General features: G+C 46.2%; 2 protein-coding genes and 2 non-coding genes across 9 annotated transcripts; 1 reads left to right on the forward strand and 3 right to left on the reverse strand.

Annotated features, from left to right (window-relative positions):
* Nucleotides 1-12957: 12957 nt before the first annotated feature.
* On the reverse strand, nt 12958-21303 carry PPP1R15B (protein phosphatase 1 regulatory subunit 15B). The gene is made up of 2 exons (XM_059939955.1): nt 18781-21303; nt 12958-15791 (listed from the first exon to the last, which is right to left on the reverse strand). The coding sequence occupies exons 1-2, from the start codon at nt 20683-20685 to the stop codon at nt 15570-15572; spliced, it is 2127 nt and encodes a 708-aa protein (XP_059795938.1). The 5' UTR covers nt 20686-21303; the 3' UTR covers nt 12958-15569.
* Nucleotides 21304-29928: 8625 nt separating this feature from the next.
* Nucleotides 29929-89252, reverse strand: PIK3C2B (phosphatidylinositol-4-phosphate 3-kinase catalytic subunit type 2 beta). 6 transcript variants are annotated; one of them, XM_059939978.1, is made up of 35 exons: nt 88771-89252; nt 87310-87514; nt 68497-69517; nt 65200-65300; nt 64457-64611; nt 64121-64241; nt 61033-61144; nt 60802-60881; nt 60351-60414; nt 58729-58875; nt 58067-58100; nt 57027-57222; nt 55843-55965; nt 52241-52408; nt 51572-51683; nt 50567-50602; nt 50273-50415; nt 48782-48970; nt 47207-47300; nt 46975-47069; nt 46335-46515; nt 45447-45554; nt 44705-44797; nt 43767-43896; nt 42796-42932; nt 39168-39337; nt 38513-38669; nt 38062-38171; nt 36951-37152; nt 36373-36497; nt 35057-35174; nt 33652-33733; nt 33145-33251; nt 31380-31508; nt 29929-30413 (listed from the first exon to the last, which is right to left on the reverse strand). In XM_059939978.1, exons 3-35 carry the CDS (start codon nt 69427-69429, stop codon nt 30225-30227), a joined length of 4941 nt encoding a protein of 1646 aa, XP_059795961.1. In that variant the 5' UTR covers nt 69430-69517; nt 87310-87514; nt 88771-89252; the 3' UTR covers nt 29929-30224. The 6 variants fall into 6 exon arrangements, with proteins under 6 accessions (XP_059795961.1, XP_059795969.1, XP_059795951.1 ...); XM_059939986.1 differs by lacking the exon at nt 88771-89252 and adding an exon at nt 87667-88044; XM_059939968.1 differs by lacking the exon at nt 87310-87514.
* A 5642-nt stretch (nt 89253-94894) lies between these two features.
* Nucleotides 94895-94967, forward strand: TRNAK-UUU (transfer RNA lysine (anticodon UUU)). Its single transcript has one exon. It is a non-coding gene; the product is annotated as a tRNA-Lys (tRNA).
* Nucleotides 94968-95250: 283 nt separating this feature from the next.
* Nucleotides 95251-95323, reverse strand: TRNAK-UUU (transfer RNA lysine (anticodon UUU)). Its single transcript has one exon. It is a non-coding gene; the product is annotated as a tRNA-Lys (tRNA).
* Between the last annotated feature and the right edge of the window lie 7234 nt (nt 95324-102557).

Raw genomic sequence — 102557 nt, forward strand, 5'->3', positions numbered from 1 at the left:
TGAAAAGTGGCCCCCACTTGCTGCAACTAGAGAAAGCCCTCGCACAGAAACAAAGACCCAACACAGCCAAAAATAAATAAATAAATTTTTAAAAAAATACCTGGGAATAAACCTACCTAAGGAGACAAAAGACCTGTATGCAGAAAACTATAAGACACTGATGAAAGAAATTAAAGATGATACAAACATATAGAGAGATATATACCATGTTCTTGGATTGGAAGAATCAACATTGTGAAAATGACTATGCTACCCAAAGCAATCTACAGATTCAATGCAATCCCTATCAAACTACCAATGGCATTTTTCACAGAACTAGAACAAAAAATTTCACAATTTGTATGGAAACACAAAAGACCCCTAATAGCCAAAGCAATCTTGAGAAAGAAAAACAGAGCTGGAGGAATCAATCAGGCTTCCAGACTTCAGACTATACTACAAAACAACAGTAATCAAGACAGTATGGTACTGGCACAAAAACAGAAATATAGATCAATGGAACAGGATAGAAAGCCCAGAGATAAACCCACACACATATGGTCACCTTATTTTTGATAAAGGAGGCAAGAATATACAATGGAGAAAAGACAGTCTCTTCAATAAGTGGTGCTGGGGGCTTCCCTCGTGGTACAGTGGTTGAGAGTCTGCCTGCCAAGGCATGGGACACGGGTTCGAGCCCTGGTCTGGGAAGATCCCACATGCCGCAGAGCAACTGGGCCCGTGAGCCATAATTACTGAGTCTGCGTGTCTGGCACCTGTGGTCCGCAACAAGAGAGGCCACAATAGTGAGAGGCCCATGCACTGCGATGAAGAGTGGCCCCCGCTTGCCACAACTAGAGAAAGCCCTCGCACAGAAACGAAGACCCAACACAGCCATAAATAAATAAATAAATAAATAAAAACAACTATATAAATTTCTAAAATTAAAGAAAAATATATGTGAACCTATCCTGTAAAAAAAAAAAAAAAAGTAGTGCTGGGAAAACTGGACAGCTACATATAAAAGAATGAAATTAGAACACTCCCTAACACCATACACAAAAATAAACTCATAATGGATTAGAGACCTAAATGTAAGACTGGACACTATAAAACTCAGAGGAAGACATATGAAGAACACTCTTTGACATAAATCACAGCAAGATCTTTTATGATCCACCTCCTAGAGTAATGGAAATAAAAACAAAAAATAAACAAATGGGACCTAATGAAACTTAAAAGCTTTTGCAAATCAAAGGAAACTACAAACAAGACAAAAACACGACACTCAGAATGGGAGAAAATATTTGCAAATGAATCAAAGAACAAAGGATTTTTCTCCAAAATATATAAACAGCTCATGCAGCTCAATATTAAAAAAAACAAACAACACAATCCAAAAATGGGCAGAAGACCTAAATAGACATTTCTCCAAAGAACACATACAGATGGCCAAGAAGCACATGAAAAGCTGCTCAACGTCACTAATTATTAGAGAAATGCAAATCAAAACTACAATGAGGTATCACCTCACACCAGGTAGAATGGGCATCATCAGAAAATCTATAAACAACAAATGCTGGAGAGGGTGTGCAGAAAAGGGAACCCTCTTGCACTGTTGTTGGGAATGTACATTGATACAGCCCCTATGGAGAACAGTATGGAGGTTCCTTAAAAAACTAAAAGTAGAATTACTGTATGACCCAGCAATCCCACTACTGGGCATATACCCAGAGAAACCATAATTCAAAAAGACACATGCATCTCAATGTTCATTACAGCACTATTTACAATAGCCAGGTCATGGAAGCAACCTAAATGCCCATCGACAGATGAATGGATAAAGAAGTTGTGGTACATATATACAGTGGAATATTACTCAGCCATAAAAAGGAACGAAATTGGGTCATTTGTAGAGACGTGGATGGATCTACAGACTGTCATACAGAGTGAAGTAAGTCAGAAAGAGAAAAACAAATATCGTATATTAAAGCATATATGTGGAACCTAGAAAAATGGTATAGATGAACCGGTTTGCAGGGCAGAAATAGAGACACAGATGTAGAGAACAAACGTATGGACACCAAGGGGGGAAAGTGGTGGGGGGTGGGTGGTGGTGGTGGTGGGATGAATTGGGAGATTGGGATTGACATATATATACTAATATGTATAAAATAGATAACTAATAAGAACCTGCTGTATAAAAAATAAATAAAATAAAATCCAAAAAAAAAGAGAAAACATACAGATGGCAAATAAGCACGTGAAAAGATGCTCCACATCATATGTTATCAGGGAAACGCAAGGTAAAACAACAGTGAGACACCACTCCACACCTATTAGCATGGCCAAAACCCAGAGCACTGACAACATGAAAGGCTGGTGAGGATGTGGAGCGACAGGAACTCTCATTCATTGCTGGCGGGAACGCAAAAATGGTGCAGCCACTTCAGAAGACATTTTGGTGCTTTCTTAAAAAACTAAACATAGTTTTACCAGACGATCCAACAATCACACTCCTTGGTATTTATCCAAAGGAAATGAAAACTTATGTGCACACAAAAACCTGCACAAAGATGTGTATAGCAGCTTTATTCATAATTGCCAAACAGAAGCAACCAAAAGATGTCCTTCAGTGATGAATAAATAAACTATGGTACATTCAGACAATGGAATATTATTCAAGGCCAAAAAGAAATGAGCTATCAAGCCGTGAAGAAAATATGGAGAAACCTTAAATGCATATTACTAAGTCAAAGAAGCCAATCTGAAGAGGATTTCAATTATAGGACATTTTGGAAAAGGTAAAACTATGGAGAAAGTAAAAAGATCAGTGGTGCCAGAGCCTGGGGAAGGGGAGGGAGGGATGAATATGGGGGATGGGTGCACAGAGGATTTTTTAGGGCAGTGGAACTATTCTGTGTGATACTATTATGGTGGATTCATGTCATTTTACATTTGTCCAAACCCACGGAACATACAATACTCAGAATGACACTGATGTAAACTGTGAGCTTTAAGTGATTATGACATGTCGGCCTAGGTTCATCATTTGTAACAAATGTCCACACTCTGGGGATGCTGATGTTGGGGGAGGCTGTGCATCTGGGGGGGCGGGGGCAGGGGGCATATGGGAAATCTCTGTAACTTCCTCTCAATTTTGCTGTGAACTTTAAACTGTTCTAAAAAATTGTCTTAACAAAATAATGACAGTAGTGAAGGCAGAAATAAAACAGTCAATTCAACAATTATAGGGCTTCCCTGGTGGTGCAGTGGTTGAGAGTTTGCCTGCCAATGCAGGGGACACGGGTTCGAGCCCTGGTCTGGGAAGATCCTACATGCCACGGAGCGACTAGGGCCGTGAGCCACAACTACTGAGCCTGCGCGTCTGGAGCCTGTGCTCCACGACAGTGAGAGGCCCGCGCATCGCGATGAAGAGTGGCCCCCGCTCTCCGCAACTAGAGAAAGCCCTTGCACAGAAGCGAAGACCCAACACAGCCAAAAATAAATAAATAAATAAACTTATATTTTAAAAAAACCACAATTATAGTTGGTGATTTTGATACACCTCTCTCAATAATTGATAAAACAACTAGATAGAAAATCAGTGAGTATATAGAGAACTTGAACAGCACTATCAACCAGCTTGACCTAACTGACACATAGAAAACATGTCACCCTGCAACATCAGAACACACTTTTTGGACTTCCCTGGTGGCGCAGTGGTTAAGAATCCGCCTGCCAGTGCAGGGGACACGGGTTCAAGCCCTGGTCCTGGAAGATCCCACATGCCGCGGAGCAAGTAAGCCCGTGCGCCAAAACTACTGAGCCTGCACTCTAGAGCCCGTGAGCTACAACTGCTGAAACCCACGCACCTAGAGCCCGTGTTCTGCAGCAAGAAAAGCCACCGTAATGAGAAGCCCACGCACTGCGATGAAGAGTAGCCCCCACTCCCCGCAACTAGAGAAAGCCTGTGTGCAGCAACAAAGACCCAACACAGGGACTGCTCTAGTGGTGCAGTGGTTAGGAATCTGCCTGCCAGTGCAGGGGACATGGGTTCGAGCCCTGGTCCAGGAAGATCCCACATGCTGCGGAGCACCTAGGCCTGTGCACAACAACTACTGAGCCTGCGCTATAGAGCCCGCAAGCCACAACTACTGAGCCTGCATGCCACAACTACTGAAGCCTGCACACCTAAAGCCCATGCTCCTCAACAAGATAAGCCACCACTTTGAGAGGCCAGCACACCACAATGAAGAGTAGCCCCCACTCATCACAATTAGAGAAGGCCCGCGCTCAGCAGTGAGGACCCAACAAGCCAAAAATAAATAAATAAATAAATTTATTTTAAAAAAAAAGACCCAACACAGCCAAAAATAAATTAATTTTTTTTAAAAGCTGGTTTATATTTTTTTAAAAAATACCCTTTTTTTTGGTCAAATATATATGGGACATTCTATAGGATAGACACATGATTGGGCATAAAACAAGTCTTAATAAATGTAAAAGGATTAAAATCAGACAAAGTATGTTCTCTATCCACAGTGCAATTAAATTAGAAATCAACAAGAAATTTTGGAAATTCCCAAATATTTGAAAGTTAACACACTTCAAACATGGTTCATAGAAGAAAGCACAAGGGAAATTTTAGAAAATATCTGGAACTGTATGAAAATGAAAACACAACATGTAAACACATTTGAGAAACAGCTAAAACAGTGTTTATAGGGAAATTTATAGCATTGGGTACTTAAATTAGAAGAAAAGAAAGATTTTGAATCAGTGGTTTAAGTTCCACCTTAAGAAATTAGAAAAAGACAATTAAATCAAACCCAAAGAATGTGAAAGAAGGAAAAAGACTACAAATCAGAAATCAGTGGACCAGAACACAAAATAGAGCAAAGTAAAAAAAAAAAAAACAATAGAGAAAAAAATCAATGAAACCAAAAGCTGTTTTTTTTTTAATTATTATTATTATTATTTTATTTATTTATTTATTTACTTATGGCTGTGTTGGGTCTTCGTTTCTGTGTGAGGGCTTTCTCCAGTTGCAGTGAGCAGGGGCCACTCTTCATCGCGGTGCACGGGCATCTCACTATAGCGGCCTCTCTTGTTGCGGGGCACAGGCTCCAGACGCGCAGGCTCAGTAGTTGTGGCTCACGGGCCTAGTTGCTCCGTGGCATGTGGGATCTTCCCAGACCAGGGCTCGAACCCGTGTCCCCTGCATTGGCAGGCAGATTCTCAACCACTGCGCCACCAGGGAAGCCCAAAGCTGGTTTTTTTAAGATCAGTAAAATTGATAAACCTCTTGACAGACTGATAAGAGAGAAAAAAGACATAAATGACCAACATTGGGAATGAAAGAGAAGACATCATCAGTCCTAATGATCAGGCAAGGATGTTTGCTCTCGCTGCTTCTATTCAAAAACGTACTAAAGGGACTTCCCTGGTGGCGCCAGTGGTTAAGACTCCATGCTCCCAATTCAGGGGGCCCGGGTTAGATCCCTGGTCAAGCAACTAGATCCCACATGCATGCTGCAACTAGGAGTTCACATGCCGCAACTAAAGAGACAGTGAGCCACAACTAAGGAGCCCACAAGCCACAACTAAAGAAGCCCGTGAGCCACAACTAAAGGAGCCCGCCTGCTGCAACTAAGACCCAATGCAACCAAATAAATAAGTAAATAAATATTAAAAAAAAAAAAGAAAACCTGAGGGAATTTTTTTAAATGTACTAAATATCCTAGCCAGTACAATAAGAAGACAAGAAAAAAGAAATAAAAGGCATATACTGTTAATATTCTAAAATGTGATCATCTATGTAAAAAATTCTAAGATCACAGGATACAAGATCAATATACAAAAATAAATACATGTATTTCATATATTTCATAAGTGTATATGAAAATCTATGAAACATTGTTGATAGAAATTTTTTAAAACCACAATAAATGGAGAGATGTAGTGTGTTTATGGATCAGAAGACTCAGTATTGCTAAGATGTCAACACTGTAAAGTCACTCTATAAAGTCAGTGCAATTCCATTCAATACCCTAGTAAGTTTGGGGGGTTTTTGGTAGAATTAATAAGCTGCTTCTAAAATTCAAAGACAAATGCAAAGGACCGACAACAGCCAAAACTATGTTGAAAAAGAACAAAGTGATTTCAATAATCACTTACTATAATGTTAACAGTAATCAAGACAGTGTAGCATTTATGTAAGGACAGAGATACAGATCACTGATATAGAATAGAGGGTCCAGAAATAGACTCAAGTATATTTTCAATTGATTTTTAACAACGGTGCCAAGGTTACCTTTCAACAATTTAATATCTGTGTGCAAAAACATGAGTCTCAACCCTTACTTCATACCATATACAAAAGTTAACTCAGGGGCTTCCCTGGTGGCGCAGTGGTTGAGAATCTGCCTGCCAATGCAGGGGACACGGGTTCGAGTCCTGGTCTGGGAAGATCCCACATGCCACGGAGCAACTAGGCCCGTGAGCCACAACTACTGAGCCTGCGCGTCTGGAGCCTGTGCCCCGCAACAAGAGAGGCCGCGATAGTGAGAGGCCCACGCACAGCGATGAAGAGCGGCCCCCACTTGCCGCAACTGGAGAAAGCCCTCGCACAGAAGACCCAACACAGCCATAAATAAATAAATAAATAAATAAATAAAAATTAAAAAAAAAAAAGTTAACTCAAAATGGATCATTGACTTAAATGTCAGAATTAAAAGCATAAAACTTCCAGAAAAAAAAATAAGCAAAAATATTTGTGACCTTGGCTTAGGGAAAGATTTATGAGATAGGGTAAAAATTCATGGACCATAGAGGAAAAAACAGATAAATTGGACTTCTGCAAAATTAAAAATATTGCTCTTCAAATGACATTAAGAAAATGAAAAGGCAAGCTACAGACTAAGAAAAAATATTTTACAGACACACACACAACTTGGTTTAAAAAATGGACAAAAGATTTGAACACATATTTTACCATATCATTAAACATCAAGGAGATGAAAATTTACACTAAAATAAGATGTCACTACAAACCTACTAGAATAACTAAACTTAAAAAGATTTACAACATCAAGTGTTGGCAAGGGCATGGAACAACTGGATCTCTCATACTTTGCTGCCAAGTGGTACAGCCACTTTGGAAAACTGGGAGTTTTCTTATAAAGTTAAACACATATATACTTACCATTTGATCCAGCAATATCATTCTTGAATTTATCCAAAAGGAATGAAAATGTATATCCACAGAAACACTTATATGCAAATGTTCATAGCAGCCTTAATCACCATAGCCACAAACTGAAACAAATCAACTGTCCATCTACTAGTGATTGAATAAATAAATCGTGGCATAATCATACAATGGAATACTACTCAGCAGCAAAAAAGAATGGACTGCTGATATACTCAACAGCACAGGTGAATCTCAAAGCATTACATTGGATAAGAGAAGCCAGACACAAAAAGGTACATACTGTATGTATGATACCATTTTTACAAAATTCCAGAAAAGGTGAAACAGTGATGAAAAGCAGATCAATGGCTGCAAAAAGCTGGAGGTTGGGGAGGTGGTTGAATAGAAATGATCTTGAGGGAACTTTCTGGAGTGATGGAAATGCTTTATATTTTTACTGTGGTAGTGTTTACATGACTGTACACATTTCTCAAAACTCATTGAATTTTACACTTAAAATTGGTGAATTTTATTATATTTAAATTATACCTCAATAAGCTGATTGAAAAAAAAAGAAGTCCTTAACCAGGAAAATTGGATATGAATGATACCCTGCCTAATGAAGAAGTGCCTTTCATAACACTGATCTAATTTCAATAAGCCTCATGCTATCACTTGAAAGATCAGTAATGAAGACATAACATCAACTGATTTAAAACCTTAGGTGTAAAGTCATCACTAGCAATATTAGCTTCTCAAAAATATCTCAAGTACTAAAAATAAAAATGTTTGCAATAGATTACATTACTTTTCACACATTTATTTGCTTCTTTGAAACAAAAGCAATTAAATTAATTTGAATTAATAAATTTCAACCGTTGTGTGGGGTAGGGAAACCTATTCATTGAGAGAAGGAGGCTCTGGAAATTGTCACTTGAGTTAAAGAAAAGTATACTGTGCACCTAAGACATTCTGGTCCCTGCGCTGAGGACCCCTCCACGAAAGAGGTGACAATCTACAGGAAGAAATGGAATTGCAAACAATTACAATTCAATGTGATGAACAGTGATAAGAACATGTACAGGGCGCTGTAATACTGAAAAACACAATAATGAGCTCTGAGGATGTAGAGATGGAGTCATCAGGGAAGCCTTTAGAGGGTAGATGAAACCTGATGACAGAAGGTAAATATTCCCAAGGGACCCTGAGGGCGGTCTATGCCAAATGAAAGGGGTAAAAAGGGACACTGGAAAGAATGAAATCTTGCTATTTGTGACAACCTGGATGGACCTCTCGGGCACTGAGCTAAATGAAATAAGTCAGACAAAGACAAATATCGTATACTCTTTCTTATATGTGGAATCTAAAACAACAACAACAACTGAACAAACAAAAACAAGCTCAAAGATACAGATAACTGATGGGGTTTTGCCAGAGACTAAGTGGGGGTGGGGTGGGAGAAATGGGTGAACCGTTGTTGTTGTTTTTGTTTAGTTTAAATAAATTTAATTTTTTAATGACTGAATGAGAAAAAGGGAAAAAGAAGGGACATTAGCTAATGTAACTGTCACCCCATCTGGAACAACCTGGGAAATTAATTGCAAGAATACGTACCTGCTTCAACCCTATGACTTCCCAGCAGGACTTTTCTTCTGTAATTCAATATTATTCTAAAAGTATTGCCATCTCTCAGACAGTACTGGGTTACACCCCCCAGGCCAATCAAGCTGTGACTTTCAGTAGGGTTGCCCTGGGGAAGGGAATCTGTTCAGAGGTGAATATCTAGAAAATATGGCAAACAGAAGTAAAAAACAAACAAAAAACTCCCATGTAAATTCCTGAAAGTGCAAAAACACGCCTACCCTCCCTACTCAGAAACAAAAGAAAGGAAAAGCACCACAATAATACAGTTGAAAGGTGCCTCAGTCACTGCAGGCACAGGAAAATTGTATGCAAACATGTAATGGCCTCCATTCTGCACACCTGGAAGCAGATCGGAGCAGCCCCTTGGAGCCAATACCAAACCTACCAAAGAGCAGTCCTGGATATCCACCTGGCCTTGGCTACTAGCTCTAAGAGGGAAACAGGTAACACCAGCACAAACCCCAGACCAATAGTTCTTGAGGCTCTTTTCCTCTTTCCACGCCAGTTGCATGTATAATTCTGTAATCAGGCACAGTGAGTCCCCATGCTCCGAGCAATGTGGCACCCTCTCTCCTCTCATTGAGAATGACTGCCCTGATGCACAGGAATGCAATAGAAAACTGAATGCTGAACAAATAGTTGAGTGAGATAAAACCCTAACTAGAAAAACCCTAATACAAAACCCCGGCAAATATCCATACATCAGCCTCCTATATCTCACCTCCAGTCTCCTAAATCGTCATATTCATTTTATTATTCCTCCATGTAGATCAGGAAGAATCAATTCATTTATTTGTGTTCAAATACAAATCTTGGTTCTCCCATAAGGAACAGCCCCCATTGATGGGTAGTTACCACTAAAAGGTGGAGTCACAATGGGCCAGGCAGGCCTAGAATGGGCACAGAAGGGCAGTTGCCATCTTGTTTATACACCAAGGGAATGACCTCCAAGCAAGCAACAGCCATCAGATTAGTAATAAAAGGAATCTGTCAGGCACTCCGAGATGGCAAGTCACGCCATCTGGTGGAATCAACAGTGCATCTCTAGAAACTCAAATCCAACCTGCCGAAAAAGGAGTAGAACTGAAACTTCTGGTGTGGTGGGAAAAATACTTTGGTTCTCTAGTACAATACTTTGGTACTCTTTAATTCTGGAAAAGAAAGGTCTCAGCTGATTTGCTCACATATTAACTTCATAAATTAACATGCACCTTGTTAATGACACTCAAATTAATTGATGCGGTATCCCTAAGCACAAATTTCAATTACAATTGAAATTTGTAATTACATTCTACAAATTTAGAGCTTACTACAGCTTCTCCCTAAGGACCCTTCAGTTCTGTGATTCCATATCATCTACGGCTGAGGCACATTGGATTCTAATCAGACATGGCTGTGTTCATGAACTCTCAGTAAAGGCTATATGGGAACTCACTTTAGGAAAAGTTATTAACTCATTCAACAAATATCTGTTGACTATGTATAATGTGCCAGCAACAGTCCTAGGCTGTGAATATAATTTTAAAAGGTAAAGATAGTGGGAAAAAGGGGTTGGAGGGTAGGGTGGTCAGAGGTCTCTTGGAGATGATATTTGAAATCCAAACAGTCTTCTCATGATGAAATTTGTTTTTAAAAACAACCATTCCAGAACATATATCTAGATGAGCCTTTTTCAAAATTCTTCTGGGACTCCTCTCTGGTTTCTGCCTTCAAAGCCAATGTGTGAAGCCCATTAAGAAAAACAGGCTTACCTCAAAGCAGCATAATCCAGCTTTAGTACCACCTCTTTCTTTGACCCTAAACATCTTTGGGATATTTCTTAAAGTTAATCCAGTCTCAGTGTATACATTAACCTAACATTTTGGTGGGGAAATGTGCAATGTGTCTTCTTGATGGATAGTATTGCTAATGAACACACCTCTGGCAATTGTGCTGTTCTTTTGCTGTGAAAGTCTTCATCCTTCTTCTTCTAGGTAAGGATCTATGAAACAGTCGTGAAAATAAAATGTTCAGCAAACAAAGGCAGGAGGAAAGTGGAAGAAAAGGATAGTACTGAGACAAAGGGAGGGGTAATGGATTGAAGAACAAAACCTGAAAAATTGCTCCAAAGCGTCTTCGCTTATAGTTCAGCTTTCTAGACCTATGTTCTCATTAGATCTCCAGGGTATCCTCTCCCTGGGTCAAGCAACCCACTTTCCATAAATCTAGTTTCCCCTATCTTTCCCTGGTGAAATTAAGGAGTCGGCCAATGGTAAAACAATGATGTGACTCAAATTGTTACACAGTACTACCACCTCCACCATGTTCTCCATTCCACGTGTAAAATTATTTCTAACTTCCCTGGTGTCAAAACTGTCACTAATATGTATTAATTGAAAGCATTATAGGTCTTGTATGAATCCTCAAAGTGAGCAGGGTTACATCTATTTATCCTATTTATTACACCTATTTTTGCAGAGCTTGATATCATGCTGCCTTTGTATTTTTTTTTTTTTTTTTTTTTTTTTTTTTTGCCTTTGTATTTTAAAGTCATAATTAACCAATAAAAACTTAGTCTCAGTGGAGCAAATCCAGGGAGAAAAAGACTGGTTTTTTGTATTGACCAAAGCATTCAACTAAGTCCATAAGAATCCTAAGAACCAATGTAGGTATATTCCAAATAGCCAACATTCGTGTCATAATCAGTTGAATGAGGAAATATCAAAACCTCTTCACGCACATAAAAAGAAATTGTCTCTTAGCTCAAAGAGGTATGCTGAGCAACATACTTGCCCTTTAGAATGTACCAGGATGTCTTTATATCTCTATATTACTTTTATAAATAACATGAGAAAAAAATGAAGATATTTCCATTTTTATTTTTAAAAGGTACATAAAGGAGGGTCCAAAGGAAGTCTCCAAATGAGAACAACAAACTCCCAAATCTGTGTATAACTATCAAAATTTGAGTCAGCAATTAAATATTTGCTTTAAACTTTCTATTAAAGTAGAATAAAAAAGAAACACAGCACAACTTCTATAGGGATATCAGGATAGTCATAACAATAAATCTGGCTTGGTGTAAACATGACTATTATTATATTTTCTCCCCTTCCTGGGGAGACGTAGCCAAAAATGCTTAAATTAACCCCAAGATGGTAATAGAAGTATAACCTGGGCCGTCAATTCAATTTGTACTAAACATTGATTTATCTGCAACTAAATGTTAATTTCTTTCCTTCCAGTTCAGAAATACACCTTTAATAATTTTTCATTAGCTTGGAAGATCCAAATGCCTAAATTAAGAATGCTATTATGCCTTAGTCCATGAACAGGCTTGCTATAGCCCAAATGTCTTTTTTTCAGGATAAGTTTGTTTTTTCTGATGTTACCATCACATTTATTCAATATCATGAGATAACATCATGACTTACAAATACCATGGTTATCATTAATAATAATGCACAAAATAAACAGAATTCCCTGATACTTAGTAGAAACACTATGCTAATCCCAGAATATGAATTTACTGCTTCTGTGAATACTGTTTATTTTACTGTTTTTTTTTTTTTTAATAATTTGTTTTTATTTTTGGCTGTATTGGGTCTTCATTGCCGTGCACAGGCTTCTCATTGCGGTGGCTTCTCTCGTTGTGGAGCACAGGCTCCAGGCGTGAGGGCCTCAGTAGTTGTGGCGCATGGGCTCAGTTGCTCCACAGCATGTGGGATCTTCCCGGCCCAGGGCTTGAACCCGTGTCCCCTGCATTGATAGGAGGATTTTTAACCACTGAGCCACTAGGGAAGCCCCCAATTTTACTGTTTTCTTTGCAGCAGAAATACATAGCTGGGGCCAATTTTAGAATCAAACCCCCAGTCTCTAAGAAGGGCATTTCATACTCTTAAGAACTAAATTCTCTTTTCTAATACCAAAATGTGGTTTACAATTATAATATTTATCCCCTTACCATTCCTTCTGCTTCAGTTAGGTGTGGTGTAATTTCCATGTCACATAACCTTTTCAAACCACATAAATTTGTGCAGCACCTTTGAAGTTTACAGTGCTTCTACAAAAACACCTGATTTAATTCTGGAAATCCTGCTCAGTAATACTGAAAATAATGTAAAATACAATATAAAATTGAACCAAAATATCTTGTAACATTTAATAATTGCAAATATATTTATTACAATTTACAGATTAGCTAACAGTTATATACACAAATATAATTTTAGCTATAAAGTCCCAACAAACTGGTTACATTTAAATCATTGGATCTGTAGAAGCCAATTTAGATGTCTTCTAGTCCCCTAACTTCACCTTCCTTAAATTATAAAAAAATAAAATCTGATAGTTTTGATTTCAAGTTAAAGATGACGAGATGGTGTTATCACATTTGAACACTCAGAAAAGGAAATTTTACTTGTCTGTACAAAGCCTTTCATATGCTACATTGATACTTAAAGCACCGTTGCAAGACTTTTAGGTGTGTAAAATGTTCAGTTAAAACTTCCAAGGATTTTAAGACTGAAGGTTTAACTTTGTTCCAGCAACTAGAATCGGAAGGAAACTGGTAAGAATTCTGTTTCTTCCCTTGTCCAACTTTAAAATGGTCCCTTTTGTCCTTATCACCACCTGATCACTTCTTTTAAAGGAGGGTAGTAAATGCGAGAACTCTTCACCAAGCTTTTACGTATTTGGTAGTGAGGCTGGAATCTCAAGGGAACAATTCTCCAAAATCCAGTAAATGTAAAGATATCCCATTATTTTCATATATGCAGAGGTGCAAGATTTCAGAAACACAAAACACAACCTAAGTCTCTGAAAACAGTATACTTCAGTCTGGTTTTAAAAGAATGCCTACACATTTTCAAAGTTTTCTTTTCAAGGCAAGTGACACCTTCTTTCCAACTGACACAGCTGGTGTTTGAAACTTAGCTTATTTCCATGGTGTTATACCAGACTCTATAAATGCATTCCCTGTGATTACCTAAAATGCAGGGGCACAAACCACATTGAAGAAGGGCTCTGCAAAAAACTGACTTTTACTTGTACTCTCAGTGTGTTTACGTATGAATATATATATACACATATATATACATATTAACACTAGAGGCAGTTCTTAGAGCAAACCAAACAAATAAAATAATGACCAGGTAGATTATAAACTGAGGTAGTAACCCTGCAAACACTTCTGATGAAAAATTTGTCCCCACTCTGGAACAACTTCAAAATTAAGAGGTCATCTATTCTATTCATGTTTTCCATTACCTGTGATAGGAGGCACATGAAATAAAAATAGACCATTAAGGAGTTGGTTAACATTCCCTCAACCTAACAAATGCACACCATGTAGAACTAGCTAAATAAACCAAACACAATCAGTCACTGCAGAAACTTTGATTCAAAAGTAAACTTTGGTCAAGGTAAATCTGGAAAATCTCATTTCTTTGTAGTTTTTTTTTTTTTTTTTTTTGTTTGTAGTTTGCTTTGGAAAATGAACATTGTCACTTTTGTTTATTAAAGATACCGCCTTTTTTCAAGTGGAAAAAAAAACAAAAGTAAACTTTGGGTTGAAGATATTAAGACTTTCTATTTGTTAAATCTATAGTTCTTTCCTGAAACTATAGGTCTTGCCATTACTTCTCTCACTATTAAAAAAGGAGAACACCATAAACTTGGATATTGACTGAAGTCTACATTTTACATTTCAAACTGGAAAATTAAGAACTGCCCATTTCCAAGTTCACAGTGCCATCCTGACAGGTTTTAAAAGTGACGGTGCTGAGGCATGATATTAATAACACTGGTTTTCTTTTGAGAGCACATACAACAAGACCAAACTGCTCTGAGATGTCTCCTATCTTCTTCCTAGGAAAATTTTAAGCTTTTAAATTTAAAAGCAACTATGATGCAATTATTACTTCTGCTGTCTTTTACAACAATTTCTACCTGTTGAAGACACAAAGAACCACCCAAGTGGGAACTATAATAACATATACAGAATCTTCTTCAAAAAAGAGTTTGCACAGAAATTAAGTATATCAGATGTTAAAATTTGGCAGAAATATGCAGCTTTCCCAAAGTAACAGAAAGTACTGCACATATAGGTTTTGTGACAGTCCTTGGAAATATCCTAGGTAGAGCTTAATCCAGAAATAAAAACCCACCACACATTTTCAACCAGTCATTTTTAGAAAGAAAAAAAAACCACAATGACACAAGATAATGTACTTTAAGTTGGTAGTACATACAAGATTATTTTCTTAGCCTTGAAGTAGAAGGGCCAAATTACTGAAATAAAAAAATATATAGAGAAAACATAACAGCCCATTAATTTCAGAATGTTCGGGGGGAAAAAAGAGCCCAAAGTTTTTAGACAGGTACACGTAATTTAAATTAGAATGAAAAATGGGCTTCGAACCCTATAAATATTGTTTCCCAAGAAAATAAGTTTTCAAAGTGCAAAACTACACCATAAGAGGTCCCTTTTTCACTTCAGCAAGCAAACAACATTCAAAAACAAATCCAACTAAACAAAAAAGGAGGATTAGAAATCACACCGTCTCATCCTTCATTTTCAGGTCTTGGCTTCAAACCTGTACATTTCTGAGTGGGATATATTGCAAAAAAAAACATATTAAATTAGGTCACTGGATCCAAGTTGCATATCCTCTAAGAAAAAAGTCAAAGGACAGCTGCCAATTTTTGTTTTTAAAAGAAACCTCTCAAGTAAGAGGTAGTGTTTGCTAGGGCCAGAGGCTGTCACATCATCTTAACATTGCTCGAAAACATTAAGTCCTTTGAAGCACATTTCCTGGAGTCTATTAAACATTTTTTCTCTGTGCTCAAATGTCAAGCAGTATCCAATAGCGTCTTCTGTTTCTTGAATTCGTTTCTGGAACCTGCATCCATCCCGTGCAAATTCTTCCCATGGTCCTTTTCGATCCTCATCACCACTTATATAATACTCAGTAACTTCTTCAAGGAAGGTTACCTATAAAGATATAGACTAATTTTAATCTCAAATATAACAGAAGCAAAAGGAAGGAATGAAGGGAGGAAGGAAGGGAGGGAGGGAGGAAAGGAAGGGTTCTAACTGACTAGATGACACCTGAATAAAACAGTGGGCAAATGTCCCTTTAATTCCTTTCTTTCTCCTTCTCTCTCTCTCACACAACACACACACACACACACACACACACACACAAAACACCCAGAGTCCCATCCCCCATCCATTATCCAGTCAACCCCAGACTACCCCCTCCTAGTTTTGGTGTTAAAAATGAATCCAGATGGGTAAGTGAAATTCTTCTGATGTTATTAATCTTTACTTTTTTTAATCCTTAGGGAAATCAATTCTGTGATACTCTTCCAAATGACAAATGTTTCCAAACAAAATATTTCAGAAATATATTCCTGGAGTCAATGCTTTTATTACAACACAAAAGCTTTAACAAGATCATGACTTATTTCTATTCTTCCTTTTTCCAAAAAAAAATTTCACTTTTCAGTGCTTTCCAATTCTTGAATCATAAATATGTAGTATTATTCTTATATTATTACTTTTGTAATAAGAATACAGAAGAGAGTTACTTAGTAAACAAACTGCAGTAAAATTAACATATCTTTAAAGTTATGTTACTATAAGAGAGACTGTAGTTAAGATAAAAACCCTCTTTGTATTCCTCCTCAATACGCTATCACTACATATACATGAAATTGAGAATATTACAATATACATGATCACATGTAAGAGTGACAGTCCCTTTTAATCCCTACTTAATTTCTAATATAGAAGTTTCTTTTTAAGATATCAAACACCAAAAGTAAAAACTTGTTTTAAAATACGTTCAATAGTTACATCAGCTAATCCCACTGTGACCTACTACTTTCATTCCCTTTACATCAGGCCAAGGAATGCCCCCGAGGACAATTAGTAGGTATGTAATACCTTAAAAGATATTGCATTCTAGTGTTACTCATTCATTGTGTCACCAAGATAAATAACAACAACAAACATTTATATAGTGGTTATCATATGCCAGGCTCTTTTCAAAGTACTTGGCAATTTTTATCTCACTTAATCATCCTATCAACCCTATAGGGTATGTATTACTATCATCTCCATTGTACAGATAAGGAAACCAAGGTAGGTAGGTTAACTGACCTGTTCAAATCACACAGCCTCTATGCATGCAATAAGGATTCAAACCCTGAGTCTGGCTCCACAATCTGCATCATGTTATGCCATGACGCAAAGCATTTTAAACTCCCAGATCTGAAAGCCTTATTCTAAGAAGTAGGCTCTATCCATTATTCCCATATACCTAAAGAATGGCATGTAGTCAAAGGCTATAAATAATTTTACCATATCTCAGACATAATCTTTTACAAATGTTGCTTCTAGTTCATAGTAATAGTTGAGACACATCTCCTTGACTCATCTCAGTCTTATTCAATGAGCAAGCTAAAAGGAGGCATGAGATTGGCCTGAGGTCCCTGAACAAGAAAGAGCTACCATTTTAAAGGCAAAGCAACTAACTGTGAGTTTTATCTACTCACCTCATTTAAACCGTGCAATAATTCATACAATAGTTATTATTATTATTATTACTTCCATAAGATAAATAAGTGAATCAAAGCCATGAGAGGTCAAGTTACTTCCTAGCTCTGGCTGTCTTCCCAAATCTCTTGGCCCTAACTACTCAGGAGTGGGGAACAAAGGTCTCCAGGTGCCAAGTGCTCCTTCCATTGCCCCACTTCGCTTCTTACCTATTCACTAAATAGGTCATTTTGTCAGGGACCCTTTAAAAATATAGAGGAAAACTCTTTGATGACAGCATTCACAAAAGTGTAAACTGAAATTTAATTTTTAATATGCCTTATTCTGCTTCTATGGCTAAGACATAAGATTACCACCATTTAGGGACATCTTCTACCCCTGGAAGAGTTTCAAAGTATTAAGCTGGTCATTTGGAGCCAGTGGATGGTTCTTTCCACTTGAAACTTTGATGCTGCAGAATCTGAGGTCAATAATAATTTACCTACACCTTTCTCTTTCCAAATATAAGTAAAGGTAACTGAAGAAACTTTCCCTTCACAATAAAAGATACCCTGTGTGTTTGGGGGGATCTCTCTCCAATTAATAACTTCAGCTGAATAAACAATAGAGAAAAAAAAGCAATTCAAAAGACTCCCAAAATAAGGTTAACTTGACAATGTGTTGAAAGAGTAAAATAAAATGCTCCGTGAAGTTTTAAGACTAGCCTGGGAATAGGAAGCAACTACTCAAGAAAACCAAATAAGTGACCATCATTGTTACAAATGATTATTAACCTGCAGCTGGCCAATAATAACTAGTACTGCTTTCTCAAGAAAAAGCAACACTATTTTCTGTATTGTTTTTGACTGTCAATTAAAATCCCAAATGTCCAAAAGTTTTTAATATTGAAATTAGTATTTTCTTTCATGGCAAACAACCAGACAAATATGACTTGCTACTTGGTACCATCATCCCTTTGGGTTCTAACGGACAGGAACGAAGACACTGTTATCATGTAACTACAACACTAAGTGTCTGCAAACACCACATTTATTACCATTTAAAACTCTATGGCTATAATAGGATCTTCTCAATCTCTAGAATTAAATCGTGTACACACAAGGTTTAATTTTTGTTTCTTAAAAAAAAAGTGAAAAGTTGAAGCTTGGAGGAAAACAGTCCAGAGCTGCCAATCCAAAAGAAAACAGCACCTTCCAGCTAACATCTATACAATGGCACCTTCAATTCAGACAGGAATAACACTCTAATGAGGGAAGTGGGGGGTGGGGGGGAAGCTCATTTCTCAATCCAAGTATAAGAGCTTGCAGTCCTTCCTCAAAAATATGCACTGTTATGCCTCCAGGAAAGTCATGCTGATATCCTTAACCACATCAGAACAGGCAATACAAATTATCAGGCATGTTAAAAGAAAGAAACAAACCTTTTTTCTCTGGATGTGTGTGTGTCTTTCTCCAGAAAGAACCCCACCCTGTACCAAGTCTGGACATTCACTTTCTCGGCTCCCTGACAGTTGCACCTTACAGGAAAGTAAGGTGTGACACTCAGAAATGGCCACAATAGACTCAGATGGCCTCTCTGAGTCACGACAGCCTTCCCAATTTTTCCCTGATGTTTGAAAAGGAGCCTTAAAATTTAGAAGGTTGTAGGGGTCATCGGAATTACAGAAAGAGTTCCACAGTTTGAGACTCTCTGCTTCATCTGCACTAGATTCCCAGTCATCTTCTTCTCCAGAATTACGGTCAGGAGACTCAGGAAGGCTTGCAGTCCGGGGAGGATTTTCTAGATTAGACTTGTCAGACAAATCCGTCTCTGAGCCAGAAGGGTCTCTGGGAAGAATTTTGGCAGCAGTCTGAATTGTTGCTGTGAAGTTTTGGGGGTTATAAGGATCGACACTATAGAAAGAGTTCCAAAGGTGGAGCCCTTCTGAGTCTTGTTCAAGGTCTGATTCTGAGAGTGAGCTATCGCTATCAAAACCATCATCCTCAGCGTCTTCATCCCAATCCTCACCTTCTGAATCAGAACTTGTTTCCAGGTCACTGGCTGCACCTCCCAAAATGTAATCTATCAATTTGTTGCTACAGGCTGGTCTGGCAGAAGTGGGAAGGTCATCGTCTATGTCTGAGGAGTCAACTACACTTGTTTGGTCCTCTCCAGGCTCCTGCTCCGTAGGAACCTCACAAGATAGACAGCCTTCCGAGGTGCCCTGTCTTTCCAGAGCAAGGGGAACCTCTTTAGTCAACAATTCTATTTTCTCCTCAGTGGGTTCCTGAGCGGTTCCGGGAACGGCTCCAGCAGCGGGAACACACTGTGTTGCACTATCTCTGCGGTGCTTCAGATCCATCCGGAGCAGGCTGTGCTCCTCCTCCAGGCTGTGGTAGCCATGATCTTGGTCAGGGGTGGGTAACGCTTGGCCCTTGCTGGCCTGCTGAAGGAATTCCAGCCGCTTCATGCGAAGATGGTGGATTTCGGGCAGCCCTTCTCTAGAGAGAGGCGCACATCCCTGCCACGAGACGCGAACCATCTCCGCGTTGAGCGGCTGGGGATGAGACGGGACCTCATCCAGGCAGCCGCTCTCTGAGCTCAGCGCCTGGAAATCGACCAGCTCGCCACTTCCAACGCTGCTCTGATAGCTCAGCTCTACCCGGGGCAGGCAGTCCAGATAGGAGGGGTTCAGCAAATAGGAGACGACGTTGGCATTGCTTAAGCGCTGAACGTTGAGAGGCCCGGAGGGCGAAGGGCCAAGTTCCCGGCCGGAGAACAGACTGGCTTGGAGCTCCACTCCCCACAGCTGCTGCTCTAGGAGAAAAGCGTGGGCTGCGGAGTCCAAAGTTCCTCCCCTGGCTTTAAGTTCCAATTCTAGATCTGGGGACGAGCACTGCCAGTGGATGCCCTCCTCTAGCCAATCGAGGGGAACGGCGGCCGCGTCAGCCGAGGGGTCGAGCCGCAGCGAACTCAGAGATTTCGGCGCCGTGGGGGCGGCGGGTTCCTCCCGGGCCCTCAGGGCTCTCAGCACGCTGTAGCCTCCAGCAAAATCTAGCCATCTGGTCGGAATCATCCCACCGAAAAGCTGGCTCCAGATCAGCAGCTTCTGAAGCAAGCCGGGGAGCGGCGCGAAGAGTTGGGAAAGCACCTGCATCCACGAGCTGCGCCGAGCCTCCGGCGGGGGACAAGAAGCCAGTTTGAGATCCCCGGAGTGTTCCGAGGCAGGAGGTGCGGGGAACTTGGAAGTGCCTGGTCGCGAGCGCCGAGGGAAGAAGAAGGGCAGCCGGAACCGGGAGTCCGCCAGCGGGGCGGCCCGTTCCCGCGATCCGTCTGCCGGCTCCATCTCCGCGTTCTCGGCAGTCTCTCAGGGAGGAACGCGGAGCTCAGCGGCGGGCGGCCGGGAGGGACTCCAAAAGGCCTACAGAGTCTCAGCCTTGCCCAGCGGCGGAGTTGATGCCCCAGGCCGATCCCCGGGCCAACAGAAGAGCCACAGAGGAGAGCGGCTTCGGCCGCGGGCGGCAGACCACAGTCCGGAACGGCGGACACAGGACGCGGCGGCCGAGGCGACATCCATCCTGGCGGAAAGGAGGTGTCCTAGTCCTCTCCAGCCCTCTCCACCATAGATAGGAGCCCTTCCGCGGAGGCGGCGGCGGCGACTTGCCAGGAGAGACGGACCGTGGAAAAGCCCCTCAGCTAAGCGACCCCGGAAGGGCTGGGCCGGCGGGCGGGTGGAAGCGAAGCTCAAAATGGCCGCAGGGCCAGCGCCGAGGCAGGACGCCTCCAGGCAAGCGGACGAGACGAAGGATGGCGGACGGCTACGCCACCAGCTCAGGGCCGCCGAACGTCACTCGCAGGATCAGGCGGGCGGGTCCTTTCCGCACTCTTCCTTGTGGCCGCTGATTGGCCTCGCTCAGGTCCCTGTCGGCTTCCTTACTCTCGGTAGACGCAGCTCGCGCGAGGGAGATTGCATCAGCCGGGCCCAGGCTCTACGCGTGCGCACTTGCTGCTCGGCGGTCGCCTAGGAAACCGCCCCCTCCACCCCCCTCCAGCCCCTCCTCCCCGCCCTTTGGGCCAAGGGGTGCGGCTTAAAGAGGTGGAGAATTCCCTGGAAGCCTTTTAATGGCCTAATACACACCCAAGTGTATACAAATATCTTAGACTTGCATATATCTATGCAACACTGGGGTTCCAGTGTTATTGAGTGCTAAGTAGATCATCAACCTAAGATCTTAGTATAATAAAAGTTGGGAAATGCTGTGTAGATACATATCTGGTGTTAACACTAGTAATGTGATTAATAAGTCTTAAGTGAAAAATGAGGGCTTCCCTGGTGGCGCCCTGGTTGAGAGTCTGCCTGCTTAATGCAAGGGACACGGGTTTGAGCCCTGGTCTGGGAAGATCCCACATGCCGCGGAGCAACTGGGCCCGTGAGCCACAATTACTGAGCCTGCGCGTCTGGAGCCTGTGCTCCGAAACAAGAGAGGCCGCGATAGTGAGAGGCCCGCGCACCGCGATGAAGAGTGGCCCCCACTTGCCACAACTAGAGAAAGCCCTCGCACAGAAACGAAGACCCAACACAGCCAAAAATAAATAAACAAAAACATAAAAATTAAAAAAAAAAAAGAAAAATGAATCATTATGCATTCCTGCCCCGTCGGTTTTAGGGTTTCTAACCAACGGTTTAGCTCTACCTAGGATCTAGCTTTGAGGTCTTTCAGCATCCAACCCACATATGTCTCATAAAAAAGTGAACTCATGTTTCTCACGTGGTGTCCCTGTTAGACAATTCCCTCGGTGGGGCAAACTGAAGTCACAGAGGAGGAAAGAAACGGAGCCCTCAGAACTGTTTACTCTCTTTTATACTTCCCATTCAAGTCATATTCAAGTCATATTTGTATCCTGAGCCCACAGAACCACAGGATACAACACCCAAAGAAGGAAGCACAGACCATTATCCTTTGAAAAAATTATGTCTCATAATCTTAGTTGCTACATTTGATTCTCTCTTGTGAGTTTGGTCTTAGTCCATTTCTTTATTTCTGCTAAAACTTTTTAATCGACACCTCTGAAGTCAAGTATCTGTTACTGAGGGAGTGTAGCAGTTTTGAGCACTGGGGACAGCAGTAAGATCTTTTAGGAGCCAAGAGGAGGCCAGCTGCTCCTCTTTGTTGGGACTGTTCAGAGAACAGCCACTTCTTTCTAGGAAACTAAGAGGTCCTCGATTTCTGTGGTTTACCCCTTTTTATCTTATTATCCGTATCTCTGGAAATACCTCATTTACAATCCTAAGAACTTCAGAACTTCAGAAAAAATGTATTAATAATAGGAGTCAGTTTAATAATAGACCAAGAGATCCAAGTATGCAAATTATATACTCAAAGCTTCAGTGGGTTGGTGAGTGAACGAAATTCCTAATATCGTGCCTACCCTAGATAGAGTAGGGGCACAAACATCAGCTAATATTTGTTATGTAGCAGCTAACAATTGTTTCACATCACCTGCAGAATAAAGGCTCTGTACAGTCTGTCCTTCCACTATACTTTTCCAGACTTCTCTTCAGTAACTTCCCTTCATGCAGGTTATACTCTAGGAACACTGAGCTTGTTTCATGCCACTATTCATGCTGTTTCTCAGCCAAGAAAGCCATCACCTCCTCTGTTATATACCTACTCATGCTTCAAGGTCCAACTCAAATGGCAACACCTTCTTGAAGTCTTTGCTGAACTTCCCAGTCAGAATTATATTGTTATACTCTATTAGAGCACTACACTATATATCCCTGTGAATGTTCTTCTTCCTTGCTGGACTCAGCTCCTTGAGGGCTGTATGCCAGTAGTTCCCAAAGTATGCTCTGGGAACCCCTGGGGATCCCATTTTAAGACCCTTTCAGAGGATCCTCAAGGTCAAAAATATTTTCATGATAATACTAAGCTGTTATTTTCCTTTTTTTTTAAAAATTAATTAATTTATTTGTTTTTATTTTTGGTTGTGTTGGGTCTTCGTTGCGGTGCGCGGCTTCTCATTGTGGTGGCTTCTCTTGTGGTGGAGCACGGGCTCTAGGCCCGCGGGCTCAGTAGTTGTGGCGCACGGGCTTAGTTGCTCCGCAGCATGTGGGATCTTCCAGGACCAGGGCTCGAACCCGTGTCCCCTGCATTAGCAGGAGGATTCTTAACCACTGCGCCACCAGGGAAGCCCTATTTTCCTTTTTAACTCTCATTTTCTCATGAGTATATAGTGGACATGTACCTTCTAGAGGACACATGATATGGGATCTGGCAACAGACTGAATGCAAAAGCAGACATGAGATCCTAGATGTCTTTTATAAAGCCCGATATTAAAGACATTTGGAAAAAAATGTAAAACAATGCCACTCTTCTTGCTAGACATTTTTGTTTTGAAAAAAATATTTTTTCATTAAGAGTGTTATTTATGTTTTAAATGAGTTCATTGTACACATTTTTCTAGCAATGGTTTGTTTCATTTAATAATCATGGCCATTTTTCCATGCCCATACACAATAAATGTATTTTATTCATTTAAAAAAAAAAAAAAAAAAAAAAGAGTGTTATTTATGTTAACATGTAATGGGTTTATTATTTTTTAATTAACAAATATTTTTTAAATTCCTCAGGTTTGAGTTCTAAAACAATAATTATCCATAGATATAATTTACATAAGCAAAAGTTCTTTGGGGTCATCAACAATTCTTAAGAGTGTAAAAAGGAAGGGGTCCTGAGACCAAAAAGTTTAGGAACCACTGACCTAGCATGTTGACTGGCACATAATAGGTGCCAGTTTGTTGAATGAATGGAAGCGTAATAATACTTTAAAATAATAGCATCTTCCTTATGGTCAAGACTTTTACATTCCACTCTCAACTTTGTCACTAACACCATGGGCCTCCCCCCCAAATGTTCCTTAAAACATCTTGAATGGGCCTTTCCTTCCCCATCTAGTCATTGGATACATACTTTTTATCTTCCGTACCTTGGAAGTTGCTCTAAAGGGAAAAAATGCCATCATAAAGTACTGGAAAACTCTAAGAATATGTGACTTTGCCTTGTCAGTCTCTGCAGGAAACTAAAGTGTGAACCATCTCCTGCAGCCCTCTATCAACCAGGCGGCAGAGGGAGGGCAGCTCTGTTCACAGAGATAGCGCTGTGTTGCCAGGGCTGTGTGCGTGCTGGTGAAGACAAGAAGTCTTTAGACGGGCCAGCTGACTGGCACTTTGGCAGAAGGTAATTTAAACCTCAGCTAATTATGTTTATTTTTAAAGATTTTGCAGGGCCTGAGGTAAAGGGTGTATAGCTTTTCACTTCATTTTTCAGTCAGTACCACCTCCAAAATCTTTTCCCAAGTATCCCACACTCCGGAAACCACCTCCTATCTTTCCAGCTCGCTGCCTTGGAATCCCTATTCAGGTACTTATCACCGCCCCCCACCCGCCAAACCTCCAAACCATTGCCATTACCACTTTTTTTGTGATTCATCACCCTCCTTCACTTCCCTCCTTACCCAAGCATGAATTCCATGGTCCAGTATGAAAACTACCCCCTTGCAAAGACCCTTCATTCTTGTGCTCTACACCAATATTCTTCTCTGGCAAAACCCCAACCCTAGTGAAACCCAACTATCCACTTATTCTGAGCCTACCCCCTTGCAGCTAGCCATTGCTGGAGAAAAGCACTCAGACATGCTGACTGACTCACTTCCTATTTGTAATGACAAATTTCATCCATGCCAGGCATTCCTGGATAGTTCCTTTTTTTTTTTTGGCAGCACGGCATGCAGGATCTTAGTTCCCAGACCAGGGACCGAACCTGCAACCCCCTGCAGTGCAAGCGCAGAATCTTAACCACTGGTCTGCCAGGGAAGTCCCCCTAGATAGTTCCTTAGCAGCTTTGCATCTCCTACACTGAGACTGTTTCACAATGTCTATTCATTAAGCTGGTGGAACACTCACATTAACATGAGTTAATATCACCTATCTTAAAACAAACAAGCAAACAAACAAAAAACAAAAAAAAGAAAACCTCTCCTGGATACGTGCACCTCCGAGTTTCTACACCACTACAGCAAAAATTTCTCAAGCATTGTCTATTCTCACAGTCTCCACTTTCTCCACACCTATTCTGTCGTCAGGCTACTCCAATGTGGCTTTCATCCGCAACACTCATTAAAACAGCTCTTATCAAGATCACTAAGAACATTTTGCCAAATCCAGTTCTCTGACTTGTGGGTTGATGTGCACTCCCCTAAAAGATATTGAAGTCTTAATCCCCCAGTACCTACGAATGTGACCTTATTTAGAAATACGGTCTTTGTAAATTAAGATGAGGTCATTACGGTGGGCCCTAATCCAGCATGACTATGTCTTACACAAAGGGGAAATTTGGACACATGCGCACACACAGGGAGAACTCCGTGTGAACATGAAGGCAGAGACTGGGATGATGTACTTACAAGCCAAGTAATGCAAAAGATTGGCAGCAAACCACCAGAAGCTAGGAGAAGGCATGGAACAGATTCTCCTTCTCAACTCTCAGAAGGAACCAACACTGCCGACACCTTGATCTTGGACTTCTGGCCTCCAGAACTGTGATACTGTTGTTTAAGCCACCCAGTCTGTGGTCCTTTGTTACAGCAGCCCTAGGATATTGACAATACTTTTCTTTAGACTCCCATGACACCATTCCCTTGGTTTCCCTACAATTTCAGTGACTCCTCCTCTTCCTCTAAATGTTGACCTGTATCAGAGCTCAGTCACCGGTGCCTTTTTTTTTTAGCCTCTTTAACCTAGGTGATCTCATCCAGTTCCATGGCACTAAATGCCAACTAAATGCTGACCTTCACTTCTAAACTCCAGACTGACCCCTCCATTGGGCTTCGGATTCCATCCTCCTACTTCTCTACTTGGATGTCCAGACATCTCAAACTTACCATGATCAAAATTCTTAATTGTGATCCACCAAGCCCATCTTCCCCATCCCATAATGCCCCCACAGTCATTTTCGTCAAGTTGCCAAGGCCCTAAACTTACGAGTCATCCTCAATTCCTCTTTCCCTCAACCCCACATCCAATCCAACAGCAAATCCTTTCAGCTCTACCTTCAAAATATATCCAGAATTTAACTACCTTTCACTATCCCCATGCTACTCTCATTCCCCTCCTAGACTACTGCTTCCATTCTTGCTTCAAACAGCAGCCAGAATGATCTTCGAAAACGTAGAGTGCTGCAGTCCCTTTCTCAAAACCTTGTAATGGCATCCCCGTCACACTAAGAATGAAATCCAGAGTTCTGATGGAACTCAGTTCAAATAGCTCCCATTCCGCCTGCCCACCCCTCCCCTTTTCCACCTTTGTCCCTGAGACACAGCACTGAAATCATCTGTTTCCATGTCTACTTCCCTAGCTGGACTCTGAGCTCCTTGAGGATGGGATCCACACCTTTGTCATCTTAGTAGGCACAGTGCCTGGTACCCACTTGACCCAGAGAAGGCCATTAGTGTTGTGGACAGACACCTCAGACAAGTCCCAGGCACCAGAATTACCTCCCAACTTAAAATGTTGCCTCGCTTTTGACCTTTCAAGTCCATTCTAACCTTCAGCTCCCAAATCCTAACAAGTCCAGTTACTTCCTTTTTACCACCGCTGTTTGAACGCAGAAAATCCAGTCTCCTGGGCTTCTTTTGTTTCTCTTCTCCCTGGGCATCCCCTCTCCCCCAACTCCCCAGCTCTCTCATTCCCACTCCCTCCAGGTGGTTCAGATTTCTACCCCATTTGGCCAAGAAATTTCCTTAACTAAGACTCTTGCCGGTTTCAAGTTCTAACTTTTAAAAGGTCCATTGGGACTTGCCCAGAACTGCAGTGACATCTCAAAACCACTTAGAAACACAGCAGGTAGGTTATCACTTACTACTGTTATTACTAACAGTCCCTTGGAAGCCCCACAAAACTTCCCAGCATAAAATATGACTCCAAACTGGAGAGTTTTGAAAACTTCTGGGTAAACTGCTTGAACAAGGGTAACATCACCTCCAGCTTCCATTTGGGGTTCAGTTCTGGGCTACGGCTCTGCTCTAACAACGTAATCGTTGCATGGCATCTCAGGGGTTGTTTCTTCTCTTATGAAATGGGGTTGGTTAAATATCACTAGGCAGTAAACTTCTTAAATGCAGAGAACTGTCTTAATTTATCTTTGTAACCCACAGCCGGTTACCTGGTACAGGGCCCAGGGCCCAGCTCCAAGGTCTGTATTCTTTATGAATGGAGGCACGCCACCAGGTAGCACTGGTAAGCACAGTAAAAGTTTGTTGACAGAATTAACAAATGAGCCATGTCTACTTTCCAGGGTAGTTGTAATGAAAAATGACATCATGTATATTAAAACACTCAAGAGTCAAATAAACCTGGGTTCAAATTCTAGAGCCAAGGCCAACTGGCTATGTCCTTAAGCAAATTACTTAATCTCTCTGGGCTTCAGTTCCTTCATCTGTAAACTGGGGAAGATAATACTCACCTGATCAAGTTGTTTTAAGGAAAGATTTAGCTGACACATGTGAAATGCCTGGTGCACCACACCAGTGCATATAAAAGTTACCATTTGTAGAAACACTACTATCATTATTATCTTCATCTTGTACATCAGATGTTTTTTTGTTTCTTTGTTTTGTTTTTTTTATAAATTTATTTATTTTTGGCTGCATTGGATCTTTGTTGCTGCGCGAGGGCTTTCTCTAGTTGTGGTGAGCGGGGGCTACTCTTCGTTGTGGTGAGTGGGCTTCTCATTGCAGTGACTTCTCTTGTTGCAGAGCACGGGCTCTAGGCACGCGGGCTTCAGTAGTTGTGGCACGTGGGCTCTAGAGCACAGGCTCTGTAGTTGTGGCTCACGGGCTTAGCTGCTCCGCAGCATGTGGGATCTTCCCGGACCAGGGATCGAACCCGTGTCCCCTGCATTGGCATGCGGATTCTTAACCACTGTGCCACCAGGGAAGTCCTACATCAGATGTTTTAATCTAAACATTTAAACATCAACAAATCTTGAAAATGATAGTTTTGTTTTTCTAAACATCATTTATTAGAAAATACAATTCCAGAGAAAGTAGGAGATAAAGGACGTCTGGGAAGTGGGTACAGTACACAGACCTCTTTAACAGGGGCATAGAGGGTCAAGGTAAAATGAGCTACAGGCAAAAAGCCCGTAACACATCTCTGGTCCATTCATCTAGAGAAGTTCCACCTCTGTTCTCCACTCCCCTAACCCCTGCCCACAGCAGCCAGCTTTATCCTTGACATTTTTAATTTAAAAGTTTAAACTTCCTTGCTGCTCTGTGGCTTCAACGAATGGAGCTTCTTTCTCCAGTTATGGAATGAGTCAGCGAAAGGGGGAATTTCTGATCCTTGGAGCTGGGGAGGGACAGTCCACATTGTATCCCCACTTAACTCCATTCCCCAATCACCGGGCACAACCAGCCAATTTAAAAAGTTAATATCAAATTCAAAGTCTCTCCTTTTTTCAAGGAAGACAACCTTTCGGAGTAAAGCGTGCGAGTGAATTTCAAATCCATTTGGTAGGGAATGAAGAGTATTAAGAGATCAGAGACCCAGTCTCTCCCTTCCAGCTCAGCTCAATCCAGCCTCCTCACAACCAAAGAAAATCACTGGAAAAAACAACAGTTTTAATGGGATCCCCCACCCGCACCCTTTTTCTTCAGCTGGGGCATCCCTTTGGCTCCAGACAAAATAGGTTTATGGCCCCATAGAATGAGAGAAATTCTTATTAAAAAAATGTAACAGAAACGGAGTTTGGGAGAGAAGCAGCAAAACAAAAGGAGTGGTGGGTGATGAGGAAAGCTTCCCAGAAACCACGCAACAGCCAGCCACGCTGGCATCTGCAGCCTAGAGGCCCATTCCTAGGGCCAAGACACCCTGGGGTGAAACCAAACCTAAGGGCCGAGGCAGCAGTTTATCTCACCAGAGAAAAATGAAGGGAGAGACCTATGGGGGAGCACCCAGGCGTATTCACAGGGACCAGATGACCCCCAGAAGAGCTGAATAGAGGGGTAGAAGACAGCATTCAGGGCAAGTCCTAGCAAACTAGGGGAAGACGAGAGGAAAAACTCCCCCCAAAAGAGCCCAGGTCCCTGAACACAGGTCCTCTGCAGACCTCCATACGGAAGGCCCTTCGTTACACACGTAGGTATCACATCGCTCTCCTTTGGAGGCAAAATCAGAAAGGCCCAGTGGCGCAGGCCTCAGTCCAGCACACGCAGCCCTCCCCGTCCCTCCCGACCTGCCTCAGAGACGGAGGGCACTAACTGAGGGCCCACTGGGCCCCTCCCCAAATAATTCCTATAGACAGAAATGCAAAAACAACAAATAAAATCCTAGGGAAAAGTCCAATAAGAACCTCAATCATACAAAAAGTCTAATTGCTCCTTTGCCTTCTGAGGCACATGTAAGTCCCTTCTCACAAGGCTTCCTGTCCAGTCAGGACAACATTACTATTTCATTTTTTAAAAATAAAAATAAAGATATCCACCCACCCTCCCCCCAGATGCTACTTCTACGCCCCCCCCCCCACACCTCAAACCAGGCATTGCTCCCTTGACACAAGGTAAACTTAAAACTTTGCTGCACCCTCACAGCCTCCAAGGGGCTGCTCATCACAACCAACCCAAACGCAGTCTGCAGAGGAGCGGATAGCAGAGAGCATCTTTACTCTCCTTGCCTCCTACCACGGAGGCCCGATCCGCCGGGACAGAGGGGAGCCCTGCCACGGGCCCTGCCCCTACACAAGGAAGGGACAAGTCAAGCAGGGAGAGTCCTCTCCCCCGGCTCTGCCATGAGCCTGGGGTCCTGGGCCACGGCTCCGCTGGGCTCATAAGGTCTCATGACTTCGAGATCCCAGTGCGAACCAGCCGGTCTTCTCCTGGGCCAGGTCCAGCTCTCGCAGGCGGATGTGCACCTCCCCCAGCAGAACGTTCTCCCAGAATCCTTGCTCACTCAGCACACTCAGCTGTAGCTCCCGCTGCTGCAGGTCTCCCTTGGGGATTCCATCATATACCAGCTGCAAATGCAAAATTGGGAAGAGAGGGAAGTAGTGAGACAGGGAACATGGAAGGGGGAGATGCTTAAGTCTGTGGTGGTGTGATCTGATGTGGCTGAGCATAAGACCACTTTACCTCCCCAACCAGACAGAGCCCGAGGGAACAGAGAAAGCATACAGAACCCAAGGGAAGCTTTAAAGAACCCTGCTCTTGAAAGAGAAAAACAAATATTGTATATTAACGCATGTATGTGGAACCTAGAAAAATAGTACAGATGAACCAGTTTGCAGGGCAGAAGTTGAGACACAGATGTAGAGAACAAACGTATGGACACCAAGGGGGGAAAACTGCGGAGGGGTGGGGATGGTGGTGTGCTGAATCGGGCGATTGGGACTGACATGTATACACTGATGTGTATAAAATTGATGACTGATTAAAAAAAAAATGCAGATTAAATTAAAGAACCCTGCTCTTGGGGGACTTCCCTGGTGGCGCAGTGGATAAGACTCCACACTCCCAATGCAGGGGGCCCAGGTTCGACCCCTGGTCAGGGAGCTAGATCCCACATGCATGCTGCAACTGCAACTAAGAGCTGGTACAGCCAAATAGATAAATAAAAAATAATAAAAAAAATAAAGACCCCTGCTCTTAGCTCAAGCAAATGAAGGCTTGTCACTGGGGCCGCTGCTCACTATCAGCAAAGGACCAGCAGGCTCTTCCTCCCCACAGACCATGCCCCAGCTGTGGAATTCCTACCCTAAGTGTCAGCAAACTTTTTTACATAAAGGGCCAAATAGGAAGTATTTTAGGCTTTATATGCCATACATTCTGATCTATGTCACGATGACTCAACCCAGCTGCTACAACATGAAAGCAGCCACAGACAAGACTTAAATGAATAGTAATGGCCACGTCCCAATACAACTTTAGTTACAAACTGGCACAGTCGGCCAACCCCAGCCCCACCCAGCACCTTCCCCACATACCATCTCATTGTAGGTGGGGTTGCAGGTTTTCCGGGCCACTTTGGTTTTCTTCTTAGTGGTTTTCTGAGGGTCAGGAAGGAGGTAAATCTTGACATAGGGGTCGGGATCATTCCCATCCTGGAGCAGTTGCTACAAAGGGAATGAAAACCGAGAAAAAGATGAAGGTTTTTCTATCTGTCTCTTTATCACCATTCCTGTGATCACTCCCTGATCCAGACCCTCTTCTCCCACACCTAGCTTCTTGCAATGCACAATAATTTATGTTTCCCAGCCCATTGCATTCTGCTAGAAACACCTACCATGGTAACGTTAGGTGTCCTCCTAAAACATCAATCAGATTGTCTATGATATCCAGTCTATACTTTGTATACGAATGCTCAGGGCACGCCATAACTTGGTCTGTTCTGAATGAACTATGTCCCCAGATATCTCTGCCCAGTAACTTTTGTCTATTTTGATCCAAGTAACCCCTAAGAGGTAGAGAAATGAGTCAGAGAGATTAAGTTGCTTGTTCAAGGTCAGCCAATTAGTGATTCACTCAGCCTGATCCTTTTAAAACTTAAGTCAGATCTTGTCACGCCTCTGCGCAAAACCCTCCAATGGCTCCCATCTCACTCAAGGAGAAGCCACACTCCTGACTGTGGGACCAAGGCTCTGGTCTGCCCTCTCCAACCTCACCATCTGCTATTCTCCCCTCTGCTCCAGGGGCTTCAGCCATACTGGCCTCCTCCTGCAGTTCCTGACATGCCCCAAGCAGGCTCCTGACTAGGGCTTTTGGGTTTAACTGCTCCCTCTGCCTGGAGCAATCCTCCCTCAGATGTATGTGCATGGCTCCCTCCCTCAGATGTATGTGCATGGCTCCCTCCCTCATCTCCTTCCACCTTTGCCCAAATACCTCCTCATCAATGAGGGTTTCCCTGGCCACTCTGCAAAATTGCTGCTACCTTCATTCCACCCCAGTATTCCTTCTCTGCCTTAGTTCTCGCCAGAGCACTTACCACTATCTGACTTGCCATATATTTAACTTAACTATTTGTCTGTCTGCCTCTTGCTACTAGAATGTAAGCTCCCTGAGGGCAGGGATTTTATTTTGTTTACCCTTGTATCCAGAGCTAATGTATCAGTGCCTGGAACACAGTAGGCAGTTGATGAAGATTTGTTGAATATAATGAATGAATGATTCTGTAAGAGTGAAACCCAGATCTCTCTGATTCCAAAGTTCATGTACCTCCTGCTGCATACTAATGCCCCAACCTGCAAAAGTCCAGCACATTGTGGGTATTCAATAAGAGTTCCCTTCCCCTTCCACTCACAAGGTTCTTAGAATCATACCAAAAATTTAGTGATTATACTCTGCCTTGATTATGCTTGAAGGATGTCACATGGCTGCCTTACCTCTATAACCAGGAAATACGCCCCTTGGGCCTCTCCCATATAATAATCACCATAATAATAATACAAGGCACTATGTCAAGTGCTCTACATGCATTATCTCATTTAATCCCTATAACAACCCTATGAGATAGGTGCTAACATTATCCTCATTTTAACGAGGCTAAGAATAATTGGGCTACTTGCCAAAGACCACAGGTAGTAAAAAGCTGTGTCTAGTATTGCTTGGTCATACCATAGGCCTAGCACAGTAGCAGGCCCATTCAGTAATCTTTGTGGTTACTCTCACGAGAGGGGGGCAGAAAGGTCTGATCAGTCAGAAAAGTACCAGAAAAAAGATAAAGATCCAAATGAGGACTGTGTATGCACTTACCAAGCCCCGAATATGCATCACCATGATGAAGAGTTTGTTGTTTTTGTAGGAGATGGACAGCTTCACCTCTCCCCCAACCTTCCCGACCGGCCGGGCCCATGTGCCATCTGTAGGGAGAAAGGAAACTGAGAAACATCATGAGGCCAGCCCTGTCCCCATCTGGTGCCAGGCAGACATTTCTGTTTTCTTCTGACCCGCTGCCAGTAACTCCACGTCAGAGTCCTGATACCCCATCAGGGATCTGCCAAGTGGCATCTGCGAACATGACTCAGAGTTGGGTTGGGGGCGTCTATCCAATTCCAGTGTGTAAGCATATCCAGTCCCTGGGGAATCTGCTTAAGGAGCTGTGGACCCACAGCCTGAGTGGGAAACCAGATTCTCTAGCCAGTAAGCAAAGGAACAGAGACGAGTCAAGGAAAGAGAACTGGGAAGAGGCAGGGGCAGGAAAAATGACCTTTGGGAATGGTTCAGAGAGGTTGGCAGAAATGTCACAGAGAAGGACTGTACCTGAGGACTTGGGAGCCAGGCTGGTGCCCGCAGCCTTCTCATCCCGGGACAGGGGGTGGAAGAAGGTGTACACCAAATCACACTGGAATGGAATCAGAAAACAGGGTCATTCCTCAGTAAGACAATGGCCCAGTGAAAAAAGGAAAAGGACTGTTCCACATTAAAAGAGACCTATGAAATGTGACAACCAGATGTAATACGCAGTTCTTGTTTGGGTCATGGCTCAAACAAACCAACTGTTAAAAGAATTTTGGAGATGACAGGGACATTTTGAATATGGACTATGTTTTGGGTGATATGATGACAGTGTAGTTATGTAAGATTATGTCCTTGTTTTTTAGAGATGCATAGTAAGTACTTAGGGGTAGAAGTCACGATGTCTGTGATTTACTTTAAAATATTTCATAAAAAATAGATGACGCAAACATGTCAAAATAATAACTGTTTAAGTGATGGATATATAGGCATTCATTATACTGTTTCTCTATTTTTCTATATGTTTTGAAAGTTCTCATAATACAAAAGTTTAAAAAAAAGAAAAAAAATCAAATAAAAGTAGGTCGCATCAGGTCAAAAGCAGTCTGTTCTTGGAATTCCCAGGCAGCCCAATGGGTAGGACTTGGCGTTTCACTGCTGGCAGGCCCGGGTTCAACCCCTGGTCGGGGAACTAATGCCTGACCCAGCCTTGGACAAAGACCATGAATCCTACTTTTGAGAATGTTTACTAAGCAATTAGGGAAAACAAAAACAAAAAATAAAATGTGTGAAAATATCCACTCTAGCATTAATAGTGAAAAAAGGGGGGAGGGGAATGATCTAAATATCTTTCAAGAAGCGAATGGTTAAAGAGATTATGGTATTGCAAGTTGGTGTATTAATTTGGTACACATATTTAAAGTTGTGCTTACTATAAACACTTAAGTGAAAAAAGAACAGAATATAGCATTATATTTAAGCTATGACCACTATAAAACTATAAAAGTCACATTTATATATGGATAAATAGGAAGGAAACATGGAAATGGGGTTAGATGGTTTTTTAGGCTGATGGGACTCCAGATGACTGTATTTGTCTTTATGCCCATTACAGTACCATTTGTTTTAAAAAAAATCTAGGTGGATACACACACTCAACCTGCTCAAAACCTTCCATTTCCTCAGGCTCTTGCTCACTACAAGCACCTAACACGGACCTGTCTCTCCGCGTGCCCAGCTGAGTGTTTGTGTTTCACTGCATTTCTGTGCCTAGTCCCGTGGGGCTGGAGCCACGACCCACCCACCTCTTCCTGCACACAGTCAGACCCAGAAAAGCCAAGTCCCCTCCATGATTGCCACCCGCTTCCGTCCGCATCCCCCACCCCCCCACCAGCGCCAGGGACGGCCAGGAACAGAGGCAGCCACCCACCTCGGCCACCTCAGGGGCTGCGTGGATCAAGTGCCAGATGTAGCCATTTAACTCCTCCCTCCGCCGCTCCGCCACCGCCTCTCCCCGTGAGCGGCCAATCACAAAGCGACTAGGGAAGCTGGGCGGCAGGTGGGCAGTGGCGACGCAGGAGGGGGAAGATGGAGAAAGATAATGAAGAGGCAACAGGATTTAGTCACATTTCACTTGCATTTTCAGTCACCCGATCTGCATTTCTCACCAGCCTCCATTCCCAGGGACCTTTCCCCGACTCCATGCCTCCCCCAGCTCCCTAGGTCTGTGCCAAGGACACACACGCAGCATCTCACACCAGATAGTTCCTAGGACACCGGATGAGAAGACCAAACTGTTGAGCAGAGTCCTACAACTCCCCAGAAGTGCCTCAGCGGCTCTGGAGCCCCCAGTTTTCCCCATCAAGGTAAAAATTCATTTGAAAAATTACTTTTTTAAATTGTTGTGAAATACACATAACATAAAATTTACCATCTTAACCATTTTTTAAAATATATATATTTTTGATATGGACCATTTTTAAAGTCTTTATTTAATTTGTTACAATATTGCTTCTGTTTTATGTTTTGTTTTGTTTGGTTTTTTGGCCAGGAGGCATGTGGGATCTTGGCTCCCTGACCAGGGATCGAACCCACAGCCCCTGCATTGGAAGGGGAAGTCTTAACCACTAGACCACCAGGGAAGTCCCCCGTCTTAACCATTTTTAAGTGTGCAGTTCAGAATTAAGTACACTCACATTGTTGTGCAAACATCACCACCATCCATCTCCAGAACCCTTTTCATCTTGCAAAACTGAAACTCTATACCCATTAAACAACTCCCCATTTGCTCCCTCCCCCTGGCAACTACCATTCTACTTTCTGTTTCTATGAATTTGACTACTCTAAGTGCTTCATATAAGTGGACTCATACAGTATAATAATATTCCACTTTGTATATACACCGCATTTTGTTTATCTACTTGAAACATACTTTTACTCTTTAGAAGATTAGAAACTTCGAAAAATCTTCAGATTCAGTCAATCCCCTACCTGTAGACCCAGGTTGCTCTCCTGGCAGGTGGACCCAAGCTTATTTTCAAGGCTGGAGGAAGACCTCTTGAGAGCCTCAGAAAAGCATGACCAGCAGGGGGAGCACTTGTCATCAAACTCATCGCCAGGAGGAGAAAACCAAGGACATAGGTCTTTTCTCCAAAGGGCAGTTTCTCACTCCTGCAGTCCTGCCCAGCCCCCATCCGCTCTCCCTCCCCAGTATCCTTCAGTGCAGAGAGTAAAGGCAACAGCTACCTGGGCAGGAGGGAAGAAGGGAAGAGCAGCCGCAGCTTATTGTGTAATTCCTGGAACTCCTCAAATGTCCTCTGGATGTAAGTGGCCTCGTGAGCATTCTCTCGCATCACCTTTACCACATAAATCTGCAAAATCCAAATCTTAGAGAATACGCCCTGCCAAACCCTCTGCACCCAATGAAGGGGGGAGGTGAGGGGACAGAAGTGTGTGTGTGTGTGTGTGTGTGTGTGTGTGCACGCATGTGTGTTGGAGGAGTTAGGCTTTCCAGAAGGAAGAGGATAAAAATGTCTCTCATGGAGACAAAGATAATATACATATGCAGCAAAATGAAAGCAAAGATTAACAAGAATCCTTGTTTCACAAGACGCTTGACTCAGAGGGAACAGCCATCCAACTCAGCTCCCTGATTGTAGGCAGGCCACTTGGGCAGTGGAGAAGGAAGGGGTGTGCGACTGCTCCCAGCACAGGGTGCTCAGTCAACTCCAGCGCCCACAGTGCGGAAGGGAAGAAACAGTCAGAACCCCAATAAGCTGGGGCAGTGGGGAGCAAGGGAGGGTCAGATCGGAGAAAACACTTACGTAGCCTTTGTTGGGGTGGAAGATCTTCTCGTGGCGGCAGAGAAACACATCACTGATGCGGCCAGAGCTCTTGACAGTGTGCGTTCGGGGAGCAAAGGAAAGAGTCAGCCGGTCGTCTGAGCCTGTGAACTTCATCTGAGCCAGGTTATGAATGAAAAAATTGAGCTTTGTGGCTACACTGCCGAGGCTGGACTCAATCAACCTGCAGGAGGATGGGAAGAAAAGGATGTGACCACGGACCCAAGTCCCCACTGCCTGGCAGAGCTATCTCGAGAAATATCCCCTGACACCTGAGACTAATACTCAGCTCAGATCAGATTATTTTCCCTGTGTGATATCCTCATAGAGTGCATGATTACACACAATGATCAGCGTACAGTTTATTTCTGTGAACCTTGGGGTCTTATCTCCCCCCACTGCCCACCTGAGCCAAAGACAGTTAAACCAAGGTAGGAAGGAATTAGGGACGCCACCGTGGGCTCACCATGTAAATGTCTAAATACTGTTGTCACACTGAGTTTCAAGGTTCAGTACAATGGAACCTCACCAAACAAAGCTCAATCCAGAGATTTTAGTTCAAAAGGAAAGGTACTATATTAGACCCAACAGAGAAAATTTAGCTCGCTAAGTTCCAAAAAGGGTGCATAATAAAATGGACAAAACAGTAGACATTAGTATACAGACACTTCCCTGCTTTCACACAAAGTGTGTCTAAGAGAGTCAAATATGGGAAAATGGAACCATGGAATTCCATGTTTTGACAAGGGGGAAGGTTCTGATCCAGAGAGCTAAAAACTAGTACAAAATCCCTACTATAAACTGCCCCATAGACAAAATCCTTGACCGAGACATGGTGAGAATGCAAGTAGGGGATCGCAATACCTCTATATAAAGGTCAGCACCCAAGTGCAGACGGGAGACTGAGTCTGAGAGAAGTAAAATGATTTACCCAAGTCAAAGGCAAAGTTGGGACAACTGACCCATGTTGTCAACTCTAAGCTCTGCCACCGGAGCTAAGCCTCTCCCGGTTCCCTAGCCCTGCTCCTCCCAATCCGGCAGCCTGGAAATTAACTACCCAGAGTGGGCAGCACTGTTTTGTACGGAGTTTTACCTGGTGAAGTAGGTGGTGGCATTGGCCTCTGTGTCCTGAGGCCTCAGGGCATCATACACATACTTGAGGTCTTCCAGGTCTGAGAGCTCAGGGATCCCACAGGACAACATCTAGAAGAGCAAAGAAGAAGAGAGGGTGCCTGTAACAACCAGGAATTCTTGCTTCTTCCTTACCATAAGGCAAGATTTTCTACAGCTAGGCTCCCTAACCCTTCTAGAGGGTGGCAGGCAGATGCTGTGGGCAGTGGCTAGCAGTCCACAGGAACTGGGGGGGCTGGAGCAGGAAGTCAGATACCTGCAGACACCACTGTCTCCAAGTGGTCTGAGCCCTGCCTTTACCTAGGGCTCAGAGAAGTAGATCTCCAGAAATCCTTTGAAGCAAGACAAGGGAGTCTTAAAGATGGTGCCAGATGATAAGAAGGAGGGGTTCAGAAAGGGATGGAGCTCCTCACCAGGCCCAGAAGGTTGAGGAAGAGGTGGGTGTGCTTGCGAATGAGGTTGTAGGCTTGGCAGCAAAGGTCAACAAAATCATGGAAGCGGCTGGAAGGCTTGTCACCCCCGTTGATGACATACGCCATGTCCGAGGTGAAGACAAAGGGGGCACGGTCCCTGGGCCAAGGGGAACACACAGGTAGAAGGTCAACATGAAGGAGGAAGCCCACTTTGTGGGCTGCGTCAGGGGATGGTTCTCCTCATCCCTCAACACCTGTGTGAAATGGATAGATGTGGCTCCTCTAACATTTTCGTTTTTCTTTTCCTCCCTTAATCTTAAAAAATCCCCAGACACATCCTTCATTGGTTCCTTGCCTGTGAGCTTGTGATATTTTCCCTGGATATCTAGTTGTATTCCCTTTTGCTGGGGTTTGGGCTCATTTCCCTTTGCTCAGTCCTCAGCAGGGAGGGAGAATGGCTGGTGCCTGCCCTCTTCCGCAAGGCCCTGAAAGGACTTGACCTCTTTCTCAGTCTTCTCTTCTCCAAAGCTGCTCAGCCCAGGGACCACACTCTGCAGTGCGGGCCCTCCCATCACGGGCTCGTGTTCCCGCTCCGAACCATTTCTGCTGACCTCCCTGGCCTACACGCACATCCTGGCTTCAGGAGACCACTTACCGCTTGATGTTCCCGAACATCTGGGCATGGCCCAGGAAACGGCCAAAATCTATGTGGAACATGTGGCCAGTCGTCTTCAGCATGATGTTGTCATTGTGTCGGTCACAGATGCCCAAGACGTACGTGGCCACACAGCAGCCAGCACAAGAATAGATGAAGTTCTCTACAGCCTGGGAGAAGGAAGGCAGAGGGGAGGAGGGGACATAAAGCTGGTGTGGAGGGACCCCAGGGGCACAGCCAGACTGAATTCAGCCAGCCCTGCCCCTCTCTCATGAGTCCAACAGCTCTCACATCTGCCTGTTTAGCCTTCATCACATACTTACACAATGACGCACACAGAAACTTCTCTTGTATCTTATGGGGCAAAAGGAGATGGAAGGCTTATAGGTATATCTCCACCACGTTATCTGCAATTCACCACCTTCTGCACCTTTCTTTCTCCTTGGGAAACTGGTTGCAAAGACAGTGCACTGATCCGGGAGCCCAGACTTGACCAGCCCATAATCGGGGAAGGCTGATGTTTACAACTTTCCCAACTGTTTGTGGTGACCTTAACTCAAGCACAGCACTGAGGCAGCTGACTTAAGGGCCTCTTCTTGACCCTGCTCAGAATTCTTCTGTCCTTCTCCCTGCCCCCAGTATGACTCCCATTTCCACTGTTCTTGGTAACAGATGAATGCTAATCTAATTAAAGTCACTTCACTCCAAGGAAGAGCTAAGGCAGCTTAACACTTCTAGGGGATGTTTTACACTTGAAAATCAGACATCTCTAGTTGGTAAAATGTGTTAGAGCAATTTCTGAGTTTAAAGCAGGAGGGGAGGGAGTAAGGGGTTGGGTCTACCTTATTTTATCTGGTCAACGTTTGCCCCCTTATCTGTCTTTCCAGTAAAAATGTATGGAATTAGTGAATGGACACCTTTCATCCTCTAAATCCTCTTTGTGAGGTTTCTGGAATTCCCGAGAACTCAAGAAAGACTCATCAGCAGAGGCAACAGTTGTCACAGCCAAGTAAGAATGGACAAAGCTGCGAATGAGAGAAATCTTCATAGAACACATGTCCTTCCCACCTCCCTCTGCAAGCTGCCACCCAGCCTTCAAGGACCTTCCTTGAGTTCCACACCTTTCCCAGATCTTACCAGCCTGCACTGACTCCTCCCCATTGAGCCCCTACAGGCACCATTCACTCAGAACTTAGTATTCTCACTTTCCCAGGGTCCAGGGATCTTATCTCCCAGCAGCCTCTTGGCTGTTCCACAGGCCTACTTCAAAACCAGCTACACACAGAAATCCCCTGGCTACTTGTTAAATTAAACCAGCTGACTAATCCCTAGGAAGTTAAGAATAGAAAGTTTGTAAAGAAATCACAGAATGTACCTTCTGGAAGAAAAAGATGATTTCTATGATAGGGAAATATATAATTGAAAAGAAACCACTCAGTAAGTATAACCCATCAACTCCCAGTCTTGACCATCTCCATCAACCTGTCGTCATGTCACAGATGGTCTTTCTACCTGAAAGGCATCCTATTTTGACTTACAAAGCAGCTATATGCCTGTACTCTGCCACAGAGTAAATAACTAAAGTCTCATCACCTAAGTTATGCAGGGTGTTGGCTTTTTACTGGAAAGAAGTCTCACTGTATAAGGAGAGCTCTCCTGATTTAAGGGGTTTCACTTATAGGATGGAGGTACTCTGTTTGCTGAGTAGGTGGCCAAGAGACAAATATCTCTAGTTCTTTCCTCCTGGAAGGCACCGTAAGAAACTACCAGCATCATTCTAACAGAAAGACTAGAAGAGCTGAGAGCTATTTTTGAAAGACGGATATTAAACACTGAGACACTGAGTTAGTTACTCTCTGTGTGTATTCTTGTTGTACAAGCTTTTATAATATTTATTATGACTCTTTATTACATTGGCAAGGAGCAATCATAACTCCAGCACCAAGCACAGTGCTGCTGTATGGTGGCTGCTTAATACCTGAAAAATACATGTTAGTATAAATAGTACATGGGGTTGAGGGAGGGAGGAAACAATATCGCTCCTTTCCAAGGGTAGAGGACCTTAACATTTACAACATACAGGGGGTGGGTTTTGAGGGATGGGAAAGGGAAGAAAGGGCTTTCCAGGCAAAGGAAATACTATCGTCTAAAGGTATAGAAGAAATGCAAGTAGATCCCTAAACTACAGCATAAATTATCATAAGATGGGGAGGTGCAGTGGATGAGACCACAGGGGCAGGCAGGGCTGGATTACAAAAGGCCTTGCGGCAATGTTGTGGATGACGGACTCATCTTTCAGGACACAGGGAGCCTTTGAAGAATTGAGAGCAAAGGAGTGACATGAGCAGTTTGCACCTTATTTTAAAAGACTCTGAAATCAAGCAGAGGATGGTAATGGAAGGAGGAGAGGCAGTCCAGTAGTTCAGGGGACAGAAAGCAAATGGCTGAAAGAAATGGTAAGAAGAGGACAGATTCAAGAGACATCTGGGGAACAGGGCTTGGTAAAGCAGAGGAGAGGCAGAAGGAAACATCAAGAAGACTCATGGCTCTGTCTTGGGTGACTGCACAGAGAGAGTCATAACCATCCAGGAAACACAAAAAAGCAGGGTTCAAGAGGACAAGGAGAGACAGAAAGCTCGGTTTTGCCTATACTGAGTTTGATGTACAGGTGAAACACAAGCGGAGAGGTCCAGCAATCGGGTGGTGAGAGACGGAAGAGGGAATGGCTTTGGAAGTCATCAGCAAGTGGGCGGTAAAGTAATAAGAGATGATGAGCTGGCACGAGAAGGGTACAAAGAGCACGGCAGGCCAGGAATTAAACCCTGGGGAATGCAAACATTTAAGGCCTTGGAAGATCATCTAATTACATGCTCACTAAACAACATTCTGATTATAATTTGGCTGCCCACGTAGGTTCTCCTTCAGGGATAAAAGCCATTGATCAATATAAATTAGTATATGGATCACTTCTGGTTTATGGTCATTCTCTTATGAGCTTGGTTATTATGATTTACTCTCTCCCCTAAACTTAATTAACCCAGAGGCAAGAGCCATGAAGCTGTGGACCAGCCACAGAACACAGCAGGTCACCAAGGCCCTACCATCCAGTATAGCCCTGCCTGAGGAAGGAAGGTTAGCTACCTTTTCTATCATCTCTGTCTCATATCTATCCTCAATCCTGGCTTCCGGTTACATGCTTGTCACAAACCAGCTCCATAACTGGGAACAAATGAGTGAGTCTTAATTCACATCTATGAAAAGAAGAGTTGGATAAAATGATCTCTAAAGTCTCTTCCAACTCTTGTTCTGCAAAGCACCACTGGACTCCTCACAGGACACAGGAGGACCTGAATAGGATCCATGACTAAGAGGGCCCCCTCCTCCAAACTCAATCTGCCAGAGGAACTCAGCAAAGGCTTCCCAGTTGGATACCAGGGGATGTTCTTGGTCAGCTTACAAACGTCATTTGACCCACCTCTAGACATCTGGAGGCACCAGTCAACCAAGAGTGTTTCTTTCCTCCCAATACAGCTGAGCTGTCTTCTCTGCATGTGTGGGCCTTACGGGAACATAGTGTGCCGGAGTCACGCACATCCCACCCCAGCTTCACCCCACGCTTCAATCCTACCTTCTCGTACTCGTCCTCCCCAGGGTTGTGCTTCTGCAGCCAGTCGGCTAGGGGCCGGTCCTTGAAGGAGCCGGTCACCCCGTGCTCCACCTGGATTTTGCGCAGGGTCTCAGAGTTGGGGATCATCTCTACCATCCCTGTGAGGGGAGACATCAAGTCACTCTCCAGAGCAGAGAGAAGGCGTCTGTCAGGAGAGGACTACAAGAGCTTTGCTGGATGCTTCCCTATAAATTAAGCTCTAGGGCATTTGGACAAAGTCTGATAATAAGGGGAAAGATCACTCCCCTGGTTTCATACTCCATGCTGTGACTCTTTGGTCCCACCAGCTCATAGCCATGATCCTTTTTTGTTTTAACTTTTACTATGGGATTTTCAAATACATACAAGAATAAAGAAATGGTATCATGAACTCACACAAAACCAGTTTCAAAAATTATCAACACTTTGCTAATCTTGTTTCATCTATTTCACTCACCCAGCCCTGCTTCCCCCCCTTCTCTTCCACCCTCCCCCTACCCCATTCGCGGCTGGATTATTTTTAAGTAAATCCCATACATGTCATTTCACTCATAAGTATTTCAAGTATAACTAGCAAGGACATAACCACCATGCCATTATCACATCCAAAAATCTAACAACCATTCTTTGATCTGATCTAACCCAGTCTACATGCAAATTTCTCCCAACTGTGTCAAAAAGTATCTGTTTACAGTTGGTTTGTTAGAATTGGGACCCAAAGTCTACGCAGTATGCTTGGTTGTTATGTCTCCAAGACTGCTTTATTTTATAATAGTCTCTCTCCCCTGCCTTCTTTTTTTAATGCCATTCCACAGCTTCTAATGGGATAATCTTGCCCTTTTCATTTTTCTGGAGAAGCACACAGTTCTCGTCAGGGAATGGCAAAAGGGCAGTAAGCAAGAATGCCCCCCACACCAGCTGCCCAGTCATCGCCCCGCCCACTCCCTACTGACCTCTCCCACGGCCAGTGGAGAAGCAGCGGAAGATGACCATGCGCATGTCCAGCCCCTCCTGGACCCAGATCTTGCTCATGATGCGAATCATCTGCAGGGTCAGCATGTCTTGGCGAAGGTCGTCCCCACACTGGATGAAGGAAGACAGTGACCAGAACCACCTCCACCACCTCTCCCAGCTCCCAGATCTCCCAGGAGGGCAATCTTGGCCCAAACTAGTGACCAGGGACTTCTCAGTTCTCCCACCTCACACTCAGACCTGCTCACCCAGCTCACACCAGGTCAGACACCAGAGATGGGCCAGGAACCACATTTTGCCCGTGTGGTGTTCCAGCTCTTCCCCCAACCCCATGTCCCCATTTGAATTGAAGTCAGGGTCCTCTTCTTCATGCAGTCTTCCTGACCATCAAAGCCTTAAAACTTGAATGTTTACACCTTGGATTTGGAACTTACACACAACAAATATATGTTACTAAGTCATGCATGCCTTTCATTTCCCCCACTGGATTGCATGCTCTGAGACTATCATTTAGTCCTCAGAATCATGGATGTACCAGTTAGAGGGACCTTAAGATTCATCTAAGTCCAACCTGCACCTGATACATGAATTTCCTCTTCAGCACGCCTGCCATAGTCATTCAGCTTGAATACTCCAAGGACAGCCAGGTCAGCACCTTATCCACTCCATTGCTGAGGTAGCTCTGCCTCCTAGAAAGCGCATCCTTACACATCCCAACACTGTTCCTAGCCCTCTGGGGCCACACACAATTAATCTATTTCCTTTTTCACCTGATAGTCTTTCACGCACTAAAATGGCAGCATGAGTGTGGACTAGCAGGAAGAGAATGGGCCTGAGGCTGCTTCTGCTGCCCTTGGATTCCCACCTCTCCTTCTCTCCACCATCTGCATCCCACCAAGCTTGAGAGAAGTGTCCTCACCTTGAAGATGACACGGATGTTCTCGCCCAGCGGATCCACATTTTGGAAGGAGAGCTTGAGGGGGACTGCATTGGAGTTGAAGTAGGAACAGTCCTGCCACAGTAGAGAGGGTAGTGATGAGGGTCAGGGTGGCCCAGGCCCAGGCCCAGGCAGGAAAACGGCCTCTCCCACTCTCTGCCAGCTGCTGCTCATTGTTTCTTCCAGATTTCTGCGGAGCCCACATTCCTTCCCTCCCTCCCTACTGCCATCACCCTGGTTCAGTTTGTTATGACTTCAGCTCCTGCACCTGATCTCTCATCCCTTCGGTTCATTCCACACACAACTTACTAGTTGTGTGACTTCTGGCAAGTCGTGTGTCCCATCTATAACTCAGTTTACTCCTCTGTAAAATGGGGCTCACAACAGTACCGACTTCATAAGAGTCGTGCGGATGAAATGTGATAACCAAAGGAAAGCGCTTAGAACGGTGCCAGGCACAGAGAGCGTGCTCGATGAATGACAGGTGGTAGCATCACCAGCCTGGACTTCAACCCTGACATCATCAGCAGAGGCACTTACCCAGCCCCCAACCCGATTCCTCCACCCCGCAGAGCTGTCAGGTAAAAGTTCATACGCGTTAGCGTTGGGAAGAGGCCTCACATATGCCTTTCTTCCTCATCTCTCTCAATAACCAGGTCAGTGAGGACCTGCCTTCCACTGAGCCCTCCCCACTCCGAGAGCCCCAAACCCACCAGTCACTCACCCTGGGCACGATGCCCTTAACCAGCAGACTGGGGCTAAGCGGCAGGCGGCAGGAGCCGTTGAGGGCAAAAAACTGCCCCACCTCCTCCAGGCCCGTGCGGAGAATCCCCTGGTGGGGAAAGGAGAGCAGGGGTGAGGTGAGGGGCCCATAAGCTCCACTCAGAGCCAGGCCTCTCCCAGGGGTGGGTGCCAGTAGTGGTTGGCATGGAAACAGTCACCCAAGAGATGGGGACAACCTCCTGGAGACAGCGAAGAAGGAAGACCACCCCACCCACACCACAGCCTGGGCCACAGCCCAAACATCTATAGAGACTGGGTGGATGACAGAACAGCTTAAAGCAGCCCACGGTGAACTGAGAGGGTGGGCTACAGGTCAAGGAGGAGTTGCCACTTGGGCTGTTGCCAAAAAAGCCAATCATCTAGACTTCACAATCTCCCAATTTTTAAATGTTAGCAACCAGGATCACTAATACTGGACTAATACAACCCCTTTGTGCAAACAGATAAAGGTGCCCCCTCTGGGTGGCAGCAGCCCTGAGCCGTGGCTCACAGCACAGTGAACCAAGTATGACTGAATTTTAGTCCTCACTTGCCCCCTCTGGCTGGGTGCTCTTGTGCAGTGAACAACTTACACAACTGGGCTTAGCCTTTAAGGTAAACAGTTAAATAAAAATTTTAATACTTTGCAAGCCAAAGAGAACACATCCGTGGGCTGTATCCAGCTTGCAGACTGTCAGTCTGTAGCCTGTAGGTTAGGGAGTCACCTCTTTCCAGCCCCTCACCAGAGATGGTCAAGTGCCATCCTGCTGGTCAGGATGCCTAAGAAGTTAATGACTGGCTGCAGAGGCCCAGAACCGGAAATGGGTAGAGGCAGCCTCACCCCACTCACCGGCCGTGCAGACGGGGCGGCCTCCCGGACCTGCTGGGCCAGCTTGGCCAGGGTACTGACAAGCCAGCACTGGCGGTTAAACTCCTCTCTCAGCCCCTTGCCACAGCAACACAGCAAGGCTGCCAGCAGATATTGGTAGCGGATGCTGAACTGAGAGTCCTTGAGGCCGTCTTTCAGCAACCTACCAGGCAAAGAGAGGGGGGAAGTCAGAACACTCAAAGGATAACAGGCAAGGGGGGGGTGGGGAGCGGTCAGACCCAGCTCCAACTCCCTGGAAAACCCACCCCAAACTTGGGAAGGAAAACAGGCTCTGGATGCAAAACTTATACAGAGGTGTTCAGCCATATCTCAGTCTGCCCATGCTGTCTTTAAGTAGAGCTCAAAGCCTTTCTGCATCTGGTTTCTCCTTGTATTTCTGCCATGCGTGGGTGGAAGGGAGTGCCAGGGATGATCTCCACTGCGCTTACATGCGGGTGAGCTGAGAGCCCCCGAGGAAAAGGTGCTGGCCCAAGGCCACCTGGTAAGTCAGCCACATACTGCAACCCAGATGGCTCAGCTCCCCACCCTTGCAGGCTTACAGTAAAACACTCCCAAGTGAAGGAGATGTGTCCACCTCTCCTCTTTCTGCACACAGTTTTACCAGAAGAAGTAGTGAGTCACTCTCAAGTCAGAGACAGCTCGTTTCAGGAGGAAGCGCACCAAGGGGCTGTCCAGGTAGCACTCATACTTTAAGGCCTGTGTAGGAGACAGGGAACAGGAGGCTTTGTTGATTGCCTGTAATCTACACCAACTGCTATCCCTGCAGGATGCAGTCTGCCTTGGGGTCCTGGGGGTGGGACCATCAGAACTGGAGGGAAGGCCAGCTCACCCACCTGCACGAGCTGGGGCAAGTAGTCCAACAGCTCAGCATCAGAGAGGGAGCCAATCCACTGAACAGCCATACGACGCACCTCCTGGTCTGGGAACCTGCAAAATAGAGCCCAGGAGCCTGACAATCCAGCCACAGGGTCTGAGGCACAGGAGTGAGCAAGCACCCTCACACCTGGGCCTCAGAGCCATGGGTGAAGAAATGGCAATGACTTCCAGAATCTGCCAAAGCCACTAGAAGAGTCCTAAGCACCTTTTCTGGATTGCAATCCTTGAGAATGGCCCTGGCCCATGGTCAGAGTCAGCCTTGGGCCATGGAAGCCACTCTCACTCCCTGTATGAGTTAAAGAAAATGGGATAAAGTCCTCAACCCCACTCCCAAAGATCTCTTCCGTGACTCCCACTGTGCCAGAAATCCCATCATCAAAGAGTCCTCGTGAGGGTCAAAGCATTATCGTTTCTTGGTACCATCCTTTTTTTTTTTTTTTTTAATTATTTATTTATTTTATTTTATTTTTGGCTGTGTTGGGTCTTTGTTTCTGTGCGAGGGCTTTCTCTAGTTGCGGCGAACGGGGGCCACTCTTCATCGCGCTGCGCGGGCCTCTCACTATCGCGGCCTCTCTTGTCGCGGAGCACAGGCTCCAGACACGCAGGCTCAGTAGTTGTGGCTCACGGGCCCAGTTGCTCCGCAGCATGTGGGATCTTCCCAGACCAGGGCTCGAACCCGTGTCGCCTGCATTGGCAGGCAGATTCTCAACCACTGCGCCACCAGGGAAGCCCGGTACCATCCTTTTAATGCAAAGCTTGCCAGGCAAATAACAGAGATCATGAAATTATATATAAGCCAGTACACCTAGCCAGAATTAGTTTAGCAGAGATTAGCAAAACCCTTGCCTCAAAAAGTCCTGAAGGCAAAATACGTGGATCAGGTACATTTTAATTACTAAGAGTGGTAGAAAATAAACCAAGAACATTGGGTACGATCTAGGGGTTTGAGACTGGGAGCTGTGTCCCCAGAGGAATGAAGGAAGAGAGGACTGTAACAGCAGAACTTTCTAAGTGATAAGGTTTGGGTTACACAGGTGTGTGCATATGTCAAACCTCAGCAAATGTACACATAAGGCTTGGGCATTTACTTATATGTAAATATTGTCTCAAAAGAAAAAAACGTAAACAAACATTGAGCTCTAGTTAATGTTATGCTTGCTAAAGTATTTAGGAAGGAGTTATGATGTCTCAATTCACTTCAAAATGCATAAAAAAATAAGATGTATTGATGGACAGTATAAACACATAAAGCAAATATAACAAATGCAAATGGTTAGAATTTAGGTGGTGGGAATATGGATGTTCACTATTAAATTCTCAGTTTTGTTGTATGTTTGAAAAATGTTCATAATATAACATGGGGGGTGGGGATGGAATAAAATAAAGAAAGAGAAAAGGAGAAGTGGAAAAACCCTGAATTTCCATGCCCACTTGACCATTCTCCCCAGGGCTGGCCAGATCAGTGATGGGCAGTGCCAAGCCCTGGCTTCTGGAAGGACACGTGGTCAGGAAAGGTGGGTGTTACAACTCACGTGGCATGCAGGAGCCCCAGGGCATCCTGGTGGTTCATGTGGGTCCACTGCTTCAGGAGAGCGTAGATGTCGGGCAGGCAAGCCCACTCCCAGCTGGGGGCGCTAGCGAGCACCAGGGGGAGTGAGCTCACCTCCAAGTGGCAATAATACCGCTTCTCCCACAGGCTCTTTTTGTCAGCATCAGTGAGCCTGGGGGTGGAAGTGGTAGGGGGAGGTGAGAGAGACAGCAGAGTCAGCCAGAGGGTAAGGTACTCACGCTCCAAGAGAATGCTACACACTCCAATTCAGTAGTTCCCAAACTTTGCTGCATGTTACAATCACCTGAGGAGCTTTGTAAATGCCTCTTGTCCAGGCTACACCCAAAACCAGTTAAGTCAGAATGTCTGGGGAAGGCAGGCATCGGTAATTTTAAAAATATCCCTAAGTGATTGCAATGTGTGAAGCAAACTCTGGGAGCCAGGGTCCAAATCACATCTCTGATCCTTGACTCAGGGACATCTCACACCAAGGCAGCATGCAGGGGCCAAGGGCACCGAATTTGCTACCCCTCCTGAGGATGCCCGTAGGACATCACTCCCAAGTAGAGCCACCAGAGGGCAGTGGTCCCCACTGCTCAGGGTCTGGGCAGCTGAGAGGCCTCCTGGGGCTTCCTGGGGCCAGCTGGAGGTTTTATAGGACCTGCAGCTAATTGGGCCTTGCCTGAGATCAGGTGTCTAATGGGAGAAGGGAGCTGAGGGGCTAATGAAGCAAGGGGTCAGCAGAGGAGTGGGGGCAGGGGAGATCTGCAGTCACTCAGTGATTCTCGCTGCCCTGGGTGAGACACGAGGGAGAGAGATGAGCCCCATCTCTCTCATTTCCCCCAACCGCCACATGCAAGGGCCATGCAGGAGCCAGAGAGGTATACGAGAGAGCAGGCCGGGGAGGAGCCCAGATCCCACCAGCTCCTCCAGCCTCTTCAACCCTGGTGAGAGAAGCAGCCCCAAGGATGAGATCAGCTTGGACTCGCTTACCCCTGACAGCTGCCAGCTTGCCTTGACACCTGATCCCTTTTGGAAAGTGACAGGGCCAGAGAAATGCAAAGGCTGTGGGTGTGGAAGGGGCAGGAGGTGGGGGCAGGGTGGTAAGCATAGCAGCCAGCTGCCCCAATGGACAGCAAATAGTACACAGCTTATCTGGGGGTGGGGCAAAACTCTGGTCCTCTTGGCAAGCTGATCCTGGGCCAAGTCCTCATCATGGGGATGGGTGTTCCCAGATCTAATATCCTGACTGTCAGCTCTCCACTTTGCCTGAGGTCAGCTCATGAAAAACGTCTGGGGACTGCAGAGCCCTCTCTCCACCACTTCCTGCCTAGGCGGCAATGCCCACCCTATTCCCACCTCGACTCCCAAAGCAGGAGGACAGGGACCTGCTGGGAGGTAAGAGAAGGTCAGTTAGAACTCGAGAGACTTAGTGGAGGCCCGAGTCACACATGGGGGATGCCCTGGGCCTCACCAGTACAGGGACTCCTTCTGCATGATGTTTTTAAGCACGTGTTGGTCTTCCTCCCGGAGGCTGCCAAACTCATAGCGGGGGCTGAACTTGTCTCCAGCGGGGCTGGTGAACTTGATGTCGAAGGCCGAGGTGGGAAAGTCAATCTAGGAGATGACATCAGGGAAGTGAGGAGAGAGAACAGCAAGCTGGGTGGGGCTGCCACCTACCTGGGTCTCCAGCTCTTCTTTTACCCACCAGCCTTCCTGCCTCCCTTCCCCCCTCCCTTACCCTCAGATTCTTTGTCTGTAAAATAACCTTGTTGGACTTGGTGATCGCTAAAGTCCCTTCCAGCTATAACTTCCAGCGAAAAATGAGAAGGAAACAAAGAGAGAGAAAGAAAAATGGTCAAGTGAGGAAGAGGTTGGGCTGAGATGCATCTAGGTGAGGGGACTGGCCCCAGGCCAAACTCTGAACAGAAGCGTCATTAGGCTGAGCCACTGGGAGCCTCCACGCTGAGGTTGGGGAGCCTTCAGTGTGGTCTTGGAGGGCACTTTCCTCATGGAAAGTGGGACCACATGCCAGTTGAGAGCTCTGCCAACTCTGAAGCCTGCAACGCTGGGTTCCCTTGCTCTCTGCTGCCATGTTCATCCTTCTAAAATGGATGACAGAGCTCAGGGAGCCAGTCCTCAAAGGGAGTTCCACATTCTTTCATTCAAGAAATGTTTATTGAACCCTAATATGTACCGAGCATTGTTCTGGGCCCTGGGCACAGAGTAGTAAATAAGACAGGTAAAAACGTCTGCCTCTTGGAGCTTTCATTCTGTATCCACTTTGATATTCCATATTCCGTACCAAAGCATTTCATGACCACAAGAAAAGGAACCAGGAACGGTAACTAGACCTTGGACCTGACCAGCTCCTCCTCCTTTCCCCAGAGAATGGGTCCACCCCACTAGAGCACTGAGTGGCTGTGGGGAGGGCTTCCCCATGGGCCCCAAGAGGGGATGGCTCAGATTAGTAATATTAGGGTTCAATTTAAGGAACTCTGAAGAGCTGAGCCCTGGTTGGCAAGGGTCTCAGACCCTGCCTTCAGGCTCCTTGAAATCAGTTAACTTCAAGGAGATGGGACATAGCTTCCGCAGAACTTGCCCTCCCACTCTGGGTCTAACCATGTTCACCTAGCTGCTTCATTCTCATCACCCCACGTGCAAAGTTCTGCACTTTCTCCTACTGCCCCAGCCCAAACCTCAAAGGGAAAACATGGAGCCAACTCTGGAGTGGTCCTGATGTGTTGGTGGGAGGGAGAGGCTGGGGTCTCACCTGCAGGATGACACTATCTGGCTGATGGAAATTAGGTGCACTCCAACGGGTACTGGGGCTTTCCTGTGTTGCTGGCCATAAGCCCAGAAGCTTCCGGCCACAGGTCAGGACTCTAAGGAGGATGGAAGGTGGGATAAGCCAACAAACCCAGTAGCTAAGGAGATGGTTCTCCTCCTGCTCCCCCTATCCAAAACTCTGCCTTTTCTGCTTGAAGCCACTGCCCAACTCCTCTCTCTCATTCTCCCCACAGACCATGGCCTTCTCTTTCTTCCACGTCCTATAAAAACCCACACCCTCCAGGACGCCTTCCTAAACTAACCACACCCTCCCTGGTCTGGATGACCTGGTGGCAGGGATGCCTTCATGACATAGAGAGCCCGACTGGATGACCTCTAAGGTCCTTCCAATGACAAGACCAGATGACGCTGCCTGAGCATGCATGTCCATGCCCCTTCCCACCAGTCCTGCCCAGTAGCTCTTGATTACATCAATTGTCCTGGCCACCAGTCCTGTGCCTTGGTCCTCTCCACCAGGGCTGGGACCCTCTGGACTCTGCCGGTGAGCCCCACTTGGCCAACCTGCCCAAGGGGCATTGGCCCGTGCAGCAGCCAGGCCTCTCTCCCTATCCCCTCCTCCCTGCCAAGGCCAAGCTGCCCTGGGCCCACATACTGCCTGAAGTTGAAGAGCGGAGCAGTGACCCAGCCCAGGGCTTCGGGCACCCGCCGCTGCTTATTGGACTCCGAGGAGCTCCCGGGTGGGGGGATGGGCAGAGCATAGAGAGTGGCACACAGCAGGGTCTCCCGAGGCAACCGGTTCACCTGCACAGGGAAGCAGATCCTAGGGCAGACAGGAAACCAAATCAGGAAGTGCCACCCCTGTGGCTTCCAGGGCCAGGTGGCCCAGGAAGTCAAGATGAGGCTGAGAACTTGGCCTCCCGATATGCTCCCTGGGTAAGCCTTCCTGCAGAACCAGGACAGATCCCAAACTGCAGGCAAAACCTCCACTCAATGCCTGCAGGAGCACAGTCTATATGTCTTTGCAGCCTCTTGGTAGAGTAAGACAAACATCCTCTGATTTTGAGGCTACCCACGGTGACCAGACAGAACTCACTTGGCCAGAGCCACCTAGAGTTCAGGTGTCTACATGCCCCATACTGTCAGCCATACTCCTTCCCTTGTTTTAGGATTTCTGCAGAGAGTCACTGAGAAGTTGCTCCTTTTGACAATCCTTCTCCATTGAACAATCCCCAGCCCTCCCCCACCTCTTCCAACTGAGAGCAGCCAGGAAGCAGCAGCATGATCTCTGCCTTCAGCGCACCCTCCCCCACAGCCCTCCCACCTGTCTGTCCTCCCGTGTCCCCTTCTTCTCCTAACCCACTGGACACAAATGTTTGTTCTCACCCCGAAACATTTTCAAAGCCAAAGGGATAAAAAGAAGGGGCTCCTCCAAGTCCCTGAGTGGTGAGAAAGCAAACTGGCAGGGCCCAGAGAACTGACACCAAAGCCCTTGCCAGTACCCAACCCAGATGGTCTCTCCCGTGCTCCCACGCCTGAATCACACCCGGCCACTCCCTCCAAGTTCAGGATAAGGACCTGGGGTGGGGTGGGTGGAGAGGGGAGGGGAGCTGTGGGAAGAGGGAGGACCCACATTACCTTTCGGGGAAGCTGTCCCTGGGCCAAAGTCCATACTGTCACACCCTTCTGGCCAGCCCAGGGCCCAGCAGCTTTTATGCCAGAGGGCACAGAGGCAGGGCGGCCACCCCCAAGGTTAGCAGTTTCATGATCAAGCAGCCTCCCTCCACCGCTGCCCTTCACTCCTCCAGGGGAATCTCCACGTAAGTGAGGCACTCCCTCCTTCCCGCCAGACTGGCAGGGCCCTGATCTGCCCCAGCTGCCTCTACCATGGGGGCCCACAGCTATAATTAGGACCCCGCCAGCAGCCAGCATACATGCCAGGCCAGGGCTTGGCTAGAGTGGCAGAGCGAGGCTGCAGGGCCTATTTTGAGAGTTAGCTGACCCCATGCTGCTACAGTGAGGGAGACAATCAGCTGATCCCACAGCAAAGAGGAGACGGAGCTGGTCCTGATCCCTTTCTTTTCACCCAGGAAGAGGCTTCCAGCTGGGCATCCAGAGAAAAAGAGAGTAAGGAACCTTTCTAGCTGAAACCATAATGCCTAGAACCAACCAAGGGCCCCTTCTCCTCAGCCCTTGGGTATATCTGGTATTCTAAAGCCTCCCCCATGGACCTTCACCTGGGGTCAGTCAGGACAACCAGTAGGTTAGCTGTAGCCCTGAACTTCCTCCCTTCTGCAACCCATTCCTCAACAGCGCATCACAGGGGCTGACTCCTCCAGGCAGCGTTCCTGGGATGTGCCGGTTTCAGTCCTGGTTCTCCCTCTCACAAGCTTGGGCGACTACTCACACCTCTGTGCCTCAGCTTCCTCATCAGTGAAAAGGGGGACATGGCTTCACTTGTGTGATGTGTGTATATACTGGGTGTTTTTTGCTATGTGACACTGTGGTTACTGCACTGGAACGGAGCTATATAAATTAGTACTTTCATGCACAAACATCCCCATGTGTCAGTCACTGTGTCAGTCACTCGGAACAGAGAAACCAGAATTGAGAGAGCTCAGAACACAACAAAAATGATAAAGAAGAAAGCAGTTATCATGTACTAGGTATTGTGCCAAGTACTTTACTTGCAATGTCCTAACTGCTCTCAAACAACCCTGTAGGGTAGGCCCTATTACTGTGTCCATTTTGGGTTGAATGACCTGCCCAAGGTTGCACCTACGGTGAAAAGGAGAGGATGATGGCACCCAAAGCCTACACTGTACTGCCTCCTCCCACATGCCTTGGTCTTGATCATGAAGGTGCCATGGGGCATCTGGAGGGGCAGCGCTGAGATGACACCCTCCACAAGGCTCTAGGAAGGATAGCAGCCCTATGGGATTTGAGGCAGAGATTCAGACAGGGAGTAGAATGAGACCACAGAGCAGGCAGCTTGAGGTGGGACATGCTGGGCTGCTTCCACACCTCTGATACTCCGTGGGGAAAGGGTCTAAGGCTCATTGTGCGGTCTGCCTGGGCTGGAGTGCTGTAAAGCGCGTAGTAATTGAGGCCAGAGAATCCCAAGGGGATGGTGAAATTCGGGAACCATTTAATGCAGCCATCCTCAGCCTCCAAGGAGTCTCTCCTGCTCTGATGGTTGTTTAATTAAAGGACTTTATTTATACCTTTATTGCTCTAAGAATCATAAACGTGTGAAGACAGGAGAAAAGGTCTGCCTCTCCCGTTGGCCGTCTGTAAAATGGCCCACCTCTCCCAGGATTTCCACAGACTCTCCATCCACCTATTTTGGTATCCTTGGCCTCCCCAAGGACCCTCCTCAATCTCTTTAATCTGCACTCCAAATACTGAATTTGCAGTTCTGTTTTGCATATAAGGACTCAGAGATAAGTCAGTCTGGGAAAGTGAAGCTGCGGGGAGCAAACAAGGTGCTTCCTGACTGTCTGGAGGGAGGATGGAGCAGCACAGAAAAGGCACAAGGTGCACAAACTTCTGCAATGTCACCATCGAGGCACCCTGGCCTCCATTTCTTTCCTGTTTTGCTTGGCTGATGCCTACCTTCCGGACAGCAAATTACTGTTAAAAAACGGTGGTTAATACTATCTTGTGCTTGTGTTTTCATGTTTATATTTATAACCTGTCTTACCTCATTTCAGTGCCACAACTGCCTCTGAGTTAAACAAATGTCCCCATTTTACAGTTTGAGAAACTGAGGCCCGAAGAGGCCAGAGAGAACATATGACTAGAGACAGAGCTAGAAGTAGAGCCTTATTCCTATAGCTCTAAGCCCATTAGTCTTCCCTCTAGGCAGCCTGCCCTTCCAGATCTATAAGGGAGAAAGCATGGTCTCATCTCTCTCTTCCATGGGAACTTTAGGAAGAAGGGAGAAGATGAGACTCCCTCAGACTAGTTAACCTTTTAAGGGAGACAAGATCAAAACAATGAATTATTATTAAAACTAATGTTTATATGGTCCTTCATGGTTTACAACAAGCCTTTATGGATACTTCTCATTGGAAACTCATAACAACTTGAGAGGTAGAAATTACACTTGTCCCCATTTAAGAGTTAGGGAAGTGGAGTCTCAAGAGTCTGAATGGCTTGTTTGGTTAGGGTTCGTGACAGAGCCTGGTTTAATCTGGGCATTCAGGAGGCTGAAAGGGTCTGCAGTGGGCACTGGAGCCTGGTGGGAGGTCTTACTGCTGGTCCCAGATGATGAGGTGGAAGAGGTACTTGGAGAAGTGAACCCTTCGGGTCCGCTGGGGGCTGCACAGCTCCTTGCCGCCATGGCTGAGGGAGCAGGAGAGGTAGAACTCTTCATAGCTACAAGAGAAAGGGCGTAGGTCAGGACACTCAGCTCCCAGACCTCATCTCAGTCACCTGAACTATGCCAAACTCCACTTCCCCTGTAAAACTCTTGATCAGTGGGACTGGAACATGGGGTCAAGGGACAGGACAGCCAAACTGGATTTGCGGAAGTGTGCTCCGGGAAAAGCAACTCGATCTGGATCTCTCTGCCCAGTTTCAGGTTCCATGCTGAGCCCTTGGTTTTTCTCCCTTCTTTATTGGGAAGCAGCCATGCAGCCTCCTCCTTAGAACCAGCTCCAGCCCATGGGGTGTCCGGGGGCGCGCCTGCGCACATGCGCATGCGCAGGTGAGAAGCGTGGGGGATGAAAAACGACATATGCTGAAATGAATGCCAACACATGGGAGTCCCTGCGGCTCGTGACAGGTGCCTGACAGAAGAGGTCAGAGAAGGCCCTGGTTTCCCAGGCTGCCTCCTTTGTTCTCTGCCAATCGCCCAGAGGAATACATTAAGTGAGGAACAAAGAGAGGAGGGGGAGGGGGTCTGGGAAGAGAGGGGCGGGGGTCGGGTGGAGCCAAAGGCCTATTCCCCCAGGCCTGGGATGCTGGGGGACCCTGAGAGGAGCTCAGGATTACCAAGTTAACGTCCTCCTCCACCCACCCTTGCAGGCCTAGGGAACTCCAGACAAAGGGTCATCTCCCACCTCCCCGCCCCCTCCCACTGTACATCTGCAGGGGAGTGCAGTCATTGGCCGTGAGGCATTCACTCAGATCTGGGAAGGGGCCATCTGTCGCAGCAGCGTCTCCATCAGCTGGCCTTGGATGGGAGGGGGCAGGGATGCCTAAGCAGCCATCACTGAGAGGGAATGACAAGATCTGACCACTGCTGCCTTTTCTCTCTCCTCTGGGATGTCCCAGCCCACGTCTGTCTCCCTCTCAGTGGGCTCATCCCCTCAGCCACAGTGCACCATAATGCCACAGATCCTAAATTTAGGACAGTGGGGTCACTTGCAGACAGAAAAAGCCATCTGAAGTCTAACTCAGCTTGCTCCCTATAGGCCATTCAGCCCAGTGCTCACCTGGTAGCCCACATGATGGGGATGCGGTGGGTGGCATAGACCGTAAAGGCCAGGGACCCAAAAAAATGGCAGGCCTCCTGGACCAGATCATGCTTGTGGCTCCCGTGCACTGCTGTCTGGAAGTCTGCATTGAACGTGTTGCAGTACAGCTCCACCAGGTCCAAGATGGCAGCTGTCAGGGCTTCCACAACCTTCTCTGTGAAAGGAAGGGGACAGAAGGAAGAATAGTGAGGCTTCAACAAGCCCCATCTTATTGTCATGGCACTGGCTAAGATGGGATACCCTAGGACAGTAGTCCCCAAATGCCAGTCACCCATCTGTGATGAAATGAGGAAAAAGCAGGAGCGTGTCATGAACTTCTCATAAAATGACAGATACTCAATTTTAAACATTGTCCTTATTTTTACGTATTGCTACTAATTTAGTGCAAAATGTCCTTTCTTTTAGGAAGTAGTGGGAATAATAGTTACCAGTTACTTAAAAGAAGTCATTGCTTAGTAAAATAAAAACTGATAATTCTATGTTGGTCCCCAAAATAATGCTTTTTGGTCCACGAAATCTGAAACATTGGGAATCACTGACCAAGGATCCTAGAGATATGAGCTTTGTAGGGCAACATTCTGCTTGAAAGACTTAAGGGGGAATCCTAGGGAAAAACTCTTTATCACCATCTCCCCAGGCCCCTTCAAAGTTGGAACCACAGGGGTTATGAGCTCACAACCTACCCAAGTGAAAGTTTTTCCATCTGGAACCCAGGGCTAACTCTGTCCCACCACGCCTACCCTCACACTTGCACCACCTCATCACCATCTCCCAGGGACACCACAGGAATAACTAGTAAAAATAACAAGAAAACATTTTGTGGAAAGAAATGTGCTCTCCAGCTGCGTCCATGCCTCATATAGGAAAACACATACACACATACACACACAGAGGCAGACCTGGACCCATAAATCAATGGGGCCAGGGAGAAAAAGGAATCTGGGCAGAGACTGCAGTTTTCAGCTGCCCCTTCTGGATGAAGAGAGCAGCTCCCTTACCTCGGTTTTCCCTCACAGCCAAGACGGTGGGATCCTATTGGGGAAAAAGGAGAGGGAGGGGAGCTTCAGGGCCATGGCCTTTTCCATCACAGCTGGAAGAAGGGCTTTTCACAGCTGTGCTCACCTGGACCAGACTGGACCGAAATTTGAGGAGCAGAGGCTCCCCAGGGAGGATAGAGTAACAGTTTGTACCAGATTCGTGTGATGGACAGTGAACCAGACCAAGGATAAAATCATCGTGTCCACCCAAATGAAACACGCCAGCCCTCAGGCCACCCCACTACAGATCACAGCACCTATCGTGCTGGCTGGCCCCGTCTGTACAGCACACAGCCCCCACTGCGGAGTCCCAAATCCCCGGCTCGGGGCAGATTTTGGTCTTGCGCGAAAACTGCCAGGCAGTGCCTCAGTGACTGTGAACAAAGCCTTTGCTGGCCTGGGATCCCGGCAATCAGTCCTGGGGGCAGATCCTAGCCCACTCTCATCCTCAGGAAGAGGTGACAGACTTGGCATCCATTTCCCAAAAACTCTGTGACTAAATGTTCAAACATAAAAGATGGAGGTTGAGAGAAGAGCCTTTTAGTAAATAGACACCTAGTCACCTAGTGTCCGGGGAATATTCCTCTCCTCCTTCCCCACGCTAGTGCTCTGGGCCCCGTTACCTTCTGAATTTTAGGCTTCATTCGGGAAGGGCAGGGGGGCAGCTGGTTGAGAGCGTTGGTGATCTCAGGGGTTTCCACAGCGGCTAGGGCGTTGCAGATGGCCTTGACGGACTGGACCACCCTGTCGGCCTTCAGTGGAAAGTCCCCCTGTGGGAGGCGGCACAGTGAGGCTGGCAGGCTAGCACTCAGCCTCCAGCACCCACAGTGTTGAAGGAATGGGCCGGGAGGAGTAGCGGCTCATGACCCTCAGGAGTAACCAGTGGAATCCATGCTTGATTTTCAAACATCCAGCATTAGTGAACCACACACAGCTCCTGCTGAATGAAAGGAGCCAAGCCCATGTTCCCCAGCGCTTTCAGCCATCCTGCCTGCACCTCCTCTTATTCCCAGCCTCCCTCTGTCCACTACAGTCTGCTTATACTATACAAACACATGCAGGGTCTCCCCCAGAGACATGCAGTTTTAATAAAATCAATCCACAGGGACTAGCAGGGGGACCAAAGAGATCACACGGAGGGCCCACTTGCCCACGCAGCCTTATTTCTCCTACTACTGTCAAGAATGTCCAGATAGGTCTTATCTCAGACCATGGCCATGCCCTGCCCTCTGCACTTTGGCTCTGCAGTTTTTTCATTTGGAATCCCCTTACCTGTCCTACCCTGATTACCTAAGTAAATGCAAATCACGGACCAGCTAAACTCCACCCTCCTTCCCAAAGCCTTCCCTGGACAGTCCCCCTCTCTATCACTCTCCAAGAGCCCCTGATTAACTCATTACCAACCTGTCCTGTCTACTAATAGCTTTACGTTACTATTCCATTTTTCTGGCAGGAACACAAGCTCCCTGAAGGCTAAGACGATTCTTATGCTTCTCCATCCACAGTAGCCATTAACAGAGGGCCAGAATAGTGCAAAAACAGGTGTTCAGAGAACTCCCCTCTCATCACAGTAAATTTTCAAGCAGAGGCTGCTAGAGAAAGGATTCTGGTAGTCGGTGGAGGGCTGAGCTAGATACAAAGCTGAACTCTCCCAAAAGGATGACCGCTATAACAGCATCAGTGAGACAGGGATTGTTTTTGAAGATCACTGTCTGATTTTCTTCAGCTTCACGACATGTGGAGCAAATGTTAATTCTCATGGTTTTGAGGCTTAAAACTCCATGTGAATCCAAGTAAGGAGAGTCCTGGCCCTTCCCTACCTTGGGAACCCTCCACCTCCTGACGGTTTTCCACCTGTGACACCAGCACCTCAGAACCTCTCAAATCAGAGGTTCCTGGGCCTTGCTCACAGGATGCACACTCCAGTGCACATTCAAGTTCAGCAGCGGGGCGACAACTCTATGTCCCTTAGCTTTGAAGATGCCCTACTCCAGAGATAGGATCAGGGCACGGTTCCTGACCTACTTCTACAGAGGAGCAGAACCCTTCTATACACACTTGCCAGCTGCCCAAGAGCTGGCAGTCTTGGTTTGCCCACGTGCTAGGGGAATGAAAAAAAGTGCTCTGCTAATAGATTTTCAGTATCTACTCCAGATCCCTTTGGTGTTAGCTGATCCCAGGAGGACTGGAGGAGAGGAAGGGAGGAGATTTGGGCAGCTGGGCCAGCCCCAGAATTTGTACTCACATCAGCCAACAGGAAGGCATCCACCTCATTGTGGTAAGTGTCAAACAGAAGACTCAGGGCCTGCCTGGGGAGTTGGGGACAGGGAAAGGTCATAGAAGATGTCAGAACAGAGCCAGTGTACTGGAAGACCCATCCTCTCCCTCCTTCTCCACAGCTCAGGAATCAGACTCTGGTTTAAAGGGGTTCCCACTCTTCCCTTATGTCCCATGAAGACTGAAGGCTGGCAAGTCCTTTCTAGTTGGCCACCTTTTACCTGGAGAATGTGGCAAAGTACTAGAGGGAAGAGATGTAGCATACCCTGAAGTGGGGATCTTCTCCTCTAAGACTCTTGGGCCCCATCCCCAACACCTGCAAGAACCCCCGGCCCTGGCATAAAGGCAAGCAAGGGTATCTGCTAGGGTCCCCTCATGGTTCCTGCTTGGGCCACATCCAAGATGGTACCCACTCTCACCTGCTGATGGTCTGCTTGACTGGCCTCTCTTGCAGATGGATGAGGTAGTTCAAGGTGGAGGGGCTCTGGTCATCATTCACCTGTGTAAGAAGTGCCCTATTCAGAGAAGGGTGGTGCCTGTATCACAGCTCAGTGCTCCTACCGCATGTCCACCCAATGTATTCCATATCACCCTCTGCCCACTACCTCCCCATCCCTATGCAGCCATCAGCCTCCCCACCACACACGAACCGTCCGGGCCAGGTCACCGCGTACAGCTTTCTGCTCCATCAGCTGTAGCCGAATGTCGATGTCAAACTTTCGACAGTATTGAATATACTCGTGGCTGCCCAGGGCGTGCTTGCTGGTGGGACAGGGGGACAAGGCCGTTAGCATTCTGGGAACTCACTGGGACTTTCAAGGGAAATGCATACCTTAGCCTCAGGGAGAGAGAAACAGGAGGAAGGGGGAGGAAAGGTGAAGGGGGAGTATACCTGTGATGTACCCCCACCTTAGCTCTTGGGAGATGTCATGGTAGAGCTTGGGGAAAGAAACAGAGGTCTGTCTAAAGAAATGCCACCTATTACATTTAACCCTTGGTCTGTACAAACAGTGACTTTCCTAGGTATTTATTACCATTATCACTGGCTCACTTTAGGGGTGGGAACTTCTGGAGGGAGTGGGGAACAGAGAGATTTCTCAGGGGCAGTGTTTAAACCCCATCCTCTTGGCATTGGTACATAGGACACGACAGAAGCCAGCCTGTGCTCAGGCTCGGGTGTGGAGCTCAATGGGTGACACTCTCCCCCCAACACTGTGATCCTAAGTCTCACATCCCCCACCATTACCAACTGGGTGCTGAGACCAACCAACCAAACCCACCAAGATTCCAGGTCTATTATCCCCAACTCATCAAAGTTCTGCTTCTCACCTCCCACTGTGGGTCCTGCGATCGTGAATAACAATGTAAATCTCTACAGACTACCAGCATGCTATTCCCACTGCTCAGGTGAGACCCCCGCCCCCCCACCCCAAGTTTCAGAGAAGGGGGCTTAGGGAGTCCCTCGGTGATCCAGCCCCTTCCTCCCTCCAGATCACACCTTAGTCAGAAAGGAAGCCGAGGAGAAGGGGCAGGCTGAGTCCCACCTGCAGGCCAGCACTGCAGGCCTGGGCCATGTCCCAGCAGCTGGGTAACAGAAGCCGGAAAGGGACTTCCTTCCTCAGCAGAGCTGGGAATCTAGGCCAGAAATGGAGAGGAGAGGAGCAAAGCATAGGGCTCTGTGCAGAAGCCGACAGAGGTGCCTGGGCCGGAGGCCAGTCCAGTCCAGCTAGGACGTAAGTGGGTTTTCCACATCCGGAGGTGCCAAGCCTCTGATTTAGACCCCCAACCTGCTAAGACTGAGCTGCAGCCAAAACCTGGGGGTGGGAGAGGCTGGGCTGTGGGGTGGGGCTGGTGGGAGTGCCCCGGGAGGAAGGAAGAGTGTGTCGGGGGTGGGGGAGGTGGCAGGAAACCCAATCCTCCCCGGGGACTGTCTCAAGGTTCTTATCTGAGAGCAGCCTGCATCCTGGACCTGCCACTCCCCCTCAGCGTCAGCCCCTTTTCTAAGCAAGGGTAGGAAACACAGGGCCTCCTTGGGAGCTAGCAGCTTTCTGGAACCCCCAGAGGGTCCTTTCCACCCCCACCCAAGGCAGCTATCCTGTGCTCAGGGGTCTGGGCTTTTCTGTTGCATGGGAGGGAAGAGAAGAGCCTTGGCGGAGGAGGGGGCTCCTGGACCAAGAGTGATGGACACAGGTCCTCCGGGGACTTGCTTGACCTTCTCTGTGGAAGGCCTTCCTCTGTGTGCATTCAAGTTAGAGTGGGAGAGGCATGACCCTAGGACCAAAAATCCTTCTCCACCTCGCCTGGAACACTCCACCTGGGTCTTGGCAAGATGTCAGAAGCTGACGGCTTATCTACCACCTCTGGACTTGGGGGCTCAAGGACTAGGGGGCTGCAAGGGAAATGACAGTATCCATCTAATCCACATCCTCTCTTTGGACTGGTCCTTCCCTGGGAATATTTACTGATTGCTCATTGGGTCATTCACATATTTAACCCTTGCTACATTTTACAGAAGAAGCTGAGGGTCAGAGCTCCACAACTAGCAAGTGGCAGCTGGAACCCAAACCAGCTGTGTTGATGTGACCCATTGTGCCCCTTGCTCCCTTACAACAGTGGCAGGTGCTCTTCGCCAGGAGCCCCTGAGTCTGGGGCCCCTTCTATTCCTCTAGGGGAGAGCGATACACATTTGAACCGTGCTGCCTGGAGTTGTGCCACGTAGGGCCCTGCCCCCTTCTTTTCTCTCAGTTTTCCAGTTGAGGGCACAGAGGCCAGGAAGGGCCCACAATATCCCTAAGGTTAAAGAAACCAGCCAAGAACTGCTCTAGCCATAGATCAACCATCCTTGCATCTAGACCTGCATATAAGAGAAAGAGCAAGTGGTGGCCCTCATCGCACACTCCTCAGACCTGAGATGCCGGCCTCTCCTTCCCCACTCCCAAGATCTGCTTCACCAAGTGGCCAGTAGTAGTGGGCAGTAGGCAACTGGAAGCTTAGGGCGGAAAGCAGCTCTCTTTATTTCCTTATCCGCTGCCCTCTGGCTGACTCTACAGCCTGCCACACAGCTGTACCACCTGAGGGGTACAATCCCCCTTCCCACCACCCCAGCACCCCAGAGTCCCAAGGCAGTGGAAAGGGGATTGCTGCCACTGGTCCACATCAGACTTTCCAGGGAGGCTGCTCCCTGCAGAGGGCACTGGATGTACAGGAGCTGGAGGCGAGCCTTTGCTAAGGAGGATAACCAGCTGCACATGCCAGCGGGGGAAAGGCTTGTCGGCAGGGGAAGGGGGAGGAGAGAGCAACTGTGATTTTTACCGCTATTTCCACAGGGCGCTTCTGCCCAGTCCTCCTCCTGCCCTTGGCCATAAAGACCCCACACATAATCTAGGGCGGGAGAAGCTACCCCACACAGTTCCCCCGCCCCCATACACACACCCCTCCACACGCAGAAGTCTGCAAGCAGATACAACTCAGTCTTTGCCTAATCCCAGTTCCAAGCTCTTTCCACAGCAGATTTGGCTCAGGAAGCCAGCCAATCCCGCTGGAAGATCGAGCTCCTGGGGAAAGTACGACGTGGCTGACAGTATGCCCAGAAAGCAGGAGTCCTGGCTGTGGGATTGGCAGGGAGCTGCCAGCCCCAGGCCTCGAGCCCAGCACCACCCCGGTGAAGCCCCCTCATAATCCTACTACCTAGAAGGCAGGTGCCACTTCCTGCCCGCTTGTCCCCACCAGGGCACTCACTTCTGCAGGAATTCCTCCAGCCCACAGGGCTTTAGCACGAAGTCACCCACATCAACACCCCTCAGTTCATCATGGGTATAGCACAGGGTCTGGTAGATGAGCAAGTCTACAGTGGAGGAACCTGCAAAGGGTGAGGCAGGGGAAGCAATGAGGGGGGGCACTGGGGCAGGCGGGGCTCATCCTGATCCCCTACCCCAGAGCCATCAACAACCAGATAAAGCAGGCAAACACACAGTTTGGGGCTGGGAATCAACGGCAAAAGACCCCACATAGTCAAAACACTGTCACCCCTGCCCCACCTTTAGGGATGCTCACACCGACTCCCCACTAACTTACAGTTGCAGGTAAAAGTGAGCGGCTCCCGCAGGCTGTCACACAACACGGTCACCTTCAGGTTAACCTCATCCCCGAGGTGCTCCGGGCTTGGGGTGACAGTGCTCCAGACATACCCAGTGAGGGAGTAGTCTTGGACGTCAGAGCCAGATCGGAGGCTGTGCAGGAAGAGAGGGAGAAGGACCGTCGCTGTGCCTTCAGAAGAGAATGGTCAACAAGAGGCCTGCTGGGACCTCCCGTCCTGAGGCCCAAGGACCCCTCCGTCCCCACTCAGCCCGTGGGTCTGTGGGCCAGGATGGGGGCAGGGGGGAAGCAGCTGGGGGAAACCCTGTTCTTGATACATCTGTTACAGTTGCAAAATGTTTCCCAAGCTGAGTTGAACATTAAGGATAGTTTTAAAACCACACAGCTTTCCATGGAAAAATTTTCCATTTCCTTTCTCTTTTAGCTCCAGATAAGATTACACTCTTATCTCCATCTGGGGTGTGTTTGTTCCTAAAGGCAACTGAGCCTGAAGTGATTGGAACAATTTGACTGTTAGATCGAGGTTTCCTGAATTTTGTCCAAACTGTGAAACTTCTAAGATTCCAAAAAGCCTGCAAATACCGGTTGCAGGAAGCATCCCATAGTTGTAAATTGAGATGTATTAAATATGGCTCTTCTTCCTCCCTAGAAAGTTCTGAAAGGGGTGACTCTCCTCCCCAGCGCCCACAACCCTCCCCAACCCCCCAGTCTTTAACTCTTACATATCCAGCATGTGGCAGAAGGCAGCAATTTCCTCATCTCTCTCCTCTGAGACCTCAAACAACTCATGGCCATTGGCAACAGCGTGGGGCCGGGAGCCCACCTTTAAGAGAAGAACAACTTACTCAGTGCCTTTTCCCTCATGCCATCCCCTTCCCACAGGCTCCTAGGCCTAAACTCTTAAACTCTAGGTGTAAAGACTTTCCAGTGAAAGGGGCATTAAAAAAATGTGGGAAATCCAGGAATATATTTATCTGCCGTCCTGGGAGACCAAGAGCCAAGTTGGAAGAGTACTTGACGCCTTAGCTGAGTCTGGAAGCCTGGGTGGGATGGACATGAGTGTGGCCGAACCTCCTTCCCGAGAGGCCAGTGTCTAATAAGCTCAACCCTGCAGGTCAAGTGGTTCCCGGCACGCTGGGCCGTGGGGCTGGCTTTCTGGGGGATGCTCCCAGAGGCGTGGCGGGGAGCTGAGCAGACAGCTGTTTTTCCCCGTCCCACCACTGAGGCCAGAGCAAGTGGGTTGCCCAAGCAGTCCCCAGGGAAGCTGAGCCCTGGGCAAAGCTTTAACATCCACAGTAAGCCCCAGGGACCCAACTCAGAGAGAGACCGAGAGACCGTGAATGGAGGCAATGATTCAAGACACACGTGCCTTCCCAGTCAGTACTACTGGAGGAAGAAAGCGCCAAAGCAGCTTTCTGGGCAGGAAAGAACCGGGTAGAAGGCTTAGCTCCTCCTGGCTCCCAAGTCTTCTGGTCCCCAACAGCTGGAATGTCAGGAAGCCTGCCTGGGCCCCACTTCCTGTCCAAGAACATGTGTGTGCTGGTGGGGATTCTCACAGACAAGACCTCAAACTGTCTCCCACCACAGAGCTGTTTTCAGTCCCCCATGAGGAGTTCTAAAGCAGCCCTCGAACAAGGCCTGCAGCACAGCCGCGGGGAGGAGGAGCTGGTGCCTGGCAGGTTTCGGCCGGCCTGCCCAGAGCCACCAGGGGGGCCACCGCAAGGGAATGAAGCGACAGCTCTGACGGAGTGCCGGCCTGCATCCGGTAAAGGCGGATACTTCCGGGGAGACAGTCTGCACACACGCAACGCCTCACCTCTCAGCCTCCCCCTGGCTATTCTCCTGTCCTCCCCGCCCCTCGGGGCAGATGGCAGCAACTGAGCTCCTCATTTGAATATCCAGATTGTTTCCTCTGAGTGACCCTCTCTCATTGGCCTTGCTCCCCTGGGTGAGCATGGAGGGGGTGCAGAGAGGGGAGGGTAGCCGTGGGGGCAGTTGGCATGGGAGGCCCTGGCTCTGCCAAGTTCATGCCTGTGTCCCAGTCAAAACAATAGTACCACTGTCAGCAACTAACCCACAAAAGTGAGAGCGATAGAGAGAGCGACAGAGACAGACAGAGACAGAGAGACAGCGAGAGGAGGGGAAGGCAAGGAGGGTAGAGAACAGAGTGGCGACTGAGGGCCATTTTCATGCCTTTCAGTACCACTCACTGGCTCCATAAGAAAACAAAAGCCACTTACGTTTGCCCTGCTGGCAGGCCCTGATGGCATCGCCCGATGCTGGCTGGGGGCATCTGCGGGGCAGAGGCTGGCAGCAGGGGTACCAGGCTGGCATTTGGAGCCAACCATTTCCTTAGCTGGCTCCACAGGCCTGGGATAAGGTGGGTCTCTCCGGCTGGAAGCCCGGTGAAGGCGGGGCGGTGGTATGGGTCGAGAGCCCGAGGGGCTCCCCCTCCCAGTGGGATAAGCCCCTGCACCAAGCTGGGGTGGGGAAGACCAAGGCCGCATTTCCCCCTAAGAACTGGCAAGGGCTTTTTGCTTTGCCCTAGCTTCTTCAAGGAGACTCTGGACCAAGCTCCCTCCCAGAATTCTGATAACACACAGGGGATGGGGGAAGGGTGAGGGAGTGGGGGCGAAGCAGGAGAGGGAGCCACAGAGGTGACCACCTACCAGGGTGGCCTGCCGCTGCGCAAGCAGGCCCAGCTGTGCAGAACAGAATCTCCCTGTCCCTATAAATAGCAGGAACAGCCCCACCTCTCAGAGCAAGGCCTTTAAAAAGCCCTGCGCTCTAGAGCTGTGACTTAACCCAGGAGCTGCCTCTGCTCTGGGGGACTCTCTTAGCCGAAGCACAGGAAGGAAGGACCACATGGCTTTTCCAGAGTTGTGAAGGATCCCAACTGCTGGGACACAAGGTGGGAACGCCCCAGTGTCCCTTAGACAATGAATAAGGAGGAAACAGGGAGGGAATGAGGTGGAAAGCTGTTAGGACAGAAGTCATCAGCCACAGGGGTGCCTCTCGACTCCCCCTGGGGCCAGGGTTTCCAAGTGCAAAACACAAAGCAGGCTTCAGGTCCCGCCCATGGAGATGTTGCTGACACTTTTTAAACCAGAAAAAGATCAAAGCTGTCCTGGAACCTACGCCATGCTTCTGTGCAGAGAGTTTGCGATTTTATACTATATACTGATAAAAGTGAAATAATTACTGTCATACTGCATACTTTTTTCTTAACATTTTCACTGTGAAAAGAGATGGATGATGGTGAGGACTGAACAACGGTGTGAATGTACTTAATGCCACTGAATTGTATACTTACAATTGGTTAAGATAGTAAATTTTATGGTATGTATATTTTATCACAATGAGAGAGAGATGTGTGCGCGCGCGCACACACACGGAGGACAGGGAGGAGAGAGACAGAGGGGGAGAGACAAAGGGAGGGAGAGAGAGACAGAGGGAGTAATGCAGAGAGAGCGAGTGAGTGAGCCAGCGAGAACAATGGAGCTCTGGGATGAGAGAGAACAGGGCTACGCCACTGCGGATCATCAGGCAGGGTTGCTGAGGGGTCTGGACCAGGGTCTGGGACTTAGTGAGCACTAAACATCGGTTAGTATCATGACTGAACCTCATCACCACGCAGCATTTTTGGCAGAGCAGAAAGTCAGAAAGCAGAAGGAACTCACCCCAGTGCACAAGGCCATTCAGCCATGCAGTCAACAGTGTATCCCCTCACCCCAGTTCTGTCCTTATATCACGAAGCGGGCATTCCAAAACGCCTGCCCCCAGAAGGACCATTTGGCCAAGATACACAAAACTGGCCCTGAAAAGGAGCCTTCTCTACTAGTGTCCCTCTTCCCTCCCCCACCACGGCCCGGGGGACCAATGTCAGAAGCAGAGGGCAGGAGAGGACTGAAGGGGTGAGTGTGGAGCAGATTGTGATTTGGACAGCAAAGAAGAAAGAGGGACTCTGTTTCTGAATGACAAGGGGAAAGGGGACAGAAGAAACACAATAAGGTCCTCACCGGAGCTGCAGAAATCTGGAGGTTCTTGCCAGGTGCCCCATTTTTCCGGTTGGCATAGCGGGAGGTGTAGGTGCGGGGGGGCACCTGAGGGGGCATGGTCTTGCTCCGGGCCACAGGTTTTCCAGGAGTGTCCTTGCCAAAGTTCAGGAGTCCCCGGCCCTCCTTCCAGCCCCTGGTGGCATCCCGCAGCATCTCTGCATCATAGGTTGACTTCAAGTTGAGCCGTGTAATGGCATCATTGATACCGTCATAGTCCATGGACCCCAGTAGGCGCCCTGGACCCCCACTTCCCAGCTCCTCTTCCTCTTCTAGGAGCCGATGCCCCAGCAGTTTGCCTGGAGGTTGTTCGACCAAAGAAAAAGTGTTGATGTCATTGGGCTGGGAGATCTTGGAGGATGAGGGGGACCCCTTTCTGGGAGGCAGGGGAGGAGTGTCCCAGATAGAGACTCGGGGAGGCAGAGGAGGTGGGGACAGTTTCTTAAAAGAGTCATCTGTGTCCCCCGGTCCTGAGGACAAAGAGAGCCCCCCATCTGAACCATCAAAAATGTAGAGATAGTCCCCGGCCAGGGAGCCTTTGGGCCAGGGATCTGGGCCAGGCTGGGAGCCCTGGGAGGTAGAGTGGTTGGGCAGCCCTTCCTGTGGGGAGAGCGAGTTGTAATTGAGGGTAGGGTCAGAGCCAGAAAGACCACGTAAGAGCTTGAGGTCCTTCCGCCTTCCCGCTGGCTTGCTGTAGAAGTCTAGGACGGGCTCATCCCAGCTGATGAGAGAGGGGTCTGTGTTCTGCTTGGCTCTGCTTTCCTCCTTGTCGTGCCGAAGCCGGGACAGAGCATCATACTCCATCTGCAGGGCTTCGGCCATGGCCAGCTCTTTGCGGCTGATGCCCACAGACTCCAGTGACTTCCAGTGTTCCCCACTGCCCTGAGTCGAAGACATGGTGAGGATGGGGGACAGAGGAAACAAGGAAGTCTTCTACTTCCTGGCAATGTCAGTTCTGCAGGGTTGTGGCATGGTGTCTGGGTACCTGCAAGTGAGGAGGAAAAATATCAATCATTCAGCCACAAAAAGAGACGTGTCAATAATCTGATTGGGTGACATAATCTGGGCCACTGCCTGTTTCTTGAGTGCCTACAACAGATGGAAAGAAACAGAAAGATGGAGAAAAAAAGAGATACCAAGACAACTTTATTTATCTATTACATTCATCCACACTTCAATGCATCTATACATGTTTCCATTTCTGGTCCCTAAATCCCATCCTCATCTCGCTCACAGGTACCCCGAAGAAAGAAGGAGGCACCTTGTATCAGCTAAGAGGAAAAGATGGAGACAAGGGCTCTTCAGTCAATTTAAAGAGGACAGCTCTCCAACGTGGATGGACCTAGAGATTATCATACTAAGTGAAGTAAGTCAGACAGAGAAAGACAAATACCATATGATATCACTTATATGTGGAATCTAAAATATGACACAAAGGAACATATCTATTAAACAGAAACAGACTCACAGACATAGAAAACAGACTTGTGGTTGCCAAGGGGGGCGCGGGTCGGGGGAGGTTTGGGAGTTTGGGATTAGCAGATGCAAACTATTATATATAGGATGAATAAACAACAAGGTCCTACTGTTATAGCACAGGGAACTATCATCAGTATCCTGTGATAAACCATAAGGGAAAAGAATATGAAAAGGAATATATATATGTATAACTGAGTCACTTTGCTGTACAGCAGAAATTAACACAACATTGTAAATCAACTATATTTCAATAAAAAAAATTTTTTTAATAAAATAAATAAAGAGGACAGCTCTCACACACTGCTGGTGGGGAATGTTAAATGGTACAACCACTTTGGAAAATAGGCAGCTTCTTGAAAAGGTAAACATCCACCTACCATATGACTCAACTATCCCACTCCTAATTACTTACCCAAGAAAAATGAAAGTATATGTCCACACAAAGACTAGTACATGAATATCCACAGCAGTCTTATCTGTAACATGAAAAAACTGGAGACAACCTAATGTCCATCAGCAGGTGAATGGATTAAAAAAATTTGATACGTCCAAACAACTGAATACTACTCAGCAACAAAAAGGAATTAATTATTGATACATGCAATAACATGGATGAATCTCAAAGTAACTATGTTGAGGAAAAGAAGTCAGACAAAAGAGTATGAGTGTGTAGGATTCCATTTATATAAAATTCTGGAAAATGAAAACTAATCTACAGTGACAGAAACAGATCAGTGGCTCTCTGGGAAGGGGTGGGAAGAGAGTTACAAAGGAGCACAAGGACACTTTGGGGACGAGGAAAATGTTCACTGTCTTGATTGTGGTTTCACGGGTATACACATATGTCAAAATTTATCAAGTTGCACACTTTAAATATGTACAATTTATTGTATGTCAACTATACCTCAATAAAGCTATAAATGAAAAGTACAACAAAGCCCTATGAAACAGCTACTCAGACTGCACTAAGATCCTCCCAAAATGCACCAATATGAGCAATAAAACAAAGCTTGCCAACAGGTGAGACCCGGGCACCTGATGGAGTACAGGTGTGCCGAAATACTGAGTTCCCTCAGCCCTTAGGAAGCCAGACAGGCAGATAACACCTGCCAGCCAGCTGCCTCTGGCCACGAGCAGCCCCTTCATTCACTCCAGTGTTGGTACCCTTTTCCTTTAGAAGCCGTGACGTGAAAAGGCACTGAAGGCACAGTTGCAACGAAAAGGCTAGCTGGCCCAGTGGTTCTCAACCCTGGCTGCACATTAGAAACAGGAATTTTTTAAAAGTACTGAAGCCCAGGTACTCTCAAGAGATTCTGATTTAATTGGTCTGCAGTAGGGCAGTGGTATTTTTTAAAACTCCCCAGGAGGTTCTAGCCTGTAGCTGAAGCTGAGAACCATGGACCTGTGTGTGTATGTGTTTCAGATTAGGTTGGGGCAGGTGCGTGTTTAGTAAGTGGTTTCTGACCCTTCTCACCAGCAGCTGCGAAGTTCATGATTTCATAAAATTATCAAAAAGCCTTCATTTTATTGTACTGTTACCCAGCAGGTAACAAACATATGAAGCACGTCCTTCCTCATGATTAGAAAATGGAAAGCATCAATAGGAAAAAAGTTCAGATAGATTCGTGGGTGGTAAGTTCCATCAGACCCCAAACAAGTTAGGACAAGAGTATCCCTTAACCTGAGGTGCCCTTCCAGGATCCTGGTGCATCCATCAGGCACACGCTGGCTCAGTGAGTCTTAGGAAGTATTTTCCCCAAAATGGAATAGCCCAAGCCCAGCTTCAGGGCATAACAAAGCGGCTCTCTGCTGATTTCTCTGCCTGTTGAGTTTCTCCATGCTTCAACAGCTCCTTATAGATTATTTTTTATCCACAGAGGGTAAGAGGGAGTCTTGCTATTTAAAATTCAAAGGAATTGGATGCGCAGATGAAGATACCCAGAACTTGGCTGCCCAGAGTTGGGAAACTGGGCCCAGGAAAAGGAGGGCCTAGTACTTTTGATGGGACACACAAGATAAATGCTCAAAGGTGAACTGAGATTAAGCCTTTTAATCCAGAGAACGACTGTATTTTCAGCCCCAAGCTGGGACAAGCAGAGTAGTAACACTGGCCTTAGCCAGGCACCACTGTGAAGAGGAAAACAGAGGCCATTGGAAATAATCTCTCTCGCCTTCCTGCCTCTCTTCCCTACTAACTTATCCACACTTGCATTTGGCCTCCCTTCTTTTTTTTTTTTTTTTTTAATTTATTTTATTTATTTTTTGGTTGCTTTGGGTCTTCGTTGCCGCGCGCGCTTTCTCTAGTTGCGGCGAGCGGGGGCTACTCTTGGTTGCAGTGTGCGGGCTTCTCATTGCAGTGGCTTCTCTTGTTGTGGAGCACGGGCTCTAGGCACGCGGGCTTCAGTAGCTGTGACGCATGGGCTCAGTAGTTGTGGCTCGCGGGCTCTAGAGCGCAGGCTCAGTAGTTGTGGCACATGGGCTTAGTTGCTCCGCGGCATGTGGGATCTTCCCAGATCAGGGCTCGAACCCGTGTCCCCTATATTGGCGGGTGGATTCTTAACCACTGCGCCACCAGGGAAATCCCTGGCCTCCTCTTCTTCCTTTTGGTCTCAGGGAAAGCAGGTCCCAGCCTCCCACTGTGGTAGAAGCCTCCAGGGCGCTTGCCCCACCCACTGGATCTCCTCCAGGACGATGCTCCACCAACTTCCCTTCCCTCTCCTGTACTTTCACCTCTTCTCCTTAACTGGGTCTCTCTCTTCAGAACATAAACACGATCAAGCTTCTTCTAGCCTTAAAAAGAAAAAGAAGGAACAAAAACCAGAACCCTACACCCTGAGCACCCTCTCTTGCCTTTCTGTCCTTCAGCTCATACCCTCCCTGTCCTTCCTTCCCTTCCCAGTCAAGCTTCACAGAAGACACATGATGTTTCTCAATTCTCCCTTATTTACTCTTCAACTCACTGTAATCTGACTTCTGCCCCCAACATTCCACTAAAATGCCCCAACAACAATGCCCAGGCCACCCGGTTCCACAGGCATTTCTATCTGCCCAGACATTGCTGCTGCACTTGGCTCTCAGACCACTCCCTTCTTCCTTACATCCTCTACCCCCTGGCTTCCATGACGCTACTTTTTCGTGTTCTCCACCTCTGTCATTGTCCTCCTCTTCCTTTGTCCACCCCTGAAATATTGGTGTTGGCTCAGGACTCCATTCTCAGCCTCTGTTAATGTGACAACCCCACTGGGCAGTCTCATCTGTTCTCCCACTCACATCACGTGCGTGTTGATGATTCCAAATGTGTCTCTCCCCCGTCAAGTTGATATGCCCACCCATATCTCAAACCCCAGATGTTCAAAACTGAACTATCACCTTCTTATTTCCTTCCTACAACCTTCTCCTCCTTGCTGGTTCCCCATCTGGGTGAATGGCACCATCCAGTCACCCAAGCTAGGAACCCGACAGTCATCCTGGATTCCTCCTTCCTTTTCACCCCATATCCAATCACCAAGGCTGCCAACTTTCCCTCTTAATACTTCCCAAATCTAGTCCTTCCTTCTAAGCTAACTGCTGCTGCCCTAATTAAACCCGTATTTTCTCCCACTTGGGCTATTATAATAGCCTTCAAACAGTCCTTCCTCCTCCTAATCTTTCCTTCTTTAAAGCTTGCTCCCCAGAGCAGTCAGAGGGCTCTTTCTAAAGTGTAAATCTGATCATCTCACTCTCTGCTTAAACCCCTTCAAAGGCTCTCTATTTGATTCCTTTACAAGGCCTTTATCACCAGTCCCCATCTCCCTCTCATCTCCAACCATTCAGAACCACGTATTTGATACCTCTGTGATTTCGTGCAGTATCTTCCGGCTCCAGGGCACGCCCTTCCCAACTGCCAATGCTCTTTGCCTATGTGATTCTAACTGCTCAGACTTTGCTCTGACATCAAGTTCTTCAAGAAGCCTTCTCTGAACCTCCAGATTCAACAATGTGCCCCACGTTCGTGCTCCCAATAGCAACCTGTATATACCTCAAATATCATCTTGAAATATTTTATTCAAAGTTAAATGTGTATGAATCTGTCATCTCCCACTGAGATCCTCAAGTTCCAAAATCACCTCATTTCCACTGAGAAAAATGTACTTCAACTGGCATATAAGGGTAGAGCTTTCTGGTGGTAAGAATTTTCAGACATAGAGATGTGTGATCAGGATGCAGGTGGTGTCCTTCCCTGGGGATCCTTCAAAGGTAGGACTGGGTTTCAACTAACAGGACCAGGTTTGGCATCTGTAAATGCAGGTGGGTAGATAGACAAGACCACCACAGAAAGTGCCTTCCAGCCCTGGGATTCTTTGATTCTGACCTATTGATTCCCTTCAGTCACATTTCTCAGAGGACGCCAAAGTTAGCCCCGGGAGGAAAGAGAAGAAAGGCCTGAGGGGGAATTCCCTGGTGGTCCAGTGATTACGACTCCCCGCTTTCACTGCTGAGGGCCCAGGTTCAATCCCTGATCTAGGAACTAAGATCCCACAAGCCACACGGCGCGGCTGAGGGGAAAAAAAAAAGACCCGAGGGAGATCCAGCAGGCCCAGCTCCTAAGGCTCTTCCCAGACTGGAATTCAAACATGGAAAGCTAAGCCACCCCTCTCTAACCACCGGCCCCCTGGCTCCCGGCCAGGACACCACCAGACTGTCTGTCAGCTGTGCAGAGGGGGCCCAGCCCATCTTGCACCCAGGGCTACACCGGCAGCTGTGTCTTCCAAAAAGTGCAGTGCTCTGCTCGCTCTGATGCTGAGGGATCCATGGTGAGGAGGCAGGACAAGCAGCATCCCCCACAGGACCAGGACACCAGGACCGGGAGAGCCGCCCCTAAGGTGGGGTGAAGGTTCAGGGCAGCAGCCAGGCACAGGGGAAATCCAGAGAGGGAAAGAGGGAAGGCAGGAGCAATCAACCCCAACCACCTGCAGCTAAAGGGAGCTGGCTTCCGCTAAGAACTCAGCCCCGAATTTCAGAATTTCATCTTCCAGGAGGGGTTGGGGATACACAAAGTATTTTAGGAATCAGAGTCTCATGTTTCTTGCCCCCCCCATTCTCTTCCCCAATTCAGTTCCCTCCCTGCCAGGCTCTGCTGGGTTGACAAATTCTCTATTCCCTGAGTCCTCAAGGGCTACTAGGGATTCTGTAAAAAAGCAAATATCCATATAGGTCCCAGGAAAGAGTTGGGGTGGGCGAGGGCCTGGGTCTTTGCTACTCTGCAGCTCATCCAGGAAGAGAAGACTGGGGCCAGTACCACTCTGTCGCACAACTCCACGGAGCACCCACACACTGTACTCTACATGAATGACACCCTCTACCACAACAAAGAGAATGGTGCCTGCTGGAGTTGTGCACCTTGGTGGCCCTAGCTGTGTTCTCTTCTAGTATCCATCTCTCAGAAAGTAGATGGAAACCATCTGAAAGACCATTTTCAGCCAGATTCCTTTCACCACCTGCATGCACTAGTTGTTAACATTTCCCCACATTTGAGCACACTTTCTCTTTCTCTGCTTAACATTTTCAAATGTTAAGATGCAAACACTTCACTTCTAAATACTTCAGCCTGAATCTCTACAGAACTAGGACATTCTCCGATGTAAACACAATGCCAGTTAGCATACCAGCTAAATTTAACGTTGACAGTACGTTAAATTGTAATTGTTATTATTTAACAATAATATTATCCAATATAGGGTCCACATTTGAATGTTTGTAATTATTATCTGGGAAGTTCTTCAAACATACAAATTCCTGGCCCCTCTCCTGGAGGGTTTGATTCAGTGGGGTGAGTCCCTGGACTCTGAACATTTCCAAGCCCCTCAGGCAATTCAGATGTGCGGTAAAGTTTGACACCAAAGAAAGACTAGGGTTTCAGAACTACCAGGAAGACAGGACGGAACTGGGGAAAGGAACCCCAAAGAGCACCAGGCAGTCAGCTGGTAAAGGAAGAGGGCATGCTTATGGCCAAGCAGGTCGGTGCCAGGGTGTAGGCGGCACCAAACTCAGCCCACACAGCTGCCAACAGATGGCTGGAGGTCAGGCGGGGAGGAAGGGGGTCAGGGCAGAGCCACACAATGGCTCAGAGTCAGAGCATGGAGAGAAAGGAGAGGGCACTCCCTCAAGTGAGCTGGTTCTGTTCCGTGCCTGTGCCAGAGAGGGAGGGGCCCCAGGGTCCAGCGATGACACCAGCTGTGGGTGGAGAGGGCTTCCTGTTGTCTTGCTGGAGGGCACCGTATGAGAACTGCCCTGCTTGGGACAGACTAATGGGTCTCGGTCATCTCCCCAAATCCTGAGCCACAGAGCTGGATTCTAATGGGCATTGAGTACCAGCTACGTGCCAGGTACCATGCTAGACCCAGAAGTATTCAGATGACCATGGCACAATTCCAGGAAGCTTACGGTCTAACAAAGGTGACAGATGTATCATAAATAATTCAGTCTCCCCTTTCGGGCACAAAGCAGGGAACCTTGCACATCTTGACCCATCTTCACTGAGCAGGGGAAATGGAGAGCTATCGAGAAAGGTGGTGAAAAATATGGAGGGTCTCAAGCCCCCAGCCTGTTAGTAGTTTTTACTAAGGGAAAATGACTCAGTTCTAGGACTGCCCTAGGAAAAGACCTTCAGTGCCTCCTCTCAGGACAGAATGGTTCAAGGGGTTAAGGACTTAATCCCTTTGGCTCCCAGAGCTTTCTCTTCTGAGAGGACCCTGCCCCTATCTACCCCCAGCACCCACACTTACCCAGACCCCAAATCCCACTGGTTTTGCAGCCAGGTACCCGTCCCCCACCCCTCACTCCACACTCTGCTGCCCAGCTCCACCTCTCCCCTCCCACAGCCCCAGCTCCAACAGGGAAGTCAGCATGCCCTGTGCCAGGAATACGACTCCTCCAGCAGGAAGGTATAACAATAAGTCAAGTAGGTCAGCTCCCTGCCTCAAACAGATGTGCAGCTGATCCCTGCTTCCGTATTGAAAACCTACAGGTTTTATACAGCTCTACAAGCTTCTTTGATGTCAGGCCCATCACTGAGTCACACGCACCAACAAAGTCTTTCTCTCGTTTAACTATGTTCTCTCTGTGTGGTTCTCAATTCCAAATGTGAGGAAACTGAATATAACTGCTTTCATTTTCTTCCCACTCATACAGCCCCTCTCTAGCCTCCTCTCAGCCAAATTAAAGCAGCCCCATGTGGTTCAGTTTTGCTACTGGAACTTACTTTCCATTTCTCTCTTTCCTGGGCCTACCCTGGACTCTCCACCAATTGAAGCCAAAGTGGACACAAGAGTTAATAAAGGGCTCTCTGGGTCCTAAGAGAGCAGAGGGACAGGAGGCTGTGTGACACAGTTACATCAGTCGGGTTTGCATTCAGATTCCTGAGTCCCCAGTCCCCGGGTCAGAAACCATTTGTGCAGCTGTTCTGTTCACACACACACACACACACACACACACACACACACACACACAAGGAATCCCTGGAGATCACAGCTCCTAGCACACACCCTGTAGATTTGGGAGCTGGGTACAAAGAGAGTCAGTGATGGAAGAGGTGAGGCAGCTCGTGGCTCCTCTCAAAACTTTCCTTCCTAGAGCTGGCGATTAAGATGGCAGGGACCGGGACCAGGAGCTGGCAATCAGCTGAATGGAACGTTTGGCAAAAGGGAAAGAAAGGTCTTGGCCAGGAACCATCCCGGGAGCCAGAACAGCCACATCTCCCTTCTGTCCGGTTCACACTTCCTGCTTTTTCCACCCCCTGCCCTCAGCCACCGCAGCCCCAAGACCCAGGCCTTCTAGTTCAGATCGGCCGGGTTTCCTCCAAGGAGCACGGTGGTTAAGAATTACTCTTCCAGTTTCCTCGACCCTCCAGAGAAAGGAGGTGGACTGGATGGTGGAGGAAAAGAGGAGTTCCCAGGATGACCTTCCCTTAATAATCTTGGCCTCCAGTTGAGAGGACTCCTGAGGAAACTTCTTTACGGACAAAGTTCACACCAGCCCACCCACATGAGAAAAACAACCTGACATTTCCAAACAGCAACATCTAGGAAACCTTAGCCTCTCTGAAGGTCCTGTAGGCTCCTGAAGCATAAAGGAAGCCCCTCTGTGAGGAGGATGTAAGAAAGTGGGTGGAGGGCTTCCCTGGTGGCGCAGTGGTTGAGAATCTGCCTGCTAATGCAGGGGACACGGGTTCGAGCCCTGGTCTGGGAAGATCCCACATGCCACGGAGCAGTTGGGCCCGTGAGCCACAACTACTGAGCCTGCGCGTCTGGAGCCTGTGCCCCGCGACGGGAGGGGCCGCGATAGTGAAAGGCCCGCGCACCGCGATGAAGAGTGGCCCCCACTTGCCTCAACTAGAGAAAGCCCTCGCATGAACCAAAGACCCAACACAGCCAAAAATAAAAAAAATAAAATAAATAAATAAAGTAGCTATATAAAAAAAAAAAAAGAAAAGTGCTTAAAAAAAAAAAAAAAAGAAAGTGGGTGGAGGAGGGCATGGGGACACAGCAGCCCTTCTCGGTGCCACTTGCTTGCTGCAAACCAAGGGCTCCTGCAAGGCTCAGACTGTCGCCTCTGTCACCTCTAGCTGAATCTCCAGTTCAGCTTCCCCAGCTCATGCCCTTTGGAATCCAGTTCTCCAGGATTCCTTCACGGGCTGGGAAAACTCGCTAGAGGAGGCCAGCCCATTAAGCAGGATCCAGAAAGCAGGTCACAGCTGCTCCCGTCCAGCCGGGGCACCAAAGCGAGGACCCAAAATGCCAGCAAGGTTCTGCTCTGCCTGGAGGACTCACCAGAGGGGAGAGATGAGAGGCAATGTCCTCCACCTCACGGCTCAGGTCCAGACTCCCCGGGTCCTCACAAGCTAGGTGGGGCTAACCCATCAGAGTCTGCAAGGAGGAAGGAGGCAGCCCTGAGCAGCACTTCAAATTACAGCCCAACCCCATGGCAAGGGGATGGGGGTGTATCTCAGGGTAACCACAGAGGCATCAGACTAACCAGAGTCTACCGAAGAATGCCAGTGAGACCATCCTCCAAAAGAATGACATCTTTGCTGGGGATCAACACTCTGATCTTTAGGGAGTGTCTCCAATTCATTCAATTATAACAATTCTTTGGTTATTTTCTGGTAGCACCTTTCTTAGACATCTAAAAGGTAATCTCTCTTCTCCATGACAGGGTCCTACCATCTAGTAGAATGAGGCCCACAAACGGTCAGCGACTTTGCCCTGGGTCTCACAGCGGAGCCACGGCAGAGTTGGGAAGGGCCCACAGAACCAATGTGGGGAGGCTACTTGGTGCTGGTCCTCAGAAACAACCCTGGCCCCAGCCTTGCACTCCATCCCACGAGTACACACTTGGCACTGATGTGCCAGAGCCTGGGACGAGAAGGACTGAGGGACTTGGTCCCCAGAACAATTCTACAGGGTAGAGAAGGTGGGGCCAGCAGCCCCAGTGTAGTGGCACTGCCTGTGCCAGGGGGCAAGGACAGGCTGTGTGGGCAGCTGACAGCCACCTGCTTGGCTCGGAAGAGGGTAAAAGGCAGTCGAGCAGAAAAAGACTGAGCCAGTCATCCGTGGGAACCTCGGAGGAGCAAAGACCAGCCGCCACACCGTGCCCAGGGCAAGCTCCTTCCCGCCCTCCTGGTAGGGAGGCTCTGCGCCACTGTCCACAAGCCCTGCCCACTGTCCCTCTGACACCACAGTCCCTAAACCAGCAATCTTGACATGCAGTCTAATAATAGAGAATATCTGCAATTAGTGCTAACTCCCCAAATCAAGAAAATCCCTGATAGACTGCAGTCACTCCCAGGGACCCAAAGCCACAGTAATCACACAAACTGCACACTTTCCCGCACCCTCCGACTCATTCCCTCATTAGCTCCCTAAGGGTAGGAGAAGAAGCTGGCCTAGACACCACGAGGTGACAGCCTTAGTGCCACTGGCAAAGAAGCCTGAGAAAAGTAGACAGAAAGTTGTTTGTTTGTTTTTTTTTGAAGCAATGAAGTATTTTTTTTCTTTAAGCTTTTAAGTTCAGACTACAAATCTTATTCTATCTATAAATCTAATAAATTTTTTCCCCACAACTCACACACACACACTGTATTTTATTTTTACAAAAGACAAATAAACTGACACCAAGCATTGTAAATGGATGATCACAACAAAAGCAACAATGATTGCAATTACCACACACGAAACACACTCATACTATGACATAATATTGACATTCAGTCCAGTAATCCTCCACTGTAACAGCTCCTTTACTTTGCAGTGAAAATTGATTTGTATATTTTTTGCCTCTGAGTAGACGGAAAGTTGAACAAGAAGAAAAAGGAAAACAGGACCTCTAAGCTCCAGAGGCAGCTCTGGGCCTTCCCTGTCCACATTCCAGCATGCGGGGACAGGCTGGGCCAGTGAGGAGAGCACTGGGGAGGGAAATGCCAGGGAAGGAGACTCCAGACACAAGAGCCCAGGAAGGCCTTTGCCCAAAGGTCACCTGGCTTCTGGACAGCCTCAGGGACAGGTGTTATTTCCTAGGTCAAGGCAGAGTGGAGAAGCCCTGGGGTCCTCACAAACCAGAGTGGGAAAAGAAAGAGGTGTCAGCTCTCAAGTAGCCCCCTTCTTTCAGACCAGAAAAAAACACACACACACAAAAACAAAACACCACCAAACATCTGATACTAATTTACACAGGGGTGTTAGAGGCCAAAGTGTTAGTCCCTCCCAGGGACGTTTGCATTTAAAAAGCAGAGTCTGAGGAGAGGGGTGCTCAACCTAAAGGAATCTGGAAGTGGAAAAGGAAATTTCTAGTGGCACTGGGAGAAATGATCCATTAAAAGGTAGGGGAGGTGGATCTCTGGCATAGGCCTTGCCTGTCCATGGCCTCCCCTGGTCCCAGTTCCTGAGCCCCAGGAACCCCTTGCCCCTCTCCAGGACACAAGTCCCCCCAAGTGCTGCCCACCAGGCAGCTTGTCCCTTTAAGTCACTGACCCTCCCCCCCAATACTTGGCCTTGGCTGCTGTTAGCCTGGCCTCACCCAGTAGCCATGAAGTTCCACTCCACTCTTCCTGGTAGCAGGCCGGAAGGATGTCCTGCTCCAGGTCAGCCAAGGACACTGAACCCTGGGGGAGACCACGGATTCTCTCTTACCAAGGTCAAAGGAGAAACCCCACTCAGGATGCAGGGCCCTAAGAGGGAACTGAGAAATGAGATCCTTTTTGAGATGGCCTCAGTGTCCAGAATCCCCAGACCACAGGGAAAGGGATACTGAGATGGGGGGACTGAATGTGCAGGCATAATGGAACTAACCATCCTTAGCTACCTTGCTGAAATACCATTGCAATGTATGTAAACTCCATCACAAAGTCTGTCAAATTAGTACTACACGGATATGTCCACTGTCGTGCCTGGAGTCAGGGTATCCCACTTTGTTTTGGTGAAAAGAAAGAGAAGGTAGGTTGGGGGTGGGGGGGACAGAGAGGGAGGCTAAGTGAATAGGAGCATCACAGAAAGAGAAGGAAGGAAACAGACCTCCCCCACCCACCCCAGCATTTTGTGCCAGGTATTGTCTTGTTTAATCCTCATAACAATCCTTAACTGTGCATATTATTATCCTTATTTTATGAAAACAGAAAAGGAATGAGTAATTTGCCCAAGGTCACACAAGTAGTAAAAGACACTGAGTCAAACTGTTGTAAATCATCCACACTTCAATAAGCAAATAATAAAATAAATAACATTTAAAATTAGAATAAATAAATAAAAGTTAAACTGAATCTTGTTTGAGGCCAAAATTGTTTGAGGTCCTTTTCCCATCCTGCCATGGAGACCCAGGCATACCGCATTTTATCAAATGTTCAAGCTGATATTGGTGACTATTCTGGTACACCCCCAAGCTCTCCCCAAACACCAACACACTGTGTCACTGTCTCAAGCCACTGAAAAAAACAAGCTAATAAATAAATAAGCAAGCAAGCAAACAAACCCTAAAAACCAGACCCACAGCTTTGCAGATAAGAGAACCAAGGACCGCAGGGGAAAAATGACTTGCCTGAAGTCACACAGGTAGTCAGTGGCAGAAGTGGAACGGGAAGCAGGTCTCAGACTCCCACTCAAGTGCTCTTTCCAGACTGAACCACACCCAATCTTGTCCGTTCCCAAAATCCTCCAGGGAAGAAAGTCCCTCAGCCTTTCTGTTCTAACCTCTCTCAAATTGGTCCATTCCTTTCCAAGATTCTGATTACTTTCATTAAGTGAAATAACCTATAGAAAGCACATCTTAAGCACCAAAAAATTATTATTCCTTTCTCTTACCTGACCATTAGAATAGCGTCCTAGCTAGCCTCTCTGTCTCCCCTGCCGACTCCTTGAGGTATCTGCACTCCGGTGCCAGGGAATCCTGCAGCACAACTCTGATCGTGTCATTCTTCCAATGAAATACTTTGTCTCTCCCCTTCCTTATCAGGTACTCAAGACCCCCCACACTGAGTCCCAGCCCAGTCCCCTGCATGCCCCCCAAAACGCTGATGGTTATTAACCATTCTCCAGGGCCCCATGTTTTCCCACAAAACTTCACTCATGCTAGTGCCCTCTACAAATACCTGCTCTTACGTTAGAGCCTTCTTTCATCTCCTAAGACTGAAAGTGACTTTGCTCTCTTTCGGACATCTGTAAAAATTTTAATGCATCCCACTGCATTTATATTGTTTTGTATTACCCCATTGGTGATGAGAATGAAAACAACCTATCCATGTAGGTGCTTTATAGTTACAAAGCACTGTATAGATATAAGCCCATCAATCTGAAGAAAAAAATCACCTCCTATTTATCTTTGTCTTCCTCACGATGCTCAATACAATGTTTTACACATGGCACAGAGCTGTTAAATACTGTGTTCTGAGGGTGGTCTGACCAACCCAGAGAAGAGTTATCACTTCCCCGTTGTAGCATCAGAGATTCTGAAGCTGAATGAGGAAGGCAAAATTGTCATTGGTTTTTCCAGGTCGATACTCCATAGCATTTGTTAGATTCTCAGAATTTAGAGACCTCCAAAATATTAAGCACTCTAGTCCTAGCTTCTATACTTTTATGAAATGCTGCCCAAGATTACACCAACTCTTGGGGCAGCCACAGGACTAGTGACTCATACTGAGCTTACAGAATTAGCGCACTACGTAAAGAAACTCATCCGTTCACTTGCATTTTTTGGAGTACAATGTGGTTACCTCAAGGTCAGGGGCCATACTGAACTCAAGCTTGTATCCCTAGGGTTTAGCACAAACCTGCTATTGGAAGATGATAAAATAATTGTGACCACCACCATTTACTGAGCCCTTGCCATGTATCAGGCACTGTTCCAGGTAGTTCGTTTTGTCTGTCCTCTTCACTGCTGTGCACTGAGGAGAGCGTCAGGTTCATCATGTACATTCAATGCATAACGGGTGATGGATGGATGAATAAAAGGTAAGATGCAAACTCCTTCAATGCCTCTGGCCAAATTAAACTACTTTCCCTCCACCTCTTTTACCACTCGCTTCACCCTCCATCCCACCCCAACGCCTACTCATTGTTCAGATCTCAGCTAACATTTCATTTCTTCCAGGAAGTCTGACCACCCTAAATGCCCCGCTTACGAGTTCTCAAAGCATCCCATACTACCCCACCCCCTACACCCAGCCTACTCACTTGTCTATGTTCCCAACCCAGCAATATGTTCTGGAAGGCTGTGTGTCCTAGTCACTGAAAGCACCTAAAGTCATAAGTAAGCACTCAAAAAACATCTGCTGAATGAACGAATGAGATCTTTTTAAACATTATCTGACAGACTTTCATTACTCTTGTGATCATTTCTTCCACAGACGACTTTCAGAAGAACACGTGCTGCTGTCACCTGGCGCTTGGGGAAGTCCCATCTCATGCAGAACTTGGGCCTCGTTGACATTTTTTCCTCACAGGTCCCTCCAGTGTAGCACAGAAGGAACACGGGTTCTAGAAGTATCCTGACCTACACTCAAACTTTGGCTTTTCTTTCATTAGTTGTACAACCTTAGCCATGTTTCTTAATCTTGGTTTGAATGTAAACCTAAGCTTAACCTCAGTTCTCCCATCTGCAAATGGGGATGAGACAATTCCATTATCATCCATTTCCTCCAAGGATTGGGGGGGCAGTGTGGAATTAAGATAAAATTTGAAAAGCTACGGGTAGACAGACACTCAGTGCTGGTGGCTATTCTTCTTTATCACATGCTCTTGCCTTTCTTGGTAGTTGAACTTTTCCTCAAGTGGCTCCTTTTTGCCTTCCTTGTTGGGACCATATACAACAGCATAATCAAAATTGTACTTCAGAGAATTGCCAACCGTTTGGAACCACTCTATCTTTCAAAGTCTCTTGTCAGGGAACTGTATCCATCTTTTTTCTTAGTAGAAAGAAAGGAAGGAAGGAAGGAAGGAAGGAAGGGAGGGAGGGAGGGAGGGAGGGAGGGAGGGAGGGAGGAAGAAAGAAAGAAAAAGAAAGAAAGAAAGAAAGAAAGAAAGAAAGAAAGAAAGAAAGAAAGAAAGAAAGAAGGAAAGAAAGAAAGAAAGAAAAAGAGAGAGAGAGGGAGGGACGGAGGAAGGAAGGAAGGAAGAAATCTGCCTTCTTGAATTCTAAAGTGAAAATCTGACATCCTGGTTATAATATTTTGGGGAAAATATAGTTGCCTTCTCCTAGGTTCCCATAATATCCAATTTGCAAAAAATCTCTCCATCTTGGGTCAGAATTAAATGCGCTGTAATAGTGCTCCTAGTACTTTAACTTCTTTTACCCTTTGGAAGACACAACAGCATGGCAAGTCAGGAATGTGACAGACACTCTGCTTTCAGAAAAGTGGGGCTCTCAGAGATGTCTCAACAGTGGCAGGGCTCCATCATTATTCCTATCTGGGTTCTCGGTTAATTTGAACCTGAGACGGGAAGAGCTCGTATCTATTTCTTCGTCCTAGCAAGGCAAACTGTACTATTTCCTCAAAATGGAATCTCCTTGGCTCTCTCTTCTTTTCCCCTCACTCTGTGCCTTCTGGTTTGCTGTCAAGGGTACCAAGTAGACTAAGATAGAAAGAGAGAAAAAACTTGGCAGGAGAGGTTGCCTCCATGCAAGCTTATTCCTGGTGGGCCTGGGGGACACGTGTGAACAGCTCTCATGCCTGGCATTCACCTCCACTGACTGTGGGGAGGATACAGAAAGAGAAGCTAACCCGTAAGACAGGATCCACGGGGCAGAGACTTAGAAGGAAGCACAAAGCATGGTGGGAAGAACTACCAAGGAGAAAAGAAACCACTGCCCAGGAGATTAGTCTCGCAGTGACTAGGGATGGCTAGGGTTAAGAGAGAAAGGTCCAGGAGGAAGGGAGTTGAACAATGTTTTCGAGAAAGAAGAGTGGCAGGTGTGAAAGTTAAGGAGGAAGGAAAAGAGTTTCCAAAGAGGCAAATGATTTTTGGCTTCTCTCTGAAACACTATGAAGCCTCTGCTAGGTAAGACTACACCTACTACGGGAAGTTCTCAAGAAGAGGAAGGATGAATTGCTAAAGATCCCTTGTCACAGATTCTGTATTCTGCCTTAGGGCTATTGGGAGTCCCTCTCCTCTTCCTTCTCCATACCTCAAGAGCCTCTGCCCCAACACGGGTGTCCAGTGTCCTTAATCTCTAACAAAGTGGAGATTTGAGGACAGTGAATTCCATCACCATGAGAGAAGAGAATTTCCCAACAATGATAGGGTCAACTGATAGGCCACTGATAGGTACATCCTAAAGTGCCAAAGGATAGGTCCTTTCATTAGTAGTAAAGTGATCTGTGGGGCAAGTCCCAGCATTGTTAGTAATCATGGGACCTTGGGAGAGTCATTTCTTTGCAGGAAAATGACTTTCCAATTCTAAAGCTATATGTGACCATAGGAAATGCAAGAATTAAGAAGGTACTATGCTGGACTAGAGCGGGGTGGAGGAAATTTGTCCTCCAGGAACTCTGTCCTTGAGAAGTTTGTTATCTAAGGTATGTCCCAGTCTGGTGCCATTTCACAAGCATTCAAATCAAGGAATCCAGTATGAATGAATTCTGTAACTCTGCTTCCACTTTTTGTTCTCCCAAGACCCAATATCTCCCTGAGAGTGGCACCCAGGTTATGAGCACAGGGTCTGGAATCAGGGCTTTGAATCTCTTCTCTGTCATTTACTAGCTGGCTGACATCAGTAAGTGTCAGCTATTATATTATTTGCCAACTCAGTACTACCCTGTCTATAGACAGTAGCCAGCCTTTGGGGGTGTATGTCTCCCCCTGATTTCCTACAAATATCATTAAGCAGATTTCCCTTCTCTCCCAGTTCCCATTCTACTAACCTTTTAAAGAGAAATACCCAAAGAATAGTTACCTTGGCATTGTCACATTACTCTTCCCTTAGTCAGAAAAGAAAGGTTCCGGAACATTCTCTATTTCATATCCCTTTCCTCCCACCCCTCCCCCCATCACCACCAACTTTCCCTCCCTCATTACTGAGACTAAACTCAGGATGAATAACCTACATTTGTATAGTACTCTGCAGTTTTCAGAGTGCTTTTGCATACATGATTTTATTCAGTTCATGGTAAGCAGTGTATTTCATCCTTAAAACAATCCTATGAGCCAAGGGTATTTTTTTCACCATTTTACAGATATGCAAACTGAGTCTTACGTTCACAAGTTGTCCATGCTCACACAGCTAGGAAGCCAGGCCTCCTGACGCTGAACCCACCCACTATTTTCTCTACTACTCCGCATTATCACGTCCAAGTTCACATCCTGGGAGCATGAGGAGCCTGAAGTTTATGGCCAGTTACAAACCCCCAAAGGGAACAGAGATCCCTCATTTTTATTCCTGCTGGCTAGCAGGGCTGTCCAGGCTGAATGACCATACACATGAGATGCCTGCAAAGGGCCAGGCCTAGGTGGGGTGGGGAAACCACAGAGAGGAGACCAAAGGTCCACAAGGGTGTGGGGTATCTGCTAGAGCACCACTACATCATGGCCAAGGACGCAGGTATTCCAGGACAATCCCAAAGGAGAACCCCAGGGAAAAGCCTGAGGACGCAGATAAACTGAACCTTCCTCACCCCAGCACACCCCGTGGGCCTCCCTCACCAATGCTTCCAGGGAGAGGGAAATGGACAAGCTCCCTTCTGGCCAGGGCTGAGAGTTTGATCAGATTCAGACACACACACCCATGCACACTCAGCAGTAAATTCAGAGCCATGGAAATCAAACCTTGGCTCACCCAAAGGCCAAAGGAGAAGCAGCCACAGCTTCAGTCCAGGGTTCCGGCTCAGAGCCACCATCTCCTCAGACGCTGGCGGCCAGGCAGAGCTATAAACTGTGCCTCGACTTAATTTTTCCATGGACACAACCCCAGATGGGACCTCCAGGCTCTGAAGAAGCTTCAATTCTGAAGCATCATAACCTCTCTGTTCTGGGATCCAAAGCTAGAAGAGGGGAGGGAGGAGTATTTGGGGATCAGGTTTGCCACGCCCTGGACCATTTCTCTTCCAATATCTTTCCAGGGCCTAGTGCAGCAATACAGTAAGTTTTCATTCAGCGACAGACACAGCGTTGGAATTCAGTGCAAATGACTTACATCTGCTTGGCCACAACCCAGACAGTCAGGTAGTTTAGAGAGAGAAGGAGGGGCATGTTGGCCCACTTCTGGGATCCTGGGTAGTTGTGTGCTAAGGAATCTGGGCCATGCTGGGTCCAGCCTGCACAGGGTACAAAATTCTCCAACAGAATTGAGAAAAAACATCAGGGCAGCCGAGACAATAGAGATTCCACCCCAGGCCCGACTGGTGGGACTGGGGCAGGGAAGCCACAAAGACCCCCCAAGGGGCTGGAGACGGAGAGAAAGAAGGTTGGCGTGAAGGAGCACGAGCAATGGCAGATTCTTCACACACGCCCCTCAGCCAACTAGGGTGTGTGCACTAACCTCATACATTTGGTAACCTCTTCCCACAAACCAGGAACCTGCCAAGCCCCTGGGCTTCCCACCCCACCCCACCCCAGCTTGGCAGCCTCCCTTGGGCTTCCTGCTGCTGCGACTGCTCCCCAACATCAAAGCCACCCATGTCGGAGCTGAAAATGAGAGACAAGTACAGGCCAGGAGAGCAGCGCCTCCCCCAAGGCTCCGGAACTCAGGCCTGCGGGCCCCTCTCCCTCTCCCAAGCTTTCTCCTTTTGCTGCAGTATCCTTATAAGGGAGAAGCTAATTCTACTATCCATCTGGCTAAAAAAATGTATATATTTCCCAGGCTAGATGCTGACTTTCCACCCACTCTAAGAGAAAGCACCCCACCAACACCCTCACTCCAGGGCAGGTTTTGCTTTTTATTTCTCATCTTAAACAAACAAATACCAAAACCACTGGCTGGTTCAGGTCGCCTTGCAGCAGCTGGGAGCCAGGAAGTGTGTTTAGAAGAAAAGGGGTGGGGAAGAGTGTGCCCGGGGTCCGAGACGCCCCGAAACCTCTGGAGCGGGCAGGCAGTGGGGGCTGGCAACCTGCTCGGCGCCGGGACTGGAGCTCCGTTCTCACCGCGTCTGCGTCCCGCCACCGGGAACCTTCGGTTCGTTCCATTGTTGCCCCTCGGCTGTTGCCATGTTGGAGGGAGAGCCCCTGACCTCCGCTCGCTCCACTCTGCGGGAAATCTGCAGACCCCGGGCCGGTGCTCCCGGCTGGGTGCCCGTCTTACCTGTGCTCACTGCGAGTTTCCTGCAAAACCTGATGTGTCGTGTGCTCGGCGACCAGGGCTGCTGGCTCCACGGCTCCGGGCGGCTCCGGCACCCACGCGAGGCGGCCGCGCACCGCCTCCTCCCGGGCCGCTCCCCCTCCGAGCTGCACGCGGCGGGCGCCGACCCCAGGGTTCCCGGGGCAGCGAAGAGGCAGGAGAGGGCGCGAGGACCAGCTCGCAGCGCGGGGGCGTGGGGGGGGGTCCTCTAGGCCGAGAGCGTGAGCGAGCCCGCAGAGTCAGGCAACCCCAGGTGAGACAATAGCGGGAGTAGCGGGCGAGAGGGGAGAAGCCATCTCCCGGAGACCTGGCGCACTGCACGGCGACGTGAGGCTCGGCCAGACCCAGCCCGGACAGGCAGCCGCCAGCCGCGGCTCCAGCCCGCGGCGCCCACTGCGCCGCGAGCGGGAGGATGGGGCGGGTCCTGGAACCCTGACCTCCCTCCCCTCTCCTCTCCTCTCCTCTCCTCTCCTCCTCTCCCTCCCTCCCTCCCCTCCCTCCTTCCCTCCCCTCCCTCCTTCCCTCCCTCCCCTCCCAGTGCGTGGGGGAAGAGAAAAGCGCTGGCGTCAAGTTGTGCTTCGGGAATCCAAGAGCCAAGATTTCCACTTCCCACTTGCGTGAGGGTTTTTGCAGATGGTCGTTACTTTTCCCTGCTGGGACCCCTTTGCTCTGTGTCAGATGAATGCCAAATCATTCTACTGGAAATGACAGAGTTTTGAGGTACAGTTATCGGTTTGCGGAATTTTCCCCCCATCATTAAGATAGAGATGCCGGAAGGAGCCCCTACCTTGAGGATGGAGGTGGCGGTGGGGGGAAGCTGTCTCGGCGCTTTGCACATTCAGGCTCATTAGTTTTTCTACTCGCCCTAGTGGGTTGTCTGACCCGAGCCCCAGAAAATAGCAATCTACAACCTGAGGGGGGAGCGGTGGTAGTAGGTCCTCCAACCCAACTATCGCAGGGGAAAAAAATCTTTCATAGTGTGTTATATTTAAAATTTTGACTCAGTACCTTTGTTTGAGCAGTGGTCTCTAGAAGAATTTTCCTAAGGGCTCCACCCAAAGAAACAAATAGTTGGCCAGATCCTCATTTGCATTTGGTTTGCATAATAACTATGATCTCTGATCTCAAAGTACATTTTCCTCAAAACTTGAATCTTTTTCTCCCCCAGGGCCCTCCTTCTTTCTTTCTTGCCAGACGATGATCAACACCTGGTTCTCAGCCTCCCTCCCCTGCAGTCCCCTTCAGGTATCTAAGGCTCAAGACTCCCAGCCTCTGATCAGATACCCAGGACTCTGCAGCCAGGGTTCCCAGGGAAACATCGGCAAACCTGCCCCTTCTGCAGCTTCTCTGCAAAGCTGCCCCTAGTAGCTTTTAAATATTTGTTAAAAGCTACTCTTCCAGCCTGTTTTGGGTTCACTGGAGTTTTGTGGGGGTTTTTTTTTTAAGGGTGTTGGAAAGGCCCTTTTAAAAATATCAGGGGCCTTTTAAAATTTCCTCACTAATATGAGACTTCAACAAACCCAACACAAGTCTTAGATTCATAGACTTATAGAATTGGAAGAGACTCCAGAGCTCAAAGGAGGATAAATATTTGCTGGGAAGGGAATTTGAATAACCAGAGGAAGCCCTACGTGGGGGAAGAAAGCAATATAAAAAAGTGAGTTCATGATTCAGAAGGATCTCTTGGGATATTGTTCTGTTCTCATATAAGGTGAAATCTGGGCAGATGCAAAGGACCCTTAATTGCAGGCAACCTTGAATGAGACAATGCGAGGAGAAGCTCATGAAAGGAGATGTGACAGAGGCTTGTGTTTCTTTTCTACCCACTGTGCCGGGACCTTGGGTAGTCCAATTCGCCCTCTGAGCATCAATAGTTCCATCAGCTTCGCTTACCACTCAGGGCTGTTGTGAAGATCAAAGGAGAGAATGTAATGGACCATTTTGATGACCGCAGGCAGCATGCTCTGCATGTATCATGATGTCTACATGATGCTATTCATGATCCTCAAGAGCCACAGGGGATAAAAACATGCATTCATTCACTCACTCATTCACTGCTTGATCACAACACAAATATTTGTGACAGCTTACTGTGTGCCTGTCATCAGGCTAAGCTCAGAAGCCTGAGAGAACAGAGTAGCACAGGGCCACCAATGCTCCAAATTTGCTGGAGTGAAGAGTCTTCAGGGAAGAGCTAACAGGAAACAGGCCTGCCTGGGTCACTGGGGGATCATATTAAAGGCTTTATAAAGCATTTTGGTAGGGAGAAAATTTTGTGTTATAAGAGCAACCAGGGCATATCAAAAAGTTTAGGTTTGTCCTGTAGGTGACAGAGAACCCAGGGTGTAGACTGGGAGTGATGTGATCAGTGATGTGCATATTACACAGGAGGACTTGGAAGACACTGCATGTCTTTCTTCCCTTTGCCCCTGTAGATCCACTCTTGGCCTTCTGGCTTCCTAGAAGGGGTGGGCCAGTGGGGAGCCACCGCAGGAGAGTGGGAGGAAGGAGGTCAAAGAGGTCTGGATATTTCTTCCTCAGGATCCTTCTCTTTGGGTTCACTGTGGGCTGGCTGCCACCCTCAACCAAAGATCACAGCTTCCCTCCAGGTGCTTCCCCCTCCCTCTCAGCCCCTCTCCCTCCCTCTTCCTTTTCCTCTTCTCTCTGAATTTACATAATCACTCACTCCCTTCCTTTGACTTTCAAGCCAGGGAGTGGAAACTCCTTTTCCTGCTGGTCCCTGGGTACTGCACACTTTTCCTTGTGGTTGTCCTATACCCTGCCAGCCCTTTGTAAATTGTTTCGTCAAATTGGAGTATGCCATTGGCATCCTGCTAGGTTAGGCGTACTGGCTTGGAGCTCGACAAGGAGGCCATGTCTACATTCAGAGTGCAAGATCAGAGAATCTCAAAGCTGGGGCAGGGGGTGTGAAAAGGAAAGGACAGATACAAGAGAGAGTCAGGAAGTCAAAATCAATAATATTTGATAATGTATTGAATGTAGGGATCATCAGAGAGGGGGAGGAATGTAGAATTACTCCCCACTTGATGCCTTAGGAATTGGTGGTAGGTGGTGCCATTTACTACGTGAGGGACTGTAGTAAGACAGGTCCCAGGTGTTGGGGGAGCAACCATGACTTTAATTTTGGACATGTTGGATTTGCAGTGTCTCTGGAATGTTTAGGTGGAGATGTCTAGCTGACTTTGGATTTATGAAACTAAATTGAAAGTAGAGGTGTGGACAAGTGATATCAATTTTGGACTCTTCAGTTCATAGATGATCAACAAAGTTATGGGCATATGTGAGATCATCCAGGTGGGCATATACAGGAAGGAAGAGGCCTGCAAAAGAGATCATCGAGAAGAAATAGCCAGGTTGATAGCAGGAAGAAATGAGACCCCAGAGTGTCAGAAAGGAGGATAGGAGAAAGTGTCAGGAAAGAGGGATGTGGACACAAGTGCAGCAGAGACATCCAGGAGGGCAGGGCTGAAAATGCCCTGTGGAATGACAAGGAAGTCAGTGTCTGGGCTCTAGGTGCTGTGCGAGATTCTTGAGTTGCTAGCCTTGCTGTGTTCTCAGAGAGGAGGGTAGTGGGAGAGAGCTTGGAGAGCCCACCAGAAACCCAGGCTGCTCTCAGTTTGGAGTTATTAGGCCAAAAACACAAAGGGAGACTTTTCAGAACAACTTCTCTGTACCACGCATCTTCCCAGTACCTTGTAATGGTCTCAAACTTCAAAGACTGTATACAGTGATGGTGAACTACTGGGTCTCTGAGTAGGCAGTTACATTAGGCATTGGTTTGGGGACCCCTTTCTTCCTCCCTTTCCCAGCTCTGATACAGAGGTGATGGCGATTTCCAAAGACCGATGAGTCTGATGAGTAGGAGGACAAAGAGCGTCGCTTTAAAAATTAGTGGGAGAAATTTAGCTTGCGGCGGGGCGGGGTGGGGGGGTGGGGTTCCGCAAATATAGAATCTGTGAGTTTAGACTGCCCTCTGGTGGGAGAATTAAGTTCAATAGTCAATGTGAATGAGAAGCTTGATGAAGCACTCCAGGAAGATTTCATGCTTTTAAAAAGGAACAAGATAGCACTACTTGGTGGCGTTTTGTAATGCAACATAGCAAAAGCAGAGTCAGTTCATGCTACCTCAGGTGTGACTTTACAATGTTAACAAGTCAAATTTCAATTAGACTTTCAAACTTTGCCGTTGCCTATATGATAAAATTATTCTCCTTCGCCTGAAATAAACCCCGTCAGCTGTCTCTAACCCCTCTCTTCCTCTCTACCTCCCTCCATTCCAGCCAGATTAATTTATTCACCATTCCCTAAACACAATTTTCATTCCTCATTTTCCTTCCAGACTTATTGTTTTCCTTCCCACTGTGCCTAGCTCACTGCTGTGGAAATAGGTACTCAATAAGCAATTCATGAGTTAATCTCAGTGTATTTAAACAACTGGTTTATTATCCTGGAGGAAAGGGAATATGATGTAACAAAGCCATTGGGCAGGAAAAAAAAAAAAAAACTTTATTTCTGCCCCTTTAGGACACTGGACAGACACCATTTCCCTTTCTTAAAAAAAAGTTAGGTATAATACATTTCCACATCTCATTCAAACAAACGGAGCAAAAAGTTTTTCTGTATCTAACACATGAGTGCTCAAGAAATGTCTGAATAGATAAATGTCTGCTTGGCTCATTACAATTTCCTCTGCATACCTCTGACAGTTACTTGTTGAAACTCAACTCCGATCCTGAAAACTTAGGGACCCCTGTCCTCATTTTATACCTACTGCCTTTCTGTCCATTCTCATCTCCTGCCACTTCCTGTACTTGAATTCTTATTACTGCATTTATTACTTTGTTAAAGTTAATTGCTTAAATGTCTGCCTTCTTTCTTAGACTGTGAACAGGATCCGTGTCCTATATATCTCTGACTCTGGAGCCAGCACAGAACCTAAGCCATAATAGATGATCAATAGATGTTTGTTCAATTAAATTGTTCTTTCCTGTTGCATTTTGAGTCTATTCCTTCTAATCTTATTGACAGTGGGAAAAGTAACAGAGTAGTAAAATTTTAGATTTAGAAGGTATCTTACAGGTCATCTAATCAATTTCCCTCATTTTATAGATGTGGAAACCCAGGCCTGTTTAGGATCACACAGTTTGTTAGTCTTTGTTCTAAAAGAATCAGACAATTGTAGGAAACAAACTCCTACAACTGAGGCTGGGCAATTTTGTTCATTGTGTTCAGAAGCCTCAAGTTCCCAGAAACAAAAATGAATTCCCTTATCAGTCTTGAAATTTCATAATCCTGTGTTCCACACCCTGTGCGTCAGGGTTGATGAAGTTGATTTTAGGAAAAACTAGGCTGATCTGGAGATTTTTATTCTTAATACTCCATGTTGCTTCCACTGGTACACACTTATACTGCTTTAGAAGGATTCACCTTGTGAATCTGACTTGAAAACTGCAACTTGCCGGGAAGAGGGAGAAAGGCAAAAATTGAATCAAAATCTAAATTAAAGGTCTAAACTCTCTTTCTCTCAATCTAAATTCAGACCCACCTTTCCAGTCACTTCTGTTTTCCTATATTAGCTCCTCTATTCATGAATCAAATGTATCTTTCCTTCTTTTGTGCTAAGGAATGCTTATTTAACAGCTACATCATCTAGTGAAGGGAAATATATTGTTCATTAACAATATGGGAAAAATACTGTAATCTGGTTCAGTAGAATATTACTAAAATTAAGAAGTCCTAACAGGGAAGTAATATATGGCAGACAGAAGAATTGTAATAAAAAAAGGTTGTAGCTGTCTGAATTTTTAATGTTCATCTTGGTCGCCCATCTCTGTCATTTAGTACCGCTTGGTTTTAGAGAGCTTAGTAAATATTGGAAATTTAAGAAACACGAACTATGAAAGAACTTGAAGAAAACATGTATTAAGTAAATGGAGAAAAATATAGAAAAGTGAATGTTTTTCTTCATCTTGCTGAAAAAAACACTTTAATACTAATTAAAACCTAAATTTAATCTATGTGAGAAGCAATTTATTAGAATACTATCAAAGAGGGGGGAAAACGAGGTGCCCGGATAGCTCAGTCGGTAGAGCATCAGACTTTTAATCTGAGGGTCCAGGGTTCAAGTCCCTGTTCGGGCGTTTCCTTGTTTTCTTGTCCCTTTCTTAGCTTACTACATATACGAAAATCTCAATGCCACAGCGTACTTCTACCTTAAATCGAATCAATTTCATTTTTCATTGATTTCAGAGTATACTAAATAAACATTCTCAGAGAAGAAAAAGAAGCGACTACCCAAATCACTCAATTTCTGGGCGAGTATGGAGGTTTTGCATGGTAGTTTCCCAGCGGGAAGGAATTTTTTTTCCTTCAGGTTTCTAGTACTTGAGAAAAAAAAAAACCGAAAAGATCTGTGATTCTGAGCGCCCGAACAGGGACTTGAACCCTGGACCCTCAGATTAAAAGTCTGATGCTCTACCGACTGAGCTATCCGGGCTCTCGCGAGGAATTGCTTATGCTACAGTGTTTTACTTAAGAAGGAGGAACCTTGTGTCATCGCTTCCTTCTGCCGGCATTTTGTGAAACCGTTTTAAACCCAATAAAGCTCTGGATTCATACGCCAAGAAAAACAAGAAGACGTAAATCATGCACCTTTCAACAGCCTTACCAGTTAACTCAAAATTGCGAGACACTTATGTGCCCAATAACCATTATTAGACTTCTTTGATTGGTAACCTCTCTAACAGGTCCAGGATTAACAGAACGGCGAGGTATGTTGTCACTTTTGAAGAGTTGTAGTGACACCAGATCTGCTATGCTATTGATAATAGGGTGGATATCAGTTCTAAAACCTACCCGACAATAACAACAAAAAATGAATCTCTCTAAGAGAGAATACAGATGTGCTGTTCTGAAGCTATTGGATTGAACTGTGTAGTATAAAGTGGGAGAAAGGACCCTGCAGAGGGATAGTGGGATTGTCCTGTAGGTCCCTTAATGGAGTCCAAGTAATTTTACATGACGCAAACCCTGGAGTAGGTCACCCCCAATGGCCTTGAGGGCAGAAATCCTACTAAACCAGAGCGGAAAGCTGAACATGCCAGCAGAAAGACATTTTATTCATCTTGGCATTGGAGGCTCTTCTGTTCCACAGCCACCAGTAATCTGAGCACTGCCCTTTGCTATAGGGTTGGCGCGGAGAATTACCCTCGGTGGGGCTTAGAGTGAGACATTAAAGTGTTTTCGTTAGCTGATGTTGCTTTGCCTTAATGCCATCTGCTTAACTCCAACTGCTTTAGAAGTGATTGCTCTGGTCCAGCAATTCCACTCATAGGAATTTGTCCTAAAGAAATAATCAGGGATGTGCAAAAAGACCTGATTACAAGCGAGAACGTCAAAGCATTTTAATTGGAAAAAAAATTGTAAATGACATAAATGGCTATATAAATTATGGTACAGCCTTAATAAGGAATGATATGCAGCCCTTAATAATCATATATAAAAGAACACAACTTGGGAATAATTGTAAAATATTGTTAAGTTAGGAAATATTTCAAATAAAAAAATTTAAATTAAATTAAAAATTTAAACTTAAGGATATATTGTACAGCACAGGAAATTATAGCCATTATTTTGTAATAACTTTTAACAGAGTATAATCTCTAAAAACACTGAATCACTATGTTGTTCACCTGAAACTAATATAATATTGTATATCAACTATACTTCAATTTTAAAAATTTTAAAGTGTGCACATATGTACACTGAAAAACTGAAAGGATAAATGCACTACGTAAAGCCTGGGTTCTGAAGTTAGGTGCCCCTTTTTGAATCCTTATTACCACTCTGTGATCTTGAGTAAGATATTTCTCTGTCTCAGGACAATAAAATGATTGCAAGAATGAAATAAGATAGTTTACATAAATTGCTTAGAATAGTGTCTGACATGTAATAAGCATTCATGAAGTTACATAAAGAGTTAATAGCAAAGATATAACAAGATCAGACTCCATGGATTCTGTTCTTTCTATCATTCTCTGACACTACCCAACCTTCAACAATTGCTTAACATATTTAAAAAAATTAATTTTTATTGAGGTAAAATTGACATCTAACATTATGTTTCAGGTGCACAACCTAAAGATTTGATATTTGTATACATTGCAAAATGATCACCATAATAAGTCTAGTTAACATCTGTCACCATACAGTTACAAAAATTTTTTTTCTTGTAATAGAACTTTCAAGATCTACTCCCTTAGCAATACAAATATGTAGGACAGAATTGTTAACTATAGTCATACTGTCTATAAGGCTTAACACATATTTGTTCTTTTATTGACGTATACTTGATTTACAATATTGTGTTAGCTTTTGGTATACAGCAAAGTAATTCAGATATATATACACACACACACACATACTTTTTCATATACTTTTCCATTATGGTTTATTACAGGATATTGAATATCCCAGTGCTATACACTAGGATCTTGCTGTTTATCTATTTTACATATAGTAGTTGGTATCTGCTAAACCCAAACTCTTAATTTATCCCTCCGATCTCCTTCCCCTTTGGTAACCATAAGTTTGTTTTCTATGTCTGTGAGTCTGTTTCTGTTTTGTAAATAAGTTCATTCTATCATATTTTAGATTCTGCATATAAATGAGATCATGTATTTGTCTTTCTCTTTCTGGCTTACTTCACTTAGTATGATAATCTCTAGGTCCATCCATGTTGCTGCAAATGGAATTATTTCATTCTTTTTATGGCTGAGTAGTATCCATTGTATATATTTACCACATCTTCTCTATCCATTCATCTCTCGATGGACATTTAGGTTGCTTCCATGTCTTGACTACCGTAAATAGTGCTGCTATGAACATTGGGGTGCATGTATCTTTTTGAATTATAGTTTTCTCTGGATATATGCCCAGGAGTGGGATTGCTGGATCATATGGCAACTCTATTTTTAGTTTTTTAAGGAACTGCCGTACTGTTTTCCATAGTGGCTGCACCAATTTACATTCCCACTAACAACGTAGGAGGGTTCCCTTTTCTCCACACCCTCTTCAGCATTTATTTGTAGACATTTTATGATGGCCATTCTGAATGGTGTGAGGTGATACCTCATTGTAGTTTTGATTTGCATTTCTCTAATAATTAGCGAAGCTGAGCAGCTTTTCATGGCCTATTGGCCATCTGTATGTCTTCTTTGGAGAAATGTCTATTTAGGTCTTCTGCCCATTTTTTAAAATAATTAATTAATTAATTAAATTTATTTATTTATGTCTGCACTGGGTCTTCGTTGTGGTGTGTGGGCTTTCTGCATGGGCTTCTTTTGTTGCAGAGCACGGGCTCTAGGCACGTGGGCTTCAGTAGTTGTGGCACACGGGCTCAGTAGTTGTGGCTTGCGGGCTCTAGAGCGCAAGCTCAGTAGTCATGGTGCACGGGCTTAGTTGCTCCGCGGCATGTGGGATCTTCCCGGACCAGGGCTCGAATCTGTGTTCCCTGAATTGGCAGGTGGATTCTTAACCACTGTGCCACCAGGGAAGCCCCTTCTGCCTATTTTTTGATTGGGTTTTTTTTTTTGTTATTGAGTTGTGTGGACTGTTTGTATATTTTGGAAATTAATCCCTTGTCAGCCTCATCATTTGCAAATATTTTCTCCTAGTCCGTAGGCTGTCTTTTCATTTTTGTTCATGGTTTCCCTTGCTGTGCAAAAGCTTGTAAGTTTGATTAGGTCCCATTTGTTAATTTTTGCTTTTATTTCTATTGCCTTGGGAGACTGACCTAAGAAAACGTTGCTACGATTTAAGGCTTAACATATATTTGACTGGAGTGGAGGGAGATGTAGAGAATTTGGAAAGCTGACAATATTGAGTTATTAATAATTTGAGCAAAAGAATAACTTTATCCCCTAAGCAATGGGGAACTATTAAAATTTTGACTCATTAATGTCCGAATTTCTCACTCAAAGGAACACACATTAGATTTGTTCCATTCATGTTACATTAAAAACAATAACAAGGACTACCATATTAAGTATTCTCTGTACGAATCAAATGACCAGAGCTAATCAAGCTAATCATAGGGCTAATGGTAGAATGGTTTCTAAAAGTGGCTGTGTGTAGATGGGATGTTGAGTCATCAAATTAAGAATATTAGCTTGACCTTTCTTTGCTCAAAACCCTTTGATTCTTCCCTGCTACTTATTGAATAACACATGGAACTTTTTATAGCAGCATTCAAAATCCAAAATCCAGCCTGCAAATCCATCCCATGCCAGTGCCATTTAATAGAAATATAATGCAAACCACATATGCAATTTAAAATTTTCTAGTAGCCACATTAAAAAAGTAAAAAGAAGCAGATAAAATTAATTGTATACTTTATTCAACTCAATATATCAAAATATTATTTTGGGGGTTTCCCTGGTGGTGCAGTGGTTAAGAGTCTGCCTGCCAATGCGGGGGACACGGGTTCGAGCCCTGGTCTGGGAGGATCCCACCTGCCGCGGAGCGACTGGGCCCGTGAGCCACAATTACTGAGCCTGCGCGTCTGGAGCCTGTGCTCCGCAACAAGAGAGGCCGCGATGGTGAGAGGCCCGCGCACCGCGATGAAGAGTGATCCCCACTTGCCGCAACTAGAGAAAGCCCTCGCACAGAAACGAGGACTCAACACAGTCATAAATAAATAAATAAATAAATAAAAGAACGTGAATTTCTTAAAAAAAAAAATATTATTTTGACATGTAATCAATACAAAATATTATTAAGATATTTTACATTATTTTTTCCTACTAAGTCTTTGAAATCTGATGTGTATTTTACACTTACAGCACATCTCCATTAGGACTAGCCACATTTCAAACCACATGTGCCTGGTGGCTATTATATTGGACAGTGTAATTCAATACAGTGCCAATCTTCTATACAGTAATCAACATTTCAATCAAAGGAGACTCTTTCTTTCTCTGGTTTTTAGACAGTCTTCTAATTCTTCCTCCCTCTCCTCATTATTTATGCCATATTTCTTCAAACGACTTCTTCCACCTCTGCCTCTTGAAATCCTATTCATTCTTAAAGGCTCCATTCTTCTACAAAACCTTCAGTGATTATGTTAAATGGGAAGGAAAGATTAATTCAAGAACCTATAGACTCACAGTCTATAGATTCAATAATAGAGCCATACATTTGTTGTTCAATTTGTAATTGAAAAAGTAAAATCGGATCTCTGCATTACAACATGCACAAAAATTCACCACAAATGAGTTAAAGGCTTAAATGTGAAAAGCAAATATTTAGAACTTTTAGAAGAAAATATTCAAAGTGTCTTTATGATTCCTAGACAGGAAAGAACCTCTTAAATAATATACAATAAAAAAGCTATCATAAAGAAAATAATTAATAAATTTGACTTCATTAAAAAACTTCTGTTCAAAGGACAGCATTCAAAAAGTGAAAACAAGCTATAGATTTGAAGATGTTATTTGTAATTCATATAATTAAGAAGGATTAATATCCAGATTATATAGGGAACTCATAAATCAATAAGAAAAAGACAAACCAATAGAAAAATGGGCAAAAGATATGGACAATTTATAGATGAGTAGTCAATAAATATGAAAAAATACTCAAACTTACTAATAATCATGGACACATAAATCAAACCACCACGAGAAATCATTTCACATCTATTTTTTAAAAACCTTCTTATTATACAAGTGTTGGCGAAAATGTGAAGCAACAGAATCCTTATACACTCCTTTCAGGAGTGTATACTTCTCCAATCACTTTGGAAAGCACTTTATCACGATCTAATTGAGTTGATAATGTGTATATTACCCAATAATTCTACTCCCTAAAGTACACACGGAGACGTGTACAAGAATGTTGATAGCAGCATTGTTTGTAGAGCAAACAATAGGAAACACCTAAATATTTGTCAAAGGAAGAGATGGGATAAAAAAAATGGTGGTGCATTCATTACTGTTATGGGCTGAATTGTGTCCTCTCAAAATTCATATGTTGAAGTTCTAAGCCCCAGTACCTCAGAATGTGACTCTATTTGCAAATAGGCCCTTTATAGAGATGATTAAGGGAAAATGAGGTCATACAGGTGGGCCCTAATCCAATATGGCTGATGTCTTTATGAGAAAAGGAGATTAGAACACAGACAATGTGCAGACAGAGGGACAAAGATGAAGACAAATTTAAAAAAATTTTAAAGCATAAAATATTTGAAAGGAATATATACAGGTATATAACTTAAAAGTCTAAAGAAATGCATGGCAGGGGTAAGTACCAAACTCAGGATAATGGTTCCCTCTGCAGTTGAAGGAGGGAGATGCCATCGGAGAAGGGACTGTGGGGAACTTTTTTGTATAGGTAAAGTATTGTTCTATAGGAAGAATGGTGGGGAAAAGGAAATCATATTCTTCATTATACCTTTTAGTATGTCTGAAGTAACTCCTTATAACTTTTTAAAAAATTTATTTATTTTTGGCTGCATTGGGTCTTTGTTGCTGCATGAAGTCTTTCTCTAGCTGCGGTGAGAGGGGGCTACTCTTCGTTGTGGTGCGCGGGCTTCTCACTGTGGTGGCCTCTCCCTCTCGTTTTGGAGAACGGGCTCTAGGTGCGCAGGCTTCAGTAGTTGGGGCGCACGGGCCCAGTTGCTCCATGGCATGTGGGATCTTTCCAGATCAGGGTTCGAACCTGTGTCCCCTGCATTAGCAGGCAGATTCTCAGCCACTGCACCACCAGGTAAGCCCACTCCTTATAACTTTTAAGAAAGGCTCTAGACCAATAACACTGGCTTCTAATTCCTTTAAAGCTGCAATGGGCCTTAGAAAAGTCATCTGATTCAGCCATTTTATGTTACACATTGGGAAACTGAAGACCTGTGTAACTTTCTCATTTCTAGAATAGCTAGACTAAACCCAGATTTCCTGTTTCTTTATTGAATAAATGGTTTGTGAGCACAGTTCTTAGAGAAGGAAGCGGTGATCACTGAGTCAGTTACGAGCTTGTTAAGCCAATTTCATTTTCTTTTTTGGCAAGATTACTTGACTGGTAGAAGAAATACTATAGTTATGATTTGTTTTCATGATAGCAAGTCATTTAATGAAGTTTTATGAACTCCTTGGGAAAGGTCAGAGAAATGTTTCCAGATGTTGACCTCTAGTAGGTGGGATAATTGGTTTAAGAACAACCCTAGAAGAGGAACAATTAATCATGAATCAGAGTCAACCATGAGGGGAAAAGCTCTATTCTTAATCATGCCCTATTCAACATATTTACCAAGGCTTTAAATGAAAATAAGTTAGGTATGTTAATCAACAATTTGCAAAATGCAAAAGTGAAAGAGCTAATCTCTCCTGACACTCCAGGCAAGGCTAACTGCAGCTCATCATCGCACTTATCACATTCTCTTTACCTGGACAGTCTGAGGCCTCCTCTAGGCAGATTCCTAGGATTGTTTTAGAATCCTCTACATTGGTGCTTGGCACACAGCAGATATTCAACAAATACTTGTCAACAAACTGAATTGCATGACAGGATCACAATTCCAAGAGTCCAGGAGACAGTAGGAAAGGACCTAAAGTAACAAGGTACTATTTAAAAGATACAAAACAAACTCCTGTTTGGGATTTTTTCAAAAATTAAAATTAATTGCAGAAAAAGAGAGGAGAAATAGTTGACAGTGGTTCACCTAAAAAAGCTCTCTG

The sequence above is a fragment of the Balaenoptera ricei genome, chromosome 1, assembly GCF_028023285.1.
Source record: "Balaenoptera ricei isolate mBalRic1 chromosome 1, mBalRic1.hap2, whole genome shotgun sequence".
In the NCBI taxonomy this organism is placed as follows: domain Eukaryota; kingdom Metazoa; phylum Chordata; class Mammalia; order Artiodactyla; family Balaenopteridae; genus Balaenoptera; species Balaenoptera ricei.

Excerpts from the sequence above, each read along its gene's own strand:
- PIK3C2B (XM_059939968.1), bottom strand. The coding sequence starts at position 69,429 with ATGTCTTCGACTCAGGGCAGTGGGGAACACTGGAAGTCACTGGAGTCT. Across the intron at positions 48,971-50,272 it reads CAGAAGGAGTCCCTGTACTG|GCTCACTGATGCTGACAAAA; the intron begins GTGAGGCCCAGG and ends TTCCACCCCCAG. Across the intron at positions 37,153-38,061 it reads GCCACCACCTACTTCACCAG|GTTGATTGAGTCCAGCCTCG; the intron begins GTAAAACTCCGT and ends ATCCTCCTGCAG.
- PPP1R15B (XM_059939955.1), bottom strand. The coding sequence starts at position 20,685 with ATGGAGCCGGCAGACGGATCGCGGGAACGGGCCGCCCCGCTGGCGGAC. Across the intron at positions 15,792-18,780 it reads CACACATCCAGAGAAAAAAG|GTAACCTTCCTTGAAGAAGT; the intron begins GTTTGTTTCTTT and ends ATATCTTTATAG.